A 144,179-nucleotide genomic window follows, 5' to 3' on the forward strand; every position below is an offset into this window, starting at 1 on the left:
CTCCCTCCTATCCCTTCTTCCTGGCTTCAGCCCTTCCACCTCCTCCCCCGCAGTGGTGCAGGAGGGTTGAAGTCAATCCCAGTCTGTTCCATGTTTGCTGACCCAACTTCCTCTTCAGGGGGAAAACCACTCACAGTGTGCCCCGTCTGCAACCTGGTGTCCCTCTGAAGGAAAACAGTCCACAGACATTGAATACTATTATGTGTCCCTCCTACAGGCATCAGCCCTCCCAGCTACACACAGCTCTAGTGCAGGTCTTCCTCAGAGTCATGGTCTCCTTCAGGATCAGTCTCATACTCTGGGCTTCAGGTAGGATTCTGCTCCACCATTGATTTTCATCGGCCAGAAGGGCTCAACCTATCCTACCACAGGCAGATTGGGTAATTACTACTTCAGCATGTCTCCCAACTTCTTTCCTCACTGGCCTCAGTGTCTGCATGGTTGTCTTTTACGTTCCACTCTTCTCTCAAAACAAAGGAACCAGCTCAACAGGGTTTTTCATTCTTAACAGTGTTACTACAAATGTATTGATTGCCTCTGCCTTGACTGGAAGCAGGTATGACTTGGAACTCTGTGAGCTTCCCTAAGCCCACAACAGTAGCCCCATCCTTTGCTACCAGAACACTGCCAGGCACAAACCCAACACATGGTGCATGCAGGTGAAAACAAGTTAATAGCATTATCACTGCCATTTGATAGAATTGGGATATTTGGGGTTCCAGGTAAGAAAACAATTTTCACCTTGCAAGCGTGTTGTGAATTGCCTTTTCTGCACATGGATGATTTCCAGAAAGACTCTGGTTTGATTTAACTGCATTATATACCTCCCTACATTGTTCTCCTGTGTACTACTGTATGCAGTGCAGTACACTACTGATCCATAGGTAATACAAACACTGTTAATTTGGAGTTTCAAATGCCCAGGGAAATCCAAAATTCTGGCCATATATAAAAAAAGGTTCCTTCAAACAGAGATTTTAATCTGCACATTGAGTTAAGCATTGTATGAAATACATTAGTCTATTGAATTCTTTAAATACATGAGGCAAGAATGAAAGGAAATTAATTGTCAGGAATTGGGAGGTCTTTGAGCTTAATTATTTATCTGCTTGTTTACACTGCAGTTTGTGTTCCAGTAGGGTTCAGATCAGGACTATATAGGACATTTTCAAGCTCTCATGCTCAGTGGCTAGGGTATAAGTGCATGGAGCATGCCTTCACACTGTTTTATCAGCCCCAGGTGGAAGGGGTAGCCTGCAAATATGATGATGGGCAGTAACACTTGAAAAACAGTCTGTGATTGGCAAAGGTTTCTCAGTAGCTGCTTGACTGTGGGAACAGTATAATTTTAGAGATTCTCTCAGAGATTGCTTGTTAACAAACTTGTATCACTATGCATTATTTCAGTAGTTTTGTAACAAGTTGTGACAAAGTCTGCAGTCAATGCAAAATCTACTGAGTCCTACAACAGATGCACTGCAGTGAGGAGAGTATCTTTCCAGAATGTATTGTTATCCTGGGGCAAGTACAGGAATAGAGCATTCATGTTACACTGGACAGGTTACACCAATGGGCCAAGGCTAATTGTACAAAGTTCAACAAGGCCAAGTGCCAGGTCCTGCACTTGGGTCACAACAACCCCATGGCAAGCTACAGACTTGGGAATGTGTGGTTGGAAAGCTGCAACTTGGAAAGGGACCTGGTGGTATTGATTGATAGCTGACTGATCATGAGTCAACAGTGTGCCCAGGTAGCCAATAAAGCCCGTGGCATGCTGGCTTGTATTATAAAACACTGTGGCTGGCAGAAACAGGCAGGTGATCATCCCCCTAGTGCTCAGCAATTGTGAAGCCACACCTTGAGTGTTGTGTTCAGTTCTGGGCCCCTACTGTAGGAAGGATACTGAGGTGCTGGAGCATGTCCAGAGAACGGTAATGAAGGGCCTGGATCACATGACCTGTGAGGAGGATTTGAGGGAGCTGGGGTGGTTCAGTATGGAGAAGAACTGGGAGAAGGCTGAGGAGAGACCTTATCACTCTACAGCTGAAGGGAGGTAGGAGTTAAGTAGATGGGGCACCTGCTTCTTGTTGATGACAAGCGGCAGGCTACAGCAAATGGTTACAAGCTGTGCCTGGGGAGGTTTAGGATGGATATTAGGAAATATTTCTTCACTGAAACATTTATCAATCATTAGAATGGTCTGCCCAGGGCAGTGGTGGAGTCCCCATCCCTGGGGGTGTTCATGCAGAATTTGGATCTGGCACTTGGGGACATAGTTTACTGTTGACCATTGAGTACTGGGTTGAAGGTTGGACTGGATGGTCTCTGAGGTCTCTTCCAACCAGATATGTTCTGTGACTCTCTGATCCTGGGTGTGGAAAGATTTCACAGTCCTGAATAAATGTGGTTTTGTTGGAAATGGGTTGTTATCAGAACCGGGGTCTTGGAAAGTATTTTTGATGTCCTGGAGAAGCTGAACAAGACCTTTTAATGACAATGTTCTGAACCAGGACAAGTAAAGACATTTTCTGTGAGACGGCTAAACCACTGTATGGAACTGTTCATCTGGGAGATGTATCACAGTATCACAGTCTAACCTGTCTCCACAGATCTCATGACTAGACCATGGCACCAAGTGCCACGTCCAATCTCCTCTTGAACACCTCCAGGGACGGTGACTCCACCACCTCCCTGGGCAGCACATTCCAATGATGAACGACTCGCTCAGTGAAGAACTTTCTCCTCACTTCGAGTCTAAACCTCCCCTGGCACAGCTTGAGACTGTGTCCCCTTGTTCTGGTGCTGGTTGCCTGGGAGAAGAGACCAACCCCTTCCTGGCTACAACCACCTTTCAGGAAGTTGTAGAGGGCAATGAGGTCACCCCTGAGCCTCCTCCAGGCTAAACAACCCCAGCTCCCCTCAGCCTCTCCTCACAGGGCTGTGCTCAAGGCCTCTCCCCAGCCTTGTTGCCCTTCTCTGGACATGTTCAAGTGTCTCAATGTCCTTCTTAAACTGAGGGGCCGAGAACTGGACACAGGACTCAAGGTGTGGCCTAACCAATGCAGAGTACAGGGGCACAATGACCTCCCTGCTTCTGCTGGCCACACTATTCCTAATGCAGGCCAGGATGCCATTGGCCCTCTTGGCCACCTGGGCACACTGCTGGCTCATGTTTAGGTGGCTGTCAATCAGCACCCCCAGGTCTCTCTCTGTTTGGGAGCTCTCCAGCCACTCTGACCCCAGCCTGTAGCTCTGCATGGGGTTGTTGTGGCCAAAGTGCAGCACCCAGCACCTGGACTTGTTGAATGCCATCCCATTGGACTCTGCCCATCCATCCAGTCTGTCGAGGTCCCTCTGCAGAGCCTTTCTACCCTCTAACTGACCAACATCTACTCCCAACTTGGTGTCATCTGCAAATTTGCTGATGACTGTCTCAATCCTCTGATCCATATCATCTATGAAGATATTAAAGAGGATGGGGCCCAGCACTGATCCCTGGGGGACGCCACTGGTGACTGGCCGCCAACTGGATGTGGCACCATTCACCACCACTCTCTGGGCTCGGCCCTCCAGCCACTTCCTAACCCAGCACAGAGTGCTGCTGTCCAAGCCATGAGCTGACAGCTTAGCCAGCAGTTTACTGTGGGGGATGGTGTCAAAGGCCTTGCTGATGTCCAGGTAGACCACATCCACAGGCCTCCCCACGTCCACCAGACGGGTCACCTGATCATAGAAGGAGATCAGATTGGAGAGGCAGGACCTGCCCTTCCTAAATCCATGTTGGCTGGACCTGAGCCCTTGGCCATCCTTCAGGTGCAGTTATTGCTGCCAGGATCATCTGCTCCATCACTTTCCCTAGCACTGAGGTCAGGCTGACTGGCCTGGAGTTTCCAGGTTCCTCCATCCGTCCCTTCTTGTGGATGGACACCACATTGGCCAGTTTCCAGTCATCTGGGACCTCTCCAGTGAGCCAGGACTGGAGGAAAATTATGGAGAGCGGCTTGGCCAGCTCATCTGCCAGCTCTCTCAGCACCCTAGGATGGATCTCATCTGGTCCCATGGACTTGTGGGTGTCCAAGTGGCTCAGCAGGTCCTGAACTAATTCCTCATGGATTTCCAGGGCATCACACTGGTCCCTGACCCCATCGCCCAGCTCAGGAGGCCACTGGTCCTGATCTCCTGCCTTGCTGTTAAACATTGAAGCAAAGAAGGTGTTGAGGACCTCAGCCTTTTCCTTGTCTTCAGTCACAGTCTTCCCCTCCAGGTCCAATAAGGAGTGCAGGTTCTTCTTGCCCTTCTTTTTAGTGTTGATATATTTGTAAAAATGCTTTTTGTTGTCTTTCACAGAGGTGTTCAGCTTCAGTTCCAACTGGGCCTTTGCCTCTCTAATTCTATTCCTACATAATCTAACAACTTCCTTGAACATACCTCGAGAAGCCTTCCCCTCCTTCCAAAGGTGACACAGCCTTTTTTCCCCCCTTAAATCCTCCAGGAGCTGCTTGCTCCTCCAGGCCGGTCACCTTCCCCGCTGGCTCATCTTTCGGCACATGGGAACTGCCAGTAATGTAATGACACATTCAAACCTCTCATTGAAGTGATGATGTTATCTCAGCTGATATCACTGTCCTGAACTTGGGTGTTCATCATCCTTACACCCAAGATGAAAGGTAAACAAACAAACAAAAAAAGGGTGATGTAACTGTTGGAAGTGATTTAGTGAGGGTTACAGCATTTCCCAGCTTTAAAAATTAACCAACATGAGCTGCTTAGCTGCAGGAAACAACAGGCTTGGTAATTCATGTCTTCCTTTTAAGGGAGATGGGAGGATATTGCCTTTTTCCATAGAGAAGGTGCTTGTGATGCTTGTAGCAAAAGGGTAGAAGTTCACTAAACCAAGCAGCTACAATAGCCACAGCCAACTAAATATGTGCAAGCTAGGCAAAAACAAGTGAAAAAAACCAACTATGCAGATTATGCTTAGTGGCACTTGTTGCACCAAGCAGTGAATGATGCATGTGGCAGTAGGGCTATCCTCATTCTTTAGCCACTAGGTTGCAAAATTCTGAGACTTGGGACAAGGTGTTGAAAAATTCAGTCAGGGTCTGTAGCACTGTAACAGAGCTTCATTTCAGGAAAACCTTGTGATCATTGAAGAAGTGAGAAACAGGGATAGCGTGACCCCTCTGCATGTGATGATCTTGACAGGGAAGCTTTGGAGTGTTGCAGAGGACTTGATCCAGTTCTTTTGTTGTGATTCTCAGGAAGAGGAATAGCAAACACCATGAAGCTGAAGTGGAGCATATGGAATAGAAAACAAATTGGTTATAGCCCACTGAAAAATAATGGCACATCTGACAAATGGTGGTGCAGAGCCCAGCAATTTGCTTGTTTTTCTGGGGTTGAAATTGCACAGCCAATGTAATTTTAGACCTAAGCTCTTACTGATGGAACATGTTGTTAGGTAGTGTTTTCCCCAAAAGACAATGGGCAGGGCAATTAGAAAAAAAGCAGTCTGACCTTCACTGTAGGAACAAGGCTAAAAGTGAGACCAGAAAAATGTGAAAGCATCTAAATCAAGGAAAGCAAATATGAAATATGAGTGAAGAATGAAAATAATGAAAATTATTCAATCAATCAAACACAGAAAGTGCTCCAATTAGAATCAGTAATACAGTGAAATTCCAGTTCACTGAAAGGAAGTGATGATTCAGGCTGATAGCTAAGACAAGCTGGAGATGTTACAATGGAGCTGCTTATGCGGCATGTGTGAGCTGCCCATGAGTTCAGTATGCTTTTAGCAGGTGCTAGAGCTAAAAAGCACAAATTGTTGACATGTCCTTGGACAAATGCTTAAGGCAGAACTCTTGAACAGTGGACAAGAAGACCAATTAGGAGTAGAATTAAAAAAGTGAGGAATATGTGCTCAGAATGAGTCAGGTCGCCCCTCTTACTTGATCTCAAAGACTTTCATGAGCAGTATGGCCAACAGCAAGTCTGACAGAAAATGTCAGTCATTTGCTGCCAAAGTAATCTAGTATTTGAACAAAAAAAATATGTTATCCACAGCCTAGCTAAGCCTGAGAACGGTCTGACAGAAGTTACAACAGAAAAAGGCACCCTGAAAGGACATAATTCAGTCCCCTTTGGTTTAGGCTTTATATTCAATGCCAGTCTGTATTATTATAGATGTAATTGTGGATTCCTTTCTGGTATTGACCTCTTAAAAAACGGGTGTGAGTGTCACCTTCTGTCCTTTCCAGTGAGCAGGGAATAATCCTAATAAAGCAAATTATGACTGGCCATGGTTGTTTAGACATTCCTTATTTAGGACAGGCCATAACAATGTTCCTGTTAGTACATAACTAAATCACCTGATATGCCTCTTCAGGCTTACAAGGCTGTCATAGTTTAAAGAGCACACAGAAATAATTTTACTCCCAAGGAGAGTAAACCAGAGATCCTCTCATTGGATTGGAGAGAAATACAGAAATTGTATTCAAAGATACACAGGAAAATACAGAATTCATGAATCCTTAACATCTAATACATATACAGGATGCATGAAAACCCCTGAAAACCTTCCCCCTGACCAGACTGAACCACAAGTCCCCAGTGCTCCGTTTCTCCCCCCTCATTGTCTCTCTGGCCTAGCCAGGCCATAATTATGCAGGAGAAAATTAGTCAGGTCTGTGAAAGCCATAAACAGGCCTAACTCCCCTATGTTACTAGATTAAGGACTCCCTCCAGAGAGCCAAAGGGAGGAAGGAAAGAGAATGAGTTGGTCTTGCTGCCAATTTATAAAGAGATATCAGAATTATGGGATTGAAAAACAAAGTTACAATTTTCTGGGGTCCACCTCCTGGACCTTTCTGGTCCTCCTGGAGGACTCAGCTCTATGGTTTTATGTTTTTTTAAATGCACCTGCCTCAAACCATAACAAAGACACAGAATTTCAAATGGAGTTCATGTTCTGACCGCAGAGCATAGCAGGGGCAGCACAGGGGGTTCCTGACTCACCAGAGTGGAGTAGAGAGGCAGAATCACCTCTTTCGATCTGCTGGCCATGCTTCCTTAGAGGCAGCCCAGGATGTAATTTGCTTTCTGGGCTGTAGTACACATTGCCAGCTCATGTTCAGCTTTTCATCCACCAGTACCTTCATGTCCTCTGTAGGGCTCCTTGCAGTCTTCATCTCCCAGCCTCTATTGATACCAAAAGTTGCCCTGACCCAGGTGCAGGACCTTGGACTTGGCCTTTCTGAACCTCATGAGGTTCACATAGGCTCATTTCTTAAGCTTGTCCAGGTCACTCAAGATGGCATCCCATCCCTCAGGCATGTAGACCACACCACTCAGCTTGATGTTGTCTGCAGACTTGCTGAGGGTGCACTTGATCCCACTGTCTATATTGATGAAGATATTAAACAGCACTTGTTACAGTACAGACACCTGAGGGACACCAATTGTCACTGATCTCCACATGGACATAGAACAATTGACCACAACCCTCTGGACACGACATTTCAACCAATTCCTTACCCAATGAATATTCACCCATCAAATCTTTATCTCTCTAATTCAGAAATGAGATGTTGTGGGAAAATGGAACATTTGTCTTATGAGGAGAGGCTGAGAGACCTGAGGCAGTTTAGCCTGGAAAAGAGAAGACTGAGATGAGACCTTACTAATGTTTGCAAATATCTGAAGGGTGGGTGTCAAAAAGAACCTGCTTGTCTCTTTTTAATGGTGTCCTGTGATAGGACAAGGGGCAATGGATACAAACTAAAACAGAGGAAGTTCCACCTCAGCATGAGGAAAACTTTATTGTAAGGGTGGCAGAGCATGGGAACAGGCTCTCCAGAGAGGTCCTTTCCAGCCCCTACCATTGTGTTATTCTATGGTTAAGTAATTCTTTAACAACCATAAATTTGCCTCTTGTGAATTATTGAACTGGGGAGACCCACCATCTGAAGGCCTATTCTGTTGTAGCGTGCTATGTATGAATTAAGCTGTTCTTTCTTCCAACCTGGTCTATTCTATTCTATTCTATTCTATTCTATTCTATTCTATTCTATTCTATTCTATTCTATTCTGTCCTGTCCTGTCCTGTCCTGTCTGTCCCGTTCTGTTCTATCATTGGAAACATCTTTCAGATACTACAGGTTATGACTTCTCAATATAAGAGAGTAGAGACTTGTTGAAGACACAGTGCACATGAAGCTTCCAGTGAGGAAAATTACTGAGAAACCTTGTATTCTTCCATGCAGTACCTGCTGTTAGAAATCAATACTGCGAGATACCACTTGATTTCCAGGAAGAGGGCTATCAGCAGTGATGTAGAGTTAATTGCCTTGAAGTGTCAAGTTTTAGAAAAGGGATCTTGACAGCTTTGGCTAGAAGTTTTATGCTTGAGCTGTTACAAAACACAAAAGGTTGGAGCCTGTTGCTACAAGTAAAGGCTGTGGGACTGATGAGTAAGTACATTCTTGTCAGTAGAACTCAGGCCAACATAATCCCTTGTTCACTGCTGCTTTACTGCTGAATTGATTGATGTGATTTTTCAGAGCAGATAAGGCTATGTGTAGAAAAATATATTCAGTTCTCAGACTGATAACTGAGTATCTTTGTGAGAAAAAGTCGCAACTTCTTGCAATAAGGGAGTGAAGACTTGAGAATAGGAACAACTGAAAACAACAGTAACAGTATTCAGCATGCCCAGTATAGAGTTATGGAGTGGTTTGGGTTGGAAGGGACCTTAAAGATAATTTAGTCCCAACCCTCCTGCCAAGGGCAGGGATACCTTCCACTAGACCAGGTTACTCAAGGCCTCATCCAACCTGGTCTTGAACACCTCCAGGGAGGTATACTTGTGTGTGAATGTGTAACTAAGAGTATAGGAGTATAGGAATCTGTACATGAAATTGTGGTACAAAAGAGGAGTATTTAGAGCTAAGTAAGCAACAGAATTAGGCCTTTGGTAATAGTTTCCTGTTGCTAAAACATACTGGATTGTGGTGCAGCTCCAAAAAGCTACAGGTCTTAAATAATTTATATGTGGAGTGAACAATGTTCTTCAATACTTAGGCAACTGGAAAATAAAAGAAATATTAATTATTTGTACTATGCAATTCATACTGCAACTTTTTATACAGTACAGAGATACAGATAAATATATTTGCCCCATTATGCTTCACAGCCTTTGAGGATCTACTTTGCATTTTACATTTCTGGTCTTGCTGATCTGCAGCCACTGTGAAGTTTGACTGAAGTATATTTTCTCTATAGTGAATTAAGCAGTGGGAGAGTCTTCTTGGAGATAGAATAGAATTAACCAGGTTGGAAAAGACCTCCGAGATCACTGAGTCCAACCTATCACCCAACACTATCCAATCAACTAAACCATGACACCAAGCGCCCCATCCAGTCTCCTCTTAAACCACCTCCCTGTGCAGCCCATTCCAATGGCCAATCACTCCTTCTATGAAGAACTTCTTCCTAACATCCAGCCTGAACCTCCCCTGGAGCAGCTTGAGACTGTGTCTTCTTGTTCTGGTGCTGGTTGCCTGGGAGAAGAGACCAGACCCCACCTGGCTACAACCTCCCTTCAGGTAGTTGTAGATAGCAAGAAGGTCTCCTCTGAACCTTCTCTTCTCCAAGCAAAGCAACCGCAGCTCCCTCAGCCTCTCACAGTATCACAGTATCACAGTATCGCCAAGGTTGGAAGAGACCTCAAAGATCATTGAGTCCAACCTGTCACCACAGACCTCATGACTAGACCATGGCACCAAGTGCCACGTCCAATTCCCTCTTGAACACCTCCAGGGATGGTGACTCCACCACCTCCCTGTGCAGCCCATTCCAATGATGAATGACTCTCTCAGTGAAGAACTTTCTCCTCACCTCGAGCCTAAACTTCCTCTGGTGCAGCTTGAGACTGTGTCCCCTTGTTCTGGTGCTGGTTGCCTGGGAGAAGAGACCAACCCCTTCCTGGCTACAATCACCCTTCAGGTAGTTGTAGAGGGCAATGAGGTCACGCCTGATCCTCCTCTTCTCCAGGCTAAACAATCCCAGCTCCCTCAGCCTCTCCTCATAGGCCTTGTGTGCCAAACCCCTCCCCAGCTTTGTTGCCCTTCTCTGGACACATTCCAGCAACTCAACATCTTTCCTAAGCTGAGGGGCCCAGAACTGGACACAGGACTCAAGGTGTGGCCTAACCAGTGCTGTGTACAGGGGTGCAATGACTTTCCTGCTCCTGCTGGCCACACTATTCCTGATGCAGGCCAGGATGCTATTTGCCTTCTTGGCCATCTGGGCACACTGCTGGCTCATGTTTAGGCAGGTGTCAATCAGCACCCCCAGGTCCCTCTCTGTTTGGGAGCTCTCCAGCCACTTCCTCCCCAGCCTGTAGCTCTGCATGGGGTTGTTGTGGCCAATGTGTAGAACCCGGCACTTGGACTTGTTAAATTATCTGCCGTCATGTTGGGACTCTGCTCATCTGTCCCACCTGTCAAGGTCCCTCTGCAGAGCCCTTCTACCCTCTAACAGATCAACATCTGCTCCTAGCTTGGTGTCATCTGCGAATTTACTGATGATGGACTCAATCCCCTCATCCAGATCATCAATAAAGATATTGAACAGGATGGGGCCCAGCACTGATCCCTGGGGCACACCACTGGTGCCTGGCTGCCAGCTGGATGTGGCACCATTCACCACCACTCTCTGGGCTCAGCCCTCCAGCCAGTTCCTAACCCAGCACAGTGTGCTGCTGTCCAAGCCACAGGCTGACAGCTTGGCCAGCAGTTTGCTGTGGGGGATGATGTCAAAGGCCTTGCTGAGGTCCAGGTAGGCTACATCCACAGCCTGCCTCACATCCATCAGGCAGTCACCTGATCATAGAAGGAGATCAGGTTGGTCAGGCAGGACCTGCCCTTCCTAAACCCATGTTGGCTGGGCCTGATCCCTTGGCCATCCTGTAAGTGCTGTGTGATTGCACTCAAGATGACCTGTTCCATAATCTTGCCTGGCACTGAGGTCAGGCTGACAGGCCTGGAATTCCTTCATTCCTCCTTCTGGCCCTTCTCTTGGCTGGGCATCATGTTGGGCATTTTCCAGTCATCTGGGACCTCTCCAGTGAGCCAGGACTGATGAAAAACGATGGAGAGCGGCTTGGCCAGCTTATCTGCCAGCTCTCTCAGCACGCTAAGATGGATCCCATCTGGTCCCATGGACTTGTGGGGATCCAAGCAGGCAAGCTGGTCTCTAACTACTTCCTCTTGGACTACAGGATACATATGCATTCAAGGTTGGATTCAAGTCATGTCAATATCAATATATGCTCTAACATTGTCTTCTCCTGTTCACAGTTCAGTTCTTTTTCTGAGTAGATTGTGTATAGTCCTGCTTGATAGTCTTTACTCCAAAGTGCTCATTCATAAACTATTACCTATTGTCTGACTGTGATAATGTCAACCGAAAGAATAATTCATTCACCAGTGACCAAAAGACCTTAATATTTTCACTATCCTCATACTTTATATGTAGTCCTTAGTTGTGTCAATAAGTGCATTTCAGAGATGCTTATAAATCCCTGTGTCTGTTGTTAGTTGCCTGATAAGCCTGAATCAAAGGGAGCCATTAACAAATTGTTTTTACACATTGGATTTGATGAAAATTTCTCAGAACATGTTGACATTCTATTTTCAGCTCTGTAGTATGTATTGTGTAAATCTTGACAGGTAACAGCAATATTGTGTGATGGTTCTTTGAAATGTTTGCAAAAGACTGGAGTGAAGTTGAGTAGTCTCAATGCTGGATGTGTTGAGTGCGTTGTTCTTCTATGACCTGACAGTGGGTAATACAACCTTTGAAAAGAGTTTTAAACCAGAGTGCTTTCCTTCTAAATTACTTCATAAATTATTTTGCATGTCTATGGTAATCATTAGCTTATTACTGAAGATCAGGCTATTGGTCCATGTACTGTCCAGTGCATAGTATTTATAGGGTTGCTGGAATATAGAATTTTTGGGTTTTTTTTGTTTTGTTAATGCAGCTTGCCTAACTTATTGCAAGTCCAGTTGTGTATCACTGAGAGCACACATACTTTATACTCAGGTGATCATTAATGCCTGCAAATACATCAGTGCATTCAAAACAAGCACCCTTCTGCTTTGGAGTGATTACATGTTTTGTATAAAGGTGTATTCCACCTCTCATTTTGAAAAAAGCTGGCCTATAGTGCCTTAGTGTACCACTCCCAACCCTGAGAAGGCTCCTTAAATACTGTGTAGTTATGGTCTCAGGTTGCTTTGCACATCTGTTTCTTAGAACATCTGTTGTTCTCAGGAGTGAGCTGATACTTGCTGTCTGCTCTTCTGCAGTGTTTTGGGTATCAAGCTCTCCTTTTAGAATAGAATAGAATAGAATAAACCAGGTTGGAAGAGACCTTCGAGATCATCGTGTCCAACCTATCATCCAACACCACCCAATCAACTAAACCATGCAACCAAGCATCCTGTCAAGCCTCGCCCTGAACACCCCCAGTGACGGTGACCCCACCACCTCCTCGGGCAGCCCATTCCAATGGGCAATCACTCTCCCTGTGTAAAACTTCCTCCTAACCTCCAGCCTAAACCTCCTCTGACACAGCCTGAGACTATGTCCTCTTTTTCTGGTACTGGTTGCCTGGGAGAAGAGACCAACCTCTGCCTGACTACAACCCCCCTTCAGGTAGCTGTAGAGAGCAATAAGGTCACCCCTGAGTCTCCTCCTCTCCAGGCTAAGCAACCCCAGCTCCCTCAATCTCAATTTTCCTGCCTTGTGTTCCTTTAGAGATTCCCCCCACCTCCCACCCTCCTTGCTTGCTTGCTCGCTCCACTACATTTCCTTCTCCGAACTTTTGCATCTGGCTTTATTTAGTGTCTTCCAGGGCATGTCTTAGTGTCAGGAGGTAAATTTGGAAAGATGGCTGTTAAAACAGCCTGCAGTCTACCAGAACTCTAGTCACAGACAGGAGTACTAGGAGCACATACAGACAGAAAAGTGCGATGTGATTAACAAACTGCTGCCCTCACTCCTTGAGTTAGGACTTTGTGGTAGCTAGGAACTTGTACCTCACATACACATGAGCTATTGACTGTATGGTGATGGGAACTTGCCCCTTGGGAGGCAGCAGTTCCTGGCTCTTGCTGAGTTTCTTCCAGTGAGTTCAACCACTGTCTTAGAAAAATATAATCCTTGTCAAGTTGCTGACCCTTGTATCTCATGGGTGAGATGAAAGTATTTTCAGTGTTCATACAGTTCTTTTCTCCATAAGCAGTAATTATTTGTCCACTGCCTTAAAACAAAACAAAACACACTAACAAAAAAAAAAAAAGAAAAAAAAAAAAAGAAATAAGGGAAAAAACCAGTCTGGGTTGAAGACAGAAAGTTCAATCTCATTTCTGTGTGTAAGAAAGCAGTTTTACAGATGACTGAATTCAGACGTGTCTGGGGTAAATGTAACAAATATTTAATAAAGTGAAGCCTTAAATTCTACCCAGCTGATTCTCTAGGAGCATTTTGCAGACAGGAAGATATTAATTATAAAAGCCTGTGTCCAGATCCAAATTAGCCTTATTGCCTCACACACCACAAGTCTGGTAGCTTTGATGTGCTGGTTGACATACTTTTATCTTGTGAGTATCTTCCATGTTGTAAGAAGGTACTTTTCCAGCCAGCTCAAGAAACAGCTTTTTGCCTGCTCATTAATCAGTTATGCTTTTCTTGAGGAAAGGAATGTAACCCAACAGTTACTGGGGGGGGGTGTGGGGTGTGTGTGGAGGTGTGGGGGGGAAATTGTAGTGGAAACTTTTTAGGTCATGAGTTAGGACTTTTAAAAAGTCTTTTGATACTGTGGGATGCTGGCTTTTAGATGACCAAGTTCTATTGGTAATAAGCTTATGACTGTTGTTTTTTTCTTTTCTTTTTTAACCACAGGCAGAATCAAGATGATGATTATGTTTTCAGTGTTCTCATTGGCAGTAATGGGAAATCATCTTGATGGTATATTGAAGAATCATATCTGGGCTTTCATCACATTAAGGGGTAGCTGATTTGATTCCTGAATTGTGAAGTGAAAATTCATGATGAAATTCTATACCAGCAAATCTAATGGGTGTTTTATTATTGACACTGTAGGGTAATGACGTTCTCTGAGGAACTGAATTTTCAGCCACTATTAGTTGAGCATGAATATATATTCTAGTTCTATTTTAATTTAAATCACTAAGAATTTGCTGTTGGGTTCAATATAGTTGTGCTATACTCCCATTGTCAAATTCTACAGGGTTCTGTTGACCTCTACTAACCTCTCTTGTCTATATGGAACCTAAACGATGAGTACAGGATTTACAAGAAAATACCCAAGCAAATGAATTTTCATAAGAATAACCTTACTTCTTCTTTAACATAAAACTTCACTTGACACACCAGTTAAATGTTTTAAAGATTATAGCCCGCACTTAAAATGACGTTGGCATCCCCTTCTAAAGTAACTTTACAAAGGATGAAACTCAGACTCATGAAGAAAATAAACCTCTCACTGTGCTCTTGGGATGGATTGCTGCTCAGAAACTAATAATAAGAAAATATTTATTTGTAGTTGTAATAGGGACTACATTTTGAATTACCTGCAGGTGTGTGGGATCATTGTGAAATATCTTCAGTTATTCAGAAACTTACATAGAATATACATATACATAGAATAAACCAGGTTGGAAGAGACCTTCAAGATCATCGTGTTCAACCCATCAACCAATCCAACACCACCTAAACAACTAACCCATGGCACCAAGCACCCCATCAAGTCTTCTCCTGAAAACCTCCAGTGATGGTGACTCCACCACCTCCCCAGGCAGCCCATTCCAATGGGCAATCACTCTTTCTGTATAGAACTTTTCCCTAACATCCAGCCTGAACCTCCCCTGGTGCAGCCTGAGACTGTGTCCTCTTCTCCCGATACTGGCTGTCTGGGAGAAGAGACTAACATCCGTCTGTCTACAGCCTCCCTTCAGGTAGTTGTAGAGAGTAATAAGGTCACCCCTGAGTCTCCTCTTCTCCAGGCTAAGCAACCCCAGCTCCCTCAGCCTCTCCTCACAGGGCTGTGTTCCAAACCCCTCACCAACTTCGTTGCTCTTCTCTGGACTCGTTCCAGCAAGTCAACCTCCTTCCTAAACTGAGGGGCCCAGAACTGGACACAGTACTCAAGGTGCGGCCTAACCAGTGCAGTGTACAGGGGCAGAATGACCTCCCTGCTCCTGCTGGCCACACTGTTCCTGATGCAGGCCAGGATGCCATTGGCCCTCTTAGCTGCCTGGGCACACTGCTGCTAAAGTAAGGATTTCTCGTACCAGATATAGGCTTTATATATCTGTGACCGTTTGAGGCTGTGCCTTTAAGGAAGGGGCACACTGGCTAAATGTTTTTGGTACTAGAACAAAAACATTCTTATATTCTAGAAGAATTTCATTGGTGGATGGACAAAATGCAACTTTAAATTGTAGGGCAGCTGGGACTTTCCTTCATTTTTCTCTTCCTTCGCTGTTCCTTTCAGCTGGACTGCTTCTGGGCTTCTGGCCAAGAGATAAGAACTAACTCCTGTACCAGGCCTCTCCTTTTTTTTCCCTCCCCTGCTAACCACCCTTCTCTGTTTTTCTACCTCTTTGGGGGGAGAAGGGAGGTAGGGGGGTGAAGGGGGCACAGGGGGAAGCCCCCTCTGTTGGGGGTCTGGTTTCTGGTTGAGTTCATTTGCTGTATATTCCTGTATATATTGTAAAATACCTGTATATGTGGTGTTGCAGGCAATCTGCTTCCTATATATGCTTGTAAATATATAGTCTGCTTTTTCTCTGACTGGGCTTAGCCGCGGTTTCTTACGCAGTGGGGGAGGGAAAGTGGAGCCTTTCCTTTCAACCCACCACAATATCCTAGAATGCTTTTCCTCCCCATTGAACTTTTACAGCCTGGGGAAAAAAATAAAAAGAATACTACTGGATCTTAAAGTAAGTTCACTTTTGCATAGCGGTATTTTATATTTTATATTTTATATGGCCTGCATCAGGAACAGTGTGGCCAGCAGGAGCAGGGAGGTCATTCTGCCCCTGTACACTGCACTGGTTAGGCCGCACCTCGAGTCCTGTGTCCAGTTCTGGGCCCCTCAGTTTAGGAAAGATGTTGACTTGCTGGAGCGTGTCCAGAGAAGAGCAACAAAGTTGGTGAGGGGTTTGGAACACAAGCCCTACGAGGAGAGGCTGAGGGAGCTGGGGTTGCTTAGCCTGGAGAAGAGGAGACTCAGAGGTGACCTTATTACTCTCTACAACTACCTGAAGGGAGGTTGTAGACAGACGGATGTTGGTCTCTTCTCCCAGGCGGCCAGTACCAGAACAAGAGGACACAGTCTCAGGCTGTGCCAGGGGAGGTTCAGGCTGGATGTTAGGAAAAAGTTCTATACAGAGAGAGTGATTGCCCATTGGAATGGGCTGCCTGGGGAGGTGGTGGAGTCGCCATCACTGGAGGTTTTCAGGAGAAGACTTGATGGGGTGCTTGGTGCCGTGGGTTAGTTGTTTAGGTGGTGTTGGATTGGTTGATGGGTTGGACGCGATGATCTTGAAGGTCTCTTCCAACCTGGTTTATTCTATGTATGTATTCTATGTATTATATGTATGTAATCTTCTTATCCTGTATGAGACTTTATACTGTTAATGCAGTGTATGTGTTAAATGAGGTTGACTGGTATGTGCTGGTTGGGTAGAAAAAATTTTTGCAGGTGACTAAAATACAGGCAAAAAATAACATCCCTCTGTCAGACAATGAATTTTCTGTAAGGGAATTTTATCTGTAGCGTACACAAAAAGTGTAATGTCCAAATAATATTTAGTGAAAGGTGCCCACGTGCAAATGGAGACTGAGAAACAAAGTCTCCTTAGAAAAGCTTATTGTATAAAAGAAGAAGCAGAGGGAAATTCTGATCTCAATGAAGCTAAATTTTTTTCCACTGCCATTTACAAAGTCATTTTCCATCTTCAGTTTTCCAAAAATAGGTTCCCAGGTGAGTAAGCAAGACAGCTGGAGCACCTCTCCTGTGAGGACAGATTGAAAGAGTTGGGGCTGTTCGGTCTGGAGAAGAGAAGGCTCTGAGGTGACCTAATTGTGGCCTTCCAGTATCTGAAGGGAACCTCCAAGAAGGCTGGGGAGGGACTTCTCAGGATATCAGGTAGTGATAGGACTAGGGGGAATGGAAGGAAGCTGGAGGTGGGGAGATTCAGGCTGTGGGGAGATTCAGGCTGTGGGGAGATTCAGGCTGGATGTGAGGAGGAAGTTCTTCACCATGGGAGTGGTAAAGCCCTGGAATGGGCTGTCCAGGGAGGTGGTTGAGGCCCCGTCCCTGGAGGTGTTTAAGACCAGGCTGGATGAGGCTCTGGCCAGCCTGATCTAGTGTGGGGTGTCCCTGCCCATGGCAGGGGGGTTGGAACTAGATGATCCTTGTGGTCCCTTCCGACCCTGACTGATATTATGATACTATGATGTAACCCAAAATGTAAAGAAAAGTCATGGTAACAGAGATCTATGTTTTGAGCCTTTAAAAGTGCATTTTTAACAGTAGGTACTGTTGGTTCTGTTGATTTTTGAAACATTGATGACAGCACCAGTATTGATTTCTTTATGAAATGAAGCTCCAGTGTAGTGGAGAAGTGAAATGGATAAACAAGAAAACAGGGACAGGGTGCTTGCTTCTAGACTGCCTGGCATACATGCACAGCTTGGAAGGAAAGGAAGCATAGCAAATCCACTTCCCGTTTGAATCAACCCTCCCTGCTGAAAAAAGATCTAGGGACAATAACAGCAAACAAAGTTATCTGGAAAGAGCCACAAATTGTCAAGGTGAAAATTAGGAATGTTGAAGAGATGCTGGGCACACTGTGGCTTTGTCAGCCATATTTTGGGTAGTGTATAAATTTCAGCTTCTGCATGAAAAAGAAAAAATATCCTTGTTTATTTAGCTTATGCAAAGAGTGTTATAAGTTACTTAAAATCAATTGCTTTAATCAATAAATTGCTTTAAAACCCTACTGAATTTCAACAATTCAACATTTCTTGCACTAAAACCTCTGAGGTTTATGCCAGTTTTTAATTACACTTGTAAAATGGTCATACAACTCACTTTTCTGAGGAAAACAAACATCTAATCATTGTTAATGGTTTTTATTTTCTAGGTCACTCACTTGTTGAATTCTTCTTGATGATAACACTTGCCTGCTTTTGTAAAGCATCTGAAGCCCTGAGGTAACAATAGTAGGCATGACAAATGTTGTGCTGTCTAATGTTGGGATGGGAAATGCTTCCTAGCTCAGCAACTAACAACGCAAGAATGGCATTTGAAGTTTTATCATCTTAGCCTAATGTTAGAACAGGTCATACTGAGTGCAATCACACAACACTTAGAGGATAGCCAAGGGATCAGGCCCAGCCAGCATGGGTTTAGGAAGGGCAGGTCCTGCCTGACCAACCTGATCTCCTTCTATGATCAGGTGACTGCCTGGTGGATGTGGGGAGGCCTGTGGATGTAGTCTACCTGGACCTCAGCAAGGCCTTTGACACCGTTCCCCATAGCAAACTCCTGGCCAAGCTGTCAGCCCGTGGCTTGGATGGGAGCACACTGCGATGGGTTAGGAAGTGGCTGGAGGGCCGAGCCCAGAGAGTGGTGGTGAATGGTGCCACATCCAGCTGGCAGCCAGTCACCAGTGGTGTGCCCCAGGGATCAGTGCTGGGCCCCATGCTCTTTAACATCTTTATTGATGATCTGGATGAGGGGGTTGAGTCAGTCATCAGCAAGTTTGCAGATGACACCAAGTTGGGAACAGATGTTAGTCTGATGATCTGGACGAGGACATTGAGTCCATCATCAGTAAATTTGCTGACGACACCAAGCTGGGGGCAGGAGTTGATCTGCTGGAGGGTAGAGAGGCTCTGCAGAGGGACCTCGACAGGCTGGGCAGATGGGCAGAGTCCAACGGCATGAGATTTAACACATCCAAGTGCCGGGTTCTGCACATTGGCCACAACAACCCCATGCAGAGCTACAGGCTGGGGTCAGAGTGGCTGGAGAGCAGTCAGGCTGAGAGGGACCTGGGGGTGCTGGTTGATGGTAGACTGAACATGAGCCTGCAATGTGCCCAGGCAGCTAAGAGGGCCAATGGCATCCTGGCCTGCATCAGGAACAGTGTGGCCAGCAGGAGCAGGGAGGTCATTCTGCCCCTGTACACTGCACTGGTTAGGCCGCACCTTGAGTACTGTGTCCAGTTCTGGGCCCCTCAGTTTAGGAAGGAGGTTGACTTGCTGGAACGAGTCCAGAGGAGAGCAACAAAGTTGGTGAGGGGTTTGGAACATAAGCCCTACGAGGAGAGACTGAGGGAGCTGGGGTTGCTTAGTCTGGAGAAGAGGAGACTCAGAGGTGACCTTATTACTCTCTACAACTACCTGAAGGGAGGTTGTAGACAGACGGATGTTGGTCTCTTCTCCCAGGCAGCCAGTACCAGAACAAGAGGACACAGTCTCAGGCTGCGCCAGGGGAGGTTCAGGCTAGATGTTAGGAAAAGTTCTATACAGAGAGAGTGACTGCCCATTGGAATGGGCTGCCTGGGGAGGTGGTGGAGTCGCCATCACTGGAGGTTTTCAGGAGGAGACTTGATGGGGTGCTTGGTGCCGTGGGTTAGTTGTTTAGGTGGTGTTGGATTGGTTGATGGGTTGGACGCGGTGATCTTGAAGGTCTCTTCCAACCTGGTTTATTCTATGTATTCTATGTATTAGTTCTGGTATACCAGTAGTAAGTCAAACCTTGCACTGTTCCCCTCAGATAAAAGTTTATTAAGGCTTTTCTTAAGCAACAATCTTCCTAAGCAACAATCAACATTTAAGTGGGGCCTAAACATGCATTTAAATGAAGGGTTTGAATTTGTGAGCCAGACTGTGTATGTTTACTGACTCCGGACCTTTCAAAATATGTAAAAGTTTCAGGTTTTGGGGACATCTGTTATTTTGCTAAGCCTGATCATCAAGCAAAGGCCTTGTGTGTTTTCTGATAACCATGATTTTCCATCTGGCAGCTATCTGTAGATTTAGTTTCCCAAACCATAATTTCTTTCCAGTGCTAAGCCTACTAGGACAACTAGGGGCCTCCACTGGCGTCTGCCTTTTTTTGTTGTTGTTGTTATTTTAAAAGATTACTTCCAGTATTTCTGCCCAATATGTAGCATCCTTATTTACTTTAGAGTGTTTCCAGGAGCTGGGGAGGAATGTTGTATTTTCCTCACATTCAGCATATTTTCAAAGACTGCTGATTTCTTTTTGGGACTATAATGGAACAAGATACCACTGAAATAATACATTTCATAAGGGCTTTATTTGATGTTTGTGCTGCCTGATAATCTCAGAGATCTCTTAGATGCCACACTGATTGTCTTGCCTCATGTTGCTCTGACTATGCCAAAAAAAATAATAGATTCATAGTCTGGAGAGCCAGCCTGCTCTGAAGAGGTGCTCCAGGTCTGCTCAGTTGTCTCTTACAGCTCTGTGTTCATGAAAAGCAAGCTAACCATGTCTGACAGCTACGTTTTAGACAAACCCCAACTGCTTCAGCTTACGGGAAGAGCAGAATAGTGCTGATTTCCCAGATAATATGAACTGCTAAAAAATCAAAACAGAAGAGTGTTATCCTCTAGTTTTTCTTCTGGTTTGGAGGAGCACCAATTTTGCATGCTGCTGTGGCTTGTAGAAACTTTAAAGACTCGTTGCATTTTTGGTAGTGATTTGTGTGAATTCCACACCTCATCCTACAACATATAGCCCTACAACAGGGTTTATATTCTAAATATAGGAATCAGTAGCATGGCAAAGCTAGATAGCAAAAGCTCTCCATGCACTTAGTAGTGCTGTGAAACCAGTGAAGCTATGCTGAAGTTAGGCTGACTTTGAAGTGGTTTATTGGTAACGGTGGTGAGGATGGTGCTGTACTTATCCTTTGTAATGTAATGTCAGAAAGGAGAAAAATTGCTGCTTTCTGCTATGCATTTTGTGGCATAGCAGAAAGTTGTACCTAGGTAAGACTGTTTCACAAAGTGTTCCCAGCAACCAGCATTTGCAGTGAAACAATTCTGTTCCAGGCCTGGGAAGTACAGATCAGAAATAAAATTAAAACATTAATCTAAGTGTTGTGCTTAAATAATTACTGCTAGCAGGAAGTCCACCTTCCCCCCCCCCCCCCTTTTTTTTTTTTCCAGAAGGTGATTCATCCAGATCAGCTTTTAGAACAGCTGTGAACAGACTGAAGTCAGTGTAGTTTGGAACACTGTCACAAGGATATCTGAGGTTTTTCCGTCTGTAGTAAGAGAGGCTGTGGACAGCATAGCTGCTAGATAGGCCTCTCTGTATATGCATAGAGTTGTTATTATTATGCAAGACATACAACACGCTCAAATAACCTTGTTTGGGAAAGTGCAGGGGAATAGGTCATGGTATACAATCTTTCCAAGGTGCAACACAGGCAGAAGCTGTTTCAGAGTGTATTCTAGACGAGAGGGTGTGGAAGGTTGTGCAGTCCTCAGCTCATGATTTGGCAGGTGAATTCCCCCTTCACAAACATGTTTATATCCTGTAGCTCCTGGCATCGTGCTTGTTTTTCTGGTTTGAAAAGGGAGGGGTGAATTTCCATGTATAAAAGTAGCTCTGTCTACAGTTCACTTCCAGTTGTTGAGCAGCTACCACACTTTCTAGTTGCCCTTAAGCATCAAACTGTGACAGAGAAACATCTTTTCTACAAGCATCAGTGAACTTAAAATCTGTGGGGAGGGGGTGTGTTTGTTATATTTTTATGGAAACACTTGAACTGCATTGGAAATAGTGTTCTAATACACACTGGAGCTTGACCTAAAGAGGACTAGAAACATTTTGGGAACAAGATGTCTGTCTTTCTATTTTTGCTTTCTACATTAGATCATTCAAACCTTGTGAGTGCTGATTATAGTATTTCCTCTTTATTTCTTCTAAGGCTTTAATACAAATGTGTAAACACTGCTGCAAATGATTTTGTCATGTATTTCTATGCTATTTTCAACTCAGTAGTGTAAATGAGCTAGAAAAAAAATAAAATTAAAAATTCTGAAAAGATCAAAATATTTAGAAAAGCACTTAAAATGCTTTATGATACTAACAAAACATCGTGAATTTCTACAAAATATATCTTGAGGCTCTTGTGACAGGAGACAAAAAGGGTTATGAAAACCCTTCTGCCTTTATATGCTGGTATATTTTGCAGTTCAACAACATCCCAGAGCTCTACAAATATAATGTTAAAATTGACTGGAACATTAGGAGTTGAATCACTTGTTTGATTCTGACAGGCTCAATGTTCCTCTACAGGAATTTCATGCTACCATGCACAAGAATCCAAGCAGGTGTATTTTTCAACTGGCCTTGTTGTATCTGTCCTATGCTAAATAAAACAGATACACAAAAAAAATAGCTAATACTTCGAGGAAGCCTAAGGAGTTATGCCTATGCGATAATCACCTTTTATCCAGTACTAAAATGCAGCCCCTTTTAGGGCACAACACAGGGACTCTTAAGAAGGTCTTATCAGCACTACAAGAATTGTATGTATTTGTGTTAATAGATGCACACATAGGGCAGATGCACACATCTGTTCACTGCTGTTTCAAGACTAGGAGAATTGGCTAGCATGACGGCTGGTAGAGGTTGTGCACAAGGCCGATGTACTCCACTTCTTTTCCTACCCTTCACTCTTGCCTCAGAGTCAAAGTAACCATCTTCTCTTTATTTCTACAGGTACTGAAAAAGAAAGCAAAGCAGAACACTGATCTAGCTTGTAGCATGTTGCTGAATGCATAGTATCATAGTATCAGTCAGGGTTAGAAGGGACCACAAGGATCATCTAGTTCCAACCCCCCTGCCATGGGCAGGAACACCCCACACTAGATCACGCTGGCCAGAGCCTCATCCAGCCTGGTCTTAAACACCTCCAGGGACGGCACCCTGACCACCTCCCTGGACAGCCCATTCCAGGGCTTTACCACTCCCATGGTGAAGAACTTCCTCCTCACCTCCAGCCTGAATCACCCCACCTCCAGCTTCCTTCCATTCCCCCTAGTCCTATCACTACCTGATATCCTGAGAAGTCCCTCCCCAGCCTTCTTGGAGGTTCCCTTCAGATACTGGAAGGCCACAATTAGGTCACCTCGGAGCCTTCTCTTCTCCAGACTGAACAGCCCCAACTCCCTCAGTCTGTCCTCACAGGAGAGGTGCTCCAGCCCTCTGATCATCCTCGTGGCCCTTCTCTGGACACGTTCCAGCACCTCCATATCCCTCTTGTAATAGGGGCTCCAGAACTGGATGCAGTACTCCAGGTGGGGTCTCACCAGAGCTGATCAGAGGGGGAGAATCACCTCCCTTGACCTGCTGGTCACACTTCTCTTGATGCAGCTCAGAATGTGATTGGCTTTCTGGGCTGCAAGTGCACATTGAGAGCTCCTGGTGAGCTTCTCGTCCACCAGCACCCACAAGACTCCCTCCTCAGGGCTGCTTTCCAGCCAGTCACTGCCCAGCCTGTATTTGTGCCTGGGATCGCCTCGACTCTCGCCGAGCCCAGAGAGTGGTGGTGAATGGTGCCACATCCGGCTGGCGGCCAGTCACCAGTGGCGTCCCCCAGGGATCAGTGCTGGGCCCCATCCTCTTTAACATCTTCATTGATGATCTGGATGAGGGGGTTGAGTCACTCATCAGCAAGTTTGCAGATGACACCAAGTTGGGAACAGATGTTAGTCAGTTAGAGGGTGGAAAGGCTCTGCAGAGGGACCTCGACCGACTGGACAGATGGGCAGAGTCCAATGGCATGGCATTTAACAAGTCCAAGTGCTGGGTGCTGCACTTTGGCCACGGCAACCCCATGCAGGGCTACAGGCTGGGGTCAGAGTGGCTGGAGAGCTGCCAAACAGAGAGAGACCTGGGGGTGCTGATTGACACCCGCCTAAACATGAGCCAGCAGTGTGCCCAGGTGGCCAAGAAGGCCAATGGCATCCTGGCCTGCATTAGGAATAGTGTGGCCAGCAGGAGCAGGGAGGTCATTGTGCCCCTGTACTCTGCATTGGTTAGGCCACACCTTGAGTACTGTGTCCAGTTCTGGGCCCCTCAGTTTAAGAAGGACATCGAGACACTTGAACGTGTCCAGAGAAGGGCAACAAGGCTGGGGAGAGGCCTTGAGCACAGCCCTGTGAGGAGAGGCTGAGGGAGCTGGGATTGTTTAGCCTGGAGAAGAGAAGGATCAGAGGTGACCTCATTGCCCTCTACAGCTACCTGAAAGGTGGTTGTAGCCAGGAAGGGGTTGGTCTCTTCTCCCAGGCAACCAGCACCAGAACAAGGGGACACAGTCTCAAGCTGCACCAGGGGAGGTTTAGACTCGAGGTGAGGAGAAAGTTCTTCACAGAGCGAGTCATTCGTCATTGGAATGTGCTGCCCAGGGAGGTGGTGGAGTCACCGTCCCTGGAGGTGTTCAAGAGGAGATTGGACGTGGCACTTGGTGCCATGGTCTAGTTGTGAGGTCTGTTGGGACAGGTTGGACTTGATGATCCTTGGGGTCTCTTCCAACCTTAGTTATACTGTGATACTGTGATACTGTGACCCAGATGCAGGACCCTGTACTTGGTCTTGTTGAACCTCATGAGGTTGGTTTGTGCCCACCTCTCCAGCCTGTCCAGGTCCCTCTGGATGGATCCCTTCCCTCCAGCCTGTCTGCTCACCACACAGCTTGGTGTCATCAGCAAACCTGCTGAGGGTGCACTCAATGCCACTGTCCATGGCACCCACAAAGATGCTGAACAAGCCTGGTCCCAGGGCTGATCCCTGAGGGACTCTGCTTGTCACTGGCCTCCACTGGGACATGGACCCATGGACAGCCACTCCTTGGGTGTGGCCATCAAGGCAGTTCTTTATCCATCTAGTGGTCCACCCATCAAACCCATGTGTCAGCAGTTTGGAGACCAGGATGTGGTGCAGGAGTGTCCAAGGCTTTGCTCAGGTCCAGGTAATCAGTTGCTTGCCTCTCATCTATTAATGTCACCTGTTCATAGAAGGCCACCAGGTTTGAATCTTGTGTAAAACAGACAGATAGACTTCAGCGATGTTAGAATCTGGTGGAAAAGAACGAATAGCAACAGATTCGCCTGCATCTTGGCAGAGGATGGATGCAGTCTGAGACAATGCTGGCTTCTGCCACAAGCTGTATGACCAGTTATGCTGACTGCAAAGTGAAAGAATATTTTCCATAATAGAATTGCTGCCTTTTTTGTTGTTGTTGTTCCTGTTTAAGCCATCCACACAAATTACACCCTAAATGGTTTCTCTTCTGTACAGCTTACTGTACAGCTTGCTGTCATGGGCTCCACTGCTCAGTGAAATTCCACTCCCTCATAAATCTGTTTATTGGTTATTTTCTTGAGGTCTTGCTAGAGGCTAGTAGAGTACTTGCCAATAAGATCTTAATTTAAATTGGACAAATATTCCCAGAAACTCAAAACTCTTATCACAGTCCTGGCACTACATGGAACTGCTGTACAATGCTAAAGAGTTTGCATTTGTGTAGAATGAATTTTTGAGGTGGTGTCTGAGACAGCTGTGTTGTTGCTGGCCAGTAGGAAGGAGTGGTGTGAAAATCAGTGTATATTCACAACAGAAGATGGACAGTAATCCACAAGAGAAGGGAGAGAGAGTGGTAGAATGACAATGAGCAGAGAAGGAATAAGCTTTTCTGATTCTGCTTGGAAAGCAGTTTCCTGTTTTTGAATGCAGAAGCAGGAACTGTATTCTGGTGTTTGTATGTAGGAAACATAACCATGCAGATATTACTGAAAAATAATCCAGTCAAGTCAGAGACCATACTGCTGCCTCTGGTGAATATCCCATTTTGATTTATTAGTCGTCATTTAGTAGTCATTTTGTTGCTTTCACAACTACTGTGAATACCTTCTTGAAACTCTTGGTTTAGCTCAGATAGCATTGTGAGCTTGAGCTTGGAAATCTGGCATCTTGTGTTTGTTCCTCAGTTCCTCCCTTTCCCCTTGGCAGCTGCTTACCAAAGTGTCTTTCTATGGGCACATGGGACTCAGAGCCCATCACACTCATCTTTCCTTTCAATGGTGACTGCCATTTGGCAAGAGAGCGACTCAGGACCAGGACTGGTGAGCTTGAGCTGAGAGGGGCTTTATTTTGGTTTCTTTTAGGGTCTTTCTGGGACAGGAGGACCCCAACAGACAGCAAGGACCATCAGGGTTGTCTTCTCGCTCGCTTGGGTGACGTCAGACGTGGGAAATTTAAACGTGGGGAGAACAGAAAGCTGTGTGGCTGTCATTCAGCAAGAGAGCTGCTGTCTCACCGGATCACAGCAAGCAGCACACGCTGGGTCAAGTGACAGAGTGCACAAGCCTCTGTGGTAGCCTGGGTAAAACATAGTAGTCAGGTGGAATATATACATTAAAACAAACAACAACAACAAACTTTTCACATCATTTGCTTCAGGGATCAGCTTCAGTGCAGGTAAGGCTGTGCTGGGCAGGGGGTGCCACAGCTGTTTGTAGCTTGTGGTGTGTGATCCCTTGTACACTGAGCAAGGTTATTTGACAAGCAAGGTAAGTTATCTGGGTGTGTCCCAGCAGCCTGTGAAGTCAGAAAGTGATAGAGATCCAGCCATGGTTTCAACCAGGCTGAGGGCTGTTGTTAGTAGAACTCTGGGTACCCAGACAAAGGTTTTGAGCAGACATGTAGGTGTACAGGCCCCTGGCTGTGGTGAGTTCCGGAGCCTAGCACTTGCAATGGAGGGTTGCAGAGACAACACGTGCATTAGATGTGAGCAGGTGAACAATCTTCTCACCCTGGTGGCTGAGCTCAAGGAAGAAGTTATGAGGCTGAGGGCTACAAGGGGATATGGAGAGGAGACAGATTTGGGGTGGTCAATGCCTGCTTTGCCTTGGTCTTTAGCTGTGGATCCAGAAGTTCCCTGGAGACCCAGCCTCATGAGCTAGGAGTCAGGGAAAGGAATCAGAGTGAGGTCATCACAATAAATGAGGAAGTGGTCAGTGATCTGCTACACTGCTTAGACACACACAAGTCTGTGGGGCTGGGTGGGCTACAGCTGAGGGTGCTGAGGGAGTTGGCAGATGTGCTCTCCAGGCCACTTTCCATTATTTACCTGAAGCCCTGGCTAGCTGGGGAGGTCCTGATGGACTGGAGGGTAGCAAATGTAACACCCATCTGCAAGAAAGGAAGAAAGAAGGATCCAGGAAACTATAGACCTGTCAGTCTGACCTCAGTACCAGGGAAGGTCGTGGAGCAGATCATCTCAAGCACTATTACACACCATATAGAGAACAACCAGGGGATCAGGCCCAGTCAGCATGGGTTTATGAAGGGCAGTTCCTGCCTGACCAGCCTGCTCTCCTTCTATGACAGGAAGACCTGACTGTTGGATATTGTCTACCTAGACTTCCAAAACACCTTTGACACTGTTTCCCACAGAATTCTCATGGACAAACTGGCTGCTCGTGGCTTGGATGAGCACACGCTCTTCTGGATAAGGCACTGGCTGGGGGAAAGGGCGCAAAGAGTGGTGGTCAATGGAGTTAAATCCAGCTGGCAGCTGGTCACAAGTGGTGTTCCTCAGGGCTCAGTGTTGGGACCACCTCTGTTTAACATCTTTATTGATGACCTTGATGAAGACATAGGGTGTGTCACCAGTAAGTTCACAGATGACACCAAGTTAGGTGGGAGTGTTGATCTGCATGAGGGTAGGGAGGCTCTACAGAGGCACTTGCACAGATTGGCTCAATGAGCCAACGTTAATGGGATGAGCTTCAACAAGGCCAAATGCCAGGTCCTGCACTTGGGTCACAACAGCCCCAAGCAACACTACAGGCTTGGGGAAGCGTGGCTGGAAAGCTGTCTGGCAGAATGGGACCTGGGGGTTCTAATCAACAAGCAGCTGAACATGAGCAAGCAGTGTGCCCAGGTGGCCAAGAAAGCCAATGGCATCCTGGCTTGTATTAGAAAAGCTGTGTCCAGCAGGAGTAGAGAGGTGATTATCCCCTTGTACTCAGCTCTGGTGAGGCCACATCTTGAGTATTGTGTCCAGTTTTGGGCACCTCAGTACAAGAGAGATGTGGAGGTGCTGTAGCAAGTGCAGAGGAGGGTCACAAAGCTGGTGAAGGGCCTGGAGAATAAATCTTAGGAGGAGCGACTGAAGGAGCTGGGGCTGTTTAGTTTGAAAAAAGAGTAGGCTGAGGGGAGACCTCATTGCTCTCTGCAGCTGCCTGAAAGGACATCGTGGAGAGGCTGGTGCTGGTCTCTTCTCACAGGTAATTAGTGATAGAAGAAGTGGGAATGGCCTCAAGCTGTGACTGGGTAGGTTTACACTGGCAGTTAGGAAGAAAATTTTCACAGAAAGAGTGGTCAGGTATTGGAATGTGCTGCCCAGGGAGGTGTTTGAGTCACCAACCCTGGATGTGTTTAAAGGTCCTTTGGATATGGTGCTTGGGAATATGGTTTAGGGGTGAACTTCATAGAGTAGGGTTATTGGTTGGACTTGGTGATCCTGAGGGCCTTTTCCAACATGAATATTTCTGTGATTCTGTGATTTTGTTGCTATGCTGCTGTGTTGTGTTGAACTAGGCACTACCATTTCCTCTTTGCAGAAGTTTGTGGTGGCAAGTGTAACCCTCAGGAAGTGAATTCTGATTGAAAAATAATGTATCTTACTAATCCATTAAGAATGCCACTGAAATCAGTGAAGTGAACACACCATTTTTCTAAAGCAAGTGACTTTTGCCCCCCTCAGAGTACACAGGAGAAATGAACTGGTAGTCTGAGATAACTGATTTTGTTTTCCTAGAATGTCAACATTCAGCTGACACTCATTTACCATTAAAAACAATACAAAAACTCCCACCCAACCACCCACATCACCATTTGTTCTTATTCTGTGTTTTCTTACTCACTGTGCAGAAATGACTACATACTCTGGGATAACCTGATCAGGAAGATTGGGTAATCAGTTTAAAAACAATAGACTGACAATTTTAGTCCAGAAAATGACCTCTGTGTAAACACATGTTATTACACTGAGATAGTACATCATACCCTCATGTACTGTAATTAATTACAGCTATTTGATGCTGTGACATGGCTGTGTGAGAGTTCATATCATAAGGAGTGTTGTCATTTCCAGTAATGCATCACATTACAGTGTGTGGTGGCATTGAGGAGCTTGCACTGTCCTACCATGTTGATAACTTTTCAACAGCTGGAAGGTCTCCCACAAACAGAAGAAAAGAATACTCCCCAGCTGAATTCAGACTTCTGAAGAAATCCAGATGGCTGCCCAATCAAAAATGTCATGAGGATGTCTTTCTCTCTCTCTCTCTAAAAAAAATAAATCCTCTCTTGAGCAGAGATATGATTTCTGTTATGAAAATATGGTTAAAAATAGCTTGAGACTGGGTTCTCAGATTAACTCTAGGATTGAGAGTGTTGGTAGATGTGCTTGAAAGGAAGTGATTAACACCTGTGGCAGCATTTTTTTGAAGGGTTCTTTATTTAGAGAACATTTTGACACATATCTGACATATATCAGCTTCAGACAGCCGAGGAATTTTTGTTGTTTTTTTTTCTTGAAGAAAGTGTTTGGAATAGAGACTGTCAATGTAACATAGTTAAAGAGTACAATGAGATTAAGCATAGCAAATAAATCCCCACACTCAGGTATGTGGAATGATGATGAATTGGTCATGCACTCGAAGGTTGTAAACTTTCAGATATGCACATGAATGTGAGAATTAGCTTGATGTTCTGGCACAGGTGAGAAGATGGGCCAGGAGATGAGTGAAGTTTATGCTCATATAATGGCATATTTAAAGAAAACCATAAACAAATGGAAGTTAGTACAGAAAGGAAAGAGGATATTTTCAGTCATCACTTAAAGCAGTTTTTACTTGCTAGTTTACACTGGCCCAGCTGTTGAATTTATACCAACATTTGGATTAGTAAACCGGGGTTATGGAATTTAGACCCATTAAACAAGGGAGCTATGCTAATACAGGTGTTATTTCTATAGCCATGTCTACCTGGGACAGCAAAGTAATACAAGAAACTTCTCAGAGTAGACTGCTGGCTGAAACAGTGGATCAGAGCTCTTCCTATAGCTTTCCAGTGGCTTCTATGGCTTGAGTTGATTATTTTGGTTCAGCACACAGAAGATGTTTGTAAGCACTATTACCTTTTAAATCTTAAAGGTAAGTCAAAGAAAAGAAAAAAGAAGCCTGTGATTTAGATTTCATTTAAAGAATTTTTCATTTATTACAAATGGAGAACAAGACAGTCCCTGTTTCCTCACCACTTTCCTATGGTTAACCTGTAAATACAGCTCTGAATTCCCAAATTATGGTAACCCATCATCATGTTTAGGTGAAAAGGATTTGCCAAGGTGCTTACCAAGAAATGCTGCCCAAGAAACTTTGTGCTGACCTCATGTACCTCATAATGTGTGCCTTCAAGGGCAGTGTGAGGGGTCATCAGGTTTTTGATTTCCATTGGCTAAAGGATGTAAAACAACGCTGCTGATTTCCTGTGTGGTAGCAGCAATTTTTCAGTGACTATTGCAGAAAACCTTCTGTAAGTATTACCTAAGGAGTTCTGTTAGAATTCACTCGACCTGTCAGGAGGGCAGATCTTTACTTATTAGATTGCTTATTCTCTTTTCTGTTCTTTGGGATGGCAGAGTGCTAGTGTGACTCCAAGACTGAGCAGATGAGAGGATAAGGAGGATCATGGAGACAAAGGAAGAGCTAATCTCAGGTGGTGGATAATTTGTCCAATGCATCTCTATGCTTTTCCTAGTCCAGACAGTAATTACACAAAGTAACTGCCATGAAAAATGTTGTCACTTAATTTTCCTGAAGATAAAGGTCTTTCCTCTGTCCTTCAGTACTGCTCCTGGGCTGTGGTTCCTCGTGAAGATCCCCAGCATCCTGTATGAATTGTGCTTAGCTGTGGGTAATGTCAGTGACAGAACTGTGACTGCTACACACTCCCCAGCAGGAGCTTTGCAGCTGAGTTGGCCAGCGTGGCTTTTGGCCAAGAACCAGCACAGAGAGTTGGCCAGGATCTGTTGTCAGACTGTGACTCTGAAAACTCTGACTCTCTGAATTGTGCCCTGAGGAGAGACATTTGTATTCTTTACTTTTTAACCTTTAATTTGCTTCCTGTATTTCCTCGCCTTCTTGTCATAAATGCTGAACACTTATAGACATGTTCCTGTAAGGAAGGAAAACAGAAGCCACATTTTGGAGGCTTGACACCTGAGCACTAAACATAGTCCTCCAACCCTGCTCCTCTGAAGCCACTGTTGGAAATCTGGTGTCTAAGATTTCTGTCTCAGTTTCTTCATTTGTGACATTGGGATAATATTATTTCCTAGCTTACTGGGAATGTTTCAGTGATGGAGTTACTACCTTTTGTTAAGTGCTAAATTTCATTAGAACATATAAAAATATGTTTGCTATGAGGTCTCTGTGCATTTTAATAACCAGGTGCTACCCTGAGAGGAGAATAAACCTGTCTTCCTGCTTACTACCCCACCAGAGAGCACCAGAAGCATCCAGAGGCATTTAAAAAACGATGGTTGCTTTTTAGAATTTAGATAAAGAGCTTCCTCTGGTTCCTGCCACAAGTTTACAGCCCATTTCTGACACTTGTCTGATAGGTGGTGATCTTACATGTATAAAAATAATATTGAAAACTGATGTTGATTGACCTTACCAATATTGATATCAAATGGAATTTTCTTTCTGAAAACGAATTTGGAAAAGTATTTCTTGTTGTTGTGACACAAGAGCCTAAGGAACTTACAATTACTGTGGTTAAGAAGGTGGTGTCTGAATTTTCAGTGACTACAGCAAGGAAAGGAGTAATATGGCTGAAACTCCTGACAATGACAAACTTCAAATGGCTTAAGTCTGTAGTTTCTAGGACATACTGAAAAAAAATGATCAAATCAACAATGGGAGAAAAATATCTCTGAGATCATAATGTAGTGAACTGTGGAAAAATGACTAGGCACTGTTACAGGAAAGGCTAAAGTGCAAAAGTATTTTTAGAGTTTCAAGTATTCAAATTTCCATAGAACTGTAAAATCACAGAATCTTGGATTAGTTTGAGTTGGAGGAGACCTTTAAAATTCATCTAGTCCAACATGATGCAATGAACAGGGATGTCTTCAGTTAGATCAGTTAGCTCAATAGCCCCCTTCAAAAGCATCCAGCTCCTTTCTGATAAATTCCTGTGCTGGGTTGCACCCATCCTGGGAGGGGGAGGTTGCAGTAGCCCTGCTCTCCCCAGGCATTAAGGAAAACTGATCCAGGTGCACTTGGTTCCTTCCCTCTCCCTCCCAGAGGGGGTTTCTCCCCCTGCATCTAGTTAGTCTGTTCCACTCCCCCTTCCTGTCCAGCAAGACTATAAAGGGGAGGGCACAGCAACCATTTTCCCTCTTCTACTCCTGCCTTGCCTGTGTGAAAGGACCAAGAGCTGCTGCTGGCTTCCTGGTTCGTGTTCAGGCCTGGTTTTCTCCCTGCTGCATCCACATTTCTCCAAAGGATGGCAGTCCACATACATTGGGGGAAATACATGACTATCTGAATTTGGTTTTTGTATATTTTCCTGTTCATCCTTGTTCCTTCTACACATCCAAGTGTCAGGTTCTACACTTTGGCCACAACAACCCCATGCAGTGCTACAGGCTGGGCTCAGAGTGGATGGAGAACGGCCAGGTAGAAAGGCACTTGGGGGTACTGGTTGATAGTAGGCTGAATATGAGCCAGCAGTGTGCCCAGGTGGCCAAGAAGGCCAATGGCATCCTGGCCTGCATCAGGAAGAGTGTGGCCAGCAAGAGCAGGGAAGTCATTGTGCCCCTGTCCTCAGCACTGGTTCGGCCACACCTTGAGTCCTGTGTCCAGTTCTGGGCCCCTCAGTTTAGGAGGGATGTTGAGTTGCTGGAACATGTCCAGAGAAGGGCAACAAAGCTGGTGAGGGGTTTGGAGCACAAGCCTTATGTGGAGAGGCTGAGGGAGCTGGGCTTGCTTAGGCGGGAGAAGATGAGGCTCAGGGGAGACCTTCTTGCTCTCTACAACTCCCTGAAGGGAGGTTGTAGCCAGGTGGGGGTTGGTCTCTTGTCCCAGGCAACCAGCACCAGAACAAGAGGACACAGTCTGAAGCTGTGCTGTTGGAGGTTTAGGCTGGATGTTAGGAAGAAGTTCTTCACAGAAAGAGTGACTTGCTGTTGGAATGTGCTGCCCAGGGAGGTGGTGGAGTCGCCATCACTGGAGGTGTTTAGGAGGGAACTGGATGAGGCACTTGGTGCTATGGTTTAGTTGACTAGATGGTGTTGAGTGATAGGTTGGATGTGATCTTGAAGGTCTTTTCCAACCTGGTTAATTCTATTCTATTCTAGTCAATTCTTCCTGTTACTGTTATATATATAAAACATAATTTTACAGTTTGGTTTAGCAGTTCTAAGTAATAAATCTCTACCTTATTTCCAAGAGTCTACTGCAAATAATTGCTTGAGAAATGCAGCAGAACTGGCAAATCTGAGAAACTGTCCATGTGGTCTTTACAATTGTATATTTAGTATAGCCCTTCTGGTTGGACCTTAAATTTTGTTTCCTTCCTTAGATACTTGCCCTCAGCTTCTGTGTATTTAGGATACAGTCCAATTTGTTTTAAATAATTAAATGGAGGGAGGATTCCCTTTGTTGTTTTCAGTACATGTGCAAAACTACATCGTATCTCAGTTGACAAGCTGAAATTATAGCTGAGGTTTGTGGTACTGAGTGTAAGCACAAGATCTTGCTCCTTTCCCTCACTGTGCCAAACTAATCTTCCCAATCTAATCTTGATAAGGAAGACTATGACTGTGGGCTCTTTGGTAGGGTTGATAATAGCTGCAGAGGCAATGGGAGGGCTGGACCAAACTTTTTTTTAGTGCGCTTAAGTGTTAAAATGGTTTCAGTCTGCTCCTCCGTAATATAATGAACGCCACCACATCCTTCTTTCAAAGGATGGGATTCCACACACTGAGCACAGAACCATGCATAAATGTGCAGGAACACATGTGCACAGAGTCAAGGACACCTCTTGGACAGGTATGAACGCCCCTTTGAATCTGCAGGTTCTTCCTGGTGTTTGTATAGCAGCAGAAAGACACACCATGATGCCAAGCACCCTAAAGCACCACAAGCAGTGAGATGGGGAACGGGAAATTACTGCAGAAGGCTGTACCATATGGGTGTTTACAGACCTTACCAGGCTCAGCAGCAGCTGCAGAAGGCAGGCCCTCAACAGTGTTGGTTGACAGGGAGTTTAGGATCCCAGTGGGCCTGGAATTTATGTTTTTTTTTTTTTGCTCTGTGTCAACTGCTTCACATCATGTACTACTCACTGCCCTTCGTTAGAAGTGGCCTTGGTGCTGGATACCCGACAACATCTGGTCTAAACTGCCTCTGTCATAAAGCTGACCTTTCCCACCAATACTACGGGCAGCACAGAAAAATCTTTGCTGGCTCTGAAACCAAGGAACATAGGAAAACCCTATCAAAATAATGAGAGAAAAAGTCCACTTTTGAAATAATAATGTATGTTTTCAATATTTCTGTATTCTTCTAAACCATTATTATAATGGAGTTGCAGAGTAACAAGACTGGTAACGCGTGATGGCAGCATGATCAGATGAGCTCTTGTTGTTCTGTTAACATTGTTTGAAAAGGTTCTACGCTTTTATGTCCCAGAGCAGTAATTGTGATGCTCCTCATGTCTTGCAGTGGAAAAATATATGGATTCTGCAGACTGCTTTTGGTGATGGTAGAATGTAGTGGGTTGGAATTTCCCAATTACATTAACTAGGCACGACCAGCTCAATTGGAAGCAAATGGAAACTATTTACAAAGCAAAAACTACACTCTACAATGGAATGCAATGAACATGTACAAAATACACAGTATTTACAATATTATACAGGTATTTGCAATCAGAAAACAGCATGGAAACCCCACAGGTCAAAATGACCAGGGAAAGCTGCTCCACTCCCCCCCCAAAGCCACCTCCTTTCCCCCTATAATTAGAAGAAAAGAGAAACCATTAGGAGAAAATGTTAGTGCAAAGAAGCAATGTTAGTGTCCTTATCTGCAAGCTCAAAAGTGTTATCCTCCCAACCTGAGCGGAACAGCCAAGCAGCTAGAGAAGAAGAAGTAATGAAGGTAAAATGTGTGAGATGTTTATAGAACACTTGCTTCTATACCAGATATTCTGTCCAATGAAACTTGTTTAGAATAATATTTTGTTTTCCTTTTTACACCCAATAGTGAATTGTTTATATTTTTCTACTTTTCTGCTCAAAATCTGCAGCTAACTTTCATTTGCCTTCTTATCAGGTACTCTGCTTTTCAATAAAATACCATTTGAAAGATCTCCATAATACTGTGTGACCCTTTGTTTTATGTATGACCATTTTTCTCTATCTTGAATGATGAACTAATCCCACCTCTGCACAGTTTACTGGAAGAATGGTCTGTTCCTTTCAGCAACAATATATAAGAAAATTATATACTGGAGTAAAGGCTGCAGCACTTTGAAAGAGCATTTTCAAATTCTTATATAAGGAATGTCAAACATGTGCCAGTGAGGAACTGTACTGTCTTTTGGTCAGAAAATGTATCCTGTATGTGTATATTATTTTCTCAGCATTCTGTGCCAAGCCAAACTCCTCAGACACCTGAGTACTACAACACTATTAATTAAGATGCAGCTTAGTGCCACATAAGAATGTGCTGGGGATATTTAATCACTAGACAGAGGAAAAAAGAAATTCTCTGTCTTGACTTACTGACCAGCCATTTATTGGCAACTGCTAATCAACTGTGTTGGCCTTTTATTGTCTGTCTTGCCATTATCTTCCAGGAAAGGTATGAGTGTAGCTTAAGCAGGTATTTGGTCATTTTTGTCTTTCACAGAGTGCACTGGAGTCAACAGTCTGTTCTCCTCTGAAGGTGAAAGACTTCAGCTTTGACTTATCACACAGAATCACACAGAATTAACGAGATTGAAAGAGACTTCCAAGATCAAGTCCCCCACCACCTCCCTGGGCAGCCCAGTTCGATGGGCAATCACTCTTTCTGTGAAGAACTTCTAAGATCAAGCCTAAACTTCTCCTTGCACAGCTTGAGACTGTGTCCTCTTGTTCTGTCACTGGTTGCCTGGGAGAAGAGACCAGTCCCCACCTTGCTGCACCCACCCATCAGGTAGTTACAGAGGGCAATAAGGTCTCCCCTGAGCCTCCTCTTCTCCAGGCTAAACAATCCCAGCTCCCTCAGACTCTCCTCACAGGGCTTGTGCTCCAGACCCCTTGATTTAGTTTTTATCAAATTGATAAGCCGGAAATATGATAAAATATGAACATGATTTATTCAATATTAAAAATTCTTTTCCTGGGCTAATTTGATTCAGGTTTGTTTGCCCGGTCAGTGATAGGTTAATTACACATGATAGGATGCTAATAAACAGTAGAATGACAGTCTAGAAAAAACAGAACTTGGAATACGGAGGAACAAACTGGAAACTGCTTCTACATGCGAAACAAACAGCACTGCTGCCTCGGGTGATGAGACGGACCGCCTCGAGTTCACAACGGAGCTAACCAACAGGCAAACAAGCTGTGAACCTCAGACATAACCAGGTCAATTAGCCTAAGTTACTCAAGAACCGCCGAGATGTTAACTACCAAAACCTTTGCGGGATGAAGTGATGCTATGAGTTCATATTCATAGTCCAAAAGGGCAGTATCCAAAAGTAGAGGAAGAGAGAGAGAGGGTGACACACTGCTGTGACGAAGATCCAGGCACTAGGCTGCTGGGACAAAAGAAGCTAATTGCCCTGAAGACAGGACAAGGAGGTGCTTGTTGCCACCTTGAATCCCATTAACGAACAGGGGGAGAGAAGACAAGAGAGAGACAAGAACAAGGGACATGTGGGCTCTTGAAATCTTCCCCTATAAGTCCCTTTTTGAAAACTGAACAGCCCAATGGCACATTGGCTATTCAAATCCCGCTGATCAGTTCAAAGTGTTGTCTGGCAGGCAAAACTGCACACGCCTCCTCTCATGGCCTCTGACACATGCAATTGCCTCTCTGAAACGTGAGCTTGGGGTCCAATTTCCACCCCCTCCAGGCAGCCTTAACAGTGTCTGCCTATTGGCTTCTCAACCTCAAACCTGGACCCCATAACAGAGAGGTAAGAAAGAGGGCAGTGGCTGAAACAGGTTAATGCCTCTTCCAGGACAACCCTCATCAGCTTTGTTGCCCTTCTCTGTACACGTTCCAGCAACACAACATCTTTCTTGAACTGAACATAGTACTCTAGGTGTGGCCTAACCAGTGCTGAGTACAGGGGCACAATGACTTCCCTGCTTCTGCTGGCCACACTATTCCTGATGCAGGCCAGGATGCTATTTGCCTTCTTGGCCACCTGGGCACACTGCTGGCTCATGTTCAGCCTACTGTCAACCAGTACCCCCTGGTCCCTTTCTGCCTGGCTGCTCTCCAGCCACTCTGAGCCCAGCCTGTAGCTCTGCATGGGGTTGTTGTGGCCAATGTGCAGAACCTGGCACATGGACTTGTGAAACTAAATGGACTCTGCCCATCTATCCAGCCTGTCAAGGTCCCTCTGCAGAGCCCTTCTTCACTCTAACAGATAAACACCTGCTCCTAACTTGGTGTCATCTGCAAATTTACTGATGACCTGATGAGGGGACTCAATCCCCTCCTCCAAATAATCAATAAAGATATTGAACAGGATGGGGCCCAGCACTGATCCCTGGGGGACACCACTAGTGACTGGCCACCAGCTGGATGTGGCACCATTCACCACCACTCTCTGGGCCCAGCCCTCCAGCCAGTTCCTAACCCAGTACAGAGTGCACCTGTCCAAGCTGTGGACATACTTGGCCAGGAGTTTGCTATGGGGGATGGTGTCAAAGGCCTTGCTGAAGTCCAGATAGACTACATCCACAGCCTTCCCCACATCCACCAGGTGGGTAACCTAGTTGTAGAAGGAGATCAGGTTGGTCAGGCAGGTGCAGTCTGATTGCTCTCAAGATGACCTGTTCCATAATCTTGCCTGGCACTGAGGTCAGGCTGACTGGTCTGTAATTCCCTGGTTCCTCTTTCTTGTGGATGGGCATCATGTTGGCCAGATTCCAGTCATCTGGGACCTCTCCAGTGAGTCAGGACTGTTGAAAAATGATGGAGCTTATATTGGTGAGCTCATCTGCCATTACCCTAGGATGGATCCCATCAGGTCCCATAGACTTGCAGGGATCTAAGTGGCTGAGCAGGTCCTTTACTGCTTTCTCCTGGATTACAGGGGAGCTATACTGCTCCCTGACTCCATCTGCCAGCTCAGAAGGCCAGTTGTCTGGAAGACAACCTGTCCTGCTATTGAAAATTGAGGCAAAGAAGGTGTTAAGTACCTCTGCCTTTTCCTCATCTCATGTTATTATGTTCCTGTCCTTGTCCACTAAGGAGTGGAGGTTGTCCTTGCCCCTCCTTTTGCCATCAATGTATTTATAAAAGTATTTTTTTATTGTCTTTCACAGCAGTGACCAGACTAAGCTCTAAATGGGCTTTTGCCTTTTTCCTAGGAATGGAAGTGACTAGCCTAAGGCATGTGGGAATGTCTCTTCCTTTCTCTTCTTGCTGTAATACTGGAAACATTTGAAATTTGTTCTAGGCTCTGTGAGAAGCCAACACTGGCAGCACCTGTATCTTTGTCCTCAGAATGGAACCACAGCCAGCAAACAAATGGACCACAGCTTTTATACGATTGCCTTAGGTAGCCCAGAACTCTTCTACTGTCTGGACAGGAAGGGTGACACAAGAGATGAGAGATTCACCCCCTTTCTCAAAACCAATAATAGCAGTAAGGGTCCCTTTCTATTCATGAAAAAACAGAGTTGCAGCATCTGACCTGCCTCTGGTTGAGCCATCTCAGTTGATACAAAAAGATTGTTGTGTTTTTTTTTTACCTACTCAAAAGGCCTATAGTGGCAATGGAGTTACAAGCACTTAATACCACTGGGATTTCCATGCTGTGCCATTTGGTTTTCTCTTCCTTCCACACACTACCCATTCCCAAGAAGTGTGTTAAACTAAAGATAGTTGATCTCTGCCAGAGTTGTTATTTTGGACTCTCACTCTGCAAAGACAAATCTCATTCTCATAGTCTATGCTAACAGTGTTAACAGAGAGATTATTCACTGCCAGTCAGAGCTGTGTGAATGGATTTTATCTTCTCTTCTGTGCAATCTGCACCTAACCCATTTAATAGGGACTTAAGGTCTGTAGTCAAGTATGAATGTTTCTAAGAACTGACTTATGAACCATTTGTCCCTTGTGTGAGGTCAAAGGGAAAGGTACAAAAAGGGCTGGAGTCAGAATAGACAAATTGCAGGCTGTAGCTAATGGAATCCCAGGGCAGCTTAGGGGATCTGGAATGCAGAGCAACTTAGGTAGTGATCCCATTGAGCAAATACCAGTCTGCTGCACTGTAGGAGGGACTCTGGATGTTTCAGTGAGGCTGGACTAAGCATGAGTGGCCACATGCAAAGACACAGTATTCTGGAATTTACTTTTAACAGTGTGTGTTTCTGTCATGCAGTATTTTTTCCATCTAGCTTCAGAGAGTAGGCTCCTGTCAGGCCCAAGCATGTGAGCTTTTTACTCTCATGGATTTCACCAAGAAGCTGGAGGTTTACATCACTTGTTGGATTTGAGCTTTATAGGCTGACACTTGGATTAGATGCTTAAAAATACAATATCCTCTTATTTGCTTGCAAAAGTTCTCTCTTCCCTGTGTTGCATCAGAGCAGCTGTTGTTGTGCTCTGCCTTTTTCTTTCTGGGATTATCTGTGACAGCCACCAGCCATCCTTCTGTTTATAGTCATTACCACAAGGAAATTGGAAAATGCAGCTACGGGGATGTGATTATCTTTTCTTTCATGTCAGATTTGTCTTCTTCTGTGACACAGCAAAAGAAATGTTTGTACATCTAATAAAACATTTATCTAGAGATAAGCAGAAATGCCATGTGCTGGTTGAAAGAGCTGCTGATGTAAAGCTAATGTGAGGTAGGTTTACTAGCAATGGCGATACATAAAGGGTGACTAAAGGGGGCTGTCTCTCCCTCCTGCCAGCCACAGTAATGCCCACATACTCTCTGTAATCAGGAGTGAGGAAGCCTCCAGAGTAATAGATGCAAGATTTAGATAAGAATCTTTAGACAAGGAGAGGCTGACATATTTCTGCCAGTTGCTAAAACAGGACAGCCTTGTGAAATGAAATGCTTAGTCAAAGGCTTGTAGCACGTGCCAAAGCTCTTGACTGAAGATCAGTCTAGTAAGACTTCTTTCTCCACTTCAGTGATCATAACCATGCAATCCCTGTTTTATGAAAATAACAATCACAATTGCATTTTTGCCACTCAGGAATATGAAGAAATAAATGAAAAAGACAGAAACCTACCAGTACAACAAACAGTTTTGAACAGTGTGTGCTCTAGCCCCATCCTCCCTGCACATGGGATTAGTGTTTCATTGTACTTTTTTTAGCTTGTTGAACTCAACAAATCTATAGACTTACAAATCAGAATATATTTGAGAAACAAAGAGACAATCCCCCTGATTTGCTAAAACTGCCTTTTATTTTTGAGCTTATTTGTTCAGCCTTAAAAAGGTATTTTTGATGGCATACAGCCTCAGAATCAGCACCTTTGCATTTACAAACTACAGTGGACCACTGTCAATTTATGTTTCCCTAGTTCTGACTTTTAAATGAGAAAATCTTACTCTTTGTTCCTGCTTTTTATGAAAGGCTTAACAGTGCATTGCTGCAATGAGCTTACATTTTATGAGGATTCCATTCACCGATTAGGTTCACAGCACATTAAATATTGATTTGGTAATTTTGTCATAAATGCAAACTGTAGTGACAATGCCTATATAAATACACAGTGCAGCTTTCGTGACGTGCAACCCTTGGTTTTCGTTCCTTTACACTCCAGTTCGCAAGAGCATCATTAGTGCAAATTAATGAGATTTTACTGTACAGTTGTAGTAAGACCTTAATACAGATTGAGCCCATTGTAATGCATTAATTTTCAGCATTTGCTTTGGTGAGAGATTTCTCAAGCTCTTCTGCAGGGCTAGATGTCTTCTGGCTTGGGATAGCAGGTAGGACACGGCTTGGTTTTAGAGGTTCTCCTGATAGACCAGGCAAGACAGAATAGAGTACGTGACTCTGAGAATATCCCCTTGTCTGGGATCTGGTGGCTGGGGATGGTGGGAGAATAACAGCAGCAGTCCTTAGGGAATTTAAAGGCAGAGACTTAAACTTCTTGGCACCCTGAGATGGTAGCTGAACTAGAAGAAACAAAGAGAGAAAGAGTGCACAGAAAGTGAGAAGCATGAAATTTTGTAAAGTAGTTTGCTACTTTGTTTGAACTGTTTGTCTTGAAACTCTTGGTCAAAATATGAGTGAAAAATCACGAGAGTCTGGTGGGGCTAATGCTCAATGGATGAAAACAACTCTGCTGTAAAGCAATTTACTTTGTTTCTGATTGGTAAGACTTGGTAAGTTCAGAAGTTTACTTTTGATAAGCGGAACATCTATAGTTTTTCTGAAGGAGCCTTAGCTTTGTTTGGAGAGATTTCCACAAGACATTCTTTCATCAAAAAACACAGACTGACTGAAACAGAAAAGTTCAATGGGAGTGTATCAAACAAAACCTTTGTGGGAGGATGGTGTATTACCCAGGGTAGATTCTGATCAGAATCTTAGGAAGATGAAATATAAGAATGGAACACTGTCTGGGTTTCTGTAGGTGCAATATGTCACAAAGTTGTCCACACATGCTCTGCAAGCCACAAAAAGTGTTCCCTTTACCCTGTAGCATGCTAAGACCAACACCAAAGCACAGGAGCCACATCTGTGGTATGTCTCATGTGTGGCAACAGTCTTACAAGAAACTGGATTTAGATCATCCTTAATCTCCACCTCATGCTTGGCAGTGTAACATTGTTTGTGCTTTAATGTTAATATAGTCCTCAAGTTTCTTCATTCAACTAACTCACTTGGGTTTTTAAAGGATAATTGAAAAGCTTAATTGCAGACCTGTTTTTCTCTGCCTTGGAGTTAATTGTGCATTGCAACATATTAATTTATGTGTCCATTTTATTCACAAGCTTATTCACAATATAGTGCCATGGTTTAGTTCATTAGCTAGTGTTGGATGATAGGTTGGACTTGATGATCTCAAAGGTCTTTTCCAACCTGGTTAATTCTATTCTATTCTTCTATTCTATTCTATTCTATTCTATTCTATTCTATTCTATTCTATTCTATTCTATTCTATTCTATTCTATTCTATTCTATTCTATTCCATTCCATTCCATTCCATTCCATTCCATTCCATTCCATTCCATTCCATTCTATACAAACAGTATGGATTTTTAATTTTAACCATAGGACAAGCCCACTGCTGGAGTTTACACCATCTCTGCTCTGGCCACAGAATCTTCCTTGTGGTTTTTCACATTAATTTTTCCTTGGTTGTGTTCTTATTCCGTCTGTGATTTCCTTGTATCTGCATCTGTTGTGATAAACACATGAAATGCTCATCATTTTCCTCTGAGATGTTCTAGCTTGAGTTTCATCTTGCTAGTCATTAGAAGGTTATTTGGATTTTCTGACTATTTTTCTGGCTTCATCCTTTGAAACTAAACACAAATGCTTCCTAGAGTTTATGGGCTAAAATGCATTCTCTGAGCCAACCACTTGCCTCAGATTGGTATGAAGCTTGTGTCCTGGTTCTTTACATGCAGGAATAATCTATGCTATGAAGAACTCTGCTCAAAAGGTGACCATCATACCTTAGCATTATCATTAGCTGACAACACCAAGCTGGGGGCAGGAGTTGATCTGCTGGAGGGTAGAGAGGCTCTGCAGAGGGACCTCGACAGGCTGGGCAGATGGGCAGAGTCCAACGGCATGAGATCGAACACATCCAAGTGCCGGGTTCTGCACATTGGCCACAGCAACCCCATGCAGAGCTACAGGCTGGGGTCAGAGTGGCTGGAGAGCAGCCAGGCAGAGAGTGACCTGGGGGTGCTGGTCGACGGTAGACTGAACATGAGCCTGCAGTGTGCCCAGGCAGCCAGGAGGGCCAATGGCATCCTGGCCTGCATCAGGAACAGTGTGGCCAGCAGGAGCAGGGAGGTCATTCTGCCCCTGTACACTGCACTGGTTAGGCCACACCTCGAGTCCTGTGTCCAGTTCTGGGCCCCTCAGTTTAGGAAGGAGGTTGACTTGCTGGAGCGAGTCCAGAAAAGGGCAACAAGGTTGGTGAGAGGCTTGGAGCACAATCCCTACGAGGAGAGACTGAGGGAGCTGGGGTTGCTTAGCCTGGAGAGGAGGAGACTCAGGGGTGACCTTATTGCTCTCTACAGCTACCTGAAGGGGGGTTGTAGTCAGGCAGAGGTTGGTCTCTTCTCCCAGGCACCCAGTACCAGGACAAGAGGACACAGTCTCAGGTTGCGCCAGGGGAGGTTTAGGCTGGAGGTTAGGAGGAAGTTTTACACAGAGAGAGTGATTGCTCATTGGAATGGGCTGCCTGAGGAGGTGGTGGGGTTGCCGTCACTGGGGGTGTTCAGGGTGAGGCTTGACAGGATGCTTGGTTGCATGGTTTAGTTGATTAGGTGGTGTTGGATGATAGGTTGGACATGATGATCTTGAAGGTCTCTTCCAACCTGGTCTATTCTATTCTATTCTATTCTATTCTATTCTATTCTATTCTATTCTATTCTATTCCCTATTCAACTCCAAGAAAAACCTCAGTGTTCATGTTTACGTTTCTCCTGGAAGCCCCCTTGATTATACCCCTTTCATAATCTCTGACAGAAATTTTCCTGGTGCAGGTTCAAGGGAATTTTACAGAAATGAGGAATGGAGAAGAGTGTACCCTAATGAAAATCTTGTGTAGTTCCTTAGAAACATATGAAGTTAATCTATATTTGGATTCTGCCCACAGGTGGTGTTTCTCAGAAGGGAATCTTTGGACTCTCACTGCTCATCAAGCAGCATCAAATAACCAGGACACTGGCAGAGTGGATGCAGCAGAAGTGAGAAATCATGTAGTTTCATTAACTTTTTCACATTTTTTCATTGAAAATAATCTTCTCATGAAAGCCCTGTTTTGTCTGTAGATTTGTGTATTATATAATTAATAAACCAGAATGTTTTCCTATTGAAAACAAATGTTACCCCTGTAATGTCTACATGATTGTTTTTATCTACGTGTTTTTTTGCTATATACATTGTGCAAGAGAAGTTGAAGCACTTCTTGTCACATTCCCCTGTAACACAGGCCATATTTTGTTTGAATAATTCATTATTTGTTTACCTCGAATAGTAATTCTCTAAGACCAGGTATCTAATAATGTAATATCTTTATTTTAAAATTGCTGGGGTTTTGGGGTTTGTGTGGTTAGGGTGTTGGTTTTTTTTCATGCTAATTTCAGTACACTTCCAGTAGAATAGAATAGAATAGAATAAACCAGGTTGGAAGAGACCTTCAAGATCATCATGTCCAACCTATCATCCAACACCACCTAATCAACTAAACCATACAACCAAGCATCCTGTCAAGCCTCGCCCTGAACACCCCCAGCGACAGCGACCCCACCACCTCCCCAGGCAGCCCATTCCAGTGGGCAATCACTCCCTCTGTGTAAAACTTCCTCCTAACCTCCAGCCTAAGTAGTGGTAGCCTGAGCAGACAGTGCTTACTAAGAGCTGCCTGTCATTTGGCAGTGTGGTGTAATTCACAAGTAATATTCAAGATTCATTCTTGTTCAGGAAATTGCTTAGTTCTCCCATCAGTGAAAAAATCCCAACGCATGAATACTTCAGTTCATATTGAATCCATGTGAATTGGGCAGGGCTAAATACAATACAAGGGTCCAGTTTTCTGGCACACGAAAGGATGTGACAGATAACATGAAAAGTTTCTTCTAGTACATCAGTAGGAAAAGAAAGACTAGGGAAAATGTGGGCTTGCTGCTGAATGAGGTGGGTGTCCTGGTGATGGACCACACACACAAGGAAGTTACTGAATGCCTTCTTTGCTTCACTTTTTACTGCTAAGGTTGCCTCTCAGGAATCTCAGTCCCTGGAGTTCAGAGAGGAGCTCTGGAGGAAGAAAGACTCTCCCTTACCCAAGAAGCATGGAGTTAGAAGCTATTTAGACAATCTGGACACTCACAAATCCATGGGCCGTTGTGAAATGCAGTCATGAGTGCTGAGGAAATTGGCTGATGTTAATGTTAAGCCACTCTCCATCACTGAATTGTCATGGAGAATGAGAGAACTGCCTGAGATCTGGAGGAAAGCCAATGTGACTCCAATCTTCAAAAAGCAAGAAGGATCCAGGAAACTACAGGCCAGTCAGACTCACCTCCATCCCTGGAAAGGTGGTGGGTCAGCTTATTTTGGAGGTCATCTATAAGCACATGGAATAAAAGAAAGTTGTTGAGAATGGTCAGCATTGATTCTCAAAGGGAAAAATCATGCCTGACCAATCTGATAGCCTTCTATGATGGCATGACTACCTGGGTGGATGAGTAGAGAGTAGTGGATATTGTCTACCTTGACTTCAGCAGGGCTTTTGCTATTGTCTCCAATAAGAGAAAAGAAGACTGAGAGGAAATCTTACCAATGTTTATAAATACGTAAAAGGTGCTTGTCAGGGGGATGGAACCAGTCTCTTTTCAGTGGTACCTAGTCACAGGAAAAGGGGCAGTGAGCACACACTAGAACACAGAACTTCCACCTAACCATAAGGAAGAAGTTATTTACTTTGGGGTAGAAGAAGCACTGGCACAGGCTGCCCAGAGAGGCTGTGTAGTCTCCTTCTCTAGAGACTTTCAAAACCTGCCTAATTCTGTTCCTGTGCAACCTCCTGTTGGCACAGGTGTTGGACTAGATCAGGTCCTTTCCAAATCCTACTATTCTGTGATTCTATTCATTGAAATTTTGGTTTGTAAACCAAATGAGAGGCTCACTTGTTTCCCTTTTTCAAACACAGGCATATATTCACGCAGAGTTAACAGCTGTGTAAACTATCTCCAGAATATTTTACATACTAAATATGCCCTTAAGGATGGATTTAAATAGGGCAAACCCAGTGCAGTTTAACTTCATCCCATGACTATGCAGACATCACAAACTGTGGCAGTTTAGGTGGGCTGCCTCCTAGGCTGCCACATAGTTAACATCTCCAGTGTCCAACCCAGTAAGGTGGACACAGGAAGCTGTGTATTTCTACCCATAAATCCTGCACCCTATAAATCCATCTGCAAAGTCTTTCTCTTCCTCTTTCTTCCCTCTCTGCTCCCATGGGAGATGCTCCCTATCGGGTCACGGTGGGGGAGTATCTCAAGACCTCTTAGGTCTGTTTAGGCCTAATGCCAGGAGGAGAAGAAGGAGGTGCTCTCAGGCCTGGCCAGCCTGAGACCAGCCTAGCAGTGTTGGAGGTGGTGAGGAAGAAAGAGCCCTGGGGGTTTTTGGGTGCACCCTCAGGTGGAGAGAAGGGAAGTACTGGGGGGCCTTTGCATGTGGTGTAAGGGAACTCTGTACTCTTTGGGATATCCTTACTACTATGCTTTGTAGAATATCAATTGCTTTTCCATTTAAACTTTTCATCACTATCCAATCTATTGGTGTGAGTGTCATTCTTTTGTCCCTCTCAGGGCAATAGAGAATCTGTCCCACTCTAAATCAGGACACAAACCCATGCTCATGCAAAGAAGTGAAAAACATCACCCAAACATCATCCACAAGTCAATGCTTTCCACCTAGTCTTGCATACTGTATTCAGTGTAGTGTATTCAGTAAGGGTTTCAGGACTGGTAGATGTATGGCTTTGAAATAATACATATAATACCTGGTGTTGGTATATTTATTCAAACAGATGAGCCTGGGCCCAGCACTGGGGTCTCTGAGAGAGAGAACACTTAAGGCTGATTGCTACACATCATTGCACACAGAACCTATACACAGCAAAACACCAGTGGTTATTTCAGTTCAGATGGCAGAGTCAGCGATTGAAGACCTAGTGATGCAATAAGTGACTCCAGGGAGTCACTCAATAGTGACTCTTCAGTGGCTGCTATTACTAACCACAGAGGTGAGAATAAGGCTGTCAAGGAGGTCTTGCCAAAGGAATGTGTAATCCAGCAGAATGGAGGGCTCTTAGACTCTTTGCTTTGCAAGCAGTGGACCATGGTGACCCTCTGCGAAGAGTGCTTTGTGGAATCCTTTTAGAATAGAATAGAATAGAATACAATACAATACAATACAATAGACCAGACCAGGTTGGAAGAGACCTTCAAGATCATCGTGTCCAACCTATCATCCAACACCACCTAATCAACTAAACCATGGAACCAAGCATCCTGTCAAGCCTTGCCCTGAACACCCCCAGCAACGCTGACCCCACCACCTCCTCAGGCAGCCCATTCCAGTGGGCAATCACTCTCTCTGTGTAAAACTTCCTCCTAACCTCCAGCCTAAACCTCCCTTGGTGCAGCCTGAGACTGTGTCCTCTTGTTCTGGTACTGGGTGCCAGGGACAAGAGACCAACCTCTGCCTCACTGCAGCCCCCCTTTAGGTAGTTGTAGACAGCAATAAGGTCACCTCTGAGTCTCCTCTTCTCCAGGCTAAGCAACCGCAGCTCCCTCAGTCTCTCCTCATAGGGCTTGTGCTCCAAGCCCCTCACCAACCTTGTTGCCCTTCTCTGGACACACTTCAGCAAGTCAACATCCATAGGCCATTTTCATACACTCTGATCTTTCCCCTCCTCTGGGACAGATGTGCTCCATCTGTGCTTTTCTAACTTGGTAAAGAAAAAAACATTAAATTGTGATGAGTAACAGCAAAAGGAACCATTGATCCCCAGAAAATAGTGCTAAATAATCAGCAGAAATAGTTTATACTTTTTGTTGTTCAACAAGTAATAACCTCACTATGGGGTTGCTTAGCCTGGAGAGGAGGAGACTCAGGGGTGACCTTATCACTCTCTACAACTGCCTGAAGGGAGGTTGTAGACAGACGGATGTTGGTCTCTTCTCCCAGGCGGCCAGTACCAGGACAAGAGGACACAGTCTCAGGCTGCGCCAGGGGAGGTTCAGGCTAGATGTTAGGAAAAAGTTCTATACAGAAAGAGTGATTGCACATTGGAATGGGCTGCCTGGGGAGGTGGTGGAGTCACCATCACTGGAGGTTTTCAGGAGAAGACTTGGTGGGGTGCTTGGTGCCGTGGGTTAGTTGTTTAGGTGGTGTTGGATTGGTTGATGGGTTGGACGCGATGATCTTGAAGGTCTCTTCCAACCTGGTTTATTCTATGTATTCTATGTATTCTATGTATTCTTCAGACCTTCTAAGACACGTAAAGAAGTGAGAGGACCAGAGAGTGTTATAGGTTGTGTCCTACCACAGAGATGAAATGTCCTCCAGGGGATAGACAGTCCAGGGGGAGGCACAGGATATTGCAATTTTTGTTATTCCATTCCATAATCCTGCAATCCCTATATTACTAGACATCACTACCTGTTCTCTCTTGTTCTCCGTCCTCTCCTAGTGTGTGTGCAGCTCCTGTTTATCTCTGTGGCTTGTGGAGGAGTGCAGGCTTACTGCGGTCTTCTGCAGCCTTCACAGCAAGCTAACTTCTAGCTACACCCTGGGCCAGCTGGGAAGGACCTGGTAGGCCCAGGTGGAGAGCTGGGCTGAGGCTGACTCTGTTTTATGTACATTTTTCCTTTGTGCCTTTTATATCTTTTGGTTACTTTTGTGAGTAGTATTTTCCATTTAACCTCCAGTTCTGTGTGAGTGTTTTTCATTTACTCCTTTGGGGTAAAATACTTTCTGTCCTTTCCCCCTGGGCAGCTCGTGGCTCAAACCAGGACAGAGAGTTTCCAAGAAGTCCTGTATTTGTTCGGAAAATTACTCTGGCATTGTGTGAGCAGTGTGTGACAGTTGTAAGCCTGTTTTCCTGGACTCATGGGAGGAGACAGAAAGGGTATGCTGCTGATGGAGCCACAGCATGCAGAATAACAGAGCCACAGCATGCAGAATAACAGAGATGCCAGGCTCTGCTGAGGCGACTTAAGAAGCCACGTGAGGGACATCTTTGGCCCTGGAGACATCTGAAGGATGGGAGTTTATAAATTATGGTTTAAAGTCACTCAAGTACTCTTTTCCTGGGCTGTTTCTTCATGTTTGTTTTTTTTTTTGTTATCCTCTTCCTAACTTCCATTTCAAACAATTTTGCTTAGAGATTAAAACACTTCTTCCTTTTTTTAAAAATTGCTCTTCCTTTTTTTTTTCTTTTTTTTGTTTAAGATGTTTCTTCATTCTGTTAATCTCTGAATAGTTTCAGTTCTTGTTCTGATTTTTGTTTATTTTATTGTTCTAGGTCTGTGGTTACTTCCCCCTCCCCCCCCCCCCCCCCCCCCCCCCCCCCCCCCCCGCCGCAGTGGTTTTGTTGCATGTTTGTACCACACATCTTGTGTGAAAAACACATTAGTGAAACACAAATGCTGGTATTCAAACCTCATTGCTGGAGCCATTTGCCTGGATAAAGGCTGTCCCACAAACAGTAATGGGTTTTTTTTTGTGCTGGATGGAGGACGAGTGAGCTTTTGGCTCTGAAAAAGCTGTTTGGAAAGCTCCAGGATCACATGTGTCATTTGTGTACACAAAGAAGAAATGTAATCTATTTTGTAAATGAAGTTTCTTTTCTGTTATTGGCTGGAACTAGTGTTCAAGCAGTAATGACACCTGGATAAATGTGCTGTGTTAATAGAATACATAGAATACATAGAATAAACCAGGTTGGAAGAGACCTTCAAGATCATCATGTTAATTAAACCATAATTATTAACTGCATGAATTGTAGCTCATTTGTAAAACACATCTTTTGACAAGAGACTAGAGCTAATATCCTGGCTGTTGGCCTGGGGAGGTGGTGGAGTCGCCATCACTGGAGGTTTTCAGGAGAAGACTTGATGGGGTGCTTGGTGCTGTGGGTTAGTTGTTTAGGTGGTGTTGGATTGGTTGATGGGTTGGACGCGATGATCTTGAAGGTCTCTTCCAACCTGCTTTATTCTATGTATTCTATTCTATTCTATGAATTACTGCAGCAGCGTCAGTGGTTATGAAATAATTTTTTTTAGGCTTTCTCTTGCAACTGTGTTTCATCTACAAGACACAAGGGAACTTTAGTAGAAAGCTTAAAAATGGAAAACTTGGAGCTGGGGTTTTGAAAGCAGTTAGATTATTTTCTTTCCCCTGAGTGCGCAGAGAATGCCATCTCAGTATTCCACATATCTCTACTTCCTTTCTTAATCTGCAGAAGCAGTGCAGGATTCTGTACTTCCCCTACCCAGTCTGATGTTCCTTATAAAGCCAGTTTTGCTGTTTCATTTTTAGTGATACTGTTATAGCTGCAGAATTGCTTCTGCAACTCAGATTGTAAAAGACTCTGAAATGTGAATGGTTTAGGACTTGGCTAATCTGCAGGATTGCAAGTAGTAATACGATGCACTGAATTTAGGGAATAATCTCAAGCAATGGTCAGCTGGTAGAAGGAAAAGTTTTTACTCTTGCAGGCCACAAACCCTGTGAGCAAACTGCAATTATGTAGAAGAGAAAAAAGCATTTAGCTATTACCAACGGCCATTGTGACTCAGGAAGCACACAACTACCTGTTAATGAGTGCGGGTAAACATTGCAAGAAAGTCTTTTGTTCTTTCTCTGGCCTTAGACAAGAGACGCATGATCGTTTGCCTTTGGTCTAACACCTGTCTGAGCCTTGCTCAGGGATGTGTGTTCCCTGGCATTTCCTCGGCAGCCAACCACGATTCTGTAACTGTCACGGACACATCTAATTACCAATCACAAGTAGCCTTCTGAACATGTTAGCCTATATAAAGAAATGACTTTGTACAATAAAGTAGACACTTGGCTTGCATCAAGCTTCGTCTCCATCTCTCAGTCGCGGTAGTAATAATAAACCTGATATGCTCATCCAAACTACGCTGGGAGATTTGCACTTCGTGGAACACAAGAATGTGACGGTGGGACACTGGTGGGAGTAGGGCTACTGTTTGTACATGAAGAATATCTCAGTAGCTGGCAGGGTCCAGTCTAGGACACTTACCAAGACCTCACGCTGTAGTGGAGCCTTGGAAGCAAGGTGAGGCTTTACTTGCTCTTCAGGATCTTGCCTTGGGAATGAGGAGCTGGCTGAAAGCGCAAAGGGAAAATAAAATACTACTGCTCTCACAATCCCTTTGTTTTAGCTCCTGTATTATAGAAGCTATCCAGACCAGTAGCTGTTAGAATAAAACACCCAAATGACTTCCATCCTTATGTAAAAGCTAGTCTTTCTGCTGTGCTTAAGACAGAGGAAGATGGAACATGTTTTCATCTGTGTAACATTCAGAAAATGACAAAGTTATTGGAAATGTGGTCATCGTGTTCCAGAGCTCTCTCCTCTTATTTTCAGTAGCAAAAAGACAAAAAAGGGTTTTGTTTTGTTGGGTGTTTTTTTTTTGTTTGTTTGGTTGTTTTGTTTTGTTTGTTTGCTTTTCTTCCTACTTTCTGCAGAAGGGTCATTCCTTATCCTGTCTTTCATCTTACATATCCAACCTTTCTCAGACATACAGTCATTAAGGTATTGTCATCCATCTCTTTATATCCTGTAAGTCATCATGTTACACTGTGTCCTGCCCACTATGAAAGACTGATAGAGCAGGTGGATGTGCTGCTACTGAGTGCCCTTTAACAGGCTGAAGAAACAGATAAACAAGACTTACAAAGGAGAATATAAAGTTCTGCATCTAAGGGTGAGTATCTCCCTGCACCAATACATGCTGACGATCGAACAGCTGAAAAAGATTTTGTTCAGAAAGAGATCTGGTAGGCCTAATAGGCCACAACCTGAACATGAACCAGCAGTGTGCCCTTGAGGCAAAAACAGCCAACAGTATCCAGGGCTGCAGTAGGAAGAGTATTAACAGCAGGTTGTGGAAGGTGATCTTTCCCCTGTACTCAGCAGTGTTGAGTCACATCTGGAGGGCTGTGTCCAGTTCTGGGGACACAAGTACAAGAGAGATGTGGACATTCTGGAGCAAGTCCAACAAAGGGCAATAGATGTGATTAAGGGATTGAAGTGTCCGGCCTCAATGAGGAGTCAGAAAGAGCTGGCACTGTTCTGTTTTGAGACAAGAGTCATCTCAGGGATATGCCTTGCCAATGTATATGGGAGGGAGTAATTGAGAGGGAGCCAGAATCTTCTCTGCAGTGTTCCGTGAAGGAAAAGAGCCAATGGACATAAAAAAGTAAGAAGAAACCTTTTTACTCTAAGGGTAGTGAAACACTGGAGCAAGCTGCCCAGAGAAGTTGTGTAGTCCCTGTCCTCAGAGGCATTTAAAATGTAACTGGATGTGATTCTGAGCAGCCTGCTGCTGCTGACCTCCCTAGGGACAGAGGGATTGCACTAGACAATTTCCAAAGATGACTCCCAACCTCTGTTACTCTATGGTGCTATGAAAAAGGAACATGAAACCTCTCTTAGACTCTCATATACCAGTGATGGAGACACACTCCATGCCCAGGGAGGTTGTGGAGTCACAGTCCCTGGATGTTTTCAAAAAGGGATTGGACATGGCACTTGAAGCCATGGTTTAGTAGTCACGAGGTCTTGGGTGACAGGTTGGACTTGATGATCTTTGAGATCTTTTCCAACCTTATTGATTCTATGATACCATGATTCTGTAACCGAGACTCACAAGTACTTACTTTTGTGTGCACAGTGGTTGTGTACAGGAGCTAGGCTTTTCTGTATTGGAGTAAGTTTTTTTGTTTTGGGTTGTTCTACAGACATCTCTTGAAAATGTTTACCTGTGAAAGAAAAAGGTATTTTGTTACCTTATGAAAATAATTGTAAATGTTGAAGTGCACTGTGAATCTCTGGCTTCTAGGAACAAAAGAAAACTTACATTGTAATTGTCAGATATATGTAATAACAAGACATCACCATGTGAAAAAAGCTGTTGCATTGTTCTCTTTACAGTCATTGAAAAGAATGACAGATTTGATATAACCTTTGTGTGTCCCCTTATCATATCCTCTTATATAATATTGTAATTGGTCTTAAGTGGTCACAGCCCAGTAGCTCTTTCCATGTAAGAGTGCACTAAATTTGTAGAATTTGTGTGATTTGATTTCAGAATCAAAGCTCTCGTTTTCAGACTTTTCCAACAGTATTTCATCCTTTCTGAGTACAAGAACAAAAATGGAGCTCAACTGCTGGCAGGAAAATGGGACTGGTGGAGGGCTAACAGCAGTGAAGATAAGCCTTGAGAGGATTTTGCCTCAGCTGAAAACGTAGCAAAACTGATATAAACTTATATTGATTTTTATTAAACTCTGCTCATGGCAATTTCATCTTTACCAAGAATAGATACTGGAAAATGAAAGATTAATTGGCTAACTGGGGCATTTGACTGGCTAATATTAAAGTTAACATTGGTCTAGTCCTATTAAAAAAGGCAGTATGTTATATGATGCAATGCATTTCTCTATATAAATAGCACAGCAAATATTATTAAAACAGTAGAAACTTAAGCAGCAGATCAAGATTTGTCCCAGATCCTTTTCCTCAGTTGATTTTATTCTGTGATGCTTGAGTCCCCCAGGTTTTTCTTTGTTGTTATCCCCAGATCTAAGATGATCCTTGTAAGATGGTTTGAGTTACCTTGCCAAACAGCTGCACATCTAGCATGACATTGCAACATAGCCCACTGCAGAGTAAGCACATGCTCTGTCAGCATGCAAAGATGAAGGGAAACACAGTCTGGGTATAGTAGGACATCTTAAACAGTAGGAAGAAATGCAGTGATATAAATTGTATTTTTAGCTTTGTACTTGGTACCTGACAATATCTATGTATTGCTAGGCTCTACAAGGTGAAACCATAGCAAAACAGTTGTAAAACAGTTTTCTAGAGGTGCACTGAAGCAGTTGTCAAAACTGCTGTAACTATGGTGCTGGGTAAATGGGCTCTGCATGAAGGGAGCTAAAGTGGTGTTTATCAGATAAGCCCCGTGTTATAGTACAGCCTTTATCTCATCAAAGAGCAAGATTCGTATCCAATGACCACAGCAGCTAATAGCTGTTGGATTGATCTACTGGATTCCATGGTTTTAGATGATGTGTATTGGGCTAAAGCATGAAGAATCTCTTATGAATGAGTTGTGACTAATATAAACTATGATTAGTTGTGACTAATATAAGCTATGATGCCCTTTTCCCTGTTTTCTCTGTGTTTAGTCTTTAATGTTTTTCCAGGGTGATCAAAAAGTTGTTGGACAAGTTGGTAAATTTCTTCTGTAGACAGCACACCTGCTGTGCACAAAGAAACAGATATATCAATTCCAAAATAGCAGAGAATCAACCTTCCTTCTCCCATGAGTGCAATTCGAGTTTTATATTGGTTTCAGTGATACTTACACTGAGAACTAATGGCTTATTATCTATGTATTGTTATGGCTCTCATAATGGGAGTTTTGTTTGTTTGCTTGTTTTTCTATCAAGAGATACATTTAGCACATAAATTGGGATATCTGGCAGCAAAACAACAGTACAAAGCACAATCCTGTTTGCAAGGGTGGTATGAATGCTTGGAAAATAATCATTGTTTGAAAGTTCTGGCATCAAGTGGAAGTATTCTTCTGCCCTTCCTTACTGTCTCCACATACCATCAGAGAAAATGATGTTTTTTTTTTTCTCAAGACATTGTCTTTTTTTTGTTCCCAAAAGCATATTTGTGATAACATTAATTTTTAAGTGAAAAGTAGGCAATTTCATTATTTTAAAATACAGGACTGCTCTGCCTTTCATTTACAGACATTTTGTATAGGCTGTTCTTTGATTTTCCTTTGTGTTTGGGTAGGCAAACCACACTGACGTGTTTTGCAGAAAAGTTGTAAATGTTGTGAGCAATGTCCTACTGTATATCGGTCCTTCAGTTGTGAAACAAATGGGCACACTCATCAGCTTGGCTCTGCTCTTTCCTAGCCATGAATTGCTTCCTGTCGTACTTTACCATAGTGCTTATGCCAACATAAATTTAGTAATAGCCCCTTTTTTACACTGAAGGTACTGAGCTGCTGGAATAAAATGCTACCTTAGACCTGGAAGGTTAATAATCTGAAAGATGAGTGAGTGACAAAAGGAGGCTCCAGCTAATTAGAGGGTGCTTTTACCCATATCACTTGGAATTTCTCTACTTAAACTATTTTACCTGTAGAAAAGTACATGACAGTACATTTTGCAAAAAAGAGATGACTGCAAAGCTCATGAATACAAAATGCTTTAGACTGTGGATGCCAGCTCAGTACTGTGGCTGCAAGCACTCTTATAATATTGGCAGTAGTTTTTGGTATCGTCCATCTTTGTACCCTTCAGTGAAGGACAAGACAGAGCAATTATTCTAGGAATAATGACAACCATCCTCTCCCCTTCGTGTAAATGTTAAGGCTCAACAAGTAAATTGACTCATTTTTGATATCCAAGAGCACAGAAAATAGAACAAAGAAAATATTCAAAAATCCTCATCTGTGTGCCAGCTGCAAATTAGCTCTGTGTGGTCATGCAAGAAAATCAGAACTGTGTATCAACTGAGAAAATAGTTTTCACAGTATCACAGTAACTAAGGTTGGAAGAGACCCCAAGGATCATCAAGTCCAACCTGTTCCAACAGACCTCACAACTAGACCATGGCACCAAGTGCCACGTCCAATCTCCCCTTGAACACCTCCAGGGACGGTGACTCCACCACCTCCCTGGGCAGCACATCCCAATGATGAATGACTCACTCAGTGAAGAACTTTTTCCTCACCTCGAGTCTAAACCTCCCCTGGCACAGCTTGAGACTGTGTCCCCTTGTTCTGGTGCTGGTTGCCTGGGAGAAGAGACCAACCCCCTCCTGTCTACAACCACCTTTCAGGTAGTTGTAGAGGGCAATGAGGTCACCCCTGAGCCTCCTCTTCTCCAGGCTAAACAATCCCAGCTCCCTCAGCCTCTCCTCACAGGGCTGTGCTCAAGGCCTCTCCCCAGCCTTGTTGCCCTTCTCTGGACATGTTCAAGTGTCTCAATGTCCTTCTTAAACTGAGGGCCCAGAACTGGACACAGTACTCAAGGTGTGGCCTAACCAATGCAGAGTACAGGGGCACAATGACCTCCCTGCTCCTGCTGGCCACCCTATTCCTAATACAGGCCAGGATGCCATTGGCCCTCTTGGCCACCTGGGCACACTGCTGGCTCATGTTTAGGCGGGTGTCAATCAGCAAAATCAAATTGAGTTCCCCTAGATTACTGATATCCATAATCTTGCCCTGGATATTCAGTGATTAGGAAATTGCACATAGACCCCAACAGTCATGACTCCAAAAATTGAGAATTAACACTTCAGTGTCCTTCAAAGAGCAGATGATGTTTTTTCCATCAGATGGGCCTCAGAGAGAGCTGCCTGTGCAGTGCTGCTGGCTGTTCTGCAGCCAAGCTTATGTCTCATCTGATCCCTGTAAGTGCAGGCACAGTGCACTGGAGACCTGAAAGCCCTGGAGCTCATACAGTAAATGCAGTTTCAATTCATAGCAAGTCAGATGGCTTTAATTACAGGGGTAGACAGATTTAAACCGCACACATAAGTGTAAAGAGGGGTAACCAGGTCTTTTTGTTGTGAAAAATGTTAGGCAGTATCTGGATTGTGCAATGTATTCTTGTTAGAGCCTCTTTGCCTCCTTATGGGCTTTTAATTCACATGCTTCAGTGGAAGCTATTTTTGCCAGTACAGGAATCTTTTTATTATTGGAAAGTTTGGTTAAAGGGAGCTGGTATGCAGTGAACTGGGCTTAAAGCAAACTCAGAGTGCTTTTTCTTTAAGGCTAATAATAAACTGTCATGTAAATGGACTTTTTGCCTGGGCATGCAGAGACATCTCCCATTGTAGAAATTAGATTTCTCATAATTGATAGTGCTTTGCCTTTATAGACTGCTGGTCCTTTATTGAGTCTCTCTGCAAATACAGAACACTGAATGGATACACAGACTGTTCTGATTCATCTGGTTGCAACTTTATGTCATAGAATGTTCACAGAAGTCCACCTGTCCTTCTGTGCAGAGCAAAAGGATTTTGACCATATATTGTGCTACAGTCTTAAAGAAAACTATAATCACATTTTAAATAACATTGTAGTTGCTTCCATACCAACTGCATTCACTGTCTAGCTAATTCCACCAAGAAAAGTGTTCTCATAATCCTTCCCATGTTTGATTTAACTCAGTCTGTGGTTTGACTTCATTCCTTCTGTGTCCTGAAGGGTCAAACCCCAAAACATGCCCTACCCCAGATGATGGGCTAAGCACCTGCACGTGTGATAACCTGGACTGTTCCTGTGGTCCAGATGGTCAAGGCAAAGGTATAACATGTGTGATTAACCTTGTAAGCAGACATGAATGTGCAAACCTGGACACTTCCTGGGGTCCAGATAAACATGTACCACATGTGACTAACTCTGTAAAACAGCTGTGACCTGTGTGTCTCCCTGGCCATGTTTGGATATGCCCCATCCTATAGGTCCAGTTGTCAGGGTGTGTTATTAAAGGGCATTAATTGTCTTGGGACAGTATTTAAACCAGCCAAGAAGTTAGGCAGCTTGCCTTTTTCTCACCCAGACAGCAACAAGAGCCAAAAGCTGCTGGAGTAGCAGACCAACTACACCTGGGCCTTGTTCTTACCACAAACAGAGAAAAGCCAAAGGCTGCCTGAATAGCAGTAGAGGAACTTGACTAGAATAGAATAGAATAGAATAGAATAGAATAGAATAGAATAGAATAGAATAGACCAGACCAGGTTGGAAGAGACCTTCAAGATCATTACGTCCAACCCATCATCCAACATCACCTAATCAACTAAACCATGGCACCAAGCACCCTATCAAGTCTCCTCCTGAACACCTCCAGTGATGGTGACTCCACCACCTCCCCGGGCAGCCCATTCCAATGGGAAATCACTCTCTCTATGAAGAATTTCTTCCTAACATCCAGCCTAAACTTCCTCTGGTGCAGCTTGAGACTGTGTCCTCTTGTTGTGGTGCTGGTTGCCTGGGAGAAGAGACCAGTCCCCGCTTGTCTACAGCCTCCATTCAGGTAGCTGTAGAGAGCAAGAAGGTCTCCCCTGAGCCTCCTCTTCTCCAGGCTAAGCAACCCCAGCTCCCTCAGCCTCTCCTCATAGGGCTTGTGCTCCAAACCCCTCACCAGCTTTGTTGTCCTTCTCTGGACACATTGCAGCAACTCAACATCTTTCCTAAACTGAGGGGCACAGGACTCAGGGTGTGGCCTAACCAGGGCTGAGTACAGGGGCAGAATGACCTCCCTGCTCCTGCTGTCCTAACTTGTCCTAACAGTCAATGACTACACCCAGGCCTTGCACCTGGTCCAAGACAGAAAAGGGAAGAGCTCCAAGAGAATCGAATCTCAGAAGAGGCTACAGCCCAGAAATGGAGCATATGAGAGACAGGCTCCCAGCTCTCTCTGAGCCAAGGACTGGTTGAATCATAGCCACAGCATCTGGAAAGTTACCAGACGGAGGAGTAAGTCATGAGTACCTGGCTAATCTGTCACAGGATCCCTTCTGTGGGAAAACTACAGATTACAGCACCCTATTTCCAATTTGAATTGCTGTATTGGAAATGTTAGATTTGTGCTTAAATCATGTAACTGTGTCTATGTGGAATGTAATACCAACAACTGAATAGAACCTGTGAATGTATTTTGTACATAAGTTACAGTGGTGTGTGGAGATACCACTGCCCAAAATATTGAATTACAAAATATATATATAAAAAAATACCCATTTTATTACGTTCTTTAACTGTCAAAATGAATTATTTCAAATATCTTAGCCTCACAGTACCCTATTTACATTGTATTTAGGCTGTAAAAAAGACCTGACGGTTTTCATGTCTTCTATATATCACAGTATCACAGTATAACCAAGGTTGGAAGAGACCCCAAGGATCATCAAGTCCAACCCGTCCCAACAGACCCCACAACTAGACCATGGCACCAAGTGCCACGTCCAATCTCCCCTTGAACACCTCCAGGGACAGCTATATGAGCTGAACCATGCTGAGTTCAGTGCATCAAGAATCATACCGGAGAAATCTTCGATACCTGTGTGGAGTTTGAGGTTTAGATGGCTGAGTGAACAGCTGAAGAGTGCAGAACAAAAAAAGGTAGTGACCTACAGACCAAGTCTATCAAGCTTTCAGGAACATGTCATAATATTCAGGAAGTTAGCTTTTTGAATGGCTCCTTAACACCCTAAAAACATTTCCAGCCTTTATTTGTACATCTCATTATTAGAGATGCGAGCAAAGTTCTGCTGTGTTATAGATCCCTTCTCTTAGGAGTCAGTCCAGTTTGCACTATCTTGCAAGCTTAGTTACTGACGTAACCTAACTGAGGATTTTTCTCAGACAAGGTTTCTGTTCACTACTCTTTCTGCTGGAAGATAATGGCTGATGTCTGTTGGGGTGAGGGCAGATTAACTTACTGTGTAATGGCTACTCCTTTAATAATGTACTGGTAAGTTTGGAGATTGCTTTTTCTTGCTTAATTTTCAGTGGGATATGACAGTGGTTGGAAGGCATGATAGGCGTGTTTAATTCTGGCATGGAGCTAATCCCAAAGGAAATGAAACTGGAGACACTGACACGTTGAAGCAAACTTCAGCATGCAGGCCAGCCAGCCAGATTAATTTAAACATGCATGTGAGTCAAACAAAGTACTAGATCACAAATCCTGCCAAACCCTGTTTTCAAGTTTACCTCAGAGTTCTGATTCTCTGCTTCACTACTGTTGCATTACAGTTTCCAAACCACAAGATAAAAACATTTACAGATTCATGGATTCACAGCTTGCATTGGGGTGGAAGGGACCCTCAAAGGTCATCTTGTCTAACACCCTTGCAGTGAGTGGATACACCTCCAGCTCGATCAGGCTGCCCAGGGCCACATCTAGTGTGATCTTCAATGTCTTCAGGGTCGGGTCCTCAACTGCATCCCTGGGCAACCTGTTCCAGTATTTCATTGTTCTCATTGTAGAGAATTTCCTCCTTATGTCCAGCCTAAGTCTACCGTGCTCCAGTTTAAAATTTAACAACCTGAATTCAGCTTTGGAGAAACTGTGAGAACTGGAAAACAGGATGAGAGGAGCAGGTAGGGGTGACATTACCACCTGGAGTCAGACTTTGTCTCTAAAGGGAAAGTCTCATGGTGCACAGCTGTCAACCATGGCACATGTGAATTTACCTGGTGGGGCCAGAAGCAGCTCTCAACAAAGTTAGAGATTTGAGTTCAGTACATCTAGCTCCAGAACTAAATGAGGACACAAAGCAGAAGGCGTGGCAGTGGTGTTGACATGCAATTTACGAAGCCCATATGTGCTGATGGCTTTTACCTTGCTCAGTTACCTTATGTAGTTCCTAAGTACCTGCATTTTTGCATGCTCATGTGACCTTATTAAAGCTCTTATTTTCCACACCTAAGCACACTGCTCCAGCTGTAAGCTGATATCCATGTTGTTGATAATTGCTACTACACAGAGGGACAGGAAATAGAAAAAGATTAAAGAAATGGGAAGGTCAGATGTACTTATTCTTTCTTACTCAGCCTGGCACATCAGTAGATATGATAGAATTTGGAAAATAGAGAAGAAAGAAGTTACCTGATGGAGAGCTGGGAAGTGAAGGAAGGCGAGGAGGGCACAAATGCACATGGTGTGATCTATCAGAGTTTAAGCTATTTATCAGTTTGTCTGAAGGAGGCCTAGTACAGACTTTATAGGAAGGTAGTTGTTTAGAATCTGTGTTCCAGGAATCATCCAACAAGCCCTGGCAGCTGCTTCTGTGGTCCAGCAAGTTGTGTTCACTCTTACTCTTTTGAGACTTGTGTGCAAAATGATGGGTACTGGTGCTGGGGGAGAAGCTTGACATTGTGCTCTGGGAAGCAGTTAAGAAGGAATTGCCAGCAGTTATTGGGGGGAGGCTCTGGGTTCTGGTGGGCTGAAGTCCCCGACACTCGGATTGCTTCTTTTCAGGTATGAGGTACTTTGTATCTGTGCTTCTTTTAAAGTCAGCTCTGGTCACACACTCATCTGGAATATCTTTGCAATTTGTGTCCATAACGCAATCAAAAGTGGTGATAATGTCATCTACTTCAGAGGTTTCTTCCCTAGAATATCGGTCTCTGATTCTTTCTTTCTGATTGATTTTATGATCATCTTTCTTCTTTTTGCAAGAGAAGATGTGGTTCAGCATGCTGAATCGTCCTTCTTTCTTTAGGAGTCTGTTGTTCTGAGAGGGAAGCTGATGAACTGGTTCAGAGCCACTGGAAGCACAAATTGAAAAGTGATGTCATTATTGTCAAATAATATGAAAAAAGTGCCACCTGTGTTAGCCCAGTAAATGGGATATACACTGTTCAGATACATTTGTAGGAGTGGTTCAAGGAGGCAGAAGATTGGGACTCCAGATTTGTAATTAATAAATACTGAAAATGGTGCTATTTCACTCGTTGCTTACACTCATCTTGACGTAGGGTCACTGCAGCTATCAGGAAAAAACTCCTGAACTTTTCTGGCTTCATCATCGTCCTGGTTTAAGACAGCCCACTCTCACAAGCTCCAGCCTCCCAACCCCCATTCCAAATCAGGAGGAAAAGGAATAAACTCCCCGAAACCCACAACACCCTAGGTTGAGAAAAGTTTAATGAAACGATTACAATGTACAGTTACCTTAGCCTGTTTCACAGAAAATCACAGCAAAAGCAGAAGCAGCATCAGGAGCCAGCAACGAAAGGACTCCTCCACCCACAGGCCTGCAGCCAGCCCGGCAGAAAAACCAACACCCCAAAAGTGGAAATCAGAAGCAGCAACCAGAAGCAGGAAGCTCCTGTTACAATCTGAACTACAAGCCCCCAAATACTTTGACCAGAACTCTTTTTTTAAAAGCTGGCATGATGTCAGTATGGATGATATATTCATCAGGAGATTCAATTGGTTAAACCACTAACAAGCATCTACCAGTGGCAGAATCATTATTCTTAATAGTGAGACAAGATCCAATAATATCAAGAATGTGAAGGGTTTTTGTATTATATCATACTTGGAAAATGGTCTTACTAATAGTAGAGTTATTACTAACACTGTAACAAAACCCCTAGTTCACAATTTCTTCCATTCCCCTTTTCTCTTCTCCTCTTCCCCTTTCCCCTTCTCCTTTTCCCCTTTCCCCACCTGAGCTTAAATAGGCCTGGCTTTGTTTCTGCTCTATGATTACCTACAGTAGTGCTGCTGTAGTGGTTTTTGGATGAGATTCTGACTAATCGACATTTCAGACTTACTCTGACAGAGAGTGCAGAAGAAGGAAAAGGAGGAAAGGTCATGTTACCCATGTCTCACAGTTTGTAACACAGGAAATAATACTAACTGATGGCTAGATATGGAGAAAAGAAATATGATGCTTAATGTCTTTGTAAGTGCATGTTCATTTACCAAAGCTGAAGAACTGAATTAATTAAATGACACCTGCTGAAACACGAGAAACACAAAGAGAGGAAAATCATAGGCAACAGTAAAAGAATTATATCTGTTAGCAGAAAACCCTGCTCAGAATAAGAAGAGACAATCATGGTAGAGAATGAAAGAAGGTTAGGGAAACAGTTCCAAACACTTACCTGAAGGTGAAACCCTGAAATTTATTTTATTATCTACCTAGCAAAGTTTTTCATGTTCCCTCTATCCTTCTGTCTGATTACATGAACACACAGCTAGTGCATTTCAAAGATGTGGAATGCATCAATCTGAAGGCTGAAATTATTCTGCAACATAACTTTTCTGCACAAAGGTAACTGAACAAGAGCTATGCTCACATCTTCTTGGTTTGGAACCTTCAGCTGATTGGCAGGATATCACTGTAACTGCAGTGGTTAGTGTTCAGCTGATGAATAATTCTGGTGTTCTTTTTCTGGTGGAAAACTTTATCCTGAGTATTGCATATGAACAGAGCAACATCACCCAGGGCTCAAATGCTTCAGTAGCATACAAAAAAATCAATACATTTTTCTTTTCTGTCAGTGGCAACATGTGAGCCAGGTATGAAATTTTGCTTTACCTGCTCTCCTGAGAGAGAAGCTTGATGCATGCTGTGTGCCCACAATACAGTGCATATGTCAGAGGAGTATTTTCATTGATGTCTCGAGGACTGCTGTCTATCCCCAGCTCTAGTAGTGTCTGCACACAGTCAGCTTTCCCTGCCGCAGCAGCCCAGTGCAAAGGTGTCCTGCAGAAAAGGGGGAGCATCATAGATGAACAATTTTTCTATCAAACCCATAAATGACATAATGAGATGTGCTTTTATGCTACTTGTCCAGATTCACAGCATCCATTTTAAGGAGCTCTCCAGCAACTTATGCCACAGTGATGTTGCCTCCAGTGGTGTTAGTAAAGCCACATCTATGTGCATCTATTTAACCGTAGAGAAAGTAGATACAGGGCTGCAGAATGTCTGTATGTGTTATATAATACCATCTCTATTGCTGCTGGAGTTGCAGACTGGGAGGAGTGCCCCAAGCTTTCAGAGCAGAACTTGAAAAAAGGAAACCTTTGTGGTGTCCACTGCACAGGGACAAGCTCTTCTAGTTTTGTATGACACACTATTTGCAATGGCTAGCTCAGGGCCAGAAGAACCCTTCATCAGACAAATGGGAAGGACTGGACACCTCTATCAGAATGTCACTGCCCCTTTGCCACTTTTTGTAATCTCTGAAAGACACAGGCTGGAGCAGATGTAATTGTCTTTAATCTGTGTAGGAGAATCAAACTGATTTTCTGCTTGGAAGAAGACTTACATCTTGTCTTTGTACACTTTTGTGTAGTTTCAGAATTTTGATGCTTTGCTCTTGTGAAAATCAGAAGCACAGAAAACACCATAAGAAAACTGTACAAGAATGAAAAATAATATTTATTTTTCTCTGCCTCTTTCTTTGCAGTCCCAGTGATTTCACACAGACATCTTCAGAAATACGATAGAATGAAAGTCTTCAATGTGTTTATAGTGAGCATCTTTTCCTCTCTTCAAGTGTAAATGCCTTCTATGGAACTATCTGAGAATATATAATAGGGGGCCATGTCTTACTGAGATCTTAAGTCTAGTTAAACTCCTCCCTTTGCCCTTTTTTTCCATAGAAATGCAGCATTCTCAACTACATTTTCCTGATGTTTAGAAACTTCTTCAGAATCCTGTTGAAAACCTTGACTTTTGCTCCACTGAGGAGAACAATCAGCATGAATAAGCAGTTACTTCTGGTTGCATTAAATACATTTATGAACAAGTGTAGGGGTTTGAGCCTTCACTGGAGTTTAAGAGCTCAGATGGTAGCAAAACCTGAGAATTCCTCCTCCCCTCCCCCCCCCCCCTTCCCCCTGATAAGGAACAAGTAGGGAAAGGGGGAAAAAAAGGTAGGGGAAAAGAGAAGGAGTTAAATCTGCCAAAAAAAAAAAATAATCTGGAGTTGGTTTGGAAGTAGGAGAAGTAACTTTTTTTTAAAAATAAAAATATATATATGTATCAGTAACAGGGAGGATTTACAAGGGTAAGGAATAAGGATGAATAAGAAAATATACAAAGCCAAATTTGGATGGCCTTGTATCTCCCTTGATGTATGTGGATTTCAGTCCTTCAGAGAAGCGTGGGTGCAGCAGGGAGAAGATCAGACCCAACCATGTGGCAGAACCAGGAAGCCAGCAGTAGCTGTTAGTCCTTTCAAATAGGCGAGGCAGGAGCAAAAAGAGCAAATTGCCACAGTGTCTTCCTTTTTATAGGCTTGCTGGACAGGAAGGGGGAGTGGAATAAACCACCTTTGACCCAGGGGACCCTTCCTCCTGGGAGGGGGAAATCAAGTCCTTCTCTGTTCAGCTGGATCAGGTTTCATTTGTCTCCTGGGGAAGCAGGGCTTTCACAGCCCTTCCCCCAGGATGGGTGTAACCCAGCACTACAAGGTTCAAGGAAGGTAAGTGGAGTGTGAAAAAGAGGAAAAACGACGGATCTGATGCACTTGGAAGGAGTTAAATGCCTCGTTAGACTGAAAAATGAAGGTCCCCATGTCCTGTAAGAATACAGTGTCAGCATCTTAAATACAACAAGGGAGGTGGTGGAGTCACCGTCCCTGGAGGTGTTCAAGAGGGGTTTGGACGTGGCACTTGGTGCCATGGTCTAGTCATGAGGTCTGTGGTGACAGGTTGGACTCGGTGATCTTTGAGGTCTCTTCCAACCTTGGTGATACTGTGATACTGTGAACACTGCCATTTCTTAAAACCAAATAGCAGTAGGATCCCAGCTTCAAGGTGTAGGATCCTGTTCTATTGATTTGAAGAGAATGTTCACCTTTGAAAGAAGTCAAGTGGTGACAAAGTGCTTTTATACATAGTCTTGTCATTTCCTACCAGCAATGCAAAGTTAAATAACATTCCTACTAATCTGTAATTATACTAGATAAACTGAACTGCTTTCAGAGCAAGCACAGTTCTCCGTAAGTGCAGTTCATTAACTAGGCCGTAGCCTGTCAAGCAGGAAACGTGATTATAGAATAAACAGAGATAGTTTCAAGTTACTAGAAAGGAAGCAGCAATCTCAGAGTTTCCATGGTTACCTGTCATCCACATCAAGGGCTTGCAGGTTGCACTCTGGGACTTTAGCCAGCTCACTGATAATATCACTGTAGCCTGCAGCAGCAGCAATGTGCATACATGTTTTGCCATTCTCATCATCATAGTTTATTATTGATGGCCCCTGATAGTGGTCCAGAATCATAGAACACAGAATCCTGTTGCCACTCTGGGAGGAAGGTCAGAGAGGAAAAGAGAAGAAAACCATTTTACAATGGAGCTTGCATCAAACTGCATTTTCTCTGCTAAAGAAGGCTAAATACAATAATGTTTGTTTTGTGTCTATCAGACTTCTCAGGTGCGAAAACCAAAAATTTCTAATCTCCTGCTGGGGAATGGGTTTGCTTTATGAATTTCCTAGAACACTTTGAACACTGGAGAAACAATAAATAATGTAAATATCTCCAAAAGCTACGGAGTGTAAGTTAGTCAGCAGCTTTCTCAGAAATGACTTGGGGTTTTGCTGTTTTGCTGAGCTGGAGTACAGAAAGATACAAGATCTCAGAAGACCAGTTCACTACTGTAAACCTGTCCAAGCACACCTAGAAAAAAACATGTCAGATATTTATTCAAGCAGCTCTTGAAAACTTTCTCAGCTCGTTTGCTCCAGTGTTCCAGTATCATAACAGAAAGTTGACACTGTTCTCTAACATGAAAATGAAAATGTTTTATATCCTAACTTGGTAGAAATAGAGAAAACAAGTCAATCTGTCAGGAAGGTAGAAACTCAAAGCTGGACAGGTCTTTCTAGATCATCACATTCGATCCCTGCAATCCCTTGCAGCTGCGTTACATCATCCATTTCATAAAATTACCATGTCCACTAAAAGCAATTAGTTTTTGTGTCCTCATTCCTCCCAAAGGAAGGCAGTTCACAAACTTGTTTGCTTTAATGATTAGTATCTCTGATTTCTATTCATACAGATGTCTGATTTATGTTCCTCTGTTTGTGTGCCAGCATTATAATTTAGATTAAATACTTCTTTCCTATTTGCCCTTCAAATGTATTTATAGAGAATCATCGTATCCCTTTTGAGCTGTTCTCTTGCCTTTCTACTCAATCAAGGTCTTTTAAATTTTCCATGTAAAGTCTGCTTTCTATTTCTCCCATCAACCTACTAACTGTTCTCCTTCTGTGCTTTAGTTATGTATCCTTGTAGAGAGGTGAATAAAATTAAACGTAGTTATACACAGGCATTTTTGCCAGGCCTTTGTGCAGTGACCTGAGCACTTCCTTGTTTGTGTTAGAAACCATTTTCCTCTTTGCCACAAAACAGCATTTGCTTTATTCACAACTTTGTCCTGTTAGAAGCTCCTAGTTATTTTGGAATAACCCTTTACATCTCAGTACTTCTAAAGTAGTTTCCAAATGTTTCTAGTTTCTGGGAGGATCTTGTGTTACTAGAATCCAAGTGCATGACTTAAATGTTTTATCCTATTCAATTTTGTCCCATTTGTATTACTCTGAAGTTGAAGGTGATCCAGCTTCCCCTGTATGATAGTCCCATTCTTTTCTGTAATGCCTTCCAGTTTATTGTTACTGGCAGGTTTCATCAGAAAGCCCCCGTAACCGGTGCCAAGTTATCATTAAAATATTAAGCAAGATTGATTTCAAAGCTTATCCCTGAAAGTAATTTCCTTCCTACCTCTATTCAAAATTTATTACTCTTCATTTCTTGATTTTGAGGTAGTACTTCTTTTGCTTCTCTATACTTCTTCTTATTATTTTGTAAGATGTCTGATTATTCTAAATGTAACTTTTAAGGATGGATAGTCATCTGTCATATCTCAAGCCTCATCTATACACTTTTCTTCTGCACTCTTGGCATACAGATATGCTACATTTTTCACCACTGAAATGATACATTTGAGGTTGCTAGAACCTGTTAGTACCAAAGTTGCCTAGTCCAGCTAAGAATCCCTTGATTTACCAAAATATATCCCTCTGAAATCAGGAGTTCTATTTTGCATGTACTTTGGTTACTAATCTTTTTAATTTAGAGACTACTCATGATCATGATGTCCAAGCTTATTTTCTATGGACAGATGTTTTCACAGAAACATAGAATGGTCTAGGTTAGAAGAGACCTCCATAGGTCATCAAGTCCAGTCTCCTCTGCAGTAAGCAGGAGCACCCTCAACTAGATCAGGTTGCCCAGAGCCCTGTAGAGCCACACCTTGAATATCTCCAGGAAAGGGGCCTCAACTACCTCCCTGGGCAACCTGTTCCAGTGTTCCACTACCATTATGGTAATGAACCTGTTCTTAACATCCAATCTAAATCTGCTCTTCTGTAGTTTGAAGCCATTGTCCCTTGTCTTATCACTACAGGCCTTTGTAAACAGTCTCTCTCCATCCTTCTTGTAGGCCCCCTTCAGGTACTGGAAGGTCATTATTAGATATCCGGGGAGCTTTCTCTTCTCTAGGCTAAACAACCCTAGCTCCACCCTCATTAAGCATGCCAAAATTGTTATTAATTTACAGTTGTTTGAAAATCTAATGGGAAAAAGTGTTAATTTTCTTGCTCAGGAACACTGAGGTTTTAGGAATAATTTTTATTCTCTGGTCCCTATGCCAAATGTTCATGCTGCCCATGCTAACATAATTCTCAGTTGTGTTTTGGGTTGTTAGCATCAGAGAAATCTCTAGTCACATTCAGAGCTAACTGAATCTTGACGTCTATTAAATACTTCTAGTACTACCACAATAAACATCTACCTATTACCATCCTTGTTCAAGTTTGGTTTGATCAAAAAAACTATTGACATGCAATATCTTACCATTTCTGTGTTTGTGTTCTAGTGACAGTACTATTTCTCCAGTTCTATCATGTCTTGATAAGTCCAAATGTCACATCCTGCACCTACAGTTCCAGTCACACAAATTCTTGCACAACTTGCATAAGGAATTTCCCACTGTTCTTACTGGCATTTTATGTATTTACAGACTGCTCTGTCTCCCACCAATCTTTGATTTCCTAGACTAAACAAACCATTTCAACCTCTCTTCATGGGTCAAGTTTTTCAACCCACTTACCATACTCTGTACTTGCTCTTTGGCCTCTTTCCAGTTTGCCTACAGCTTTCTTCCAAAGTGGCACCCCAAAGGATGTAATTATCCAGTTGAAACTTCTCTCCTGACAATGAAAATGACATTGCTGCTTCCTGTGGCCCGCATAGGTCACGCTTCTGCTTGTATGTCCCAGAGCGATGCTTGTATGTTTTGTGTCAACAAAATTTAAACTTTTACTAACTTTGTAATCCACTGCTGAACTAGCCTGCTACATTTGTAGTACTCTCTGTGCAAATAGTTTTCATTTTTTTGTAGTTCTGTATACAGTACTATTTTATTATTTCAGTTAATTCTTACAATTTACCAAAATGACTTTGAAATTCACCTTGATGCGTGAAGTGCTTGGTGACACCCTCATTACTTTCTAGCTGTGGGTTATGTATGTGTTCAGCATGTCATAACCTCTTTAGCCTGGAGAAGAGGAGGCTCAGGGGAGACCTGATTGCTCTCTACACTACCTTAAGGGAGGTTGTAGACAGGTGGGGGCTGGTCTCTTCTCCCAGGCAACCAGCACCAGAACAAGAGGACACAGTCTCAAGATGTGCCAGGGGAGGTTCAGACTGGATGTTAGGAAGAAATTTTACAGACAGAGAGTGATTGCCCATTGGAATGGGCTGCCCAGGGTGGTGGTGGAGTCACCATCATTGGAGGTGTTTAGGAGGAGACTTGATAGGGTGCTTGGTTGCATGGTTTAGTTGATTAGATGGTGTTGGATAATGGGTTGGACACGATGATCTTGAAGTTATCTTCCAACTTGGTCTATTCTATTCTATTCTATTCTATTCTATTCTATTCTATTCTATTCATGGAACAAATTAAAACATTCTTAGGATAAATCCCTGTTGGACTGTCTGCAAGATGTCCACCTCCAAAGATTATTTGAACTGTTCTGTGTATAGGTAGAGAATATGTGACATATGACATGAGTCCTTGGGACTGTAGTTGCTTCTTATTCTTCCCCACTGGGACACCTTGTCTTTGGGCAGAATTCTGAGTCTATTAGAGCAGGTAATATTTACACATATTGTGATATTGACATCATCCAGTGTGATCAAAGTTACATGTGCTGCTCAAACCAGAAAGGGACAAAGTATTGGACTTGTTATGTATCACTCTGTTTACCACCTGCTTAACAACCTTTCTGTGCCATGTGATGAATTTTATGTTTTTGTCCAGTTTTCTCTGTTTTATTACATGCTATTAAACTGATTAATTGACATTCAGACTTACTATATCAAATAGCTTCTTATCTTCAAAGCAATAATTTCATTGATGATGATGGAAATTTCTGTCCTGTTTTAACAATTCCATCAAATTCCTAATATTTTGAACCTGCTTTTAAAAGAGACCTCGGGACAATTGCTCTGTGGCTTCCCAGCTTTCTTTTCTCAGGAATGCCTTCCTATCTTTACATTTATCTTGGCTTTTTTAGGTTGCACACAAAATTCTCCTGAAATGCTTATGCTGCTCCTATTGTCAGATTGATAGCTTTGAGCTGAGGTCACAAAAAAATGTAACTTTCTGTGGTAAATTTACCATGAACCACAATACCACTGTTAGACCAGGATGTTCAGTGGTGAATTTCCCATATGAAAATTACATGTTTTTGCAACCTTACTGCATGTATACCCACATTTCATCTTCCCTTTTTGTTTTCATATTATCTTCATGAACTTTCTCAGAGACAGTTATTTTTGCTTTTTCTTTATAATACTGCAGATTTGCCCTCCCCCCCACCCCAATTTTATTTAAACCTTTGTCCTTTCTCATGCCTCTTATCTGTTCCCACCCTTTATTCATTCCCATCACTGAATTTTCTTTCTTAAATCACTCATATAATTAAACTTATTTCATGAAAAAGAATTGTCCTACAGTCTGAATTCAGGAGTCCTTGCAAACCAAACTCTCATTTTGTGAGAGTGATTTATGCACATGTTTGTCTGAGATTTGTGTTATTTCCAGGCAGTGGCAAACAACACTACCGAGATTGTTATCTGCCTTATTCTCTTGGCTACAACTCCAGTTTCCTTAGGTTATATAATTGAATGCACAACTTCTGAGAGTTGACTTTCAAAGTGCTTTCAAATAGAAAATAATTATCAAGGAGAATGTTGCAAGTTTTGGACACTTTTCTAGCTTTTTTCACCTATCTCTACTCAATTTATCCTTATCATTACTACAACAGTTGTTCATATATTTAGAATAGAATAGAACAGAATAGAATAAACCAGGTTGGAAGAGACCTTCAAGATCATCACATCCAACCTATCAACTAATCCAACCCACCCAAACAACTAAACCATGCAACCAAGCACCCTATCAAGTCTCCCCTTGAACACCACCAATGATGGTGACTCTACCACCTCCCTGGGCAGCCCATTCCAATGGGCAATCAGTCTCTCTGTGTAGAACTTCTTCCTAACCTGCAGCCTAAACCTCCCCTGGTGCAGCTTGAGACTCTGTCCTCTTGTTCTGGTGCTGGTTGCCTGGGAGAAGAGCCCAGCCTCCACCTGGCTACAACCTCCCTTCAGGTAGTTGTAGACAGCAATAAGGTCTCCCCTGGGTCTCCTCATCTCCATGTTAAGAAACCCCAGCTCCCTCAGCCTCTCCTCATAGGGCTTATGTTCCAAACACCTAACCAACTTCATTGCCCTTCTCTGGACATGCTCCAGCAAATCAACCTCCTTCCTAAACTGAGGGGCCCAGAACTGGACACAGGACTCGAGGTGCGGCCTAACCAGTGCAGTGTACAGGGGCAGAATGACCTCTCTGCTCCTGCTGGCCACACTGTTCCTGATGCAGACCAGGATGCCACTGGCCCTCTTGGCTGCCTGGGCACACTGCAGGCTCATGTTCAGCCTACCGTCGACCAGCACCCCCAGGTCCCTCTCAGCCTGACTGCTCTCCAGCCACTCTGACCCCAGCCTGTAGCTCTGCATGGGGTTGCTGTGGCCAATGTGCAGAACCCGGCACTTGGATGTGTTCAATCTCATGCCCTTGGACTCTGCCCATCTGCCCAGCCTGTCGAGGTCCCTCTGCAGAGCCTCTCTACCCTCCAGCAGATCAACTCCTGCCCCCAGCTTGGTGTCATCTGCAAATTGACTGATGATGGACTCAACCCCCTCATCCAGATCATCAATACAGACGTTAAAGATCATGGGGTCCAGCACTGATCCTTGTATGTCCAACTGATATGCAGAATGATAATTTTACTTGAAGAGGTTATTGCTGGTTATGTAATATTCTGCCAGAAATTGCATTTTATTATTCCAGGTCCTCCATCATAAGCAGCAGAACATTTTCCTTGTTCTCTGCACTATAAGGAGGATTGATTTTTTTCCCCTCTCATCAGAACATTCTAGTCAATGAGATATATCAATGCTGAAGAGAATAATAATTTGAAGGGAGTGTGCTAAAATGGCTTGTGGCTACCAGTAATGTAGAGGTGGAAGGGGGAGAGAGACAAGGTATGGACCACTTAACTGTTTCTGGGAAATGCTGATGAGGTACTTTTCTCCCAAGTGAATGCCTCTGGAGATTATGTGGTTAGGTTGTATTAGTTCTCCTATATGTTCTGTTTCTTCATATTACTGTGCAGTTTAAAGCCTTCTGTATTCCTATCCAGCTTTGCTGGATGGAAATTCCCCACTAGCTGCGCTTGATGTTGCTTCTTATCACTAGCAATGCACTTCAAGACTATGTCTCCACTTCTAAATTCCCTCCTCTTGGAATTCCACACTTGTGATTCCAAAGCGCTGACTTTCTTTTTGACGTCTTAGTATTCTGACCCTGACTGCCTCTTCATTTCAATCATCATCATCGTCACAGAATTACAGAATCGTAGAATTCTAATGTTTGGAAGGGACCTCCGGAGCTTGTTGAGTCCAACCCTGCTGCAAAGCAGGGCCACTAAGGGCAGGTCACACAGCAATGCTTCCAGGCGGGTTTTGAAAATCCCTAACGAAGGAGACTCCACCACCTCTCTGGGCAGAGTGTTCCAGTGCTCCTTCACCCTCACAGCAAAAAAAACTTTTTTCACATGTTGAGGTCAAATTTCCTGTGATTGAGTTTATGGCTCTTGCCCCTATCACTGGGTATCGCTGAAAAGAGACTGGCTTCATCCTCCTGAGAGCCACCTTTTAGGTATTTGTAGGCATTGCTAAGGTCCCGTCTCAGCTTTCTCTTCTCCAGACTAAACAGCCCCTGGTCTCTCAGTCTTTCCCTGTATAGAGAGGCTCCAGTCTGTTAATCATAGAATCAGTTCTGGGCCCCTCAGTTTAAGAAGGACATCGAGACACTTGAACGTATCCAGAGAAGGGCAACAAGGCTGGGGAGAGGCCTTGAGCACAAGCCCTATGAGGAGAGGCTGAGTGAGCTGGGATTGTTTAGCCTGGAGAAGAGAAGGCTCAGAGGTGACCTCATTGCCCTCTACAACTACCTGAAAGGTGATTGTAGACAGGAGGGGGCTGGTCTCTCCTCCCAGGCAACCAGCACCAGAACAAGAGGACACAGTCTCAAGCTGTGCCAGGGGAGGTTTAGACTTGAGGTGAGGAGAAAGTTCTTCACCGAGCGAGTCGTTCATCATTGGAATGTGCTGCCTAGGGAGGTGGTGGAGTCACCGTCCCTGGAGGTGTTCAAGAGGAGATTGGACACGGCACTTGGTGCCATGGTCTAGTCATGAGGTCTCTTGGAACAGGTTGGACTTGATGATCCTTGGGGTCTCTTCCAACCTTAGTTATACTGTGATACTGTGATACTGTGATAGAATCAACAAGGTTGGAAAAGACATCAAAGATCATCAAGTCCAAGCTGTCACCCAAGACCTCCTGACTACTAGACCATGGCACTAAGTGCCACGTCTCCAATCCCCCGTTCAACACCTCCAGGAACCACAACTCCACCACCTCCATGGGCAGCACATTCCAATGGCAAATCACTCTTTCTGTGAAGAACTTTCTCCTTACCTTGAGCCTAAACTTCCCCTGGCAGAGCTTGAGACTGTGTCCTCTTGTTCTGGTGCTGGTTGCCTGGGAGAAGAGACCAGCCTCCTCCTGGCTACAACCACCCTTCAGGTAGTTGTAGAGAGCAATAAGGTCTCTCCTGAGCCTCTTCTTCTCCAGGCTAAGCAACCCCAGCTCCCTCAGCCTCTCCTCACAGGGCTGTGCTCCAAACCCCTCCCCAGCTTTGTTGCCCTTCTCTGGACTCGTTCCAGCAACTCAACATCTTTCCTAAACTGAGTGGCCCAGAACTGGACCCAGGACTCAGGGTGTGGCCTAATCAGTGCTGAGTACAGGGGCACCATGACATCCCTGCTCCTGTGGGCGACGCTATTCTTGATGCAGGCCAGGATGCCATTTGCCTTCTTGGCCACCTGGGCACACTGCTGGCATGTTCAGCTGGCTGTCAATCAGTACCCTCAGGTCCCATTCTGTTTGGCAGCTCTCCACCCACTCTGACCCCAGCCTGTAGCACTGCATGGGGTTGTTGTCACCAAAGTGCAGCACCCGGCACTTGGACTTGTTGAATGTCATCATGTTGGATTCTGCCCATTTGTCTAGTCGGTCAAGATCCCTCTGGAGAGCCCTTCTACCCTCTAACTGATCAACACCTGCTCCCAACTTGGTGTCATCTGCAAATTTACTGATGACTGGCTCAACCCCTTCATCCAGATCATCAATGAAGAGGATGGGGCCCAGCACTGATCCCTGGGGGACGCGACTGGTGACTGGCTGCCAGCTGGATGTGGCACCATTCACCACCACTCTCTGGGCATGGCCCTCCAGCCAGTTTCTAACCCTAGTCCTTGTAGCCCTCCATTGAACTCCACCCAGTAGTTCCCCATCCCTCTTGAGCTGAGGAGCCCTGAACTGTACACAATATTCCAGATGTGGTCTAATTAGGGCTGAGTAGAAGGGATGGAGAACACTCTTCTTAAGGCACCCCTTCTTGGCCTCCAGGGCACATTGCTGTCCCATAGATAACTTCTTATCAACCAGGACTCTGAGGTCCTCCTCTGTGGAGCTACTCTGTGATAGACCAACCCCTAGCCCGTACTGGTCCATGGTGTTATTTGCTCCCCAGGTGCAGGACTCTACACTCATTTCACTCCTTTCTGCAGTAACAAACAAATAATATTTGCATTGCACTATTCTGGGAGGTAACTTACTTTTGTACAGAAGCATTATAAATTACAAGAGATTAAATAAAATTTGCATTAGTACTTCTGTTTTCCTCCTGGAAATGATCTTTGTGCATGACTAGATGGTGTTTAAATTTTGTTGCAGAATGCTGGTTGATGTGCCAACCCTTGTATTTTTCATCTTATCTTTTCATCTTTCACAGACAGACACATCTATCACATTTTAGTATGAAATTGTGTGCAACACCAACAGAGCCACTGACAAACAAAAGTAAAGGTCTTTTCTCCTTTGCTGAACTAAACAGTATTTGTTGAGTAACTCATAGCAAAATGTGAACAAATAATTTGTGGATTTTTTCCTTTGTAACTCCAGCTAAGGTTATTACATTGGTAAGTACATCTCTCCTTTTAAAGTCATCTAGTTCTCCTTTTTGATTCTGAAACTCAGTATTTACTAAAAATGAGAGCAAAAGCCATTTCACAGACTTTCCCCACATGGCTCTGTCAGTTAGGGCTTGAAAATTTTGATCTTTGAAGGCTTTGCTGGCAGAAGCCCTGCATTGTTAGAACTACACTTGCAGAACTGAACTGTTCCTCCAGTACATTTTCCCCTTAAGGGATTAATTTCATTAAAGAGCAGTTTTCCTCACGCTCATGTTCAGAGCACCGTGGCAGTGTACCTTTACTGTAACATAAATTCAGAATTTCATCCTAGAGTCAGACCAAGACAAACATAACGAAGCATTAACAGTGAGGATATGTCTGATAGGAATCAGATATTAAGACTGCACCAGGATACCATATCCTTGTCCCATACCTGCAGTGCTTACCATTTTAAACATGGAGAACGCCAAACTCAAGAGCAGAGACATGATGCTACTCCTAGTATGCAGCAAACAGTGCAGTGAGAAACAACTGTAAATCTGCCAGCTTGCACTGCTCAAGAGTTCTGTACACGTGGGAGTTACTCTCCATGGTTAAGGACTTCTAGCATCATGCATTCGTACCCCAGATTAAGGAAATCTGAGGAACAGAAGAATGTTCACTCTACCTGCTCTGCTGCCAGATAGTTGTGCAGGCTGTGGAAAACCAGTTCAAAAATTCAGAGCACCCTGTGGTTTTTCTGCCCTCAGGGGACAGAGACAACTGAGCCCTGTGCTGGGGAAATAAACAATCTGTAATACCACTTTCAGCTTTCCTCATGCCAGGGAACTTTGCCACAAGTTGTCTGGATGCAGCTCAGGCACTTCACAGACTGTGCTTTTGATGGCAAACCAATATAAATTAGCAAACCAATATAAATTAACAACAACTCTACAGACGCCTCTGTAGTTACATTGGTGAGACTCAGACAGCTCAGAGAGAATCTCATTTGTCTTCTCCAAACCCCAGTGCTTCAGCCTCAGACACCCACTGAGACTTTGTCTCTAGCAGACTCAGAGTGATCCAGCTTGCCTTGACTTTGTGGTACTCTTGGAAACTGAATGCGTTGTTGTTGTGCAGGACACTTTGTCTTGTGGTCCTCAGAGTACTGCTGATCCTGGTACAACGAGGGGACACGGTGTTTTAAAGATACTTATCCTCTCAGTAGCCTTAGTGGGTGCTGGAAAAAGCTACCAAATGACAAAGGCCATCATGGAGGCATACATCTGTGGCTATCTTATGTCCCTGCCTCTCTTGCCCTCTCTTTGCTCAAAGAGAAAACCGCATGAAATGCTAGCCAAGTTTCTCTAAGAATTTGTTTTCACTTGGAATCTTCTGTAATAAGTGTGTATGATTTACTGTGTAAATGACTATGGCTGTGACTAAAACTACTTGGCAGCTTTCTCCTGCTAGTACACTGTTTTGAAGACTGATTTCTCTGGAGCTGTTTATGTCCTCTGAAAAAGAGATAATCATTTATTATGCAGTAGAATAAGGATTTATTCCTCCCTACTATCAAAGAAATGGTGCCTTTTTGTCAGGCAAGGGAGATTAGGGCATCTATAGATATGCAAAAACTGTGGTGCCTGTATGCTACTCATCTTCTGGCATCCACTTGTGGAGTTACACATGGACAGCATGCTGCAAAGAGGCCAGGCAACTATCTGGGATTTACATACAGGTTTTGCCTGAGACTAATTCCTGCTAAGCTCGGTGGGAGTTCTGCAATTGTTTTCCTTGGAAATTTGATTGCCATGACTAATTACATTTTCAACTTCCAAGTATAAACTTCATAGTTCATTTGAAAGACTTACTATTAGTCAGTTATTTAATGTAAATGACCTGGTTGTTCTGATGAGTTTGTATATCAATACTGCTTTACCATGTACAAATCACAAATGGTGCTTTGGCTTATGAACTGGCATAAATTACAGTGGAGAAATAAGTTACAGCTGTATGAAAAAATAAGGAGTAGGCAACATCCTTAAGCATCTGCACTCATTTGACTATGGTGTAAAATCTTCAGAATCCTTCTTGGCATGGTTTTAGCTTGAGTTAACTAACATTTTCCCTAAGAGTTTCTAGATGTAGTTCAGGAGGTAGGATGGGCCACAGACTGTTCCCATAAGTGGTCTACGTACAACCATCCTGTTTCAGAGAATAAGAGAGTTAAGCAGCAGTGACGCAGGTGGTACTGTGACAGTTGGTTCCAGTACCAGAGTCAAGACTCAGACACATTTATTTTGCTGTTCCAGACATTGCCACAAATGTTTAGGGCACTTTTGGAAAAAGCTTCTGATGTATTGATACAAGTTTATTTCTTATTCAAAACCATTTGCAAACTCTCTTCCCCCTTGTTTTGCAACTTGACAGCTCACTCTGCAGAGCCTTGCTGCTGTGTGTTGTTCCCAAGTCCATGAAAAGCTATTGTGCCTTTGTTGAAATGACAATATTGACACCCAAAAGGGATTTCTTAAGGCTGTGCTTAAAAAATGCAATTTGAGTATTTTTAATTTGTATGCTAACAGTCAAACCCAGGGAGATTGTGGAGTCTCCTTCTCCGGAGACTTTCAAAACCCACCTGGATGTGTTCCTGTGCAGACTACCTTAAACGACGCTGCTTTGGCAGGGAGGTTGGACTCGATGATCTCTTGAGGTCCCTTCCAACCTCTAATGTACTGTGATGCTGTCAAAACTGTCTTTAAAGCTTAATGACATAAGTAAAGAAGTCACTATTCTTCCTTTTTAGCTATCTTTACAGAACTGCATGAAACAAGGAGCTAAGCAGTAAAATTTCACAGTGAAAGAAATCAGCCTGAAACCGGCCATGCAGTGAACTGTGCCTAGCAAAAACACCTTTTCTGTCCTAATACAACAACAAATGTTTCTGTCACTTAGAAACACCCACTAAGTTTTAAGAAGTCTTTGGAAGTGTCTGAATCCTTCTATTATAGGCAGCCCACAAGAAAAAAAATGGGATGCAGGGAGGAGGAGCACAGTGGTCCCTCAGGAGACAACTCTGGCCCTGAGTCACTGCTGCCTTCCCTGGCCCTTTCCTCTACCCTGGCTGCATGGCCAACTATGTCCTTGAGAAGCCCTGCAGCTACAGAGAGATTAATTCCTAGAGAACCTGACACTTTGCTCTCACCTTCCAAGTAATTATTGAGGAACTGCCACACTTGCTGAGCCAAACACATGAATAATTGCTTTACTTCTACAATGCATTTAAGAGATGCAAGTATTCAGGAAATGGGAGAATGAAATAATTGCATTGCTGCTATGAAGCAAATATGCAAGCTCATGGTTTTTTTTGAACTTTGAAGTCTGAATGAATCTATTAAAAAAAAACTTTTAAAAAGTGTGGAGCTCCATATGACCTAACTTTATTTTTCATGGCTTCTTTTTAGTTGCATTCTTTTTGTCCCTAGGGGTTCACATTCCGTCATTTTAGAATAAAGCTTCATTTGTTTGTTTACTCCTTAAATGAAAGATGGTATTTTTACACATTTCTATGACTTTGGAGCCAGAGTTTTAAGAAAGAGACAAATTTCTGGTAAAAATCACGGCAGCTGGCAAGCCAATGCAGGAAAACACAAAATATTCCTGGGCTGTTTTCAAAGTACTGCTAGTACTATTATGGTGCTGTAGTATGTAGCATGACAGTGTACACAGTACATACAGTGTATTTTAGAATAGAATAGAATAGAATAGAATAGAATAGAATAGAATAGAATAGAATAGAATAGAATAGAATAGAATAGAACAGAACAGACCAGGTTGGAAGAGACCTTCAAGATCATCGTGTCCAACCTATTATCCAACCCACCTAATCAACTAAACCATGCAACCAAGCACCCCATCAAGTCTCCTCTTGAACACCTCCAATGATGGCGACTCCACCACCTCCCCGGGCAGCTCATTCCAATGGGCAATCACTCTCTCTGTGTAGAACTTCCTCCTAACCTCCAGCCTAAACCTCTCCTGGTGCAGCTTGAGACTGTGTCCTCTTGTTCTGTTGGTGGTTGCCTGGGAGAAGAGACCAGCCCCCTCCTGCCTACAGCCTCCCTTCAGGTACTTGTAGAGCAATAAGGTCACCCCTTTTGCTAAGATTTCACTGGCAACACTATGTTACAATGGCTTTACATCCTATTCCAGTATCAGTTAACACTTTTCAAAAGTGTGTTTCCTTTTCATTACAGCAATTTTTTGCTGGCTGCAATGAGAGAAGAGAAATACCACCTGAGAGATACTTCTGATACAGCCCTATCTTCATACTCTTAAAATATTGAATTTGCAAGAAAACGTAACGTGAGGTACTCTTACTTTAAATGAGAATGATCTGTGTTCTTGACACTAGTCCAACACATTTTCACTGAAGGTGTGAGCTGAAGCAGCAGGAGGTTTTAGCTTTTCAGTAGGTTAGAGCTTGGCATAGTCAAGGTCCATCTAGAACAAGAGGATGCAGTCTCAAGCTGCACCCAGGGAGGTTTAAGCTGGATGGGAGGAAGAAATTCTTCCCAGAAAGAGAGATTTGCCTTTGGGATATGCTGCCCAGGGAAGCAGTGGAGTCACCATCTCTGGAAGTGTTTAAACAGAGCCTGGATGAGGCACTTGGTGCCATGGTTTAGTTGATGAGATGGTGTTGGGTGATAGGTTGGACTGGATGATCTTAAAGGTCTTTTCCAACCTGGTCTGTTCTGTTCTATTCTGTTATGCAGCTGGGTCCCCACAGCCACGTTTTGTCTGACTGGAGACCAAACACCAAACATGTGGTTTTTGAAACAGAGCACACGGAACAATTATTTCACATGAAACATGCCTGGTAATTTGATTTCAAGTGGTGTGCAGTGGTTTTTATCTGATCCTGTTTCTGTGCAATGCCTTGTCCTTCCCCTGCTGCATTTTTACACAAATCAAACACAGGGCTCTATTCAGATGAAATCAACCCCTGCAGCTGGTACTACCTCAGCTCTGTGAGTCTCTTGTGTTCTGAAGACAACAATACAATTCTTGAAAGAAAGATACCACTTTTACAGCAGCCACAGAAGAGGCTATTAGGCATAATGATAATTCCACCCAGTGGAGCTGTTGTTCTGCTCACTGTCATAGAGGAGAAAGTAATATTGGTCCACAGTGCCTGTTTTCCTGGGCCTAATACGGCAGTACAGTTCAATGGCTGGGAGTATTTTTTCTTGGCCAAGCCCGAGCATAACAAATATTAACAGATCTACTACACATAGAATACATAGAATAAACCAGGTTGGAAGAGACCTTCAAGATCATCGCGTCCAACCCATCAACCAATCCAACACCACCCAAACAACTAACCCATGGCACCAAGCACCCCATCAAGTCTCCTCCTGAAAACCTCCAATGATGGCGACTCCACCACCTCCCCAGGCAGCCCATTCCAATGTGCAATCACTCTTTCTGTATAGAACTTTTTCCTAACATCCAGCCTGAACCTCCCCTGGTGCAGCCTGAGACTGTGTCCTCTTGTTCTGGTACTGGCCGCCTGGGAGAAGAGACCAACATCCATCTGTCTACAACCTCCCTTCAGGTAGTTGTAGAGTCTGTACACAGTCTGGTGTTTCAACTAGTGCTCCTGTACGTGCAATATGGAGAAGTATGTAGATGAAAAGCTGTTTATGAGGCTTCATAGCAGGAATGTCTCAGGAAGAAAAAAGAGGGATCATCTTGCACACACTTCCTCTGATTTGACTGATGGATTTGTGACTTACTTCTATATGAACCCAAGTGGGCTTTGTGCAGTTTCAATTTCCCCCTTTCTTAAGAGTTATTCTGCACATTTGTGAGAGAAAGGTGGAGATTAGAGTTACTAGTGGAGTTAAATAATAATATTTACAAAACATAGAAACAAGGAAAAGATTAAGAGGGGAACGTGGCATCCAGTTATGAAGAGGGTTCCCTTTAGTCTTTCTTTTTGAAGAGGCAGATTGTTCCTAGAGTTATGATCCAGACCACTGCCTAGCCTGCAGTAGATGGCATGAGTTTCGGGATTTATGACTGGCAGCAGTCCTTGCTGGAGTAAGCCTAGTAAAAATGCACAACACATTTTAGAGTAGATATTTGCAGTCTCCTAAGGTAAAACAGCAAGGGATGTAGCCCAATTTCAGAATGATTTGGATTAAAGAAGAATAAAATGGGCTGCCTGAGGAGGTGGTGGGGTCGCCATCGCTGGGGGTGTTCAGGGCGAGGCTTGACAGGATGCTTGGTTGCATGGTTTAGTTGATTGGGTGGTGTTGGATGATAGGTTGGACACGATGATCTCGAAGGTCTCTTCCAACCTGGTTTATTCTATTCTATTCTATTCTAAAACTACTGTTGAAATACTACCTGCTGCAGATGACAAACTATACCTCTACTTCAGAAAAACAGAAGCTGAACCTATTGTACGTGAACCATCTGTGGGAGACTGTGGTTGAAGAAAACGGGCTATTCATTTGAGATGACCTTACTCATTTTCAAATGCAGCATGTGGCAGTTCCAAGCTTTTAAATTTCTTTTTGACATGTCTTTTAAGATGAGTGAACTCAGACCAAAAGGTGAGGATGGAAATATTTAGTCATTGTAGGAAAATGCTACTGGATTTTTGTACAAGTTCTGTTTCTGCTAATCTAGTACGCAGGTGTTTCGAACATTGATACCAGAAATTGCTACGACAAATGTGCAACTAAAATCTTACTCATATAACCTGGGAAGTTTACTGTAGTAAAGTTTAGGCTTAACATAATAAATTCTGCTATATTTTAGACCTCTTGTTACCAACTGCGTCATACAGTGTTTAATGCCACCTTAAACCTGTGTGGTTTAGTTCTTCAATGGTGGCCTGAGTAATTGTTAGCGATTTGACTTATTGTTTTCCTTCTTTTTGCATAGGAGTTACAGCTCCACAGGGCATGTGTTTGGCTGCTTCTCTTCCTTAATTTCCAGAGGAGAAGTGCCTCAGCTCTTCATCTAATTATTCTAAAACTGTAGCAGTGTAAATAAGTTTTAACTCTTGTTCACATTTTTTTATTCCCAAAGGCCTTTGTCAAGACTATTTGAGCTGCTGATTTCTGCAACCCTGATTTAATTTAAAAAAATATAAAAATCAAGCATGACTTCAACATGAAGCATAGGTAGTCCCAGTGAGATAAATGATAAATTTGTTTAGACCAGCAATGCTCAGCCTATATTAAGTAGGCTTTGCTCTTCAGGGACTATGTTAGATCCTTGATCTGTGCCTGCTGGCAAAATGTTGAGCATTCCTAGCATTCATTTCCTCATATTACAGCCAAAATAAGAGGCTCTGGAATATGCAGGACACCACAATAGCCAGTACAGCTCAAACAACTACCTCTTGAAGCAGTGACTGTGGCTCACCTGTACTGCCCAGTGCAGAGCTGTTTTGAAGTCTTTGTCCACCAGAGTCAAGTCTGCTCCCTTGTGCAGCAGAATCTGAGTGTGCTGGGGCCTGTTGTGGAAAGCAGCCCAGTGGAGTGAAGTCATTCCCTGAAAGCCACAAACCCAGAGGTGAAATAATCATCACTCACTGGACCCTTAATGTCTCTGTAGATAAGCTTGACAACTCTGAAAATATTTTACACTGACCAACTCTTTGCTCTCCCTCTTGATTTGGGGTAATTAATAACACCTTCTGAATTTGTGGAGTCATAAGAAGCAACCCAGGAATTAGTTGGGTGGGTGTTTGGTTTTTGTTTTTTTTTTTTTTTAGTTATTACAGAAAATGGATAAAAATATGAATGTTTTGTACATGACCATAGCTTGTCATAAATAATTCACTTTCAGGACCACAATGGCTGGGAGATAGCTCCTCACTGCTCAGTCTGGGTCCTATGAGAAAAGCCTTTTTTAAACAGGTGCTTTGACATGACACAGTCTGATGTTTATTTTCTGTCTTACCTTCGGTCCAAAATAAGTATGATAAACCAGTACTGTGGCAGCACTAGTCAGAAAATTAAGAATCTGTCCCTGTGATGTCATCAAAAAAGTATTAATGTAATAATCTCATAGTCACAGTTTTCAGAGAAAACAAAGCAAATGTCAGGCTGTTGAGCTGTGTTTTCATTCCATCTAAACTGTGTTCAGTCTTGGTAGATCAGAGAATCCATGGCCTGTATGTTCACCTTCATCAGCATGGTTATATGCTATTAAAGATTTTTGGTATAAAGTTACTAATTCAATGTGTTTCTTAAAGACTGCTAGTGTTGTTCAGATCTGGTAACATTTTGCTTTGGGCAAGGTGTTGTTTATTATCTTTTATCAGGGGAAGAAAAAACAACACTTCAAGGATCTTGACTCATTTCCAAAGCAATAAAAAGAGAAAACCAAAAAAAGCTGAGGAGGAATTGAAAACTTGGCACAGAACCTCATAAAGCCCATTGGCAACAACTCAGGTAAAGTATGAGCTATGAAACATTGATGGGGACAGCTCATCAGTGCATTAATAGTGGAAGATGTTAACAGTGATTTTCTAACTAGAAGCTTGAATGTCCTAACTTTAATTTCTTTCACTCATCGGGCTTTTCAAGATCCCAAATGGCTTAAGCACAGATGGTGATCAAATAAAGCAGATAAACAAGAGCAGTTTTGTTTTCACTTAGGGTTTGAAAAGCTTAGTCAGAGGGGGTTTGGTTTTGTAGAACCAAAAATGAGAGTAAAATCTTGCCCTAACTGAAATTAATGGGAGTTCTTTCAGTGATGCCAGAACAAAGGTTTGAAATTAGAGACTTAGTTCTACTGATGGACACTCAGTATCCATGAATGCCTTGAAGGTAGGTTTCAGTGATTTCCAACTGGGAAATACATCCTTGGCCCTAGTCCTAAGAAGCAGGAAAAATCACTGGAAGAAGAGAAGCTACATTGTAGCAGGCCAGCTTTCTGTTACCTGCTTCCAGTCTAATATGGACAAAAGAAATCTTTAAAAATTCAACTTTGTGTTTCTGCTGCAGTAACCAGATGTAACGTGAGTGTGAGAACTGTGGGTAGAAATCAAAAATCTTTCCAGTGGTGGGACTCAGCTCAGGGAGGTCAGTAGCAGATGCTTATAGAGCACATATAACAAACAAAGCCAGAAAATATAGAGTCACCTAGCATTTGTTAACCAGGCTTAAGACTTCCTATGTCATCCAGACATCCGTAGAGTAATCACGACTTTTCTGCAAAAGTAATTAGTTTTCTGTAAAACTGCTGCCTGATAATTTCTGTAGGTGTCCCCCATCATTTTGCATGTAAACCCAGTTAATAATAATAATTACATTTTCATCTTCTCCATGCAAATTATGATGTCGTGGTCTTGTTTGTACTACTTCATCCTTCCGACAAAGTTGCCAAGCTGAAAGTCCTCTAGTAGTTTGTTCTAGTTGTTAGCCTGTTTCTCTTCTTGTATGTCCTTTTACAGATTACTTTTGCAGTTAACATTCAAGTTGTGAGTGTATCAAGGATTCAGACAGAGCACAATACTGCTTCCTGCTTTGTTCTCCATTTCTCTTTTTAGTAATTTGTACATTCTGACTGTCTAACTTGCACCCATCTCATTTATGCATGATGATACCACCCCTAAGTGACACCTGTAGGTAGACTACTGTCTGTGGGAGGAAGCATGAGAGTCATATCAGAACTGTTGAAGCTGTAGATCCAGCAGAACATAATACTGAAGGTGAGACAGCCAAAAAAACTGTGCACTTACTTAAAATACAAAGCAACAGGGGACATAGAAGTAGGGAAAAAAAGAAAAAGATAAACAATCCAAAAATGGGTGTAGGAAATATGCTATGACATGTTTTGCCAGATTTCAGGCTTTTTCAGGGAATGTTTCTTCACATTGTCATCTCACAGGCTTCATAAGTAAACCCAGAGAAAACTGCAGTTTTGAAAATTATGAAACCTCCAGATGTATTTCTTACTGTTTACGTGTTTGTGCATTCACCAGAGTATTTTTCTCAAGTGTAAGATGGGAAAAATGAATTGATTTGTTTGTAACAAATGAACCACTCTATTAGCTGCAATCTTCTGTGAGAGTCAATGGTTTTCAGGAAACATGAATATTTTGGGCTTAGTACTGACACTTGAACAAGTATCTTCTCAGTGCCAAATTTCAGTGAGATGGATTAAAAGTTTGAGTTTGCATGTAGGGATGCATTACTGATGAGAGGCCTTGAGCACAAGCCCTATGAGGAGAGGCTGAAGGAGCTGGGACTGTTTAGCCTGGAGGACACAAGGCTCAGGGGAGACCTTACTGCTCTATACAGCTCCCTGAAGGGAGGTTGTAGCCAGGAGGGAGTTGGTCTCTTCTCCCAGGCAACCAGCAGCAGAAAGAGAGGACACAGTCTAAAACTGCACCAGGGGAAGTTTAAGCTCGAGGTAAGGAGAAAGTTCTTCATAGAGAGAGTTGTTAGCCATTGGAATGGGCTGCCCATGGAGGTGGTAGAGTCACCGTCCCTGGAGGTGTTCAAAAAGGGATTGGATGTGGCACTTGAAGCCATGGTTCAGTAGCCATGAGGTGTTGGGTGACAGGTTGGACTTGGTGATCTTTGAGGTCTTTTCCAACCTTATTGATTCTCTGATTCCAGCAGTTATTTTCCGTGGTTCCATGCAATTAATTTGCAACATAATTCCACACCAAGACAAAGCATACATATGAACCTGGTTTAGGTTCATCTGAGAAGGATCTGCAAGCCAGCCAGTGGGTAAGGATGGTTCATGGGAAGTGATAAAATTAACAACAGTTCTGGCGCCATAGAGTAGGGATGCATCCATGAGCAATTGGTAGAGTCAAGATAAGCATATGAAACAGTATCTAGTGTTTCACTTGTGTCTTGGCTTCTCTGGATAATGTCACATTGGAGAATTTAACACTTTTTCATGTACTCTCTCTCTACCTCTCTCTGCAGAACACAATTCTTTAAGGATCAGAGAACAGCATAAAATTGTCTCACTCCATGCTGATTCTGTGTAATAACAGTTTTCAATATCTTTTCATGAGAACAGAAATTCAGTGATGGAGTTATTGATGAAGAAGAAGATTTAGACCAATGTTTCACTTCAAAAGAATTAAAAGCAATTAGTGTCTTGGCAAATGAGTTAGGAGGCTGAGTCAATGTACCTCAGCTGGCAGAATATGGAGATATTTTATTAGGTGTATCACTTATATAGCAGGAAAAATGTGATAATACTTTGCAGAGCTTAGCAAAAGTATTACAGAATTTTTCACTAGTGCATAGTCTCATCATAAAATTTATGGTACAGTGGACTCTTTGTGAACAGTGTGACTCGTATGCCCCCACAGGCTGGGACTGTGATTTGTAGCACAAGCTCACTCACCTCATTGTCCTGATGATTAATTTCACTAAGATTTGACTGCTGCAGAAGCACGTTCAGAAGCCTGTGGAAGCAATGACATAATCAGTATGAAGTACTCCTGACCAAACCTGAAAAACTGCCATTGTCTCCTGAGAAAAAACCTATATAGTTTCAAGACAAGTCAGTATTAGCAGTGGGGAAAGTTCAAAATCTTAAATCTGAGCTTTATCGTGCTAGAAAAACAAACAGGAATTTGTGGTTTACTGTACAAGTAGAAGTTCAGTGCTGGGAATTACAAGCAGACTCACTAGGAAGAATTGTTCTGATTGGCAGGTTAAACTCAGAGTGTGTAATACTATATATGTGTGCAATTTTTGGTATCTTAGCAATTAATTTTCTTCTGATTTTATAGCTTTTCATACAAACAGAAATGCTAATGAACAGTTTCTAAAAGGATTCTTTGCTTTCCTTTACTCTCCTATTAATGTGATGTTGTGTGCATGTTTCTGTGTGTCCCACATGCACACTATGTATTTAGAGTTCACAAGGCCTTACATGCTTAAAGCCGAGTAGCTCAGATCCTAACATGAGAGTACAGTTCTTATGATTCTAGCAAAAGGAAAGATATGTCCTTAGTAGAACCCTAGATAAGATACAATAACATCATAAAGCAAACCTGTGGCTCATCTGAAGGTGTGAGTATGCTAGAAACCTTCAAGATAAGGGCATTTATAAGACATGCTGTTCTGGAAGGAAATTAATAGATGGAGTGTCAAGGAGGGAACTCTGATAAATGTATAGATAACGCACAGATAAATGTGCACAAACATGCAGCTGAAAAGCCCCAAGCCCAGAAACTGGAAGCAGCAACTGACCAGCAAGCCTCTCATGTTAAAATATGAACTTCAAGCCCCGTGGTACTTTGCTCCCAACAGGACTTTCATTTTAAAGCTGGCATGGCATGATGTCAGCATGGTGTTGAATATTCATTGGCAGATGCAGCCCAACCCATGACACCCTTTGGCTGTTTTCTATCAGGACAATCTTCAACAACAAGCTTCCGCTTTGATGTGTTGTCCTTTTTGTTTGTGGGGGTTTTTTTGGTTGTTGCTTTGTGTGGGTTTTTTTGGTTTGTTTGTTTTGTTTGTTTGTTTGTTGTTTGTTTTTTTTTAACTGCCCTCAGGTCTGCAGATTAGATCACATTTTTCTCCCCTCAGAAATAAACAGAGGTGTCCCTGCCCATGGCAGGGAGGTTGGATTAGATCATCTCTAAGGTCTCTTTCAGCCTAGGCCATTCTATGAGTCTGTGAATAAGTAGCTCGATAGTTATCCAAAGGAAAGACATTAGCAGTTGCTTAGGGATGAGTTTGGCAAATTCAGAGTGCGAGAAGTGTATCTGTTTGTAACACTATCTTCTTGTGTAACACTATCTTCATGTGTTTTCTAGCTAGAATATTGCTAAAGGGTGAAAACTGAGCAGATCCCAGTGCTTGGCTAGTTCTTCAAATCTGTTTGCATAGGGATACAGATACTTGTAGTGCGGGGCTGTACACCTTCTTTTCTGAATCACACAATGAATGGCAAAATGGAGTCATACTACAGTACCTCTAATAAGCATGATACTTCAGGATTGCTGTGATTAGTGAAAATGTGAAAAATGGAAGAGACATTTTGTGGTAATTTGGCACAGAATCTCAGAAATTACAAAAGCTGATCTGGGTAATAATGGACTAGTGTACAAAAAGAAAGTGAGATAGTCATAATATGCTTGTAGAACATATTCATCATATAATTCTACAATCTGATACATGGTTCTGTAGTTTAATCCCACATCTAATAAATTTAAGAAGGACATTGAGACTCTTGAACATGTCCAGAGAGGGGCAACAAGGCTGGTGAGAGGCCTCAAGCACAAGCCCTCTGAGGAGAGGCTGTGGGAGCTGGGATTGTTTAGCCTGGAGAAGAGGAGGCTCAGGGGATACCTCATTGCCCTCTACAACTACCTGAAGGGTGGTTGTAGCCAGGAGAGAGTTGGTCTCTTCTCCCAGGCAACCAGCACCAGAACAAGAGGACACAATCTCAAGCTGCACCAGGGGACGTCTGGGCTTGAGGTGAGGAGAAAGTTCTTCATAGAGAGAGTTGTTAGCCATTGGAATGTGCTGCCTAGGGAGGTGGTGGAGTCACTGTCCCTGGAGGTGTTCAAGAGGGGATTGGACGTGGCACTAGGTGCCATGGTCTAGTGGTCATGAGGTGTTGGGTGACAGGTTGGACTTGATGAACTTTCAGGTCTTTTCCAACCTTGCTGATTCTATGCTTCTATGATTCTATGAATGAAAAGTGTATGTTAAGGAACTCTCATTATTTGAATATAAAACCTCTATCAACAAGAAACATTTGCTTACTTATATCCTTAGACCATTAGGGGAACATAAGTGCTGCTACTCAAATATGTAGATATTCAGCTAAGAAGGTAAGATTTCTCTGATTTCTATTCTTAAAGGCAGATCAAGAAGTCCATGGATTATCTTTTCAACTTTTCTCTCAGACTCTGTGGAATGCACAGATGGACATGAACAAATCATCGAATCAAGGCATAAACTGGCTGATCTCTGCCTTTCCATGTGACCCATGTGCTACCTCCAGCACATGGAGTTGTAGCAGTGGGCTGCCAGCTTTCATGCTTTGTTTTAAAAGCATTTAATAGCTCACCACTGCATATACCCTTTTGGCAACAGCATGGGATGCAAGAGACTGGTGATGACTGCAAGGGAAAACCCTCTTCCTCAGTGTTCTGGGCTTGTCTTCTGGACATGCAGCAAATCCAGTGAGAAGAAAGAGGAAAAAGAGTTGTGCAGCTAGTGAAATCCTGGGCAGAGCAAAGGCCTGCCTATACCCATGGAGAATGTGAAAAAAAATCAGGGAACCCTGTGTGCTGCATGTGAAGTAGATCACTGCTGTCTTTCAAGTAGCAATATTTGCAGTGTTGCACACTGTTTTCTTTCTGCAGAGCTGTTTAATGATACTGACCTGTACTTTTGTAAAAATTGCAAACTAGTCACTGCAAGTGATGCATGAAATGCAACAATAATACAGAAAATGAATAAAGCTGTGAAAAATAGCTAGAGAGCACGATCAGCAGAAATGCACAGAGGTCTGGGCTGATCTGCTGTGACGACAGCAGCAAAACTACAGACTGCGTGCACTGAATGTTTTATTGCCTGTCTCCAATGTCTTCCTATCCTTCCAGACATAATTTACTTGGTAGAATTTTTTTTAAGTGAGTTTGTTAAAATGTATAAATCTAAATGAAAATTTCCTATTATCACAGTCTGGAACAAAGCAAAGAGAATCCTTCTCAAGACTTCTTGTAAAGATACTTTGAAGTTGTTAGTCTATCTTCAATAATACTAGTTAAAAAGGAGCCTGTCCACTATATCTTGTCTTACCCTCTGAGAGCCTGTCACATTAAAGTTTTTTCTCACATATGCCCTGCTACCCAGAGAAGAAGTCCAGAGAAAGACCTTCTTGTAATATATATTGTGAGGAGGTGGCAGGAAGGTAATTGGTCAGGGGGGAACCCAGAATTTCAACCACTACTGTGATTTTTTTCCCCCCCTGTTGTCATGACATTGAAACAGGCTGTCAGCTTACTTGGCTGTGTAACTATTACACAAGTGCTGCACAATGCTGTCCCTCCTCTCTACCCCCTTTATGAGAACTCCAACAAAAAGGAGCAAGTCAGAAGTTTAAGTGCCACATCTAACTTTCCTGACTTGGGCTCTACTTTGGGCTGGGTAGCTTGTGTTGACAACTGCTTGTTGAAATAAAAGCTGCAAATGCTGTTGGAGCCTACGACATACCTCACATCAGGATCTGCAGTAGCAGCATGTAGTGGCAGCCTCCCATTTTTGTCAGGTATGTTCTGCTTAGCACCATTTCTGAGCAGGCTGACGCAACCTTCCAGCCAGCCCTGAAAAAGAAATGAAGGCATGTCAAAGAGGAAAACAGAATGCATCAGGTCAGATCTTCTTGGTGATTCTGGCATCCATGTGTGACTGTATTGGTTTCTGCAGACAGAGGAACTGGCCTTTTGTTTTCCCAATAGAAGTTTCTCAGCACTGAGAGCAGCTCCTCTTCTTTTCCAAGACTTCACAGGATCACAGGATGTTAAGGGTTGGAAGGGACCTCTGGAGACTGTTGAGTCCAACCTGCCTGTCAGAGCAGGAGACACTACAACCTCTCTGGGGAGCCTGTTCCAGTCCTCTGTGACCCTCACAGCAAAGACATTCCTCCTCATGTTGAGGTGGAACCTCCTGTGTTGTAGTTTGCACCCTTTGCCCCTTGTCCTATCACAGGGTGCAACTGAGAAGAGCCTGTCCTGTCCCCTTGACACCCATTCCTCAGATATTTATAAACATTTATTAAAGTCCCTTTCAGTCTTGTCCAGACTAAAAGCCCCAGGTCTCTCAGCCTCTCCTCATAAGGCAGTGCTCCAGTCCCTTGATCATCCTGGTAGCCCTCTAATGTCCCTCTTGAGCTGGGGAGCCCAAAACTGGATGCAAAATTTCAGATCTTCCAAATCTCAAACCAGATTGGTCATTCAGATTGGTCCTGGAGAAGAGAAGGCTCAGGGGTGACCTCATTGCCCTCTACAACTACCTGAAAGGTGGTTGTAGCCGGGAAGGGGTTGGTCTCTTCTCCCAGGCAACCAGCACCAGAACAAGGGGACACAGTCTCAAGCTGCACCAGGGGAGGTTTAGGCTGGATGTTAGGAGAAAGTTCTTCACTGAGCAAGTCATTCCTCATTGGAATGGGCTGCCCAGGGAGGTGGTGGAGTCACTGTCCCTGGAGGTGTTCAAGGGGAGATTGGACATGGCACTTGGTGCCATGGTCTAGTCATGAGCTCTACCGAGACAGGTTGGACTTGATGATCCTTGGGGTCTCTTCTAGCCTTAGCTATACTGTGATACTGTGATTTCTATCATAAGGTGTTTTGTTTACACTGTATTTTGGTTTTTCTGCAATACTAGCAAGTACCAACTGAGTAAACAGTGATTAAACCCCTACTAATTCCTTTATCACTAGCAAATGTTACACATATTCCTGCATGTAGATTTAATTATGCTAGGTCAAACCAGGAGCAGGAGCAAGTAATCTCATTTGCATTTTGAGGTTTTTGCAGGGATGGCAGATCAATATCAAAAAGCCTTGGAATGTGGATTTACAAACATTGTTGCAGGAATGTTAGACTGAAAGCAGCGCCAAAACAGATGGGATGAATCAGTTCTTAGACTAAAGCCTTCTGTTGATCACTTCAGCAAAAAAGCGAGTAAACAATCTGGTTGTGAATGCGTCAGGCTTTCATAGTTTACTTAAGTCCCAGGGAACTCTAGCATGTGTTTAAACATCTTTTGTCCATATCTCTGCAGGTCCTTCCCTCCTATATGAGCTACATCAAATCAGTATCACCAGCATTTAAAGGGAAAAGCTGTAGAATGATTGTAGTCCCCAGTAAAAGTACAAGACCACTGAATTCTGCATGTAATGTGGCTGTGCAGCTCTGCTGAATTCAGTTCTCTGGACACATATCACAGCCAAATGCTCTCTAGACCTCTGATTATATTCATCACGGAAACAGAAATGGAAACTTTGAAGCCTGCTGCTTTAAATCTTTTCCAGTAATTTCTCCTTTAGAAAAGAATATTTTTTCCCCTCTGGGAAAAGAGGAAGGAAAAAAGGAGCATGACACTAATTGTGGGATTTTCTGAAAGTAGCTGGCAGAGGAAATGTGTATTCTCAAGTAAGTGCTCCTTGCAATGCATGGTGCTTCCTGGTTTGATTTTTTTTTTTTTCTACACTTATTTTCTGACTGAATATTGCACAGCTGAGCAGAAGCATTGGTTTTTTCTTCTGAATTTACAGGAAAAACCTAGATGCAAGGGATATGATTTAATTAGGCTGCTGCTTTAATCTGTTTCAATGAACTGGCAGTCATCCAACCGTAAGTCATACTATGCAGCGTAGCTGAACATTTCTTCCTCCTTTCTGTCCAGATAATAACAGAAGCCGTGGTCAAGACCTCTGCACAGCTAATTTGGTTCCCATCCTTCCTCCGAGTCCTGAATTCCCCTCCAGTGAGGAGTAGAAGACTAAGGAGAAGAGTACCATCCTTCTATGCTTCAGACGGAGAGCTCTGCACCTCCCTTCCTAAATTTCTCAATGGGATGTCTGCCTCTGCTATCACTTATACACGAGTTGATTGGGGGATTGAATTCCTTATAATCTGAGTTTTGACACCTGCAGTACTTTGGATGAGTTCTTAACCTGACTATCTGAGGTTCAGCACTATAGCCAAAAAAAGTGAAGTCATGTCATATGTGGTGCACAGGAAAAAATGCCTATTCACTAGGAGAATTTGAGCAGAGAGGGGAGAAGTTAATCTGCATATTAATATGAATTTTCCATTGCACAGAAAAGAGAGGCTTTCTTGAAACCACACAGAAGACCTGCGATCTAGTCAGACCCCCATATTGCACTGAATTCACAATCTGAAAGAGAAAGGACATTCTGACAGGAGTCCTGATCCCTTTCTGGTAATGACTGCTTCCAGCTTTGCATTGTAGTAAAATTTACAGTTTCTCTGCTTCATGGAACCAAATCATTTGTACTTTGTGTCAGCCCCCCCTCCTTTCTCTTTCTTTCTTTCTTTTTCTTTCTTTCCTTCTTTCTCTTTCTTTCTTTCTTTCTTTCTTTCTCTTTCTTTCTTTCTTTCTTTCTTTCTTTCTTTCTTTCTTTCTTTCTTTCTTTCTTTCTTTCTTTCTTTCTTTCTTTCTTTCTTTCTTTCTTTCTTTCTTTCTTTCTTTCTTTCTTTCTTTCTTTCTTTCTTTCTTTCTTTCTTTCTTTCTTTTTCCTTTCTGTAGTTTAAGCATTAATTTTATCTGGTCTGCACTTCTACTCCTTCCACTCCGTTTAGCTTTCCATCCAAGTCTTTGTACCAGATAAGTTGCCAGAGATAAACTGGTTCGTCCACATGCATCTTGAGTGTTAATATTGGCTCCCATCTTCAGCAGAAGCTTCACTGTATCAACCTGGCGTCCTGACACAGCATGCATCAAAGGTGTACTACCTGGGGAAGAAAGTTGAATGCTCTTTTACAATTTTTATTGTGTCAAAGCCATAAAGTAGAGATATTTTCTTATTTGCTAATGTTAGTACTGGCAAATTATCAAATCCTTTCTCTGACAACTGTCCAGCAGCTGTACTCAGTCAGGAAGTAACTGCTCTGCCAGTTACTGACCACTGATTTTAAAAAGTGCATGACTTCTTTAGCAAAAGCCTTGCCTCATTAACTCTCCTTCTGGAGGAAAAAGGGTTTTTTTCCCCTGTTGACAGTGTCCCAGAATGAACTGTTTGCTTTCATACACCATTTCAGAGGTGGATACTCTTCAGAATGACTAATAGCCAGAAGGTACTTGAACAACTTTCTCAAAACCCAGCTTTATTCTGTCACTATTTTCCAAAGTTTTATGGAATCAGGCCCTGTCCTGTGCAAAGGTATATGTGACAAGCTGATGTAGACAATGACTTATTTAAAAGTCTGAATTTGCTCTAGAACATTTTCTTCCTGTTCTCATGAGAACTATTTTTTTTTAACATTCTGCAAACAACTTACGTGCATTTCTTACATTCAACCTAGTATTCAGATCTAATGATGAAGTATTATGATACATTTTCATTGCTTCTTCTTCCCTCCATTCTCTTAACTGCCAAATAATACCAAGTGAATTTCCAGAGAATTTGACAAAGCAATTTAAAATTACTAAGATGGGAATAAAAAATTATCAGAAATGCAGGACTATTGGAAACTTCAAAGAAAATTGAAGAATAACTATTCTTGCTGGATTCAATGAGGTTGCTGAGCAAATGAATGCTACTTGACCTGAGACTATGCAGTTTCTGCCATATTTGCAGGATATAAGCCAAATGTTTTGTCTTCTATGTCTGGACTTTAATTACATTTGCATGTATAACCTAAGAAACAAGTTTATTCTGGATCTGTGCCATGGTTTGGGGCTGGGTGGCTTTAAGAAAGATGAAGTTACAGACCTCCAGAGGCTAGATAGGTTCAGGAGTTTGTTATTTCATTCCCATAAGCCCTCCATCTTTATAAAACTGGACAGCACAAGCTGTTCTGTTCCCTTTTCCCCTTCCCCTCTTTCTTCTTCCTGATGCTGCTCCTTTACCTTTATGATGCAGGGGATGAATGGCCTTGACAGGGGCCTGAAACTGGCAGGGGGTTGGGAGTAGCAAAGGGGAAGTGGTGGAGGGGCAAAGGGGAAGTGGGGGAGGGGGACACACACACAGATAGACACATTTGAGGCCTGAATTTTTGGTCTGGTTTGGTGGAGGTTGGGGAAACTTTGGCTTAAAGGGCTTCTGTGTTAAGCCCGGACTATGGATTTTTTTGTATTTTATATGCTTTGCACTGTAGCATGTAGTTTATGAATAGCACTGCTATATAAGCTTTCCAATTCTATGCAGTCCTTGTGTGGAGTGTTTTCTGTAACTTCTTTGAGAAGAGTTAGAGAGCCTGTCTTGCTCCTTAAAACAACACAATCTGAAATACTTTGCTGATCAGACTATCTCAACCCACTGCCTTTCATACCTAGTTGCTCTGTCGTTAAAGACCTGGACTGAAAGCATTTTGGCTGAATTAGTAATTTTTCCTACTGGCCAACAGATGTCTTGAAGATAACAGTTAGGATGTCTAGTTGAAAGTGTAGGGAAATTTGGTAAGTTGTTTAAAGGTGGTAAAGATTAAAATAGGTAGTAATCATTTTGACCCTTTGAAAGAAGCTGCCGTAAAAAAATCATTTTGACTAATCAAAGTCTTTCTTAAGACAAGCTCCCAGAGATCTGTGGCTCCAGTTCAACTGGGAAATACATGCATATAAAACCCAGCCAGTGGTGAGCACTTTGTAATAATATTAAATAGTAACCTGAACAAAAAGTGAAAAGGAGCATAGTCTCACAGATGCAGCACATTGTTTAGATCATTGCACATTCTACAACCAAGCCTCTGGCAAACAATTACAAGACAAAAATCATTCATACTTTGTACATAGACACAGTTCTTAAGTGCGAAAGACTGGAACTCTACTCTAAAAATGTGCAGAATATATAGAATTTTGGCTTTGATTTAAAATATGTTGCTTCTCCTTCCCTGAAATGACAGTTTCTCAGCATCTCCCTAAAGAAGATAAATTAGATTAATGATAAAATACTGCCTGGTTATATATTATCAACCAACCAACCAACCAAACCAACCCATATAAAAATTCCTACAGTTACAAGGGCAAAGAAGTATAAAGACTGAGTGTTTCCAGCGTGGGTTCCAAAGAATAACTTGAATTTCCCGTATTCTGCTGCTAAGTATAATGTGCTGAACAGAGAAATCAGGATAAAAATTGGAAAATTTGTTTACAAGTTGTAGTAACTGACACCCTGAGCACAAGCTCAGCCTTCATTTACCCTCACTGTCACAGCACTCCAGGATGGAAGGATCTTCTCGAATCACTGCAGTTAGCGTGTTCACATCACCATTAGCTGCTGCTTGGTAAACCACAGTCAAGTCAATTTCTTCTGCTGCATCACCTGCAGGGGAGAACTATGTCGATGAGTAAGTGGAGAGCAAGTACAAATTTATTAACAGTGAAAATAATTGCACTTATTTCATAGAGTTTTATGACTATATAACTCAAAGTGGAACAGAGAGTATCTAAAATGCACTGTGGTTTTTGTTAGTCATCTGAAGCATGTGTTTCATTTTAACTTCTTCTAAAACCATCAAACATAAACAATGAGGGGGCACAAGAAAGCTTCTTGAAAGTTTTCACTTCTATTAAGAAATCATTAATGTAATATGACTTGAGAAACAATGAAAAAACAACTGAACTGGATCATTATATTGCTGGGGACACTTCTGTGAGGTAAGATTTAACCAGTACACCAGTATTTTCAGGTCAGAAGACTGCGGCTATTCACTTCCTTTCCCTGTGATGTCCAGTGATATTCTCTTCTCAAGAAAGTGAACTTCTGGCAGAAATGGTTTGTGTTAACTTTGTTTATTCCTGCAAGCAGGAAAAATGGACTGTTGTTTGGAAGCTGGGAGAGGTTTATTTTGTTTGACAGTTACAAAGTGAGTATTATTTAAAACAGATGCCCTGCAGGACCCATTTCTGAACACTCATCAGATTTTTGTTTCTAGAGGAATAAATGTGATGATTCTCTGTTTGCTGCTTTGCTTGTAACTTCCTTCCAGACTGCTCAACTCCTGAACCACATGCATATACCTCCCTTGGCTTCAAGCAGACTATTAACCTGTTAACTACAGGAGCCAAAAGAGCTGATTTTTCTTTGGTGCAGTGTCAAATCTGATGTAATGGTAGAATGCTCTAGATATGTATCATTGGTCAGCCACAGTATGAGCTTCAATTTAAAACAGAGTTTCTGACCTCTATTAGCTTTAACAAAGTACAGCTGCAGTAAGCTGTGCTGTTCACTGTGGCTGAGGGTCAGTGCTGGAAGCTGTAATATTTGTCCAACCACTGTGCTACCTTGTTAGCAGCAGAAAGTAAAACTGATCCCTAAATCACACTAGAGAGCTGATCAAAGGAAAGATGTGTTGACTACTCACACATCCTTACTGCACTCTCTTCTGGAAACAGCAGAACTATTTAAGTTGTACAGAAAAAAGGGAGATAGTTTAAAGAGAATTTGAAAAGTTAGTAAAAGGTCTTTTTGGTAACCAAATGATACGTTTTAATTAACATATTGATAAAAATGGTATTTTAAACATTCCAAGATATGTATCTGAGTGATAAAAGACCTTTGAAGATACTTTTAATGTATTAGCCACACTGTTCACCTTGTGATCAGATGTCACAGCTGAACCCACAGGAGCTCATGCTGGGTTTTATAGTCCAATGTAATTCCTCACATGTGACATTCTCTCCTGGGGATGCAATCATCACTCTGAACTTCAAAACTTGGCTGCCATGGAAACACAATCAGCTCTTAGGTTAGTCTGTCAAAGCTGAAGCTCTGGTTGTGGGCTTGGGAAAAATAGAGGGTGATGAACATATTCGTCAGCGACCTGGGTGAAGGAACAGAATGTACTCTCAGCGAGTTTGCTGATGATATGAAACTAGAAGGAGTGGCTGGCACACCAGAAGGTTGTGCTGCAATTAAGCAGGACATGGACAGGCTGGAGAGATGGGCAGAGGTGAATCTTATGAAGTTCAGCAAATGCAATTGTAGAGTTCTGCACTTGGGGAGAAAAAAACCCATGTGCCAGTACAGGTTAGGGGTTGACCTACTGGAAAGCAGCTTTGTACAGCAAGTTCACCATGAAACAGCAACGTTCCCTTGAGGCCAAGAATGCCAACAGTATTCTGGGCACATTAAGGAGAGTGTGGAAGTCAGGTTGAGGGAGTTTCTTCTCCCCCTCTACTCTGCCCTGGTGATGCTGAACCTTGAATATTGTGCTCAGTTCTGGGCTCCTGAGTTCAAGAAGAATGGGGAACTACTGGAGAGAGCTCAGTGGAGGGCCACAAGGGTGACTAGGAGACTGGAGCATCTCTCTTACAAGGAGAGGCTGAAAGACCTGGGGCTCTTTAGCATGGAAAAGAGAGAGTGGATCTTATAAATGCATATAAATATCTGGAGGGTGGAGGTCATGGGGTTGGGGTTGGGCTCTTTTCAGTGGTGGCTGGTGATAGGACAAGAGACAATGCATACAAACTAGAACATAGAAGGTTTAACTTGAAATTAAGGAGAAACTTCTATACTTTGCTGACAACAGAGCAGTGGAACAGACTGCCCATAGAAGTTGTGGTCTCCTCTGGAAACTTTCAGAATCTGCTTGGACACGTTCCTGTGCAACTTGATCTAGGTACACCTGCATTAGCAGGGGAGTTGATGATCTCCAAAGGTCCCTTCCAACCCCTGTCATTCTATGATTCTACAATTGTATGATTCTATAATTTTCTATCAAATCTGCCTTCACCAATTCCCTACCCATCACTACTCAGCTGAAGATAATTTATTTTCCTTCTTTTAGCTGGTCTTTTAAATTACAGATTTCTATTATTTGGGAAGTCCATGGATGGATGGATGGATGAAAAAAATGAACAAAGAAGTTTTCCCCACACCCACTCTTACAGAACATGGGCTCTACTCCTGTTAAGGAATGGTGGCATGAAACCACATCCATGATTCACATTTCCTCACTCGTAAGTCCTGGCTGTCCCTGTAAGGAGAGGCAGGTGAACTAGGCTGTCACTCTGCTGGCAAGGGAGACTATGCCAGGAGGAATTGATGAGCATCTCTCCATAGCATGTGTCTGACATGAAGTATACTAACACTGACTTAATTTCTGTAGGTGGCATAATTTCAAGTGGGGTGTATTTAGCTGACCTGCATAGCGTTGGGTGTGGGGTGAGGTGGAAGACAGATGCATGTTCTTCTGATGCTTCACATGACAGAGAGCAGAAAGAACTGAGGGGGACTTGTATGCAAAGCTTGTAGGCCATTTCTTTTGCAGATTCTTTCCTGGGCAGAAGAGGAATGGTTCAGATAGTGGCCATTTTGCAGAAGTTAACAATGAGATACTGTTTGATTGTGTCCTCTTTGAGCTTACAATGCTGGGGAGCTCAGCTAGGGCACCAGAACAGCATGGATAAAGGAACTGCAAGCAGTCTGACGCACCACCTTCAAATGCATTAACATTAATTCATTTATTATCTTACAGTTCTGTAAATGCCAGTGAATACTGGTGCCATTTCAGATACATGTCATGTCTTATTTTGGAAAATTGCTGTGCTCCTGGTGAAAGAAAGCTGCCAGTCAGCTTCAAGAAGGCAGATGGTCCAACCAAGAACCTGCATATGGAGCAAGACTAGAGAGAAACTGCAGGCTGGCACAGCAGTGGCATAGAAAGAAGAATCTTAGTGAGCAAAGACCAAATGATGTACAGAGTTGAGACATCTTGTTTTGTAGCTAAAATTCTCAAAAGGAAGCAAATTTAAAGCCAGTCTCAAAAAAAGCTGCAGTGTTTTAGGAACATGTAATTGCTTTAAAGTAATTTCCTTCTGTTTGGAAAGGGTAGTATAGAAACAGAATGAGAGATAACAGGGCTTAGAGCAATGACATTACAGTGCTTATGACATTAATTCTCCTCTGACTCTCCTATGAATAACACATGTTTTACATGGTTTGTGGTGCCAGCTGCTCTGTTTTACAAAGTGGATGTTAGACGCATGTAAGTGCATGCTTCTCCTGCACTGGATCTTTTAAGTATTAAGCAGTTTTGCTGCAGCTTAGAATATATGGTCTCCACAATGACTGATTGAGACCTTGCTGGATTATTAAGTTTTAAAAACTGAAGGCTGGATAACAGGATAATTTATGTTCATTGTGAAGAATATTTTTACATGTAATTTACTTCCTTCTTTCCTATAAATGCTCTTGTCTCTGCCAGTAACTAAATGCCTTATGTGATTTCCCATGGCTTATCAACAGGACAAAACACTAGTATTCAAAACACAGTGTATTCTATTTCATCAAGTCAGTGTCAAGAGTCAAGGGAGGTGGATGAGTGCACTTTTTTGGGGGGGAATTGTATCTTGCTCTCTAGTATTACGAATTTATTCATTGCTTTAAAAATTAATAAGCTCTTTGTGTACCTGGCTGTGAGTGTAGCAGTCCAGGCCTTCATTTATCATCTTTGTATAAATGGTAAACATTCAAAGAGAAATTCAGCACACATTTAAGTGTCACCAAGATGTACTAGGAGGGGAAGGGTTTCTGATGCCTTCTTGAAGTCCCATTTGCTGCTGCTGTTACTATTTGTAAGTATTATAAGATATTAATAAGCAGGTAACGTGGGAATTATTGCAAAGGGACAGTATGATTTTCAAGGTCGGAATGCTGGGTATTTGATGCATAGCTGGACCAACAGATACTGGTCTGCTGTGTTTGAAGCATAGTCTGTATTATTCCATTGTGATAAATTGCTCCCATGGAAGATTTATCCTTTCTCCTTGCAAAAAAATTATGCTTGCTTAAATTTACCAGGGCTTGTGCAAGGTGTTTGACACTATCCCATATGACAGCCTTGTCTCTAAGATGGAGAGATATGGATTTGATGAGTGGACCACTTGGTGGACAAGGAACTGGCTAGAAGGTTTCCCTCTAAGTGTTGTGGTAATGGCTTGATGTCCATGTGGAGACCACTAACAAGTGGAATTCCTCAGGGGTCTGTTCTGAGTCCAGTGCTGTTCAACATCTTTGTCAGCAATATGGACAATGGCATTGAGTGCACCCTCAGCAGGTTTGCCAATGACACCAAGCTGTGTGGTGGACTCACTTGAGGGAAGGGAAGCCATTCAAAGGGACCTAGACAAGACTGAGAAATGGGCCAGTGCAAACTGCATGACGTCAACAAGTCAAAGCGCAAAGTCCTGCAGCTGGGTGTAGTTGTGCCCATTCCAGGCACAAACATGAACTGGGTACAGAGTGGGTTGAGAGTAGCTCTGAAGGGGGTGTTGATAGATGAACAGGTCAACATGTTCTGGCAGTGTACTCATGCATTCCAGAAAGCCAGCTGTATCCTGTGATGCATCAGGAGGAGTGTGTCCAGGAGACCAAGAGAAGTGATTCTGCCCCTTTACTCTACTCTGATGAGACCCCACCTCAAATACTGTGTCCAGTTCTGGCATCCCCACTGTAAGAGGGACACAGGTCTGTTGGAACAGGTCCAGAGGAGGGCCACAAAGGTGATTCAGAGGCTGGAACACCTCTGTTATGAGGACAGGCTAAGGGAACTTGGAATGTTCACCCTGGAAAAGACTCCAGGGGGACCTTATAACTGCCTTCTGATACCTGAAGGGAACCTACAGGAAGGCTGGAAAGGGACTCTTTACAGGAGTGTCCACTGATAGGACAAGGGGAAATGTATTTAAGTGGCAAGAGAATAGGTGTAGACCAGATCTTAGGAGGAAATTCTTCACTATGAGGGTGGCAAGAGTTAGGAGTGGATTGTCCAGAGGGTTGTGGATGCCCCTCCCTGGAGATGTTCCAGGCCAGGTTGGGTGGGGCCTTGAGTAACCTGGTCTAGTTGAGAGGTGTCCCTGTCCATGGCAGGAAGGTTGCATTAGATGATCTCTAAGGTCTCTTCCATTCTAGACTATTCTATGAAATCAGCAATGTGCCAAGATACTAACATGCTATTTAGATAAAATCTACCATCCAGTGTAAATTTTGAACAGATCTTTCTTTGTGTGATAACCAGTGGGTTCCACATCTCATTACTGTCTGATGTCTGCTCCTGCTCTCCATCTGCTTCCCACACATCTAGCAGGGAATACAAGCAGTAAGTCACAAATCACTTAATAGGCCAGCCTCCCTGAAGTGGTGGTGGAAGGGAGATGATGAATTTATCTAGAGATGATTTTATTGCTGGGGAGGTGCTGTGAATGGAATGTAACAAGAAGCTGGAGATGATGCTGGATGGGAATAAAAATGGGTCGGGGTGGAGAGTGGCTTGGCAAGAGGAGGGGCTGCATATTAGTTGCAAGGAAAGTACAGGCAGATGTTGAATTGCAGCTCTCTCATTCCTACCTAGATAAGGTAGTTTGGGTCACTGGTTTCTTGTATTGTTGTGCCTGGAGTCTTGGCTTCTCCTTCCTCAGACATGCTCATATTCCTGCTTCATTACTGGAACCATTTCCACTGGCTCCCTGGCACTGAGTGTGTGGGATTTTCCCTCTCCCTCCCTACTCTGAGCACTCTTGGACCAGTACATGTAACAGAGCATACAGTGCCCACAGAAGGACAGCTTGGGAATCCTTGTTTGGAGCTGCAGAAGCTCAGTCAGCCCCACGATGAAGTGCTCCTTATGTCATTCTCACATGACCTAAGACCACCTGTCTCTACAAACCCCCCTTCTCCTGTTGCACTTACCTTCTTCTTTTATCCTTGCTGGTAGTACTTTTTGTCTTTTGCCACTCAGTTTTGTTTAATGGCTTCTCACTCAGGTTGGAGTCCTGTCTGAAGACTAGTACTTTCAAGACTTCCTTTAGGTTCTGAGCACTACTGTGGCTTGAAAGGCAGCCATAAGCCCACTGCTTTATACAAAGTGCAGTTTACTTTGGTTCACGGAAGAATATAGTAAAGCACAAAAGTACAACCTGTGGGACCTGATCTCCCAAAAAAGCACCACAGCATATGCCTTCCTCTCACCCTTCACCTTTTTTCTACAGTCAGTACCTTTGTTGTGGGGGACAGTAAGACCACGTCATCCTGAACACTTTGCAGGTGTGCACTGGAGACTGAGGCCATTGTGCACAAATTAAGCTGGCTTAAGTTAAAGAGAAATTTATTGCAACGTGGGTAATCAAACAATGACAGCTTCCTGCTTTGGAAACGAAAAGGGAATGCCACCACATTCTTTACAGAGGATTAAGCCATAGGGCATAAAATCTTGTATTAGCAAAAAACAAGGCATGGGGTTCAACCATTTAACCTGAAAATAGACAATAGATAACAGGCATCTGTATTTCTATAGAGACCTTACCATTTATAAAATCTTAATGTTGGATCTTTTAAAGATATCTTAAATTTACAATTACGATACAAAGTCCATCATTTATCAGCATCTAGTTATTTTCATGTATGCAAAGTAGTAGACTTATTCTGTCCTTTTTATTTTCTTTTATTTCTTTTTTTTTTTTTTTTCCCCTTTCCTCTTCCTTCATTTTTAACTGCTCTGTTTGCCAGTACTGGAAATTATACACATATATCCATAAGAGGATAATATGTAACATAAACAATAAACAAACACATACATCCTTCAGTGCTAAGCAGCAGAGCAATCAGATGCTGTAGCTATTCTGCTGAAAAAATAAACATTTCTCCAAATCACTGTAGCAGCAAGAGGCTGAAATACCCATACCTAAAACTGATGGAGGAAATTCCTTCATGGATTACCAAAGTAAGTCTCTATAAGATCTGATCTTTTACAAAATTTCTTTCTGCTCGCTCCGTCAGCAATCTTAGTACATTTGGGTGGGAGGCATGGGAGGACCATTGGATTGGAAATCAGTAGCAGGTGACTTACCTTTGTGCTGGTCAAACACTGATGAAGAACTGAAATCCATCATGGCTTATCTCATTATTTACAATCAGACTAGACAAATGCCATCTCCAGTGTTTCCCAGGGACGAATCTCATATATTAAAGAGTGCAACGATAACTGTCACTGGTCTTCTTGGCAGAGAATTAAATGTGCTTCACGGCTGCAGGTTGTTGTCAAGGCAAGAACATTATCACTAGCCCGATGGGAGCAGTATCCTCTGTTTTCGATGGATCCTCTTAATATTACATCCCTGGAAGCTCAATTGAGCTTCTGAAAAACATTTTGGCTTCAGTGAGTGAAACTGCCTACGAGCAGCTCTGAGAGATGCTGCAGCTCATTCAGCCTCAGCAGCCGAGTGCTGCCTGTAGACAAACAAGCCTCGGCGTGTGAGTGGGACTTGGCTGGCAGACAGACCGAGCATGTGCAGACTGCCAGTGCAGGTCGGTGCAGACATCGTCGCTGTGCCAGCCAAACAGCATGTGCTCTGCTCACAGACAGCCTGCAGGCAGGCTGCCTGTACCACTCTGCTATCAGCATGTGCCTGAGGATGGTTTGTGAAATGATGTTCTAAGAGGTAAGCAATTTCCTGATTTAACTCCTTCATGGAGAACACAAATAAACCCTTCTGACCTTAGTTTATTGTCACAACCCCATTTCTTGAGATAACCCTTGGGCAGCAGGAAGGTTGTGCTAGATTCAAATATTCCCTTGGAGTACATTAAGGTGAATCATAGAACTGTTGAGGTCAGAAGAGACATTTGAGACTGTCAACTCCAGATGCTCACCTAGAGCTCAGAATCCACCACTACTGACAAACCACTCATTCTGCCCCTGTACACTGCACTGGTTAGGCCACACCTCGAGTACTGTGTCCAGTTCTGGGCCCCTCAGTTTAGGAAGGAGGTTGACTTGATGGAATGTGTCCAGAAAAGGGCAACAAGGTTGGTGAGGGGCTTGGAGCACAAGCCCTATGAGGAGAGGCTGAGGGAGCTGGGGTTGCTTAGTCTGGAGAGGAGATGACTCAGGGGTGACCTTATTGCTCTCTACAACTACCTGAAGGGAGGTTGTAGTGAGGCAGAGGTTGGTCTCTTCTCCCAGGCTACCAGTACCAGAACAAGAGGGCACAGTCTCAGGCTGCGTCAGGGGAGGTTTAGGCTGGAGGTTAGGAGGAAGTTTTACACAGAGTGATTGCCCACTGGAATGGGCTGCCTGAGGAGGTGGTGGGGTCGCCGTCGCTGGGGGTGTTCAGGGTGAGGCTTGACAGGATGCTTGGTTGCATGGTTTAGTTGATTGGGTAGTGTTGGATGATAGGTTGGACACGATGATCTCGAAGGTCTCTTCCAACCTGGTCTATTCTATTCTATTCTATTCTATTCTATTCTATTCTATTCTATTCTATTCTATTCTATTCTATTCTATTCTATTCTAAACCATGTCCCTAAGCATCACATCCACACATCTTTTAAAAACCTTCAGGAACGGTGACTCCACCACCTCCCTGTGGTAGATGCAACATGTGGGCCCAAGAAGTTGCAGTCTTTTCATACCCTCTGGTTGTGGAATGGTCTCACCAATTCACATGCTGATTTGCAGGAGGCCCCTCTAGTGTCAAGCCTACCACAAGCCTTTCCATGGTGCAACTGCAGTGGGTAGGAGCAAGGAAAAGGCAGAATTCCACCTACACATAGCTTATCCCTTCCCATTGTAAAACCATCTGCCAGAAACAGGTCTGGCCAGTAGCTATGGAAAGGAAGTCTTGAGAGCCGTGGAGGGCCATCAAAAACCATTACATTTTGTTTGTTCAGGCCAGGTAATGCCTCAAAGGGACGGTGAAGGGATAATAGTTGAGAACACATTACTATGACTGAAGTGGATAATGATAGCCCCAACAGCATAGTGCTACAGGTATAATAGTTCACAGAGGATTCTTCAAACCCAGTGCCTGCCAAACTTACAGTAGACCCACATCTCCATACTATTTTTTTGACTGGACCTCTGCCTCTCTGAGTTGGGAACTCATACTCTGTGCTATGAAGGGGAGGGGACCTTGGTGAACTGCATTTTTTTGGACTTGTTTCTGTGGAATAAATAACAGCAAAAGGACTGAATTAGAATTTACCTGCAGCAGTGCCATGGGGCTGGTACATGGGAGGAATAAAAGAAGTTTACTTAGCAGTGGCATCTTAACTGGTGGATAAGGTGAACTAGTATATGAAAATTAGGAAAGGCAAGACACTTTTGGCCCAGCAGTGCACAAGACTTGATGGGGTGCTTGGTGTCATGGGTTAGTTGTTTGGGTGGTGTTGGATTGGTTGATGGGTTGGACGCGATGATCTTGAAGGTCTCTTCCAACCTGGTTTATTCTATGTATTCTATGTACATTAAAGGTATGTCTAACTTTGATCACCCTAAGATGTGTTTATTCTATTCTGGTGTTTTGGCAAATTCTGATGACTTCAAAAGATGGTATAGACATAATATACCTGTGGACATTGTAGGATTTGTACCTGGAACTGATTCACATCGTAAGCATCTGCTCCTGAACCTAAATTCAAACTGTGTGTTTGGAAAAAGTTAGTATAGTCCAGGGATCATTACAGACTCAACAACTTGTAGAGTAAAGACAGCTGAAATTTTCCAAAATATGTCAGTGTCCTTGCTACAGGAGTGGCTTAGGCAGTGGCACCAGCAGGTCACAGTCCAGTCTGTCTAGTCAAACACCCTGGCTCTGCTCATGTAGCTGCCATGGCTGCTGACTTCATGGAGGAGGCACAGGAATTGGTCAAGCATATTGAACTGCAAATTATCATCTTCAAAAGACCCCAAAAGTGGCCTTTGTGTCCTGAATATGGCAAAAGGCTCTTTGTCCTTTGTGTACATGGATTTCTGACCGTGGGCACTGCTGTAGTGTAGGTTATGCAATTAATTTGCCACTCCGCAATCCTTTACCCAATCCAATCAATTAAATACTCAAAGTTTTGTCTGTCTGTTTACCACTACTGGGTCTCTGCCCTTTCATTCTGACCCTGAAATTGAAGCAGTGGGGTTTGGGGATTACCAGTCTAGTTTCAGTCTTGCAGTGCCTTAGCCTGGGAATTACATGCATTGCAGGTATGAAGCCAGGGAATCTGGGGGAGAAACACCTGGAAGCTGATTCCTTGTGGGTCCCACATGAGGCACAATATTTCCTATGGCACTGTGCATATTTTCCACAGGCATAGCTTAGCTTCAGCTATGGGAAAGACAAGCACCTCTTCTGTGATAGGTGGGCATAGGGACCAAATGTGTTTGAGAGCTGGGAGCTCCTGCCCTCTACAGCCAACAGAGGAAATGCAAGGTCAGTGATTTAGCAAAACTCCTTTTCCCATGTAGACATGCATGCCAGCTGAACGCAGCTCTGTCTCAGCTATGGTAGACATATCACAGCTCAAAGGTTGCCAGAAAAGCTGAGATTTAGGACTTGTGCTTGAGTCACTGACTTCTCAATTAATCTCTTAACTGGTTGACTTCTCAATTAAGTATCTCTTAACTGGTTCTTTAGAAGGCTTGAAGAAAGTGTCTTGGCCTGCTGTGCTCATTGGCTAGGAAAGAAACTCTGGCTCAGAGCAACAAAGCTAGAAAAGATTTACAGGCTAGTCTAGGTAGGAGTTAAAGATACTTTCTTTAATATTGTTTATTGACATTATTTTTCAATTTAAGCAAGGTGTTTCTGACTTTTTATCCTGTCAGTGGTAATTTGTTTTGTTGTTGTTTGTTTTTTTTTTCCCAGTGGAAGAAATCTCTGATACATGAAAATGATGACAAGAGAGGTTTGGGGGTTTTTGTTTTGGTTTGTTTGTTTGTTTGCCCACATTTGCCTGTGCATCAGTGTTTGGCTGTATGTCAGGCAGTTAACTCCTCCTTCTAACAGTTCATTAGGTGAAGGTAAAAGTCATGGTGAGAACACAGAAAATGATTAAAGTATACATTCTAATGCTATATAAATGTTATTTACTGAGGTGCAGAGCAGTACTGAAGACTGGTATTGTAGAGACTGAGGGATCATTGGTCCTTACAGCTGACAGCACTTGCTTTGTGCCACATTGCCATTGTGAGCGCAAGCAGCTTACATATCAACTCGTCTGCTGACACTGCAGAGGGCATTGGCAAACAGGAAAGAGTTCTGCATTCATTTTCACCCTGTAGCAGGCAGTGCTTGGAGGATGAGCTGCGTTTGCAAAGAGCCTGGAGCAGCAGTGCCCCCATCTGTAAGGAGCACTGCCGGCAGCCGCAGAGCCACAGAGACGGTAGCTGCAGCAGTGAAGTGTTTCCCTACTTTCTTCACAGATGTATGGCAAACCTAAATGCTTGCACCATCAGTATTGCTACGTGAGCATGGAAGACAAAATGAACAAAGGGATACCATCAACATTCACTTTCGGTTCCTAATGAAATGCACTAATAATAATTTTATTATGAAGTATTTAAAGTACTATATATAAAGTGTTGTATATGAATGAGCTCCTGACTGGTTTTGGAGCTTCATCCTAAATGTTGAGAGTGTTAGCACCAAACTCAGATATGTGGCCTCTAGCCAAGCATAAGGACTCAGTTGTACTCTCTGGTGGGGACTAATCTGGGGTCCACCAAAATGAGCAAAATCTCAGCTAAAATATAGGAACATAAACAGTGCCTGGAGAAAGGAGAATAAGACCACAGCTACACCTTAGAGGTCCTTCATGAAACATAAGACAGAGTGAGGGTCTGTTCTGCCCTTCTCCCTGATTTTTAAGGCCAAGTGCATCCTCTGCAAAGTCAATATGCTTTTTTGCCATTGACTTCAATGGGATCATGATGTCTCTCATGATGTGATTTGTTGGGATCTTACTAGCTTCCCTACAACAAACCTATCACACCTGAGGGTCTAGTCTGCAGTTAGAGTGCAGCTGTTAAACACTAGCTCACTTTAAGGGTATTGTTTTCCCAAATGAGAATCTGTTAATTTTTGTCTCAGGCTGATGTGCTTGTATCAGGTGTGGGGGGTTTCCCACTGAGTTTATCACCTTTACTAAGCTGTAGCTTTCTCTCAATAGCCTCCAAAGATTTTCTCATTATATTTTCAGATCTAAAACTGCATTCAGTACCTCTGGCAGGATGTAAGGTTTCTTTGAAGAACATGGTGCAATGGGCAAGCCAGATGTGCACATCTGGGTGGGTGTAGAGAACTACTGTATCAAAAGAGTCAAGGTGCAGGTGTGTCTGTCCTGACTACACACCACCAGGGAGCTGGAGCCGGAGCATGTCACATTCACGGTAAAGGGAAATTTATGTGCAAACCCTCAGTTTTGTAGTTGATTTTTGGGTTTTAGTGTTGTTTGTTTAATCTGGAATAGAATAGAATAGAATAGAATAGAATAGAATAGAATAGAATAGAATAGAATAGAATAGAATAGAATAGAATAGAATAGACCAGGTTGGAAGAGACCCTCGAGATCATCATGTCCAACCCATCATCCAACTCCGTCTAATCAACTGAACCATGGCACCAAGCACCCTATCAAGTCTCCTCCTAAACACCTCCAGTGATGGTGACTCCACCACCTCCCTGGGCAGCACATTCCAGTGGGCACTCACTCTCTCTATGAAGAATTTCTTCCTAACATCCAGCCTAAACCTCCCTTGGTGCAGCTTGAGACTGTGTCCTCTTGTTCTGGTGCTGGTTGCCTGGGAGAAAAGACCAACCCCCACCTGGCTACAACGTCCTTCAGGGAGTTGTAGGGAGCAACAAGGTCTCTCCTGAGTCTCCTCTTCTCCAAGCTAAGCACCCCCAGCTCCCTCAGCTTCTCCTCATAGGGTTTGTGCTCCAAACCCCTTACCAACTTTGTTGCCCTTCACTGGACATGTTCCAGCAAGTCAACATCCTTCCTAAACTGAGGGGCCCAGAACTGGACACAGGACTCAAGGTGTGGCCTAACCAGTGCTGATTACAGGGGCAGTATGGCCTCCCTGCTCCTGCTGGCCACACTGTTCCTGATACAGGCCAGGATGCCATTGACCTTCTTGGCCACCTGGGCACATTGCTGGCTCATAGTTTGTTCTACAAGATAACATAAGGAAAAAAAAAAGTGTTCCAGGTCAGATCAAAAGTTCACTCAATCTGGTATCTGCAGTGTCCAGATAGCATTCACCAGAAACTGTCTGGAGAACTGCAGGACAAATTTATAGTGGTATCTCCTCTGAGCACTCTCTTCTAGTCTCTGGCCTTTTATAGGTAGTGGCCCGCAGAGCAGTCTCCAGGGCAGCTCTGTGATTCTGCAGAGTTCCAGTAGATGGTGGAATGGGATCAGCACACGGCCCTTTGAACCGGCAGAAACAGCTCTTAAGCAGAGATACTTGCATCGTTTTTGTATTAAATTCTGTTAGGCAAAGGAAATGAAATTCATTTGTGGGAAATCACTAGTCTCTGACATTATGCAGTGCATCAAGAATGCCTGCAAATTAATGAAGTCCCATTCCAGATATCAAAAAATGATACAGAGCATGACTAATCATCTATGAATGGTAAGCTTTGAGAGCCTTGCTGTAAACCTTTGTGATAGTAAATTTGCATTGGTAAATACAGAGGAAGAGTCTTTTCACCTCTGAAGTGCTCGATCTTAAACAAGACAAGTTAATAATTTACATGTAGATAGCAAATTATACATGGATGGAAAACAGTATCAAGATGAGTGAATCAAAAAGACAAAACATACTGACTGGTGTATATAGAGTTAAAAGGTGAAAGGAGAAAGTCATTCCTTGCAGCACTAAATCAGAGAAAGGCAGCTGCCTCTTCCCCAGAGGTTGGGATACACATACTGGGAATCCCAGTCTCGCTGTGCCAGTGACTTGCTGGGAGAGCCAGGTCACATTATCTTTGTACTGAATTCAGAGTAATAATATCAGATGGATTTATGAACAACTTTTCAAGGCTATTTGAAACATTTTGCTTTGTGTGCTCCTTGTACCAGTTTTCCTGAGAAACACAAAACTGGGCTAGCGAGGATGTCAGCCACTCTTGGAGTGCTACCTGCCACAGCAGTGGTTGTGTCCAAACTCTCTCATGAGACACATGGATGACACTGGCAGTGTAACAAATCCAGACATGCACAAGTCAACAGAAAACAGGAAATCTGAGTGAGAAGTTAGTTCTTAGTTGAAGTGCTTAAAAAACCCTTGTTTGTCCATTGTTTCTAAGGACTTTTGTAATGCATGAAAGGCAAATACATGAAGTCCTTTCAAATTCTTCCAGTCTCATATAGTAATGGGCATTTCTGTGCTCAAATAAGTGCATGTCTTTGGGATGATCAACCCCTCCTGTCTGACCTGTGAGAACTCAGAAATTGATTACAACTTTTACCCTGACATATCACTCTCTGACTGGGGAGGTAGGATGCTTCAGGGATGCTGGCTGGCATAAGGAGGCAGTTGTCAAGGTATGGCTGCAGTCAGTGACAAACCAGATCTGTAAATAAGAAAAATGCTGGAAGAAATTAGCAACAAAGGAGCATTTTGACAGCACCACATTTCAATGGAAAGTGTCATTGCAAAGTTGAACATCAGAATTTAGACAATGCTTTTTGCTTCTTTTAGCTTTTTCTATTTGTGTCTTGCTACTGTCTTACAGATTTTTTCTATTTACACTTACAACCTGGGCCCAGTTTGTCTTTTCAGCTGCTGACTATTTTTCTGCTAGACATTAACTCCAGCATGTGTAAGCAAAACTAACTTTTTAAGGCCAGACTGGATGGAGCTCTGAGCAACCTGATCTAGCAGGAGGTGCACATGGCAGCAGGGCTGGAACTAGATGATCCTTGAGGTCTCTTTCAGCCCTGACAATTCCATGATTCCATGAAAAGCTGCACCTCTGACTCTTTTCTTTGTGATTACAGCAGGGTACATAATATGGAGCGAATGAGATGTAACTTTGGTGTTTGGAATAATTAAAGGTATGTGTCCATTAAAGTATTTAGTTAGCAATATTTTACATTCCACTGCCAAGTATATTGAAGCCCCAGACATTAGAAAAAAGAAAAAGAAGTTTGTACTGTTTGAACTGCAAGATGTGGCACAAAGGCTTAGTCTGCAATTCCTTGCATACCTGGGACTCCTGTTAATATCTCATCCTAGATTATGAGCTTTTCTTCAGGTTTACAAGGTGACAAGCGCATTAGTAGTAACAGAGCACACAGGTCTGTGGTTTGGTATGATTATACTTACACAAAAGTGGCAATTCAAGTACGTGCCAATGAAACTCAAATAAAAAATGCAAACATTTATCTGGTGTCTCAATGTGCATAGCACACTCACTGTCAGGATTTGAAGTTAAGCAGCTGCGTAGACCACAACACCACAGGCAGGTTCAGAACAAAGCCAGGCACACTGGGCAAAATCATGTTATTCTTTTGAAGACTTAACACTATTTATTGCAGCTGCTGAAGCTGCATCAAATCTGCAGCCCAGCAGGATTAGAGATTGCAGAAGCATTTATGATAATTTTGGTGTTCCCAGAATACTTCTCAGGCTTTAGAAGACTACAGATGCCCCTCCACCTGTAAAATAGCTACTGTAATTCTTGTGGTATTATGATGGTATTGGGAGGGCCAAGCAAACACTGTACTCCCATGGCTGAAACCCAGCCTGAAATGATTCTGAGGTCCTAGGATTTTCTGGGTTACCTAGGACATATACCCAGCTCTCAGTCCTGGGACTATGGGTTAGAATAGAATAGAAGAATAGAACAGAATAAACCAGGTTGGAAGAGACCTTCAAGATCATTGTGTCCAACCTATTATCCAACACCACCTAATCAACTAAACCATGCAACCAAGCGCCCTATCAAGTCTCCTCTTGTGGTACTTGATGTCCTTATTTGTTAACTGCTAAATTAGATTATGTGTTCTGCTGGAGTCTGCTATCATAGATCCTGCTGTTTCAGTTTGCCAGAAGTAATAATTCTGTAATAACAGCCCTCAGTTACTAATAGAAAGAAAAAGATCTGTACACAGAGTTGATATGGTTTTAAATGCTTAAGTGGATGTTTGCAGGAGCACTCTTGTGAATGTTGCTCATTTCTTACCGTGACCTTTAGAATCAATGTGAACAGAAAGGTAGAAAACATATTTTACTGCTGACAAGAGGCTTTTATATAAAGTAATTTTTTAACTTCAGAGGACCTTTACTGAGATTACAAAACCATACAAGTGGATCAAAATATGGCCTCAAGCTATGCGGGTGCTTTAACTGGCAAGAGAAACTGGAAGCTCTTTGGGACCACTTGAAAAATCTGTGTGTGTTTATTCTGCATACGACAGACAGGCATGAACTTGCTCGATTTGTGCTCTGATACAGAGACAAGCCTGGTTTGTTAGCTCAAGCTCAGCAATGCAGTTACATTTTTTTCAGCTCACAGTGTCTGTCCACTGTATCACAAAAGGAGAAACTTTTCCTCTACAAATGTAACAGAAGCCTCCAGATCTATTGATCAGAAGTAGTTCGTGGATCACACATACAGATATGTATGAATAGGATCGTGAGAGACAATGAGAGAAGGTGCTGAGGGTACCTCAACCAGCCTCAGCTGAATGAGAGGCAGCACCCATGCAGGGGTGGGGGACATGCTGCCTGGCCTGGGGTGCAGCACAATGCTGTTCATTGTTTTGCATTTTCCATGGCACAATAAATTACACATGTAGCTTCTTGGCTTCCTCCCCACCCTGTGGAGCCTGCACTAGGCATGCCTCCCCAAAGGTTAAACATGCACAGACCTCCCTGGAAAAACTGCCTTGCTTCAGATTTTTTTCCCCTTTCTTTTCTCAGAGAGACAGGCTTAAAGTAAAGCAAAAATACTGGAAAACAGGGAGAACGGGTATTAGCTATGGGAAAAGTGAATGTGCACAGCTTCTTTGGAGACATAGTTGGTAGAGAAATGTCTTTGCTTTGTCTCAGCTGCTTAAGAAGACAGCTTTAATTGCAGAAACTGTCAGCGATGTCAATGCATGTTTGCATGCCCAGCTTGGCCTGGGCAAGCCAATGGTTGGAAACATACCAGCAGCTGGCTAGTGTCAGGAACAGTCTGTGCCTGCAGGCAGCCACATGGCTGCGCAGCTGCCCTGAGATGAATGTGGCCCCTCAGTCAGCCCAGGTCCCTAGCAAGCTCTCAGTAAGCTCTCTGCAGGTTCCTTACTGCCTTGGTCTTACCCTTATCCTGTGCATCAGTGTGGGGAGTGATTTTTGTACAAAGCAGCTATTGATTCACATGTGTTTGTAGGCCAGCACAAGATGCTTAGGTAGCTGAGATGTCTACAGCATATCATAGATAGCAGGGGAGTATGCAGAGGAAAGCAAGTGCTGTCCATGTGCCCATTAGTTCTGCTTTTCCTGACTCTCTCTGTGTGTCTGTTGTTTTGCATGCTTGCCCACTGCTCTAATCACCTGCTGGTTGGTGGCATGAAGGTACATCAACAGTGTGCCTGTGACCTCTATACTATGTGCCTCCCTCATCATCTTGAAGACTTGTTGGGTCCAGCGTGGTCTCATCCAGCCAGCTTTGGGCCAATACTGTAATGTTGAGCAGCAGAAAAGCCACAGCTACAGGGAAGTGCACAATGACAGTGATGGCTGTTTTCTCACTAACTTAGGCTCTAGAAGTAAATAACCTTCACTCACACCTCCATTCTTCACGGACACTTTGCAAAGCGATTTGAGCAACATTGAAAATAACCACACAGGATTCTAGAAATAGTTTTCCTGTTTGCTGTGTGGCTGACTAAAAGCAGAAGTGTTTTGAAGTTCTTTGAGCATGTTTCTGTTCTTCAGCTATTTTGAAATTATAGAACTTTCACATGCTGTATAGCTTCTTCTTTCATAACTGGAGCCATTTTGACAGTCTTTAAATCCTAAGCTGTTCATTATAACATCATTAGAAGTGGGTAGGGCTGCAGAGAAGTAAATATAATAAGTATCTTCATTTTTTTCAGAAAAAGTGAGTCTTACAGAATAGGCCAAAATATTTTAGAGTATGTGAAAAGGCATGCTTGATTTGTTTGTGTTAACATTCACGTTGGCTTAATAGCAATGAAAGTCTTTTGCAAATATTTGTTTCAGAATTGGTTTGCTGTGACTTGTGAGGTGGGTCATAAGTCACAATTTCTTGACAGCTTCACAATTATGAAATTGCTGTGTCTGCAAATCATTAAAATGTCATGAGTCTCTATGGATGAGTGAGAAATTTATTGTTCTGGTATTCTAAAATATTGCTTGCTATCTACTTTTCTGAGTTTTCTTTGCCATCCCCCCCCCCCCCCCAGAAGCACTAACTACACAACTCTGATCATGTAGAGATTTTTAACTCATACAAGAAATGCTGGAGTTTCAGAATATCCTGGAAGCATTTTAGGACTTAGATGGCAACTCAGACAAGACAGACAACAAGTAGTTTACAGTAATTCACCTACTGAGATTTGCAAAACCATATACACACACATGCACACACACATTGTATTTGCTCACAAATACACAGCAGGGCCTTTACTAATCTTCAACTGGAAGGTAAAACAGAAGTTCACCAAACAAGTCATTGCAGTGAATTGCATGAAATAAAGCCAGAAAACAGACAATCTTACACTGAATTTGTTTAATCCAGGTTTGCTTGTGAATGGTGGGGAGGGAGCTCTCCTATGTGGCACATGCTTCATGTCACATAGAAGAGGAGCAGCTTTTTCCAGTCCACCCCATGGAAGTGATCTCTATATTACCCATGACAGATTTAAAACTCACTTTAGATGAGGCCATGTGAAATCACTCTATCAAAACTCTACAGCCACCAACAATCATCTAAAATTAAGACCAAGCACATACATATGCGCTCTTGTGTCCGTTAATAAAACTGCTGAAAGACCTTGTACCTGCCTGGAAAGATGCATTGTCTGAGTAGGGTCTTAATGAATTCTGATCTATCCTACATGATGACAAAGGAACTGGGGACTCATCTTCAAAGATGTTAAAGGATGTACAATATTTAGGAGACTAGTAGTCCCTTTGCTCTAGTGTCTTCTCCAGTACCACAGACCAGCAGGTCACTGAGGAACTGAGCAGGTATAGAAAAACATTTCTCTAGTATATTCTTTCGGTTTCCAGCAATCAGTGCTTTAGAGATTGCTGAAGGTTGGAAGTTGCATGCAGATCACCACAGATAACTGTAGGCAGTGAATCTGTTGCTACTCTGTCTGTTCCAGTAGTAGACTTGCACATGCTTTTGACTTCTACATCATCCTAAATTACATGATTAAATTTCTTGTACCCAGTAATCTTGTACTTTTAGAAACAGTGATTGCTGTCCTCTCCATTATTCCTTATTTTATAGACTTTTATCAGTGGTGCTCAGTGACCTACATTCCTTTGAGGTTCTGTCTCTGGCTCCTCTTATATAGGTGTTGCTTAAGCTAATGCACATGTTTAGAGTTTGGAGAATGTCTGCAGTAGGGAAGCATGGTGAAATGATTTCTCCTGCTAGAAACAAATGTATTTTCTCTGTCAACTTTTTATGTCTGAGAACAACAAAATGAGGTAAACTGAAGAAAATTATGAAAAGGCCTTCCTGAAATAAACAATAGAGGGAATGGGATACCGATCCATCTATGAGTGTTTTCTCAGGACCATGTTGTGAGTGTAAAGATGAGTTAAAGCAAATATAGCAGCCATTTAAATTTGGGGGATAGATTTATCTAGGGAGCTCTGCTGCTGTATCAGCAGAGTTCTGATCATGATTAATTTTTACCAGTAATCAGTAATTGTTTTACCAGTAAAACAATTGGAAAACCAGAAACTAGAGGTTATCCTACAAAATAGCTGCCACTAGTATCTGTCATGATGCCAGAAAGGCTTCTGAAGTATCTTAGAGAAGGAGGGTACTCAAGGGAGGAGAGAGGATAAAGCTCTTTCTTAGACTGTAAGGAGGCAAGAAAGATTAGCATACTTAAAATTGCTTAGCAAACACTGGCAGACTCTAGCTTACAGTAAGGACATTTCTAAGCAATCTGCTTCCACATTTTGCTTTGAGCATGAAAGACAGTATTTCACAGAACTGTTATCAGAGGTGGAGCAAACATAACCCTAGGAGTCACTGGGCTCACGCAGTGCTGCAAAGTGTGTGTTCGCACTGACAAAGCAAGTAGAGGCAAAGTGGCGAGAGGTGAAGGGGTAGGGTAGAGCAGTTTTTTCATGAGATACAGCACTCAAGCTTTGATCCTTCTAGTTGCACAAAAGATAAATGAATTTGATAGTCCAGGAAATATTTCCCTTGCCTGGATTCTAAGCATGTAGTAAACACAACAGCCAGCCTACATATATATATGTATGAATATACATATTGCCCTCCCTCCTCATACGTGTTTATATATATTTAAGTAGCAGTCGCCTAATACATATGTGCAACTGGTATCTATCTAATGTGTAACATGCTTACTTGGAATGCTAGTGAGATCATGTAAAAGTCTGCATTTGTTTTTAGTTACTCATTTAGTTTTAGTTGCTAGTTTGTGAACACAGTTAAAACACAGTATTTTATTATCTGAGGACAATTGAAAATGCAAATTTTGTTTGGATTCACGTTTTTACTTACCCTATTAAATGTTGATTGCCTGGACATTGTAATCAGGATTATGATGTCTGATGAGATTAGTTAGATAACACTTGTTAATTATGGTGGGTTGATTAGACTTTTTCTTAAGGGCATATAGGCACATGAGTCAGAAAGCTTTGGAGGACAAGAGAGTGTGTGAGAACAAGGTCAGAGGTAGGATGCTGTGGGGTGCAAATATAACAGTTAATGTGGAATTGCTTTTAACACCAGGCACTAATTGGGAAAACCAAAATCACCAGGAAATACTTTTGTAGAAGTAATAATGTCTACTGAACTGCTATACAAATGATATTCAAATGTGTCTACTGAATCTGAAGAGATTATGTCCACGGAGTGCAGAAAAGAAAAAACCCTAAACCAACAACAGAAAATTGCAATAAGAAAGCTAATTTAAAAGAAAATATTAGAAAAAAAATAAATTTCTTGCTCTGAATTATTTTGACTTGGAGATGTTTGTGTTCTGCTGGGCATCATAATTGTTCAAGAGAGTTTCAACTGGATGCACTTGTGACCCACTTACATTTTCTCTCTTCATAAGTCCAGAATCTTTTTGCACTTCCCAGGAGTAGAGAAAACAAAGAGACCAGATTCTTTACTTAGAAGGAATTTTGTGATGAGACACAGCATAGTAGAATGTGGGCTGAATATCTGGGTAGATATCATAGTAGTAATACAGATTTGACTGTATAAGAGTCCAATAAAAACCTAAATAATTTAAACTAGAAAAAACAAAGCTGCCTGACATATACCATAAGGAACAACCCCATACTCATGGGGACAGACAAGATGATATCAAAGGGTTTTCTGATAATTTATTTTCTAATGTTTATTTTCTGTGATAAAGCATGTTTTTGTGGAGAGGGGCCAAAATCTTTATGCCTAAGCACTGACATTTGGATCTTGATATTGGTCTCAGGGAACCTTTCCAAAACTCTAAGACATAGAACCATAGAATCATAGAATTGTCAGAGTTGGAAGGGACCTCAAGGATCATCTAGTTCCAACCCCCCCTGCATGTAGGGAGGTGATTCTTCCCCTCTTCTCCACTCTGGTGGGAACCCACCTGGAGCCCCTATTACAGGAGGGATCTGGACATGCTGCGACATTTCCAGAGAAGGGCCACAAGGATGATGAGAGGGCTGAAGCACCTCTCCTGTGAGGTCAGACTGAGGGAGTTGGGGCTGTTCGGTCTGAAGTAGAGAAGGCTCCAAGGAGACCTTATTGTGGCCTTCCAGTACCTGAAGGGGGCCTACAAGAAAGCTGGTGAGGGACTTTTTAGGGTGTCAAGTAGTGATAGAACAAGGGGGGAAATGGAGCAAAACTAGAAATGGGTAGGTTCAAATTGGATGTTAGGAAGAAGATCTTTACCATGAGGGTGGTGAGACCCTGGAACAGGTTGCCCAGGGAACAGGTTGCCCAGGTGGAAGCCCCATCCCTGGAGGTTTTGAAGGCCAGGCTGGTGTGGCTCTGAGCAACCTGATGTAGTGTGAGGTGTCCCTGCTGAGAAGGTACTGTGTTGACCATGCTTAAAAAAGCAGGGGCTGACTGGAAGTCTACATCTGTATACAAGTTAGTCTTACAGTGCTCCATTTGCAATTGGATTGTATGTACTATCATAACAAACCCCATGATGGTTAGAAACAACAGGATATTGTCTTTGTGATACAGAAAAGTGAACCCAAAGCCTTCAAGCAAAACTGTCTGTGGATTTTGCTAAACATGGTATGGTTTTATAATATATGGAAAAAAGATTTTGTAGCATTTTGAAAGGATTTTTATCCATTCAACTGTTACAAAGCAGTATATGCCTCTAGGTTACTAAAAATAAACACTAAGAGCTTACAGTGAAAGATATGGCCTCTGGCTACTGCATGACCAATGTAATTGTGCAATCAGTTGCACATATTAGAATTGTGCTATCAGAACACATGTGAGAATGAGACTATGTAATAAACTTTTGTCCATAATATTGCTGCAGTATTTGCCCCTCAGCATTACGAACACGAGAACTACAAATACCAAAGATAATATGTGTTGCAGGAAACTACACAACAGATTTCCTAATACCCTTTTATGTATTTCTTTATTTTGTGTAAAGTAAAACCTAGGATGTACAAGGGAAATATTATTGAAGAAAAGTACTTCCCTAAAGCTAGTTGTTTCTGTAAAATCTACTTGAGGTAGGACAGAGAAGAACTGATCACTAAACATAACTTCAGCCAGTCAAAGAAATGAAAACTTTCATGCTATGCATTTACAGCAGAGGGAGATGATACAGTGACAGAGTGGAGGATTTAGCCTGGAGAAGAGGAGACTCAGGGGTGACCTTATTACTCTCTACAACTACCTGAAGGGAGGTTGTAGAGAGACGGATGTTGGTCTCTTCTCCCAGGCAGCCAGTACCAGAACAAGAGGACACAGTCTCAGGCTGCGCCAGGGGAGGTTCAGGCTAGATGTTAGGAAAAAGTTCTATACAGAAAGAGTGATTGCACATTGGAATGGGCTGCCTGGGGAGGTGGTGGAGTCGCCATCACTGGAGGTTTTTAGGAGAAGACTTGATGGGGTGCTTGGTGCCGTGGGTTAGTTGTTTGGGTGGTGTTGGATTGGTTGATGGGTTGGACGCAATGATCTTGAAGGTCTCTTCCAACCTGGTTTATTCTATGTATTCTATGTATTCTATTCTTTCAAAGCATTCAGCCCACATTCAGCTACCTGGGTAAGCCCAAAGTCCACCCAAGTCCTTACCTAGTGCTTCCTTTTGTCGGATTCAGATCTTCAGAAATACCTACCCAACATGAAATAGTTGGAAAACTTAGGTACGATTTTGACCATTTGAATCTGCGTGTCTCTCTTCTCCCACTGATATCAGCACCAGTTGTATATTTATTTAAAAGGCAGTTATGACAATATGCTTTTTAAAGTCTCAGTCATGGCATATAGGCAATGCACATCTTAGTTTATTTCTAAAATACCAGCTCTGCACCTCTGAGGAGACAGTATGAATGACCAGGAGCACTGTTAAGCATGGCATTCCCTGGGGATCATGGCACATTTCATCTGTTCTGGATAAATCCTCTGCTGTATGACTCAGTGGCATGAGTCATAAGTTACTTTTTGAAACAGGCTAGCCATTCTTCATCTGGTTATTTCATTTGGGTTCATGACATTTTATTTTTAACTTGGTGAGCTACAAGCAAATAGTGGTTGGGTAGCATTTCACTCTATACACACTTTCACTTGCCTAATAAAAAATACACAAATACATTGCTAAAAAAATAACTTAGACAAAAAAGAGTGGGCCTCATCACTTACCAGTGATTTAAAATCTGTTTTAAATCTTTGCTGCATTTTAATTTGAACACTTAAGATATGTTAAAAATTATTTGATTTGTTCTTACATATCTCGTAAAAGAGTAGCTCCAGAATCAAAATATTTTATGTACTAGTGAGATTTACACCTTTTTCCTAGTTGATCCATCACAGCATAGTCAGCCACAAAGCACGTGCATTTCAACTGACCATTTCTTGAGAAACATTTAGCAGTTCCCATACTTGCAGAGGGACCTCGACAGGCTGGACAGATGGGCAGAGTCCAACAGCATGAGATTGAACACATCCAAGTGCCGGGTTCTGCACATTGGCCACAACAACCCCATGCAGAGCTACAGGCTGGGGTCAGAGTGGCTGGAGAGCAGTCAGGCTGAGAGGGACCTGGGGGTGCTGGTTGACGGTAGACTGAACATGAGCCTGCAGTGTGCCCAGGCAGCTAAGAGGGCCAATGGCATCCTGGCCTGCATCAGGAACAGTGTGGCCAGCAGGAGCAGGGAGGTCATTCTGCCCCTGTACACTGCACTGGTTAGGCCGCACCTCGAGTCCTGTGTCCAGTTCTGGGCCCCTCAGTTTAGGAAGGAGGTTGACTTGCTGGAACGAGTCCAGAGAAGAGCAACAAAGTTGGTGAGGGGTTTGGAACATAAGCCCTACGAGGAGAGGCTGAGGGAGCTGGGGTTGCTTAGCCTGGAGAAGAGAAGACTCAGAGGTGACCTTATTACTCTCTACAACTACCTGAAAGGAGGTTGTAGACAGACGGATGTTGGTCTCTTCTCCCAGGCAGCCAGTACCAGAACAAGAGGACACAGTCTCAGGCTGCGCCAGGGGAGGTTCAGGCTAGATGTTAGGAAAAAGTTCTATACAGAAAGAGTGATTGCCCATTGGAATGGGCTGCCTGGGGAGGTGGTGGAGTCGCCATCACTGGAGGTGTTCAGGAGGAGACTTGATGGGGTGCTTGGTGCCGTGGGTTAGTTGTTTGGGTGGTGTTGGATTGGTTGATGGGTTGGACGCGGTGATCTTGAAGGTCTCTTCCAACCTGGTTTATTCTATGTATTCTATGTATTTAGAGTGGAGGATGCCTAAATTCCCTCAGAAGTTGCAGCTGATCATGAATCAGTTAATAATTTGGTTAATAATGTCAGACTCAGGAGACAATTGATAAATAAAGTAGCAGGTGTGACCCTGGCTTAAGTTTCATGTCTTTCTTAGAAGCTTTTCAAAGGGCTGATTATGACCTGCTGAGCTGTGTGCTGTAGGCTTTTTGGGGAGCTAAATTTTCAGTACATGCTGGTGTCATCACGGTTTTTCAGCCTTTGTCTGAGGAAGGTAAGTGATATTTTAGCTTAATTTAACCTCATGTCGTAGTTTGGGCTGGGTGCCCTCTGCTACAGGGGTGTTTCCTGTGTCCAGAAGTCCATCCCAGTGGGTGGACTCAGGAAATTAGGTATTTCTACCATAATCCCTTGCACCACTATAAATTTTGCGGTGGGGTCTGGCACTTCCTCTTTCCTTCCCTCTCCGAGACTTGGTAACTGGGGGAGAGATCTCCCGGCCATGGGCCTGATTGGGCCCAAGGCCACAGGGGGATGGGCAGTCTCAGGCCTGGCCAGCTGAGACTAGCCCAGCAGAGGGAGGGGGAAGAAGGAGCCCTGGGGGTTTTGGATGCACCCTCAGGTGGGGTTTGGAGTCTTTCTGGGTTTACTTTGGTTTCTTTCTTGTCACCATGTTTCCTTTTGTGCACACTCACTGTTCTCTATTTAAACTCTCCACTACTTTTGCAATCAGTTTGTCTGAGTCGTTATTTCTGCGCGTGGTGGGGAGGGGGTCTGCCCCAACCCATTACACCTCAGGTGGGGGAGGGACAATACTTGTCCTGTGTTTACCTACGTGGTTTACTCCACATAGTCAGAGTCAAGGGCGATTTCAAAATGTCAAGATACAAACACAAAATTAATTAGAGAAAGAATGTGAACTGGCACTTGCATTAATGCTGCCTAGTAATTAATAGCATAGCTGCAATCTTGCTGCCTCCTGCAAAAATCTGAGTCTGTGCTTCTGCTTTCCCTTCTGCTTGCCTGACCTCAAGTAACTATGCCATCCAAACCTTTTGAGCAGTTGTGGAGGAGGCTGTTTTGGCTGGAGTTAGACAGCCCCAGATGGTACTCTAATGCTCAACACATGCCATGACTCCTTCATTCATTGTTATCTCTGCTACAGCTTTATAACTACCTTTTTGCAGTTTGTTCTGTGGAGCAAGGATGGGGAGGGAGGGAGAGAGGGAGAACTCAAGACTCTGAGCTCAAGGTTGATGGATGGGGATGGTATTAGCTCAGTGAGTTTGAGCACCCAGCAAGCGATCAGGCAGTAGCAAATCTGTTCACTGAATCATTTCTCTTTGCTGATCTAGATGAAATTGAACACTTGCATCTCAGCAGAAATACATCACCCCGCTACTGTGGCTCTTCCAAGATGGAAAGAGTTTTCATGGAGGTTCCTCCTCCCTGAGTGATGTCCAATAGTGAAGCAATTGTGAGCTGTCATTCCCAAAAGACTGACAAAAAAGTATTTGTGAAACAAGCCCATGTTTACATTGGTTTCAATAAAAAGTCCTCGTCTGTACAGCCATCTCATAAAACATCTTCCAGGACCTACCTGAAGGCTCTTCCTGGCTAAGAGTATAATTTGCAATAGCTGCTGAGGACATGCCTGACAACAGCATGCTTCGCAGATGGAGGCTGGATTCAGCCTAGCTGCTTTTTGAGGTAGTCACAGAAAGAATGATCAGCTTAGTGGAACAGATTTGTGTTGTAATCTGAATGTTCAGTTAAACCAGGCTCCCCCACAACTAGTTCCTGAAGGGCAAATATAGATCTGTGTCTGGAACTAATAAACTACAAGATGTCAGTTCCTGATTGGCCTGGTTTAGTGATCTGTGAAGCTTGCCAGATCAAAGTTATTTCAGGGGGATATGCATTATCATTCCTCCTGACCAAACTGAGGCAGCAGATCAAGGCAGACCCTCAGATGCTGCAAACCAGTGTAGCATTACTGACACCATTTTACGCAAAATTAAAAGCTGGGCTAACCCTAAGCATCCTGGATCTAGCACAGAGCACTCTGTGGGAGAAATGTGCCCTTGACCTCTGAACCCAATAGCAGCTGAAAAGGAACTAGCTGTCTGCAGGCAGTTGTGACTGCTTCCTGCACACATCAGCAAAGGGTAGCAATTCTGCCAAACAAATCCACATTACTAAATAACAATGAAAGGAAAAAATGGGGCACAGGGTCAGGAGATTGTGACACATTTGTAGGGCATCTGCTAGATTTTTCGTACACATTGTCTATCCCTTTGTAGCTGACCAAAGTTTGCTGGAGGCAGCTCAAACAAGTTTTAATCAATAAATAAGAAATATGTTCAAAAGACATTTGATATGAGAACTTCAGTCAGAAAGCAGTCATCTGGTTTTAGGATTCCTGGTGCATGAGATGGTCTGTGAAATGGTAGATATCTCACCAAGCTGTGTGGTGTGGTGGACATGCTGGAGAGAAGAGATGGCCTCCAGAGGGACACTGACAGGCTGGAGAGGTGAGCCCATGACAACCACATGAGGTTCAACAAGACCAAGTGCAAGGTCCTGCATCTGGGTCAGGGCAATCCCAAGCACCGACACAAGCTGGGCAGAGACTGGCTTGAGAGCAGCCCTGAAGAAAAGGACTTGGGTGTGCTGGTGGATGAGAAGCTCAGCATGAGCCACCAGTGTGCACTTGCAGCCCAGAAAGCCAATCACATCCTGGGCTGTATCAAAAGAAGCATAGCCAGCAGGTCAAGGGAGGTGATTCTCCCCCTCTACTCTGCTCTGGTGAGACCCTACCTGGAGTACTGTGTCCAGTTCTGGAGTCCCTATTACAGGAAAGATCTGGACATGCTGAAGTGTGTCCAGAGAAGGGCCACGAGGATGATGCGAGGGCTGGAGCACCTCTCCTGTGAGGACAGACTGAGAGAGTTGGGACTATTCAGTCTGCAGAACAGAAGGCTCCAAGGACACCTTACTGTGGCTTTCCAGTATCTGAAGGAGGCCTACAAGAAAGCTGGGGAGGGACGTTTTAGGTTGTCCCATAATGATAGGACTAGGGGGAATGGAACAAAACTAGAAATGGGTAGATTTAGATTGGATGTTAGGAAGAAATTCTTTACCCTGAGGATGGTGAGACACTGGAACAGGTTGCCTAGGGAGGTGGTAGAAGCCTCATCCCTGGAGGTTTTAAAGGCCAGGCTGGACGTGGCTCTGAGCAGCCTGATCTAGTGCGAAGTGTTCCTGCCCATGGCAGGTGGGTTGGACCTTGATTATCCTTGAAGTCCCTTCCATCCCTGGGGCAATACTTTAGTATCATGATATATTAAAATAACAGGTTTCAAAATTTGCTCAGTGTAAGTATCTTTAGACCATAAGGTTTGCTATTTTTGATCATTTTACAAATCCTTTATGGGAAAATAATGTTTTCCCTCCATACATTATGGCTCCAAGTAAAAGCTTCCACACAGACTAGACTGTTAAAGTGTATCTGGTATAAATGTATACAGTGGGAAAATCATGAAAAAAATGTCAGGTGGCATCCTTCCAAAGTATTTTATTTAACTTAAAAATTACTGCAATATACCATTGTTTGAACAGCATTATTGGATTTAATGAAGGTTACTTGCTGGTGGTTGCTGATGGCGTGTGTCACTGTGCGGACAGAGGAGTGTATGCTGGTGATGTATGTGACTGTGCAGACAGAGGAATGTAGACCTCAGCTATTTACACTCTCTCTGAAATTCTTGTCAGGGTAAATGACTGACTCTCATTAGTAATTACGATGCAAGAAAGCACCCAGCCACATCTGCAGGAGGTAACTGGACAAGCTACTTTTTGCTGTCTTTCTTGATCAGAGTGAATTCCTCTTCTGGAAACAGGCATTGGTGTTGGGCTGAGATCCTGGAAGGAAGAGATTGCATTTCATGGCTTGCAATCCTGTGTATTTCAGCATAAGTACTTGTTTGCAAATAAGGCATGTTGTACTTAGAATGCTATAGTGGGATCCATCCGACAAAACAATGCTATAGATGTTTATTTGCACTGTAGATACCAGTCTTTGAGCTAGTGGCTCTTATAGAGTTCTTTAGCGTCAAGAGAAAAATAGACACTGCTAGCAAACAATCTCATTCTAAAGCAAATGTGAAAAGCAAGCCACATGAATGGCATCCTTAACATGTAGGACATAAGAGAAATACATGAAACAGCATTACACTTGGAGAAACAGGGAAGACTGCATGCAGAGTTTTCACTCAAGTCCAATCTGATGCTCCTGAAATGTCAACACTAAAGCACTCATGATCTTCCAGGACTTCCTGGTCTCCTGGCCTGGTTTTGATGTCTGTGTACACACTTGCAGTAGGATATGGATTCTATGAAATTCTGTGGGAATTCCCATTGTTAAGAACTGACATTGGTGTTATGTCACTAAAACATAAAGAACCCTAAACCAAAACAAAACAGGAGAACAGACATTGACATAATTCAGATCCACTGAAACAAAAAATACAACATAAGCTTATGGTTACACACATTTCAGTCATGTGCTATTGTTCCAGTTTCTGTGACAAAAATATCCATGAACAGAGGTGACACAGGCTTGCTTTTCAATCAGGTTAAGTCATTTGAGCAAAGTTGAGATTACTGGAAAGACTAATACACTGGAAGGCCTGCTATCTGTTATCACTGAAGTCACATGGGAAATACAAACAGATCCTGGAAAACCTTTGTGAATTTTATCTTACGTTTAGCTTACAGTCCAAGACAAGATGACTCTCTATTTCTGTAGGTGTTGCTTTTCCTAGTTCCATGTGTATTTCACCTTTTCACATTGTCATGAATTTGTCGAGGATCTCAATATCTGAAGTAATTTACCAAGTGTCAATAGGTTATTTCTTGTTATGTGAATCTCACCACCTCAGTTGTAAACTTGTCTTATGTTAGCAGATGTTCTAGGAGCTTCTTCTTATGCTTGTTCAGTTGCATAATTTTATACATTTTTGCATATGTTTTAAATGTTTTTAATAAATATTGTGCTTATGATACATTATTAGGCTTTTCAAATAACATTTTCCAATATCTCTATTTGTCTTTATCAGCATTCTAAAACTGCAGTGCTTGCTTCTGCATTACTGGTAGGTCTGCTGGGAAGCAACTACTACTGCAACTAGCATGCAGAAATATTTCTTAGTTATACTTTTTACTATGTTAGCAGTTCACTTTGTCCAACCTTTATGGAACCTCATTGTGTACATATAACACATCTGCATTGCTCTTTTGCCTCCAAGTTTTGTATACCTTAGTTTATGCTTTCTGTCCTTCTCTGATACTAAGGGTGATGAAAGTCTCTATCATTTCATCATTGGACTTGGTGTTTGATGGAGCTAAAGCTTTGTGTGAACATAGTACCAATTTGTCATACATTTTGATTCTCCTTTAATATAAGAAAACTTTTTGTGCTTTTATTTATTTATTTATTTATTTATTTATTTATTTATCTATTTAAAAAATTTATTTAGTTAATGAGTTGTCTTAAGGTAATAGTATCACAGTATAACTAAGGTTGGAAGAGACCCCAAGGATCATCAGGTCCAACCTGTCTCGACAGACCTCATGACTAGACCATGGTTTAGGTTTTTTAACCTTTTTAACCTTTATGTACTGTTTTAGTAGCAAAGCAGTGGAATTACATATATGCAATTCAGCAATTTTTAACAAAGCATTTATAGTATTTTGCTGGAATATCTTTGAGTATATCATAAACTGGTGATCCTTTACTGTCTGGAAAGAATTTAATGAAGGTCATCATGAAAGAGAGTACTTAGTTCATCTAATAATGGTTGGACAAATCTTAAAATACCTGCCAAGTCCATAAAACTGTTACTTGTAATCTCTGTCTCAAGATATTTTCTCAATCCCAGTAAGTTATGAATTTATCCAGGCATGAACAACTTGTATGTTTGCAGTCATCAATATGGCCCAGTGATATGCATGCCCAAGTGCATATTCTACAACATTGTAGTGATTTCAGTAGTAAATGGTAGCCTATTTGCCTTTAATATACAGGCTGAAGTTCCTGAAATGACAATGAAATAACTGATTAGATAAAGAAAGAAAGTTGAAAAAAAAAGGGAAAAAAAAAAGGTCAGGAAGGAAGAGAAGGAAGAACATGTGACAAGCAAACGAGTGCACCCATTGATCAGAAATAGCTGCCTCTTTTAAGTACTTTCCACACAATCAATTTCTTCTTGTAGATCACAAACTAGCAATGTTATGGTAAGTTATGATACACACACTGTTCAGTTGGCAGTGAACTTGGCTGGCACTGAAGTGCTGCATTCCAGCTTAGGATCTATCCTCTTCAGATTAAAGAGCTGTTATAATTCACTGTTTGTTTAGAAACAGATGAATGATATCCCTCCTGTTTTCTCAGATGCAGACTTTATTCTTCCTAATGTGCGTTATTAAATATGCTGGCTGTGATTCTGTAGCTGAGAGATCAAAGATAAAAAAATCAACCAACTTTGACATAAAACAGATGACATCTTAGCTAGAGTTGCTTTTGATGTGTTCTTTATCTACATGGCTCTACTGATAAAGCCGTAATATATCACAGATAAGAAAAATAAAATGTCTGTGACTTTTGCACACACTATACTGTGCTCTATTTGACATAGCTGGAAAACACAGTAAACAGACAAAAAAAATTTCAGTAGTTAACCCCTTACCTCTTTTTCATCTTCTGTAAACAACCTAGAGTAAGTGTAAAAATATTGCTTGAGATAATGGTCTAAATTCTTTTGTCTGCCACTACTGCACTGTATCATCGTTGTCATTGACTGACATCCTTTTTTGTTTGTGAATACTCTCATATAACTTCCAAATGGTTGTCTGGCATTGGTGTCAGTGACCTGGCAGGTCTGCTTTAGTTTGGTCTCTTGTCAGGCTATGTTTATATTGTGAAAAAAAGACGATTAGAGAGTGGTCTAAATGAGTTTCTTAACTTGACATGTTCACACTATACAGTATTTGACTGTGGTGCCTTCTGGGTCCCATGCAGTTCTTCTGGCCTTCTTTGTAGTCATTTTGGGTGTTTAGTGTATGGTATTTGAAATAACATGATCACTGTTTTCCAAACTACAGCTGGCATTGCCAGTACAAAACTGAGGTGAGGACATACAAGATAACTGGGTTACCATCAGAGGAGGAGGTAGGATGGATAAAGACAAACCTTATCCAGTGTTGACCATGCTACCTAATAGATTCTTAGTGCATTGCTGTACATGTTGCCTTCTGTGCTCCCTTTCTTTTGGAGGTTTTGCAAATACATGAATTGTGTTGGCCCTAAAAGTAATAATAGCTCATTATTGCCTCATAAATACTGATTTTAAACAGAAAGAGAACCTCAGGGTATTACTTTTTCTTCTGTCCTGGCAAGTTTAGCCCCAAAATAGAGCTTTAAGCTGAAATGAATACACTGTTAGTTCTGGCTGCAAAACAAGAAACCATTATTATTACTCCTTCATATGTGTGGCCATGCTGCTCCAAAATACCATCTTCTTGCAGGCAGGAAACTTGTGTTTTGTCAACTGAAGGACTCCACTGTGAGTCACAGCCGGTCCAAACAGTTATCCTTCTAGCGTGGATCTCCCACAAATTGCAGGCACTCAGGTTTGTAACTGCTTCTTTACAATCTGCTTTCCTAAACTGCATGAGCATATCTTGTAAAAACTTGCATTCCACTTTTTTTATCATGCTGTGTTCACTGTTCTGTAAAATTAAAAATTGCCTAGATATTATTCTTATTGTTTTCTTGGCATGCAGTCAGTGGGACACCTGTAGCTGCACAGCCCTTCTTTGTTCCTCAAGATCTTCTTACACCTTATGCTCACGCATGTCACATGTTTAAAGAGTTGTGTCGCATCCAAGTGCCGGGTTCTGCACATTGGCCACAACAACCCCATGCAGAGCTACAGGCTGGGGTCAGAGTGGCTGGAGAGCAGCCAGGCAGAGAGGGACCAGGGGTTGCTGGTCAATGGTAGACTGAACATGAGCCTGCAGTGTACCCAGGCAGCCAAGAGGGCCAATGGCATCCTGGCCTGCATCAGGAACAGTGTGGCCAGCAGGAGCAGGGAGGTCATTCTGCCCTTGTACACTGCACTGATTAGGCCGCACCTCGAGTCCTGTGTCCAGTTCTGGGCCCCTCAGTTTAGGAAGGAGGTTGACTTGCTGGAACGAGTCCAGAGAAGAGCAACAAAGTTGGTGAGGGTTTGGAACACAAGCCCTACGAGGAGAGGCTGAGGGAGCTGGGGTTGCTTAGCCTGGAGAAGAGGAGACTCAGGGGTGACCTTATTACTCGCTACAACTACCTGAAGGGAGCTTGTAGACAGATGGATGTTGGTCTCTTCTCCCAGGCAGCCAGTACCAGAACAAGAGGACACAGTCTCAGGCTGCACCAGGGGAGGTTCAGGCTAGATGTTAGGAAAAAGTTCTATACAGAGAGAGTGATTGCACATTGGAATGGGCTGCCTGGGGAGGTGGTGGAGTCGCCGTCATTGGAGGTTTTCAGGAGGAGACTTGATGGGGTGCTTGGTGCCATGGGTTAGTTGTTTGGGTGGTGTTGGATTGGTTGATGGGTTGGACGCGATGATCTTGAAGGTCTCTTCCAACCTGGTTTATTCTCTTCTCTTCTCTTCTCTTCTCTTCTCTTCTCTTCTCTTCTCTTCTCTTCTCTTCTCTTCTCTTCTCTTCTCTTCTCTTCTCTTCTCTTCTCTTCTCTTCTCTTCTCTTCTCTTCTCTTCTCTTCTCTTCTCTTCTCTTCTCTTCTCTTCTCTTCTCTTCTCTTCTCTTCTCTTCTCTTCTCTTCTCTTCTCTTCTCTTCTCTCTCTTCTCTTCTTCTCTTCTATTCTATTCAGAACAAGGGGACACAGTCTCAAGCTGTGCCAGGGGAGGTTTAGGCTGGATGTTAGGAGAAAGTTCTTCACTGAGCGAGTCATTCGTCATTGGAATGTGCTCCCCAGGGAGGTGGTGGAGTCACCGTCCCTGGGGGTGTTCAAGGGGAGATTGGACGTGGCACTTGGTGCCATGGTCTAGTTGTGAATTCTGTTGGGACAGGTTGGACTTGATGATCCTTGGGGTCTCTTCCAACCTTGGTTATACTGTGATACTGTGATTTACTCACAGTATACAGTCACACATGGGAATCCTTACAGTTACTCAAAACCTTTCTGAGGTGGAGATTGACCAGAAGTGAATGACTACAGGGGCTGTAGCCTTTCTCCTACCACTGGTGCTAGTAGCATTGGCATGCATGGCATGGTTGCAGCTATATTGCAATACCATTTTTTTCATAACAGCATATATCAGAGGCAGTGTGTGTTATTGAAAGTAGACAAAGTTAAGAGTATTATTTTTGTGCTCCCGTGAGGGAGAACTGAAAGTAAAGAAGAATGCCTGAAAGCAGACCTCTTGCCCTGGAAGCATCATTTTTTCCTATAACAGAGCCACTACTGAAGCTCTATGGAATATGGTTAAGTGACAAATCTGCATATCTTTGTATATTCAGAAACAAAGCAAAATATCCTTCAGAGAGAAAGTAAAGAACTCAGTGCCCAAAACAAAGCCACAAAAAGCAACAAAATCCTTCCTGTGATTTCATAAAGTGCAGGTCTCCCCACAATTCTGAACTGTCAGGTTAATTTGTGACAAGCTACACTGCTGACACGTTTCCTACATGGTTACAGAGAGGCTTTCCAGCCTGAGCAATCAGTAATGAGAACTACAAATTCTGCCTTCCAGGAAGTAGCTCTGTCCTCCAACTGGAAATATCTCTGCCCCAGAGCTATGCAGCTTCAGCAAGATCTGGGACAGATCACCCCATGGCTGCCTCTCTGACCTAGAAGTATGCCTCGACAAATGTTTAAGAAAACAATGAACAACACATTCTTTAATCTATTGCAGGACTAGCATCAGTGCCAGTAAAATATAGGCATGAAGAGTGAAGACAGCCAGACTTAAAGGATCACATCTTCAGAGTACTTACAACTGACCACTAAATCCAGATGCTGGAGTATTTAGTACCGGTGCCTTTCTATTTGCTTTCTTACATGAGGAACTATTTGTGCTTACAAGGCAGGATATAATTGCTGCCATTACATGTTCTAGCAGAGCCCTGATGATAAATTTTTCACAAAGATGGTACAAGATCTGAGGAGAGGTGTGCTGCTAGACCTTGCACTAGCAAACAAAGAAGAACTAGTTGGGGATGTGAATAGTGGTGGCAATCTCGGCTGCAGAAATCATGAGATGGAGTTTCTATGTGGAAGAAGCAGGGCAATAAATAGGATTAGAACACTGGACTTCAGAAGTGCTAATGTTGGCCTCTTCAAAGACCTACTTGTAGGAATCTCATGGGTTAGGCATCTAGAAGGAAGGGGGGGGGGGGGGGCAAGAGTTGGCTAATATTCAAGCATGACTTTCCTCCAAGCTCAAAGTTCATTGTTCCCTATGAAAACTAGCAAAAGACCCAGGAGACTGAATGGATCTGCAAAGAGCTTCTGGAAAAACTGAAATGGAAGAAGGAACTTTATAGAATGTGGAAAAGGGCACTGGCCACTTGGGAGGAATATAAGAAAGTTGTCAGAGTATGAAGGGATGCACATAGGAAGGCTAAGGCTGACTTGGAATTAAATCTGGCAAGGGATATCAAACACAAGAAGAAGGGCTTCTTCAAGTCCACCAGGAGGAAAATGTGGGCCTGCTGCTGAGTGAGGTGGGAGATCTGGTGACAGAAAATACAGAGAAGGCAAGGCTAATGAATATCTTCTTGCTTTAGTCTTTACTTCTCAGACCAGACCTTAGGAATCCCATTCCCTAAAGGTAAGAGAGAAAGTCTGGAGGAACAAAGACTTTCCACTGGTTGAGGGTGATCAGGTTAGAGACCATTTAGGCAAACTGGACACTCACAAATCCATGAGCCCTGATGGGATGCGCCTGCGAGTGCAGAGAGGGTTGGCTGCTCTTAATGCTAAGATGCTGTCCATCATCTTTGACTGGTCATGTAGAACAGAAATGCTGTCTGAGCATTGGAAGAAAGCCACTGTCACTCCAGTCTTCAAATAGGGCAAGGAGGAGGACCCAGGAAACTACAGGCCAGTCAGCTTCACCTCCAACTCTGAAAAGGTGATGAAACAGCTCATTCTGGAGGTCATCTCTGAGCACATGGAGGAGGAGCCTAAGGCCAAGCGGTCCCCACCAGCTCTAACGACCAGCTCCACAAAGGAAAGGAGAAGGGTTATAGTTGTTGGGGACTCTCTCCTGGGGGGTACTGAGGGACCCATATGTCGTCCCAACCCATCCCACAGGGAGGTCTGCTCCCTACCCGGGGCGCAGGTAAGGGACATCGCAAGGAGAATCCCAAAGTTAATCCAGCCCTCTGACTGTTACCCTCTGCTGGTAATACAAGCTGGGAGTGATGAAATTGACAAGAAGGGCACCAGGGTGATTAAAAACCAATTCAAGGCCCTTGAACAATTGATTGATGGGGCAGGAGCTCAAGTGGTGTTGTGCTCAGTTCCCTCAGTGGCAGGGGTGTGCACTGAGAGGAATGGGAGAACCCATACCATCAACAATTGGCTCAGGGGATGGTGCCAGCAGCAGAACTTTGGCTTCTTTGATCATGAGGAAACTTTTACTGCACCTGACCTGCTGGGTCCTGATGGGGTGAAATTATCTAGAAAGGGTAAGAGAGTCCTAGCACTAGAGTTGGCAGGGCTCATTAGGAGGGCTTTAAACTGGGTCTGAAGGGGGTGGGTGAGGAAATCAGTCCCTCTGAAGAGGAAAGAATGGGACACAAATTAGGGTCAATTGAGAAGTCGAGAGCCCAGCTGAAGTGCATGTACACCAATGCATGCAGCATGGGCAATAAGCAAGAGGAGCTGGAAGCCCTGGTCCACCAGGGTGACTTTGATATAGTTGCCATCTCAGAGACTTGGTGGGATAGCACACATGGTTGGAGTGCTGCACTGGGGGGTTACAGGCTCTTTAGGAGAGACAGGCGAGGGAGAAGAGGAGGAGGGGTGGCTCTGTATATTAGGGAGTCACTCTTTGCCACAGAGTTTGAGGTGGAGGATGAAGGGATTGAGAGCCTGTGGGTTAAAATCAGAGGGAGGCCTAACAAATCTGACATCCTGGTTGGAGCCTGTTACAGACCACCCAACCAGGATGAGGAGGTTGATGAATTATTCTATAGGCAATTGGAGGCTGTCTCAAGATCATCAGATCTTGTCCTTGTGGGCGACTTCAACCTGCCAGATATCTGCTGGGAACTTAATTCAGCAGAGAGGAGGCAGTCCAGAAGATTCCTGGAGCAAATGGAGGACAGCTTCCTGATGCAGCTGTTAAGTGAGCCTACCAGGGGTCAGGCTCTGCTTGACCTGCTGTTCTCCAATAGAGAAGGGCTGGTGGGAGATGTGACCGTGGGAGGCTGCCTAGGGTGCAGTGATCCCGAGATAGAGAAGTTTTCAATATGCAGGGAGATAGGGAGGAGCACCAACAGAACCTTCACCTTGGACTGCAGGAGGGCAAACTTCAGCCTCTTTAAGAAACTTATTTGTAAAGTTCCCTGGGTACCAACCCTCATGAACCGAGGGGTCCAGGAGGGTTGGAGCTGCTTCAAACAGGAGCTCTTGAAGGCACAGGAACTGGCGGTTCCCATGTGCCGAAAGATGAGCCGGCGGGGAAGGCGACCGGCCTGGATGAGCAAGTAGCTCCTGGAGGATTTAAGGGAAAAAAAAGAGGCTGTATCACCTTTGGAAGGAGGGGAAGGCTTCTCCAGGTATGTTCAAGGAAATTGTTAGATTATGTAGGAATAAAATTAGAGAGGTAAAGGCCCAGTTGGAACTGAAGCTGAACACCTCTGTGAAAGATAACAAAAAGCATTTTTACAAATATATTAACACCAAAAAGAGCGTAAGAAGAACCTGCACTCCTTACTGGACCTGGAGGGGAACACTGTGACCGAAGACGAGGAAAAGGCTGAGGTCCTGAACATCATCTTTGCCTCAATGTTTAACAGCAAGGCAGGAGCTCAGGACCAGTGTCTTGGGATTCCTGGTTTTGTGCAGTAGAATTGTGTTTAATTCCAGTTGTGTGTATATGTATATATAGACAGAGCTATACGTATACAGAATAGAATAGAATAGAATAAACCAGGTTGGAAGAGACCTCCAAGATCATCATGTCCAACCTATCATCCAACACCACCTAATAAACTAAACCATGCAACCAAGCATCCTGTCAAGCCTCGCCCTGAACACCCCCAGCGACGGCAACCCCACCACCTTCTCGAGCAGCCCATTCCAGTGGGCAATCACTCTCTCTGTGTAAAACTTCCTCCTAACCTCCAGCCTAAACCTCCCCTGGTGCAGCCTGAGACTGTGCCCTCTTGTTCTGGTACTGGTTGCCAGGGAGAAGAGACCGACCTCTGCCTCCCTACAACCCCCCTCCAGGTAGTTGTAGGGAGCAATAAGGTCACCCCTGAGTCTCCTCCACTCCAGACTAAGCAACCCCAGCTCCCTCAGTCTCTCCTCAAAGGGCTTATGCTCCAAGCCCCTCACCAAACTTGTTGCCCTTCTCTGGACTCACTCCAGCAAGTCAACATCCTTCCTAAACTGAGGGTCCCAGAACTGGACACAGTACTCGAGGTGCGGCCTAACCAGTGCAGTGTACAGGGGCAGAATGACCTCCCTGCTCCTGCTGGCCACACTGTTCCTGATGCAGGCCAGGATGCCATTGGCCTTCTTGGCCACCTGAGCACACTGCAGGCTCATGTTCAGCCTACCATCGACCGGCACCCCCAGGTCCCTTTCCACCTGACTGCTCTCCAGCCACTCTGACCCCAGCCTGTAGCTCTGCATGGGGTTGTTGTGGCCAATGTGCAGAACCCGGCACTTGGATGTGTTCAATCTCACGCCGTTGGACTCTGCCCATCTGTCCAGCCTATTGAGGTCCCTCTGCAGAGCCTCTCGACCCTCCAGTAGATCAACTCCTGCCCCCAGCGTGGTGTCATCAGCAAATTTACTGATGATGGACTCAATGCCCTCATCCAGATCATCAATAAAGATGTTAAAGAGCATGGGGCCCAGTACTGTTCCCTGGGGTACACCTCTAGTGACTGGCTGCCAGCTGGATGTGGCACCATTCACCACCACTCTCTGGGCTCGCCCTGAAAATGTGACAAAAGTTTGAAAAACTTGAAAAGTACAGAGGTGACATGCATGAAATTTTGATGGCAGTGCTAAAACACAGAATCTCAGCAAGGCTGAGGCTGAAATGAACCTCTGGAAGTCATCTGGTCTAACCCCTCAGCTCAAGAATGGCCACACACAGCCGGTTTATGCTCATTGCCATTGTTCTGTCACCCTTTTAAAGTACCAGACTCAGTCTTCTTAGCACCTGTAGGCTCAACTGTCCCAGCTGTTTCACCCTTTCCTTATAGAGAAGATAATCCTGTTCCAGGCCATTACACCAGTTTTCAATCCAAATGAAAAAGAAAAGAAAATATAGAACACATTAGAATAAAATGTAATTGAAAAAGAAAAAAAACTCTACCATGTTAGTCTGTTTCCTCTTTGAAGATTATTTGAGGAAATGGATCATAACTGACAGTAAAAATTCCTGAATGAACTCTGTCCAAGGATAACTCAGCTTGTTTGCTGGACTAATAAAGGTTGTGACCTCCTTCATCATCTACTTTGAGTGAAAATCTTTCTTCTTTTGCATGAAAGTTTGATCACCTTCTAAAAATCCAGCAGCAAATATGGGAGATGTGGAGGTATGGATCTCAGGGCCAAAGCCTGCTCATTTGCAGATGCAAAGACTTCAGATGTTTTAATACTTGCTAAGGCTGAATGGAGAGGGAGACCCATATCTGAAGCGAGAGCTTCTTAAGTTGGGCTCTTGGCTTCAATTTAAATTTAGTTAGTGTAAATCATGCGTTTGATACCTTTGGAAAGATTAGTGGAATTTCTCTATAAAGAGAAAGGAAAGGCAGATAGTGAAGGGAAAGGCAAAATGACCACATGGACAGCCTTTGTAGATCCAATCTCATTACTTTAATGGTCAAAGTTTAGTCTACACTGCAATGTCATGACTAATTAGGGTAGAGCACTATTCAGTGAATGTGTTAAATACTTCTAGTTTTATAAAGCATCAATATGCAGGTTTGTCTCCATCCTTCAGCAGATGATGAATGGATGGAGTTAAGTGCATACACTTGTGCTTTGGTAATGGCTTGATGGGTAAAAGGAATTGCTGTTTGTGTGATGGAGCATACTGAATTGTCACTTCCTCACTGAAATGTCCGCTGGTGCTGTCCTAGAGATCAAAGGCAATGCTTCCTTTGTGGGCAATTGGTCATTGGTATTGCTGTGTTTCACTTTGTCTGTCAATATGTAAGAGGCATCTCTGCATGGTTGGCTGAAAAAAGAAAAAAAAAACAAAATGGGAGAGCCCCGCAACCCAGCGTCGACAATCCTGCAGAGCGCAGGCTAGAACTCGGGACTTTCTCCTGAGAGAACTGAAATGCTCTGACCTGAGCCACAGAGACACCGCCAAGCACAGCCTCCTTTCACAGTCCCTCTAAGCAGCTGCTACACCACATTCTCGCCCTCAACTCTGCAATCTCTCCTCTAGCACCACGCGCTGACACATCCACTTTGGCACTCTCACTCATCACCGCTGCTCTTACTACAAACTCACCTTATCCTTAGCCCTCCTCTTCGCTATGCCTGCACCACTTTTACGGCTCCTCTACACACACACTACTTATGCTCCACACAACTTGCTTACACTCGCAACAGCAACGACAACTAACTCCATCGCTCCCCTGCTTCACTCCCCCATCACTCCCCTGCTTCACTCCCCCATCGCTCCCCTACTTCACTCCCCCATCGCTCCCCTACTTCACTCCCCCATCGCTCCCCTACTTCACTCACACCACGTCCTGGCAGGGACTCTTTCACCACGCCAATATTTAACGGCCAATTCCACACCCAAAAATCTTCTTCACTATGGCATCTTAGCCCCTTTTACCACCATGTTCTCTTCTCCTTCTCCCAACAAGCAACAGGGCTGCCTAGGCTTGAAAAACAGCCTGCAAGTCAAGGAAGTATCACCTAAGAGCGACCTCAGCTTTTTACAAGGTAGCTCCGTATATTTCAATACATACACAAATGCAGCACAACTCAAACACACAGGCAGAACAGCCTTTCTTCCAGGAACCTCACAAATATCACCTTGCTGCAGGAAAACAGCCTTCCTTTAAAAAATGCTTTCAGGCAGAGATGTTTGGACTCAAGTGCATTCAAAGAAGCGCTGGGGAATGTTTTTGCCACACTTTCAAATGCTTTAAAATGCTGTCCTTCCCCCTGTCCCCTCCAAAACTGCTCCACTTCGCTGCCAGAAGTTGCCACTAAGATGGGAGAGACACAGAGCAAGTCCAACCTTCTTATTCCTACCATAAATAGAGGGCTGCTGGCTGGAGGCAGCGGCACACAATAGGTCTGCTTGAAACTCCGTGCGCCAAGGTCTCTAGAGACTCTGCAAATATTTACTTTGTTGCACAGTATCAGGGCACTGGTGACTGGCCTGCAGCTGGATGTGGCACCATTCACCACCACTCTCTGGGCTCAGCCCTCCAGCCAGTTCCTATCCCAGCACAGAGTGCTGCTGTCCAAGCCACGAGCTGACAGCTTAGCCAGGAGTTTACTGTGGGGGACGGTGCCAAAGGCCCTGCTGAAATCCAGGTAGACCACATCCACAGGCCTCCCCACGTCCACCAGGTGGGTCACCTGATCATAGAAGGAGATCAGGTTGGAGAGGCAGGACCTGCCCTTCCTAAATCCTTGCTGGCTGGACCTGATCCCTTGGCCATCCTTCAGGTGCAGTTATTGCCGCCAGGATAATCTGCTCCATCACTTTCCCTGGCACTGAGGTCAGGCTGACTGGCCTGGAGTTTCCAGGTTCCTCCATCCGTCCCTTCTTGTGGATGGACACCACATTGGCCAGTTTCCAGTCATCTGGGACCTCTCCAGTGAGCCAGGACTGGAGGAAAATGATGGAGAGCGGCTTGGCCAGCTCATCTGCCAGCTCTCTCAGCACCCTAGGATGGATCCCGTCCGGTCCCATGGACTTGTGAGTGTCCAAGTGGCTCAGCAGATCCCGAACTAATTCCTCATGGATTTCCAGGGCATCACACTGCTCCCCGACCCTATTACCCAGCTCAGGAGGTCACTGGTCCTGAACTCCTGCCTTGCAGTTAAACATCGAGGCAAAGAAGGCGTTCAGGACCTCAGCCTTTTCCTTGTCTTCGGTCACCGTGTTCCCCTCCAGGTCCAATAAGGAGTGCAGGTTCTTCTTGCCCTTCTTTTTAGTGTTGATATATTTGTAAAAATGCTTTTTATTGTCTTTCACAGAGGTGGCCAGCTTCAGTTCCAATGGCCAGTTTCAGTGATGGCAACTACATCATAACTTTCCTGCTGTAACAAGGCTTCCAGCTCCTCTTGTTTGTTGCCCATACTTCGTGCATTAGTGTACATGCACTGCAGCCGGGCTGCTGGTTTGACCTCTGACTCTAGCTTATCACCCCCAGACTCTTGCCTGAGGGGACTAGTTTCAGCCCCTTCCCCCTTCGAAACTAGACCTCAGCAAGGCCTTTGAAACTGTTCCCCACAGCAAACTCCTGGCCAAGCTGTCAGCCCATGGCTTGGATGGGAGCACACTGAGATGGGTTAGGAACTGGCTGGAGGGCCGAGCCCAGAGAGTGGTGGTGAATGGTGCCACATCCAGCTGGCAGCCAGTCACCAGTGGTGTGCCCCAGGGATCAGTGCTGGGCCCCATGCTCTTTAATATCTTTATTGATGATCTGAATGAGGACATTGAGTCCATCATCAGTAAATTTGCTGATAACACCAAGCTGGGGGCAGGAGTTGATCTGCTGGAGGGTAGAGAGGCTTTGCAGAGGGACCTCGACAGGCTGGACAGATGGGCAGAGTCCAACGGCATGAGATTGAACACATCCAAGTGCCGGGTTCTGCACATTGGCCACAACAACCCCATGCAGAGCTACAGGCTGGGGTCAGAGTGGCTGGAGAGCAGTCAGGCTGAGAGGGACCTGGGGGTGCTGGTTGATGGTAGACTGAACATGAGCCTGCAGTGTGCCCAGGCAGCTAAGAGGGCCAATGGCATCCTGGCCTGCATCAGGAACGGTGTGGCCAGCAGGAGCAGGGAGGTCATTCTGCCCCTGTACACTGCACTGATTAGGCCACACCTCGAGTCCTGTGTCCAGTTCTGGGCCCCTCAGTTTAGGAAGGAGGTTGACTTGCTGGAACGAGTCCAGAGAAGAGCAACAAAGTTGGTGAGGGGTTTGGAACATAAGCCCTACGAGGAGAGGCTGAGGGAGCTGGGGTTGCTTAGCCTGGAAAAGAGGAGACTGTGGGGTGACCTTATTGCTCTCTACAACTACCTGAAGGGAGGTTGTAGACTGACGGATGTTGGTCTCTTCTCCCAGGCAGCCAGTACCAGAACAAGAGGACACAGTCTCAGGCTGCACCAGGGGAGGTTCAGGCTAGATGTTAGGAAAAAGTTCTATACAGAAAGAGTGATTGCCCATTGGAATGGGCTGCCTGGGGAGGTGGTGGAGTCGCCATCACTGGAGGTTTTCAGGAGGAGACTTGATGGGGTGCTTGGTGCCGTGGGTTAGTTGTTTGGGTGGTGTTGGATTGGTTGATGGGTTGGACGCAGTGATCTTGAAGGTCTCTTCCAACCTGGTTTATTCTATGTATTCTATGTATTCTTGTTAAAGCCCTGTCGATGAGAGCTGCCAGTTCCCTCCCCAGAATCTTTTTACCTTTGGGGGACAAGCCATTCTCATATACTGTTACCTTTCCCCTTCCCTGCCACAGATGTACTCCATCCATTGCCAGCTGGCCTGGTGCAGTAGAATCTTTTCCAAGATCAAAAAACCCAAAATTCTTTTGGCTCATCAGCCTCTAAGCCACTTGTTGACTTTGGCTGGTGACCTGTTCCTTATGGTATTCCCTCCTGCAACTAAGGGTATTGATGAAAAAATTATTTGAGCACCTGACCCCTCAACCAGATCTCCCAGGGCCCAGATACCCTTCCCGAGATGATCTCCCGCAGAATCCTAAACCCTGGACTACCATGGATGAGGGAATTAAGTGTCTGAGAGAATTTGCTGTCAGTGAAGTACTCTATGGTAACCATAGAACTCTGCATCCTGATGAAATTCCTGTGGGAACTGGTTTTGCAAAAAAGCTCATCAAACTTGCTCCTCCTAATTATGCAAATATTCTGGCAAGCAGAATATTTCACTGATCAAATGAGACAACTGGAGGATAGTCTCACATGTGTTCCTTTGGTTTCAGCCATTGAGACTCTGTCTGGAAAAATTGAGAATTGCATGAAAGAGCTGAAGTATGAATTTAAAAATTCCATATCCCAACTGACACAAGGAAATAATTCCAATTCTTCCTCCAGATGCATGCACCTGCCTCTCAGCTCCAATTGCACTGTGCTGCGAAGCAGCTTCAGTGTGCAGCCACCTGTTTCCTTCTGGGAGAAACAGGGCTCTGTCAGTGCTCTTGATGTGTCTTGTCCTGTTTTCAAAAGGATTTTGGAACCTTATTGAACCCTATTCAGAGGGTCATTACTGAAAAGAGAGATTGAGTTTCATTAGCAAATATGTTGGGGTTCAGGAAAACTATAAGCAATGGGATTTGAATGTGTTTGTCCCTATGCAAGCAAAGTACATAGAATCTGAGCTCACCTGAGGTGATAGTGGATAGTTTTAAATCAAGTGTCTGACAGACAAGTTTCTGGTTAGGGTAGAGAGAAGATTTAGCACAACTGAACTATAGGATCTCAGTAAATGCTAATCTGGTCACTCTGTGCTGATAATCTTGGTATTTTCTGTAATCATTGTTTATACCCCTGGTGTTTCAGCAAACATAATCACAGCTTGTCATCCACATGACTTCCTCCCATATAATATTCTGACAATATTAATGCCAAGCTTGAGTTTCTGTGGTGGCTCTGCTCCTGTCCTAGGACAGGAGGATGACTGACATCAGGTGTTTGGACTGACAAGACTGAGGGTAAGTCAGGACCTCTCCTGACAGTTTCCCATCTTTAGCTAAACAGTTTGGCATGGGAAAAACTGCCTTGAAAATACTAATGAATAATGTATTTTCAGTCACCCTAATGCATGAGAGTTGAGGAGCCACCATTCAGGGTAAAGCAGCATTTAGTATCATAGGTGGCCAAAATGCCGCTGCTCCTTTTTTAGCATGATGCTGTTTCAGTGGGAAAACTACCTGAAGAATGGCAGTTTCACTTGATCTTGTTTTCAGTGATTTGGGCCCATTCAAAGCAGAAACTTAGGGAGTGCCCTGATACCGTGCAACAAAGTAAATATTTGCAGAGTCTCTAGAGACCTTGGCGCACGGAGTTTCAAGCAGACCTATTGTGTGCCGCTGCCTCCAGCCAGCAGCCCTCTATTTATGGTAGGAATAAGAAGGTTGGACTTGCTCTGTGTCTCTCCCATCTTAGTGGCAACTTCTGGCAGCGAAGTGGAGCAGTTTTGGAGGGGACAGGGGGAAGGACAGCATTTTAAAGCATTTGAAAGTGTGGCAAAAACATTCCCCAGCGCTTCTTTGAATGCACTTGAGTCCAAACATCTCTGCCTGAAAGCATTTTTTAAAGGAAGGCTGTTTTCCTGCAGCAAGGTGATATTTGTGAGGTTCCTGGAAGAAAGGCTGTTCTGCCTGTGTGTTTGAGTTGTGCTGCATTTGTGTATGTATTGAAATATACGGAGCTACCTTGTAAAAAGCTGAGGTCACTCTTAGGTGATACTTCCTTGACTTGCAGGCTGTTTTTCAAGCCTAGGCAGCCCTGTTGCTTGTTGGGAGAAGGAGAAGAGAACATGGTGGTAAAAGGGGCTAAGATGCCGTAGTGAAGAAGATTTTTGGGTGTGGAATTGGCCGTTAAATATTGGCGTGGTGAAAGAGTCCCTGCCAGGACGTGGTGTGAGTGAAGTAGGGGAGCGATGGGGGAGTGAAGTAGGGGAGCGATGGGGGAGTGAAGTAGGGGAGTGATGGGGGAGTGAAGCAGGGGAGCGATGGGGGAGTGAAGCAGGGGAGCGATGGGGGAGTGAAGCAGGGGAGCGATGGAGTTAGTTGTCGTTGCTGTTGCGAGTGTAAGCAAGTTGTGTGGAGCATAAGTAGTGTGTAGAGGAGCTGTAAAAGTGTTGTAGGCATAGCGAAGAGGAGAGCTAAGGATAAGGTGAGTTTGTAGTAAGAGCAGCGGTGATGAGTGAGAGTGCCAAAGTGGATGTGTCAGCGCGTGGTGCTAGAGGAGAGATTGCAGAGTTGAGGGCGAGAATGTGGCGTAGCAGCTGCTTAGAGGGACTGTGAAAGGAGGCTGTGTTCGAGGGGCCCCTGTGGCTCAGGTCGGAGCATTTCAGTTCTCTACGGAGAAAGCCCGGAGTTCTAGCCTGCGCTCTGCAGGATTGTCGACGCTGGGTTGTGGGGTTTTCCCTTTTTCTTTTTTTTTCCTTTTTTCAGCCAACTGTGCAGAGATGCCTCTTACATATTGACAGACAAAGTGAAACACAGCAATACCAATGACCAATTGCCCACAAAGGAAGCATTGCCTTTGATCTCTAGGACAGCACCAGCGGACATTTCAGTGAGGAAGTGACAATTCAGTATGCTCCATCACACAAACAGCAATTCCTTTTACCCATCAAGCCATTACCAAAGCACAAGTGTATGCACTTAACTCCATCCAT

The 144,179-nt window shown here is 43.5% G+C and overlaps 1 protein-coding gene across 1 annotated transcript; it reads right to left on the bottom strand.

Annotated features, from left to right (window-relative positions):
• Positions 1–40,904: 40,904 nt before the first annotated feature.
• On the bottom strand, positions 40,905–104,627 carry ANKRD55 (ankyrin repeat domain 55). Its single transcript, XM_009896600.2, has 11 exons — positions 104,234–104,627; positions 96,586–96,708; positions 94,050–94,180; positions 90,915–91,024; positions 87,076–87,136; positions 83,116–83,244; positions 66,080–66,264; positions 63,544–63,711; positions 61,098–61,759; positions 53,103–53,204; positions 40,905–41,605 (listed from the first exon to the last, which is right to left on the bottom strand). Exons 1-11 carry the CDS (start codon positions 104,274–104,276, stop codon positions 41,337–41,339), a joined length of 1,983 nt encoding a protein of 660 aa, XP_009894902.2. The 5' UTR covers positions 104,277–104,627; the 3' UTR covers positions 40,905–41,336.
• Positions 104,628–144,179: the final 39,552 nt, after the last annotated feature.

This window comes from Dryobates pubescens, chromosome Z, assembly GCF_014839835.1.
Source record: "Dryobates pubescens isolate bDryPub1 chromosome Z, bDryPub1.pri, whole genome shotgun sequence".
NCBI lineage: Eukaryota > Metazoa > Chordata > Aves > Piciformes > Picidae > Dryobates > Dryobates pubescens.

Bases quoted from the DNA above. Each gene is read 5' to 3' on its own strand.
- ANKRD55 (XM_009896600.2), bottom strand. From the start codon at position 104,276: ATGATGGATTTCAGTTCTTCATCAGTGTTTGACCAGCACAAAG. The intron at 61,760-63,543 runs GTAAAGCAAAAT...TTGTGCTTCCAG, and splicing joins CTTCTCTCTCAGGAGAGCAG to TGGCTCTGAACCAGTTCATC. The intron at 41,606-53,102 runs GTAAGTACTTGT...TGTTTCTTCTAG, and splicing joins CAACCACTGTGCACACAAAA to TTCAGCTACCATCTCAGGGT.